The 144,179-nt window shown below is 41.3% G+C and overlaps 4 protein-coding genes across 4 annotated transcripts; 1 reads left to right on the top strand and 3 right to left on the bottom strand.

Annotated features, from left to right (window-relative positions):
- Positions 1-33,102: 33,102 nt before the first annotated feature.
- On the bottom strand, positions 33,103-39,967 carry LOC134302207 (interferon-induced very large GTPase 1-like; the record flags this gene model as incomplete). Its single annotated transcript, XM_062987244.1, has 2 exons — positions 33,103-38,629; positions 39,851-39,967. Coding segments are annotated over 2 exons (4,890 nt in total), but the record flags the coding sequence as incomplete, so codon positions are not given.
- Positions 39,968-51,811: 11,844 nt separating this feature from the next.
- LOC134335472 (GTPase IMAP family member 8-like) lies at positions 51,812-57,448 on the bottom strand. The gene is made up of 3 exons (XM_063018013.1): positions 57,420-57,448; positions 55,407-55,460; positions 51,812-52,401 (listed from the first exon to the last, which is right to left on the bottom strand). Exons 1-3 carry the CDS (start codon positions 57,439-57,441, stop codon positions 51,851-51,853), a joined length of 627 nt encoding a protein of 208 aa, XP_062874083.1. The 5' UTR covers positions 57,442-57,448; the 3' UTR covers positions 51,812-51,850.
- Positions 57,449-76,872: 19,424 nt separating this feature from the next.
- Positions 76,873-98,498, top strand: LOC134302196 (caspase recruitment domain-containing protein 11-like). Its single transcript, XM_062987233.1, has 22 exons — positions 76,873-76,993; positions 79,095-79,325; positions 80,621-80,758; positions 80,851-81,037; positions 81,934-82,072; positions 84,067-84,390; positions 86,260-86,385; positions 86,976-87,158; positions 87,651-87,734; positions 90,019-90,055; positions 90,299-90,336; positions 90,431-90,519; positions 90,656-90,706; positions 91,897-92,053; positions 92,144-92,267; positions 92,523-92,760; positions 94,107-94,149; positions 94,481-94,583; positions 95,323-95,481; positions 95,963-96,078; positions 97,540-97,655; positions 98,294-98,498. The coding sequence occupies exons 1-22, from the start codon at positions 76,873-76,875 to the stop codon at positions 98,496-98,498; spliced, it is 3,009 nt and encodes a 1,002-aa protein (XP_062843303.1).
- A 4,244-nt stretch (positions 98,499-102,742) lies between these two features.
- Positions 102,743-105,441, bottom strand: LOC134335448 (golgin subfamily A member 6-like protein 26). The gene is made up of 2 exons (XM_063017975.1): positions 105,392-105,441; positions 102,743-104,848 (listed from the first exon to the last, which is right to left on the bottom strand). The coding sequence occupies exons 1-2, from the start codon at positions 105,411-105,413 to the stop codon at positions 102,912-102,914; spliced, it is 1,959 nt and encodes a 652-aa protein (XP_062874045.1). The 5' UTR covers positions 105,414-105,441; the 3' UTR covers positions 102,743-102,911.
- Between the last annotated feature and the right edge of the window lie 38,738 nt (positions 105,442-144,179).

Below are 144,179 nucleotides of genomic sequence, written 5' to 3'. Positions count from 1 at the left end.
CCGGTGGTTTAGACATTAATGGCTGTATATTGAGTTATTTTGAGGGAAGAATACATTTACACTGTTATATAAGCTGCACACAGACTACTTTTCATTGTGTCAAAGTGTCATTTTGTCAGTGTTGTCCCATGAAAAGATATACTTAAATATCTGTAGAAATGTGAGGGGTGTACTCACTTTTGTGATACACTGTAAAAGCATTTGTTGAATGCTGTAAATATAAACATAATTACAAATAATTTGAAATGTGTTTAATACACAGTAAAGAAGCAGGTGACCACAATGATACTATTTATCCTCTTAAACTGTAAGGGTTGGTCCTGGGGCTAGTAAGACTCTGGCCACTAGGGGTCAACATGTGAGTCTGCAATCAGGCCTACAGCACCACACCTGTGCACAGGTCTATAAAGAGGACCAAACAGAAGTCAGAACTTGCTGGTCTTTGTCTCAAGCTGAAAAAATACAGCTAGTCAGTATTTTGGGTAGAGGGCTGAGAGCTTTTACTCTCGCCCTTCTTCTCTCTCATTTCAAGTTGGCATTTGGCTATGACTTCCGGTTTTGGGTACGCTGTGCGCTTGTGTTGCTGCCGCTCCATTTTCGGTTTCATTTTCGGTTTCTTATAGCTGGATTTTCTTTTCCTTTTTCTTTTTTACTCTTTTTCGGACTTTCTCAGTTTTTGCTGTTTTTCATGTAGCAACACTGTAGCTTGGTATTTAACGGCGATACCGCTGCTGCCGCTACTGTTTGTTTACGTGGGCATGCTGCTATTGCATGCGGCTGAAGTAGCGGCTGAAGTAGCAGTTCTACCAGTTTTACCAGCTATAGCTCTTTTATTTTTTATCTCTGCTGTAACTCGCTTTGAGTGCAGCAACTGACATCATCTGATGACCACTGCTACCTGCTGAGTAGCCAGCTGCTGCGTTTTCTCTCAGTTAACTTCGCCGGGGACTGTGCTTGGCTGTCTGGCTGCGAGCCTTCTCCTAGGACGTCCTGCATAAGCCTCAACTGCGGTAAATGGGTTATCTCTCCTTCACTCGTTTGTGTGCTGTCAGCTTTCCCTCAGTTATATCGCTAGCTGAGCGACTGTTTGATTGTATGTGGGTACTTGCCATTAGGTCGGCTAACGTAGTTTTTCCAGGTTTTGCCATCAGCTACTTTTACCTGTGCAGTGTGACTGTGAGGTTGTGCTGTGGCTGCAAACACTCTTTTGTTTAATTTCTGTTTTGGACTGTTATTTTGGCTACTGACCACTCATATACGATTCTGGACTATTATTTTGGCTACTGACCTTTCATATATGGTGCATTATGCCATCTGCTGGCTTTATGCTCTTCGCCATCTCCGTTTTTGCATTATTTGGTCACTCCATTGCAATTCTTGGAATCCCAGACTGCACTACAGGACAAGACCCCTCTCACTTATTTTCTACTGTCAAGAGGCTACTGCATCCCCCATCTGACTCTTCTCCCGCTTCACTGGAGCTTTGTAATTGTTTTTTGACATTTTTTGAGGATAAGGTCTCTACTATTTATAAGACTTTATCAAATTCTACAAATCAAACTCTGTTTACTGTTCCTTCACTCTCTTCTCCTAGTTCTCTGTCATCTTTCACTGCTGTCGACTCTTCTGCTATTTTAAAGATCTTGGCCGCTTCAAAGCCCACTACCTCATTTCTTGACCCCGCTCCCACTTATCTTCTAAAATCCTGTGACTCGCTTTTAGCTGGTCCTATCTGTCATCTTATCAATCTCTCACTCTCTTCTGGTTCTGTCCCTTCTGATCTTAAAACTGCCGCTGTCACTCCCATCCTAAAGAAACCGGGTTTGGACAGATCTGTGTTAAACAACTTCAGACCAATCTCGAATCCTCCATTCCTTTCTAAGGTTCTCGAAAAAGTCGTAGCTTCTCAGCTTCTTGACTTTATGAGCACAAATAATTTATTTGAAACTTTCCAGTCTGGCTTTCGTTCCCAACACAGCACTGAGACTGCTCTACTCTATGTGCTGAACGATCTAATACGTCCTCGGACGCTGACTTTGTCTCGTTTCTTCTTCTTCTAGATCTCTCTGCTGCCTTCGATAAGGTTAACCACAACATCCTTCTGACTCGTCTGTCTGATATTGGGATTTCTGGCATTGTACTCTCCTGGTTCAAATCCTATCTATCTGACAGGCATTTCTTCATTCGCTTGGGTAATCATGTTTCTGACACTGCTTTGGTGAAACAAGGGGTACCGCAAGGCTCTGTACTGGGGCCTCTTCTTTTCATTATTTACATCTTTCCACTTGGTTTCATCATACGCAGACACGGTCTTAACTTTCACTGCTACACAGATGATACCCAACTCTACCTTGCCTTCAAACCATCCATCTCTTTTCCTCCCGCCTCGCTCACCTTGTGTATCCAGGAACTTCAATCCTGGCTGCATTCAAACTTCTTGCTGCTTAATCCCCTTAAGACTGAGCTTCTTTACGTGGGCACTAAAACTTCACTTTTCTCTTTCACAAACTCTCCCCTCCTCATTGGGAATGTTTCCATCACACCTTCCAGCTGTGTACACAATCTTGGTGTTCTGTTTGACCCTCTGCTTTCATTCGGTCCTCATGTGAAATCACTATCCAAATCAGCTTTTCTTCAGCTTCGCAATATTACTCGTCTTCGTCCCTATCTTTCATTTGAAGTGGCGGAAACACTGATACACGCTTTTGTCACCAGCCGTTTGGACTACTGCAATTCCTTATTGCACGGACTTCCCGCCAAAACCCTCCGTCCCCTGCAAACTATACAAAATGCAGCTGCTCAGGTCCTGATATTCACCCGAAAGTTTGACCACATCACCCCTGTTTTGGAAGAACTACATTGGCTGCCAATTTCCATGCACATTAAATATAAAATTCTGGTCTTGACTTTTAAAGCACTTCATGGTCTTGCTCCCGCCTATCTTACTAAACTCCTCACACGTCACACACCATCACGCAAACTAAGGTCGTCAGACACAAATCAACTCTCTGTTCCTAGACTTAGGATGTCCACTATGGGCGGCAGATCCTTCAGCGTTGCCGCCCCAACACGCTGGAACTCTCTGCCCTCGACTCTTCATTCTATTTCTTCTCTTTCTGCTTTCAAGGTGTCTCTAAAAACCCAGCTCTTCTCACGACATTTTCATTCTACTTCTTGAACTTATATCTCTAACCTATCCTTACACACTCTTGGCTTGTTTTTGTTTTGTTTTGTCTGGTTTTGTTTTGCGTGTTGTCGTTTGTTTTCACTTTTTTTATTACTGTACAGCGACCTTGAGCTTGATGAAAGGCGCTATATAAGTTGAACTTATTATTATTATTATTATTATTATTATAAGTTTCTCTCTCTTGCAAAAGAAATAAATGAATAGTTTCTTCTTTTAGTTGATCCAATGTAGCTCTGCTCTTCTATTGGGAAAGGTTTTTGTTATAATATCCCCTTTCCTCATGAAACTGGAGGTGGCCAGTGTTTCCCCTGGCAGTCCCTGTTCTCAGTTTTCCCACTCAAACATTTCCCCAAAGTGGGTGGGTTTTTGTATTTTTCTTTTTTTAAACCTCTCTTGAGTCTGTTGCTTTTTAATCCACCTAAGTTATAGCACCTTCTTTAGAGCCTACTTGGATGAGTGGTAGAGTGCTCAGTTTGTATTACAGTTCTACTCTGAAACTCTTTGTTTCTAAGTTTAATAATCTGTTTCATGATCAGGCCATTAAGCATTTAAGTCCTATTCCTAACGAGTCTGGTGGTTCACCCTGTAAAGGCACTGTAACTTGTAACTTTTATGGTGTTCATTTGTATTCCTGGGTAAGGTAAGCTTCTGGTTAAAGTGTATATTTTTTGCTGTAACTTGTTCTAGACTCTATCTTTGTAACTTTGATCATTAACATTGCTAGAATTTAACTAGAATTTAACTATTGTTAAAAGAAACTAAGCTACGCCATCAACCTCATCTACCCCCAACTGTTGCAACAGTCTCAAACAGTGGTGGTAGGTGGGGTCTGGAACTGTCAATCAGCCGTCCAAAAAGCTGACTTCATCTCAGCTTTTGCACTTTCTCACAGCCTTGACTTCCTGGCACTGACTGAGACATGGATCACCACCAAGAACTCAGCAACACCAGCAGCCTTATCCTCTGCCTACACCTTCTCTCATACACCGAGAGGATCTGGTAGGGGTGGTGGTACAGGTTTGCTCTTGACCAGGAAATGGCAATGTTTCTCACCTTAACATTTCATCCTTTGAATTCCATGCTATTACTGTTACTTTTCCAATTACTCTTCATATCATTGTCATTTACAGACCACCAGGATCATTGGGAGACTTCATAGAAGAGCTGGATGTTCTTCTGAGTTTCTTCCCTTCCCACGTAAGCTTCATGCTATCTTTTCCTCTCTTCTGAACCCTCCTCCTCCTCCCCCATCTGCCTCTCTCACTGCTACTGACTTTGCAACATTCTTTCAGGACAAGATTGACAAAATCAATCAATCCTTCTCTCCGACTGACCCACTTTCAACTGACCCTCAACCCACCAACACACTCACCAGCTTCACCCCACTCACCATGGATGAGGTTACACAGCTCCTCTCATCCAGCAATCCCACTACATGCACACTTGACCCTATACCATCCTTCATCCTCAAAGACATCACACAGGACCTAATCCCCTTCATCACACCCATCATCAACAACTCCCTGTCATCAGGTGTTGTCCCTACTGCTTTTAAGAAGGCTCAGGTCATTCCCCTTCTTAAGAAACCTACACTAGACACTACAGACATTAACAACTACAGACCTGTCTCACTCCTCTCTTTTCTATCCAAAATTCTTGAACGTGCTGTCTATAACCAACTATCTGCCTTTCTTACTCAGAATGACCTCCACGATCCGTACCAGTCGGGCTTCAAGGCAGCGCATTCTACGGAAACAGCACTTGTAGCTGCTACTGAGAAGCTTCATGCAGTCAAAGTAGCCAAACTGTCATCTGTCCTCATTCTTCTTGACCTCTCTGCAGCCTTCGACACAGTGAATCACAGCATTCTCCTGTCCACTCTCTCCAACCTTGGAGTAACAGGTTCAGCATGGCAATGGATAGCCTTCTACCTGGAAGGGCGCTCCTACCAAGTGTCATGGAGGGGATCCACATCTCCCCCATGCACTCTCTCAACCGGCGTTCCTCAGGGCTCTGTTCTTGGCCCACTTCTTTTCTCTATCTACACCCGCTCTCTGGGTAAGGTCATAGCCTCCCATGGCTTCTCCTACCACTCCTATGCAGATGACACTCAGCTCATTCTGTCATTTTCTCCTTCAGACACACAAGTCTCAGCTCGCATCTCAGCTTGTCTGCGAGATATCTCACAATGGATGTCAGCTCATCATCTAAAACTTAATCCCAGCAAGACAGAGATGTTGCTCATTCCTGGAGATCAGTCTCCAACCCAGGACCTAGTCATTTCTCTGGATGACTCCCAGATCAGACCATCTGATAAGGTAAGAAGTCTTGGTGTTATCCTTGATAACCAGCTGACCTTCTCTCCTCATATAGCCAACATGACAAGATCGTGCCGGTTCCTCCTCTACAACATCAGAAAGATTCGGCTATTTCTCTCCAGGGAAGTGACTCAGATTCTGGTGCAATCACTTGTAATCTCACGGTTGGACTACTGCAACTCCCTTCTGGCTGGAGCTCCCATGTCCACTATTAAACCCCTGCAGTGTTACGAGTATGCAGAGAGAGAGAGGACCCAAGATGCAGAGAATTACAAATAAAGTCTTTATTTGACAAAAGGTAAACAGAAACGAACAGAGAACTAAAGGCAATGAACCAAAAACAATCCGGGAATCCCGAACGAAGCCGAAGGCGTCTTGGCTAACTGAAAAATAAACAGAGAAAACAAAAACACAAAAAACCGAAAACGCGAGTCGCGAACCCTGGTCGCACACCCGCGGGCGCCGCACCGACGCAACTCGCTACAGCGAAGCTTAGAGGAGGAGAGGACTCGGGCACCTATAAGGGGGCGCTGAGCGCAAACGGGCTCGGGGGGAAAAAAACACCGAGACTTAGCGGAAAGCGCGAGAACGAGAGGCGGGCTAACGGAAAGCCCGGACGGCCCTGTCACCAGCGAAGCGCTGGGAAGAGGCCGGTAACAGGAGTAATAAAAAAAATAGCCAAGCCCGGTATCGAACCCGGGTCGCTCCGGGGAGAGCGCGGCTCGCTAGACGGGAGCCAATAGCGCTACTGAAAACCCGGGGAGCCGATAGTGCTCAAAACGCTGCTGGGCGAGTGCTGCAGCGCTAGCACTTAGCCGGCAGCTAACCGGCTGAAAAAGAGAAAGCGCTGGTTAAATGAACAGCAGCGCGAGGGCTGCGCGAAAGTCGCACCAGATTTAAAATGCTAGGTCTAGTTACCTCGGCCTTACGACCTATCCATCCTGCCACCGTACGGCGCCAGGAGAACCACCTAGGCTAAGAAAAGGAAAAGGCTGGTGCGAGGCAGCCATAAACCAGGTAAGAGAACAAACGGTGCGACGCCGGTAAGTGGACAACGCCCACTTATATAGTGAGCGTGCAGGTGCCGGTCGTTCGCACTAATCAGCGGGCTTCTCTATTAGAAGCCACGCTGCTCTTTGTTCTGTAAGATCTGCGACGCTGAGGACAGGTGGTAAGTCCATCAGACGCCGCAGACCACCTAACAGGACCGCCCCTCTAGGGACAGCACCCGAGGTCCCAAGACCCGCAGACCGGTTCCTACGGAACTCGCGGATCAGTTCGGGGTCCAGGATCTGTCGAGCCGGTACCCACGAACGTTCCTTTGGGGCCGTAACCTTCCCAATCCACCAGGTATTGGGTGCTACCCTGCACTCTCCTGCTATCCAGGAGGCGGCGAACCGTAAATGCAGGGGCACCCTGGATGATACGAGGGGCGGGAGGTTGTGGGGGGGGGTAAAGCTCCCCCGCTCGCGAACGGGCGCAGTTGGGAGACATGAAAGGTTGGGTGTGCCTTCATCCTGGGAGGCAACTCCAACCTATATGTCACCGTGTTGATCCGTCTGACTACCTTAAACGGGCCAATGTACCTCGGTGCCAACTTGTGTGTGGTACCTTTGACGGAGAGATCCCTCGTCGATAAGAGGACACGTTGGCCTGGCCAGGACGTCAGAGCCGGCTGTCGCCTGCGGTCGGCATTGCGCTTCATGGAGCACTGAGAGGCCAAAAGGGCCTGTCTTGCCTTCCGCCAGGCGGCAGGGCAGCGACGGACGTGTTGCTGAACAGACGGCACCGCGACCTCTTGTTCCTGATCAGGAAATAGTGGAGGGGGATAGCCGTACTGTGCCTCAAATGGTGACATACCCAATGCGGCATGGTGCAGGGTATTGTGGGCGAATTTAGCCCACAATAATTTATCCGCCCAAGTGGCTGGATTCCCTGCTGTTAGGCACCGAAGCATCTTGCCTAGGTCTTGGATAACCCACTCCGATTGCCCGTTGGACTCGAGGTGATACCCAGAGGATAAGCTGGCTGTCGCGCCCAGGAGTTGGCAAAAGGCTCGCCAACACTGGCTGATGAACTGCGGACCCCGATCCGAGACAATGTCGGACGGGACCCCATGTGCTCTCACCACATGTTGCAGAACAGCCTGTGCTGTGGCCATGGCCGACGGGAGCTTGGGCAATGGAACGAAGAGGCAAGATTTGGTGAACCGGTCTACGATTACCAGTACCACCGTAAATCCCCTTGACTTGGGCAACCCTGTGACAAAGTCCAGTGCCAGGTGGGACCACGGTCTCGAAGGGACTGGCAATGGATGGAGGAGCCCGCGAGGGCGCTCTCTTGTGCTCTTGTTAGTAGCACAGACTGCGCAGGTTCGGACTAGGTCCTTGACCTGCCCCTCCATCCCCGGCCACCAGAATTTTCGGCGCAATAGAATCAGGGTCTTAGAGACTCCTGGATGTGCCGCAAATGAGGACGCGTGAGCCCACTCAAACACCTGACGACGAACTGTCGATGGTACGAACAATCGGTCAGGCGGACCCCCACCTGGGTCGGGCTCAGCTGCTTGGGCGTCCCGAACAGTCTTAAATATGCCCCAAGTTACAGGGGCTACTATTTGGCTCGGGGGAATAATGGGAGCAGGCTCCGCTTCGGGTCTGGTCAGGTCCCACTGCCTGGACAAGGCATCCGGCTTAGTGTTCTTCGACCCTGGTCTGTAGGACAGGGTGAAGTGGAACCGACTGAAAAAAAGAGACCAGCGGGCCTGACGAGAGTTCATCCGTTTCGCTTGCTGGATAAACGACAGATTTTTGTGGTCTGTCCAAACAAGGAAGGGATGTTTAACCCCCTCGAGCCAGTGTCGCCATTCGTCAAGTGCCAACTTGATGGCTAAAAGCTCCTTATCTCCTACCGGGTAATTACGCTCGGCAGGAGTCAAACGGTGGGAGAAGAAGGCACAGGGGTGGAGCTTCTTCTCTGGGCCCACTCTCTGGGACAATACTGCCCCTACTCCGACGTCCGAGGCGTCCACTTCAACTACGAAGGGTTCCTCGGGGTCAGGTAACTGCAAGACGGGAGCAGTCGTTAAGAGAGATTTAAGCCTGTTAAAGGCTTGTTGGGCCTGCACCGTCCACTTGAACGGACCCTTGCCTGTCAGGGCCGTCAAAGGAGCGGCGACAGTGCTAAAGTTCCGAATGAACCGCCTAAAAAAGTTTGCAAAGCCCAGAAATATTTGCACTTGGCGTACGGAACTGGGAGTTGGCCAATCCTCCACTGCTTTAGTTTTAGCCGGGTCCATCTGCAGGGCGCCCTGAGAAATTATAAACCCCAAAAAGGAGATTGATGGGGCGTGAAACACGGATTTCTCCAGCTTGACGAACAAATGGTGATCGAGCAGAAGCTGGAGAACCCGACGGACGTGCCTGACATGTTCTTTGATGGATCGGCTAAAGATCAGGATATCGTCTAGGTAGACATAGACGTATCGGTCAAGGGCCTCCCGTAAGGCCTCATTGATAAAGCGTTGGAAGACCGCCGGGGCATTCATTAGCCCAAATGGCATCACCCGATATTCATAGTGTCCCGTGGGCGTAATGAACGCAGTCTTCCACTCATCCCCTCGCCGGATACGGATCAAGTTATACGCGCTGCGTAGATCCAGCTTCGTAAAAATGGAAGGCCGCTGAAGAGCTTCAAAAGCTGTGGCCATCAGCGGCAGTGGATAACGATCCTTAACAGTTATAGCGTTAAGACCTCGATAATCGATACAGGGGCGCAGGGTCCCATCTTTCTTTCCCACAAAGAAGAATCCCGCCCCAGCTGGGGAGGTCGAGGGTCGGATGAACCCCTGATCGAGCGCCCCCCTGACATACTCCTCCATGGCGATCCTCTCCGGTCCCGACAGGGAGAAGAGGCGCCCCCTAGGAGGAGAAGTGCCAGGAAGTAGATTGATGGCGCAATCAAAAGGTCTGTGTGGGGGTAAGTCCCGCGCCCGGGACTTACTAAATACCTCCTGTAGGTCATGGTACACAGGGGGCACCCAGGTCAAATCAGGGGCCGCCTCTAAGGACGCTGTTGGGGCCGATGACAAGCTTGCTGGCAACAGGCAAGCATCTTGGCACCGCGTACCCCACGCAAAGATTGACCCGGTTTGCCAGTCGATCTGGGGGTTGTGCTTCTTAAGCCATGAGTGCCCAAGTACCACTAAGAGCTGGGGAACCTGGGTCACTAAAAAGGTGACCCGTTCCTCATGACTCCCCAAATGCATCGTGAGAGGACACGTTTGATGCGTTATTGGACTCCCGGCCACCGCCCGGTCGTCCACGGCGTGAACCGCAATGGGGACCCGCAATGGCCGAAGCTCAATCCCCCACCTGTGTACCAGGTTGTGGTCAATAAAGTTTTCCACCGCGCCTGAATCGACACAGACTTTGAGATCGGTGGACCCGGACTCCCAACGTAGTGATGCGCTGAGAAATAGGCCTTGCCCAGGGATGGCGGAGTGGCACGCCCTCGACTCCCTGCCACGAGAGCGGCCTACTCGTTTAACCGAGGGCGAGCTCTCGTGGAGGGGTCGGATGGATGTTGGGCGCCCCCCCGGGTTGACCCAAGTTGCATGGGCTCCGAGCCCTGATCTCCCGAAACGGCCCGGGGTGGACCTTGAGGCCGGAAAAAGGGTTGGTGGGACCCTCGCTCTCGGACGCGTTGTCGGAGTCGGTTGTCAATTGAGGTTGCTAGGAGATAGAAGGCTTTGAGAGAGGTGGGAAAATCTCGAGTAGCCAGCTCGTCTTTAATTCTTTCTCCTAGCCCGTGGTGGAAAATGGCGACTAATGCTCCCTCGTCCCATCCGCACTCAGCCGCCAGAGTGCGGAACTCGATAACATATTCGGCGACTGAGCGTCCCCCCTGGGACAGTTCGAGCAGTCGCGGACCCGCCTCTCTTCCCCCGGTGGGGTGAAAGAAGGTATCCTTCAGGGCGTCCCTGAAGGCAGCCTCAGAAGCGCACTCGGGGGCGTTCTGCTCCCAGAGAGCTGTCGCCCATTCTAAAGCCTTACCGGTTAGCAAAGATATTATGAATGCCACCTTAGAGCGCTCGGAGGGGAAGCGGGACGGCTGAAGCTCGAACGTGAGGGAGCACTGTAGGAGGAAGCCTCGACATTTCTTCGCCTCCCCTGAAAAACGCTTGGGGGGCGGAATGGAGGTTTCCACTCCTACAGGGGGAGCTGGAGGAGGTAAAGAAATGGGGGGGGGGCTGAGGGGCGCCGGGCTGGCCGCCAGGTTCGACAGCAGTTGGGTGAGGTCGGCAACCCGCTGCATTAGTTCAGTGAGGGCCATCTCGTGCCGCCCCAAAGCGACCCCCTGATGTCGGAGGACATCGGCCATGGGTGGCGCCTCTGCTGGGTCCATGGTGGTCGCACCGTACTGTTACGAGTATGCAGAGAGAGAGAGGACCCAAGATGCAGAGAATTACAAATAAAGTCTTTATTTGACAAAAGGTAAACAGAAACGAACAGAGAACTAAAGGCAATGAACCAAAAACAATCCGGGAATCCCGAACGAAGCCGAAGGCGTCTTGGCTAACTGAAAAATAAACAGAGAAAACAAAAACACAAAAACCCTGGTCGCACACCCGCGGGTGCCGCACCGACGCAGCTCGCTACAGCGAAGCTTAGAGGAGGAGAGGACACGGGCGCCTATAAGGGGGCGCTGAGCGCAAAAGGGCTCGGGGGGAAAAAAACACAGAGACTTAGCGGAAAGCGCGAGAACGAGAGGCGGGCTAACGGAAAGCCCGGACGGCCCTGTCACCAGCGAAGCGCTGGGAAGAGGCCGGTAACAGGAGTAATAAAAAAATAGCAAAGCCCGGTATCGAACCCGGGTCGTTTCGGGGAGAGCGCGGCTCGCTAGACGGGAGCCAATAGTGCTACTGAAAACCCGGGCAGCCGATAGTGCTCAAAACGCTGCTGGGCGAGTGCTGCAGCGCTAGCACTTAGCCGGCAGCTAACCGGCTGAAAAAGAGAAAGCGCTGGTTAAATGAACAGCAGCGCGAGGGCTGCGCGAAAGTCGCACCATATTTAAAATGCTAGGTCTAGTTACCTCGGCCTTACGACCTACCCATCCTGCCACCGTACGGCGCCAGGAGAACTACCTAGGCTAAGAAAAGGAAAAGGCTGGTGCGAGGCAGCCATAAACCAGGTAAGAGAACAAACGGTGCGACGCCGGTAAGTGGACAACGCCCACTTATATAGTGAGCGTGCAGGTGCCGGTCGTTCGCACTAATCAGCGGGCTTCTCTATTAGAAGCCACGCTGCTCTTTGTTCTGTAAGATCTGCGACGCTGAGGACAGGTGGTAAGTCCATCAGACGCCGCAGACCCCCTAACATGCAGCTCATTAAAAATGCAGCTGCCCATCTGGTTTTTAACCAACCTAAACACTGCCACGTCACCCCACTGCTGCGTTCTCTTCACTGGCTTCCTGTAGCTGCACGCATTCAATTTAAAACACTGATGCTCACCTACAAAGCCAAAAATGGACCAGCCCCAAGCTACCTTCGAGGTCTAATCAAACCTCGCTCTGTACCATGCAACCTCCGAGCCACTAGTCTCGCTCGACTTGAGCCTCCATCCAGGACTAAAGGAAGACAAGCATCAAGGCTTTTCTCTGTTCTAGCGCCCAAGTGGTGGAATGAACTTCCTCTGTCTGTCCGAACATCTGAGTCTCTTGCTGTCTTTAAAAAACGATTAAAAACACACCTTTTTATTAAGCACTTAAGCTGACTTGTACTTATTTACTAACATGTTGTTTCATTCTTTTCCATTTCAAATAAAAAAGAAAAAGGCACTTTGGTTCTAACAGGTTTTTAGCAGATTTGTGTTCTTCGACTGTTGTTTACCTAAACTTGAGAAATGAAATGTTCACTATGGAAGCACTTCTGTAAGTCGCTCTGGATAAAGAGCGTCTGCTAAATGCTGAAAATGTAAATGTAAAATGTAAATCTCAAAGATCGGGATCAGGGCCGATCAAGGCATTTTTTAATTAATCGGAATCGGCTTTACTAAAGCTGATCCTAATCCCGATCTTTTTTTTTTACGTCAGCATGTCCTCTGTGTGGAAATAGTTTGAATTGAAAAGTGAAACAAGTCCAACAGTGAAGTGTAATGTCTGCACTGTGAGCGTTTCACGAGGCGTTGGGAGCAGAGCTGCGTTCATTACTGTAGAATTGTACTGTTTATACCAGGGGTGGGCAAACTTTTCGGTTCAAGGGCCACACTGGGTTTTAAAAATTGACTGATGGGCAGAGTGGATTCACATTTAAACCTTTATTTTCGTGATTAAAGGATTAATTTTTTAATATAAATGAAACGCCAGACTCACCCCATTATGTGCACATTTACACATGCGTGAATGTGATTTTTTTTATGCATTTTTTATTATTTATTTTTGTTTCTACTTGATGTGTCGCCGTCTAAACAAAACCAATTCAGCCTTAAAGCAGCACTTTCAACATAAGTTAATGGTTTATGTGTAACATTTTGAACCAGTCAAATGGTTTGATCATGCTGGGGTGATAGTCGGGTTGCCAACCGTCCCGTAAAATACGGAATCGTTCCTTATTTGGAAACTAAACACTGCGTTCTGTATTGAACTGATACAGGACGCGCTTTGTTCCATATTTTTTATCAATGGGAGAGAAATGCAGCAGATTAGACTGAGGCGGGGTGATGTGTATGAAACAGAAGGAAACTGTTGATACTGTGGGGATTAGAAAGCGTTTGGTTATTATTCTAAGTAGTGTTTATTTAGTCTCAGTAACTCAGTGTGTGTGCAGGTTATATCAGCATAACAACCTGTTTATTACACCGCTGTTTGAGTAGCGCAGTGGGCAGAGCGCATCGCTCATGTCTTTCCGCCCCAGGTTCGATTGAGGCTTAGGACCAAACTGAAGTAATGCAGGCAGGGCCGGTGCTATATGGATTATGTATTGTTGCACTGTTGTTACATGATTACATGAGGTTCTTAATGGATGTTGTTTTGCCTAAAACATGGTTCTGGTTTATTATTATAAAGAATAAGAGTAATAAAAACAGCCGAATCAATGTTCCTATAACATGTCAGACACGTCTTTTTTATAGGTGCAATCCAAACCGACTGGCGTGCGCCATCTAGTGGAATCAATTAAAATGCAAGTTTAGTGCAGGAAAAATATTAAATTAATGCGGTTTTAGGGCAGTTATGTAAATACTCAGCGGGCTGGATTAAACAGGCTAACGCGGGCCGTAGTTTGCCCACCACTGCTTTATACGGTGTGTGAGTCAAGGATCACTCCGGTTTACAAAACACTGTAGTGATGCACTTGCTTAATAAAGAAATAAATACACGGTATATTTACAAATTGTTGGGAGCAGAACACTTTATTAACTTCTTCTGTTACGGTACTGAATAGCAGACAGCTGAGTCAATCACACTATTTCATGTACTATGGAAGCCCCAAAGGGTCAAACACACTCACTTTGTGTAGAAACGTCCATCAAACCATTGTCACAATACAGTGGTGCCAAAAAGTATTTAGTCAGCCACTGATTGTGCAAGTTCTCCTACTTAGAAAGATGAGAGAGGTCTGTAATTTTCGTCATAGGTACACTTCAACTATGAGAGACAAAATGAGAAAAAAAAATCCTGGAAATCACATTGTAGGATTTTTAAAGAATTTATTTGTAAATTATGGTGGGAAATAAGTATTTGGTCAATAACAAACAAGCAAGATTTCTGGCTCTCACAGACTTGTAACTTCTTCTTTAAGAAGCTCTTCTGTCCTCCACTCGTTACCTGTATTAATGGCACCTGTTTGACATCGTTATCTGTATAAAAGACACCTGTCCACAGCCTCAAACAGTCAACCATGGCAAAGACCAAAGAGCTGTTGAAGGACACCAGGAAGAAAATTGTAGACCTGCACCAGGCTGGGAAGAGTGAATCTACAATAGGCAAGCAGGTTGGTGTGAATAAATCAACTGTGGGAGCAATTGTAAGAAAATGGATGACATACAAGACCATTGATAATCTCCCTCGATCCCGGGGGGTCAAAATGATCATGAGAACGGTGAGCAAAAATCCCAGAACTACACGGAGGGACCTGATGAATGACCTGCAGAGAGCTGGGACCAAAGTAACAAAGGCTACCATCAGTAAAACACTACGCCGAGAGGGACTTAAATCCTGCAGTGCCAGGCGTGTCCCCCTGCTTAAGCCAGTACATGTCCAGGCCCGTCTGAAGTTTGCCAGAGAGCATATGGATGATCCAGAAGAGGACTGGGAGAATATCATGTGGTCAGATGAAACCAAAATGGAACTTTTTAGTAAAAACTCAACTTGTTGTGTTTGGAGGAAGAAGAATGCTGAGTTGCACACCATACCTACTGTGAAGCATGGGGGTGGAAACATCATGCTTTGGGGCTGTTTTTCTGCAAAGGGGACAGGACGACTGATCTGTGTTAAGGGAAGAATGAACGGGGCCATGTATCATGAGATTTTAAGCCAAAACCTCCTTCCATCGGTGAGAGCATTGAAGATGGAACGTGGCTGGGTCTTCCAGCATGACAATGATCCCAAACACACCGCTCGGGCAACGAAGAAGTGGCTCCATAAAAAGCATTTCAAGGTCCTGGAGTGGCCTAGCCAGTCTCCAGACCTCAACCCCATAGAAAATTTGTGGAGGGAGTTGAAAGTCCGTGTTGCCCAGCGACAGCCCCAAAACATCACTGCTCTAGAGGAGATCTGCATGGAGGAATGGGCCAAAATACCAGCTACAGTGTGTGCAAACCTGGTGAAGACTTACAGGAAACGTTTGACCTCTGTCATTGCCAACAAAGGTTATGTTACAAAGTATTGAGTTGAACTTTTGTTATTGACCAAATACTTATTTTCCACCATCATTTACAAATAAATTCTTTAAAAATCCTACAATGTGATTTCCTGGATTTCTTTTCTCATTTTGTCTCTCATAGTTGAAGTGTACCTATGATGAAAATTACAGACCTCTCTCATCTTTCTAAGTAGGAGAACTTGCACAATCAGTGGCTGACTAAATACTTTTTGGCCCCACTGTACAAGCACTTTAAAAACTGGTTTTCCTTTATAACAAAAGAGTCTTTCCATTTTATTTTGGTATTCAGGTTTTACTGTAATGCTTTTAAGTAACTTTTTTCATTATATTCAAGTTAAGCTGCTACACAGATTTCTGTTCATTTTTAGTGCATCACTGCATTAAACAGATTTTTTTTCTTTGAATGTAAAGCTTAAAATAAAACTGTAATTATCTCATTAATTTTGATTGATTTTGTAAAAATACAAAAACATTAAGCCAATAGCTTGGATGCAGCATTTTTCCCTTCAGCACTGCAGAGCTGTTTAGTTGTTAAACATGTACATTAAATTAATTTGAATAACTGTGATGTACTTGAAGTGTGCACTGTGTGAACAGTATTATCCAATTCCTATCTAGACAATATCTAGAAAATACAAGTATCGGTTTCAGACTCGGTATCGGATTGGGATCAAAATTAACAATCGGGATCGGTATCGGGAACAAAAAAATTTGATTGGGACATCCCTATTCATGACAAAATATTTTTTGACCAGGAGGCCATTTTGTATTTCATTATGCCTACCACAAGGTGTGAGTGTCAAATATTCAGTCGGCTCAGAGCAGTCAATTATGTTCTTGAGTAATTCTGCTGGTGAGGTGTTTAAATACAGAATAGTTAAATTACTAACTTTATGATTGATTTTAAACTGAAATTCACAGTCTGCTTACCATCATCAGTGTAGATGACAAAACAAACTTATTTGACTTTTAAACTTATTCCAGACTTTTGCAAGTTCTGGAAATACGTCCTCATCCACCTCTATGCCCTGCTCATCAGTGATTTTTAGTGTGGTATTTTCTGGTATAATAAACTTTTGCTGCACTGAAACATAAGTAACACTTCATTAACAAACTTACTATTACACTACTACGAGCCGTTACCTTGTCGACATTTCTTCACGCGTCCCGTGTCGCGTCCATGTGTTAACCGTGTCCCATTTTACGTGAAGGAAACAACCCAAGTTCAGTAAATACGCTGACAGAACTAGAAAAAAACGGTTAACGGACTTTAAATACACACCGAGATATTAGTACTAATGAATACAATTTTAATGGCATGTACATTGCGTACGATTAAAACGAGGGAAAAAACATTAACTTCAGCAAACAGTGAACCAGCAAGTTTGTATTAACAAAATATACAAATGTATTAAACAGACAGTAAGTCCATAATGGCCTAACATATATATTTTTAAAAATAAAAATGTACTTTTACCTACCTCCTGACGAAGCCCAAGCAAAGATTCTTAGCATGAAAATGCTGTGAAGCTTAATCCAACACCAGGTGTGGTGTTGCATCCCTCCCCTCAGCACTTAACACCAAAATAATACTCCGCCCAAACATATGCATTAACACATGACGTAGTCAAATGTCAACTCCAGATTTCTCAACTCCAGACTGTTTGATGCTCATGTATTAATATGATTTCCAACTTCAGCCACAGAAACGTTTCTGTTGGTCAGTACCATCTTTTGTGGTCATCTGGCATCAGGATCATGTGGACTTACGACCTGCAAGATCCAGAGTAGGGGTGCGGTGCAATGCTTGTCGGGCACAGAACGGGGGCATTGACCTACAACTATGATAATTTAATAACCATGAAAATTTTATCATCATAACAATTTAACAGTACTATCTTATCGCTTGTAACTTACTAAGATAGGATGTAACACTGGTTCTCTGCTGTCATGTGACTTCTGGGAATAACTTCTGTCTTATATAAACCTGTTTGGCTTCTTTTCATTTCAAAGCAGCACAGAGAGGCTTCAGTGTTCAGGTAAGATTTTATCTATAATAAATAAATCTATAATACACTATATACAGAGTGTATCTGTTACCCAGAGGCAAATTAAATTAAATCAGTTACAAATCAGGATTCAATAAAAAATGATTATAAAACCTTTGTGGTCTACGTAGTTGTTCATGTGTTCAAGTTTTTTTTTCTTTTGGAATTATGTTTTAGATAAGGCTTCCCCACACTTGAGAAACCATTTATATTTAAAAGCAACAAAATATTTTAATTTAGCTTAAGCAGAGTTTGTGATTAGTAAGGAACATTATACACTGTATATAAATAACAGCTTATTTATATGCATTTATATTTTATTGTTCAAAATAATGTCATCAGGGACTGTTGCCCTCAGGCACTTTCACTTTATCAAATCTGCCTTGTGCGAACGTGAAGGAGGCATTGTGTGAGCTGTATAAAGCTATCAGCAAACTGCAGAACATTCATCCAGACGGACTGCTTATTATTATAATATGGCTTTTTTTATACTCCTCTGTATTTCCCGATTAAAAAGCAGCAGTACGTTCATTCAGAACTGCATGAACCTCACAGTTCAGCCGCGGTTTCTGATTCGGATACACACGTATGGTTTTAGTGGAAACAACATCCGTTATGCATTTTCTAATAAATCTAGTAACTGATTTAGTGTACTCATCAATGTTGTTATTGGATGCTTCTCTGAACATGTAACAGTGGTCCAGCATGCATGGTTTCCATGTTTGGCAGGTGATATGTTGGAAAAACTTTGGAGTAAGTTTCCCAAAGTTTGCTTTTTAAAGTCCCCAACAACAAAAAGTGGCCTATGGACGTGTGGTTTCCTGCTTGTTAATAACCTTGTACAGTTTCCCAAGTGCCAAGTTCATATCAGCCTGTGGTGGGATGTACACAGCCGTAACAATGACTCCTGAAATCTCTCTCGATAGCCTCAGCGGTCTGCACGAGATGATCAGATATTTCAGGTCCTTTGAGCAGAAAGACTCAATGAAGTGAACATACACTATATTGCCAAAATTATTTGCTCGCCTGCCTTCACACACACATAAACTTGAGTGACATCACATTCTTAATCCATAGGGTTTACAGTTTTTCTCAGTCGCTTTGGTGCATTTCTCACATCACTATTAACATTTGCACAACAGTAAGTGCATTTCTCAAAACAATTAGTGCAAACTGCAAAACCTAGTGTATAGCCTGCAAAAGCATGTCACTTGCTCAAAATGGAAAGTTCATTCCTCAAAAGCAAGTATTCATGTCAATGAAAGTGTCATCAAAATAAGTTCTGACACCATTGTTTATGAACAAGATAGTCAAATGGCTTTGTCATGTTTTCATTGTGACAGTTCACTCTGTAAGTGTTTTCCAATGCAAAAAAAGTCAGATCATGGTGACACTACCTGAAAATGCTCAAAACAGCACTATACACTATTAGCACACCAAATTGAAATCTACAGTTAGGTTACATATTACTGTATTTAGTGAGGTAAATGAGTACAAGACACTCAATACATACAGTATGTTTCACATTTTTACTGCATATGCTCTTTGCAATTCTAATTTGTTCACAGCATTGTGCTAAAGCAAAGTACAAACCTATTTACAACAAACATAAGAAACACCCTTTGGGTAGAGCTGTGCACAACTGTAAACAATATTGCAGTACATATTGGAACTGAATTGGAACATACAACATACACAGTACTGTAAATCATTTCTGCACATCTAGACGTTCCTGTCTGTCTGGCCACATATTTTCATTGGCATCACACAGAATATCATCCCTGGCAATGCAGCAAGGAAAGTATCTCCTTAAGTGGTGAATCCACGCTCTGCAGGACTCTGCTGTGATGTCATCACATGCTGCATCCATGGCCACTAGCAGGGCCATTTGGGTATGTGGATGCCGGTCGTATGCCTTCCACCTCCAGGCAGAGAAAAACTCCTCTATTGGATTATGGAATGGGGAGTAGGGAGGGAGATATTTTACCCAAACCACTGTCTGACCAAATCTGAGTGGTGAAAACGCACATTATCCCATAATACAACATACTTGTTCAGATGGTCTCCATTTAGACCCCTCTCATTCTCAGGGATTATGTCCCTGTAAAGAATGTCTAAAAAAGTCAGCAAATGTTGTGGTAAGATTTGCTTGACTGATTTTGACAACTAGTTCATCATTTTTGTATGTAATGATTTAAGCAATGGAATGAGGACCATTAGTTTCATAAGGAACGACTATTCAGCATTCATAAGTATAGTTCATTTTGACTGGCATGACATAAGCAAATGATAATGTTATAAAACAGCAGAGAATTGTGTGGAAGCCAATGATGCATGTCCAAAAGCATTTGCAATTTGTTGGAAGGAATGAGAAACTGCTACTATGATGTGCACAAATGACTAAATCTTGTGGAGGTTGAACTAACAGTTATGAGAATTTTAATTCTGATCAGAAATGCACCAAAGCAAGTGAGAAAAACTGTAATATGATGTTGCCACCCTTTGCAGCTACAATAGCTTTGCTACAATAACTCTTCTGGGAAGGCTTTCCACAAGGTTTAGGAGTGTGTTTATGGGAATTTTGACCATTCTTCCAGAAGCGCATTTGTGAGGTCAGACACTGCCAGACAGAGAAACGTGATTTGTCACTCCAGAAAACATGTCTCCACTGCTCTAGAGTCCAGTGACGGCGTGTTTCCACTGACAGTCCACTGTGAAGTTGTCACGAGTGACTAAACTGGTTTGATGCCGAGGTGCGCCGACCTCGAGTGGCACGGGATTCCATTGGTTTGAATGGCAAGATGCTAAATGCTAAACCCGATGGAATCTCTGTCTGAGTAGCATGTTCAAATAATCTGACTTATAAGTCATTGACTTATTAGAATCCTCTCTCCTGAGGCAGCTCTCTATGTAGGCAGTAAGACAGAAAGGCAGCTCACTAGGTTTTTAAACACACCCATAGTGTATCTCTGATCACAACAAGTATTGTTGATAATAAAAACCAACACCACCTCCTTTACTCTTCCCAGAGAGGTCCATTGTTCTGTTGGCACAGTGCACAGAGAATCCTTCTGGCTTAATGGCTTGGTCCTGCGTGTCTGATAATAAGCATGTTTTTGTGAGGCAGATTATAGAGCAGTCCCTTGTCTCTTGCTGGAAGGATATCCATGCCCTAAATTTGTTGTCCAAGGATGCAATTAATCCTGGTGACTAACAAAAAGACCTGGTGATCTCCAGTGGGGAAATTACATGGGTTTTAACCGTTTATACTTCTATTTCTGTTCTCAATCCAGTGGGCTCAGTGAGACATTATTTCACTGCTTATAGAATAGCTCTTTTTTTATCACACTGGGTTTCTTATTTATGAAATGTGGTACCTGCTTTATTTTACAGCTGGTCAGGCTACCTGATCATTTAGAATAGATAACAGATCAGAACACAAAGACTTACAGTTGTTTGTGCTCTTGAAGTGTAGTTTGGCGCCTTTAAAATTGTGTCAAAAAGACATTGTCTACAATGTGAAGGAGTCATTTGAGCTGAATATGTCCATGAGTTTTGGCTTTTGTCCTGGGTATGTGTCACAGAATAAAAGTTTTTGGTAAAAAATAAAATCAACCTCTCTCATTGATGCCACTTTAATTTGGTGAAGTTAGAAGAATCAGGCTCAAGAAGAGTACAGCAGGAAACACAATACTGGGACGAAGAGCTTTTCTCCCGGTGAGGAGTCTTACATGTGTGCTCAAGGTATTCAGATGGAATGCGACACTGTATGTAAAATCCCGGTTGTTGCAGTTTCTTTTTTCATTGCTCCAGGTTTCAGTGAACAGGTCAGACAGAAGTTTCAGAATGCTCTAAGAAGTTGGTGCAGAAATGTGGATACAGATACAGTATGGCTTCATCATTCAGATAAAAGGTACTAAAGTTCAAGAGGTGCTGAAGAAAGTTCTCCCTGAATTCACCAAATTTGGTAAACCATTAATTTCCATTTATAGACTTCTGATACATTTACATTATTTCATTTAACAGAAAAAAAAAACATTCTAGTATTTGAAACTGGATTACTTCACAGATCACTAATAACCATCTTATTCTTCTTGAACAGAGAAAAAAAGACAAAGAATCACTTCCAGCTCCACCAGTTCAGACAGAAGAAACGTCCTACTAAAGGAAACTGGTGCTGGCGAGAGTGCAACAGGAAACACCATCATGGGAGGGAAAAAATCCAAGCCTAGCATGAAATCTACCACCAGAAGCTGTTAATGAACAAAATAGAACTGTAGCTTCAAATAGAAAAGTGGGTACAATTCTTGTTGCAGCTGTGCAGAGCAATTGTAGCTGTGAGTGGAGCAGTAGGTGAAACTGTGAGTGGAGCAGTAGGTGAAGCTGTGAGTGGAACTGTAGGTGAAGCTGTGAGTGGAACTGTAGGAGAAGCTGTGAGTGGAGCAGTAGGTGAAGCTGTGAGTGGAGCAGTAGGTGAAGCTGTGAGTGGAACTGTAGGTGAAGCTGTGAGTGGAACTGTAGGAGAAGCTGTGAGTGGAGCAGTAGGTGAAGCTGTGAGTGGAGCAGTAGGTGAAACTGAGTGGAGCTGTGAGTGGAGCTGGGGCTGTAAGTGGAGCTGTGGCTATGAGTAGAGCTTTGGCTATGAGTGGAGCTCTGGCTTTGATTGGAGCTGTGGGTGGACCTGTGGATGTGGGTGGAGCTGTGAGTGGAGCTGGGGCTGTAAGTGGAGCTGTGGCTATGAGTGAAGCTCTGGCTTTGATTGGACCTGTGGATGTGGGTGGAGCTGTGGTTTTAATTGGAACTATTTTAATTGTGGCTAACGCTTTGATTGAAGATGTGATTGAAGCTGTGAGTGGAGCTTTGATTGGAGCTGTAAGTGGAGCTGTGAGTGAAGTAGTAATGCAAGCTCTGATTGGAGCTGTGAGTGGAGCTGTGAGTGAAGTAGTAATGCAAGCTCTGATTGGAGCTGTGAGTGGATATTTGCTTGGAGCTGTAAGTGGGGTTTTGAGTGGAGCTGTAAATAGTGCTGCAAGGACATTGCTGATTGTACTTGTAAGAAAAGTCCTGAGTGTAGCTGTAATTCGTGCTGTAGGGACATTTCTGATTGTACTTGTAAGAAAAGTCCTGAGTGGGAAAGCTGTGAGTGGAGCTGTATGGAAACCTCAGATTAGAACTGTAATTGGAGCTGCGAGTGGAGCTGTGAGTGGAGTTGTGAGTGGAGCTGTGAGTGGAGTAGTAATGAAAGCTTTAATTGGAGCTGTAAGTGGAGCTTTGATTGGAGCTGTGGTAGGAGCTGTGAGTGTAGCTTTAAGTGGAGCTGTGACTCGATGGAAATTCCTAATTAGTGCTGTAAGAAGATTTCTGTGAGTGGATCTGTGGGAAAATCTTTGAACGAAGATGTGAGTGGATCTGAGTGTTGGGACACCCCTTCTATTTATTGTATTCATGTGTTTCAGCCACAGCAACTGCTAGAAGGTGTAATAAATCAATGATATAAAGAAAATTATATGTTTCCAACATCAGCAGCAACAGTTTAGGGAAGGCCAATTTCCTTTTCAAGCATGATTGTGCCCCATGTACAAAGCAAGCTCTATCAAGACATGAAGAAAATCTTGGTTTAAAGAAACACCAGTGCCCTGCACAAAACCCTAACCTCACATCAACTGAGGCTTTCTTTACCAACATCAATGCCCAGACATGCAAACACTCTTTTGGCTGCGAGGACACAAATTCTGACAAACATGCTTTAAAGTCTTGTGAGAAGTCTTTTTAGAAAAGCAGCTGTTGTTCTATCTAAAAGATTACATATAGGTCACTATGTTTTATTACCATTGGCTTTTTTGTGATTTGTGACTAAATAATTAATGATTAAATGTTTAAATGTGGTTTTCCCAAAAAATCAAGGTCTCCTAATTTCTTATTACTTATTATGATTGAGTGCAGCTGCTGACTCCTCTGTGCCCTTATACACACAGATAATTAGACTAAGCCACAAATAGTTTGGAACATTATGTGCAGATTCTAGATATAAGACCATTTCCTTAATTCATAAATGTTACTTGGGGCTATTTCCTAGATATTTCAGGTCCCATGTGATTTCTTCTAAAATTGTACAGAAAATCTTATCGTGAGATAAAACACTGACTGGACAGTGAAGAATATTGGAAGCTTCTGAAACACTGATGTCACTTTGTCCACATTCAACTCTGAGATCAAATTAAATGTCAGCTGTGCTATGGATCAGCCCTACGACGGCGTATTAGGGCCACTTTAAAGAAAAAAAATTATTCATTTTGAGATTTAAGTTGATATTATTCTGAGATTAAAGTTGAAATATTATGGCCATAGCAGCCGCCTCATGTTAAAATGAGTGATGTTCATGATTTGGTGAAGTTATACTTTCGCATCGTTTTTGCAAATAAAGAAATCCTCGATCTCCTGCACATCAGCACCAGTTTGTTATTAGTTTAAGGACAATGAAACAATTTTGTAATAAAGTGGGTTTATTTAGAAGAACGTGCGCCACCAGTGCATTCGGCATCTGCGTCATCGCCAGTACTTTAACCGAGCCTTATGGACTCCTACGATAAAATAAAGCTGTATGACATCGCTATAAATGATTACATTGACATGTACAGTCGTATAGACATGCCATGGGGATGGAAGTGGACAAAAACAAACAACCATCCAAGAACAATCGTGGATTGTTAGATAAAAACAATAACACGCATTATAAGCTGCCCTCTGCGTATGCATGCTGATCCAGGTACTGAAACCTGTGCTTCTCTGAATTGACAAGCCTGCGACGGCTGCACACTCCACCATAATATTTCAACTTTAATCTCAGAATAATGTCGACTTTAATCTCAGAATAATGTCGACTTTAATTTCAAAACAAATATTTTTTTTCTTTAAAGTGGCTCTAATATGCCGTCGTATCAGCCAGACCACCGACACAGTGACTTCAAAAAAACAAGCCACCATACAAGAAAGAAGTGTAATGGTCCCACCAATGCAGTCGGCCACCAGCAGGGGGCCTGGGAGGTGCAGGGGAACAGCTGGTGGATCTGGGGTTGAGAACTCCAATCCCCAGAATCCCCAGTGGCAATCAGTGCCAACCTGGCTCAGCTGTGCAGCACTGCATATAAACCCGGCCTCAGCCTTTCCTCAGTGTGACTAAGGGTGAGTATACGTAAAAAAGAAAATGAAAAGAAGTTAAAAGAAATAAACTATAAAAAGAAAAAAAAGATAGAAACTAAAGCGAAAGAAAAGTGCAGAACAGTAAGGAAAGAAACTGTAAAGAAATAGAGGAGAGGGGAACAGAAAGAAAAAGAAATAAAAGTAAAGTGAGATTGCTGAGCTAAACCAGTAGGAAGTTCAGCTCTCGTTGTTGTTCAGGATTGTCGAATAGGCACCTAATTTTTGAAAGAAAATACGATTATTTCTCCACAGGAGCATGGGCGAGGATTTGATTTGTGTTTAGTTTATATTGTTACCATTAAATCCACCTCCTTGTTTCTACTTTCACTGTCCATTTGATCAGCTCCACTTACCATATAGAAGCACTTTGTAGTTCTACAATTACTGATTGTAGTCCAGTTTTTCTACATACTTTTTAAACCTTTTTTTTTACCCTGTTCTTCAATGGTCAGGACCTCAATGCCCTGTAATGTCTGTCTGAGGGCAGCAACTGTCCAGGATGGGACAGGACCCTGAGAATGTTCTGTGCCTTCCTGGGGCAGCGAGAACTACACAAGTCCTCCAGGGAAGGGAGAGGGCTGCTAATGATCCTCTGAGCTGTGGTGATGACCCTCTGGAGCACTTTCCTCTCTGCAGATGTGCAGCTGGAGAACTACACACACATACAGTAGGTCAGAATGCTCTCCATAGAGCAGCAGTAGAAGAAAACCAAGAGTTTCTGTGTGAGATGGTTATTCCTGAGCACTTCACAGCTGCTGTGGAATCACACATATTTCAGAATTACATTCACATTCTTGCCATTTAACAGATTTTTATCCAGCTTTTATCCAGAGCAACATACGCTACTTTAACAGTATATTTTCTAAGCAACTGGTTAAGAAAAGGTTAAGGGCCTTGCTTAAGGGCCCAACAGTGGCAGCCTCACAGCAGTGGGGCTTCAACCAGCAACCTTTTTTTTAATAGTTAAGTACCTTAACTGCTAGGCTACAACCGCCCTTTACACAGTACATATGTTAAATGTTAAAATGTGGCTTTCTGGTTATCATCTCACATGAACTGTTGCATCATCTTATATACCTTAAGACAGATCAGTGTGATTCAGTGTGTTTCTGTATCTATTACAACTTTTGCTGAATTATATTTTCTGATGGGTGACACGGTGGCTAAGTGGGTAGCACTGTTGTCTCACAGCATGAAGATCCTGGGTTCGATCCCTAGGTGAGGTGGTCCAGGTCCTGTATGTGTGGAGTTTGCATGTTCTCCCCGTGTATGCGTGGGTTTACTCTGGGAGCTCCAGTTCCACTAACAGTCCAAAGACGTGCAAGTGAGGTGAATTGGAGACACTAAAGTGTCCATGACTGTGTTCGATATAACCTTGTGAACTGATGAATCTTGTGTAATGAGTAACTACCGTTCCTGTCATGAATGTAACCAAAGTGTAAAACATGATGTTAAAAAGATGTTTAGATGCAAACATGCAGCTTCTGTGTCTCTGTGACCTATTAATCAGTGTCTAATTAAGTTTACATTGCAGTGTTAGTTTATTTTTTAAACTGAGCACCTTTTTATGGGAAAAAAAAACGCTGCCTGGAACAACTAAACTCTACAATTAGCATCTGACAAGAGACAAATGAAATGTGAATGTAAATTAAGTGTTTTTTTATTTTTATTTTAATGTTTCTTTACACTATTTCAGATACATCATGTTAAAACTCTCAACCACTGATTTTGATCGATCAGTCCTCTGTACTCCTCCTCGTTGTCCCTGGTGATACATCCAACAATGGAGGAGTCATCGGAGAACTTCTGGAGGTGGCAGGAACCAGAGTTAAATCCGAGGTGTATACCGTGAAGAGGAATGGTGCTAGTACAGTTCCTTGGGGTGCACCAGTGTTGCAGATCACAGACTCAGAAACACAGCCATCCACTCTGATATATTGTGGTCGTCCTGTGAGGTAGTCTGTGATCCATGATGTGGTATCGGGGTGCAGGTGCATCTCCAGCAGCTTCTCACTCAATAGGCAGGGCTGGATGGTATTGAAGGCACTGGAGAAGTCAAAGAACATAATTCTCACAGTGCTTCCCTGCTTGTCCTGGTGAGAGAGGGCCTTGTGTGTCATATAGATGATCGCATCATCCACCCCGATGTGTGGCCGGTATGCAAACTGCAGTGGGTCCAGGAAATCCGTCAGCTGAGACCTCAGGTGCCATAGAACCAGTCTCTCAAAAGTCTTCATGACATGTGATGTCAGAGCCCCAGATCCCCAGAATCCCCAGCGGCAATCAGTGCCAACCTGGCTCAGCTGTGCAGCACTGCATATAAACCCGGCCTCAGCCTTCCCTCAGTGTGACTAAGGGTGAGTATACGTAAAAAAGAAAATGAAAAGAAGTTAAAAGAAATAAACTAAAAAAAGAAAAAAAAAGATAGAACCTAAAGCGAAAGAAAATAAAAGTGCAGAACAGCAAGGAAAGAAACTGTAAAGAAATAGAGGAGAGGGGAACAGAAAGAAAAATAAATAAAAGTAAAGTGAGATTGCTGAGCTAAACCAGTAGGAAGTTCAGCTCTCGTTTTTGTTCAGGATTGTCGAACAGGCACCTAATTTTTGAAAGAAAATACGATTATTTCTCCACAGGAGCATGGGCGAGGATTTGATTTGTGTTTAGTTTATATTGTTAACATTAAATCCACCTCCTTGTTTCTACATTCACTGTCCATTTGATCAGCTCCACTTACCATATAGAAGCACTTTGTAGTTCTACAATTACTGATTGTAGTCCAGTTTTTCTACATACTTTTTAAACCTTCTTTTTTACCTGTTCTTCAATGGTCAGGACCCCCACAGGACCACCACAGAGAAGGCATTATTTAGGTGGTGGATGATTTTCAGACATGGTGGTGGTGTGTTAGTGTGTGCTGTGCTGGAGTTTTTAAACACTGTGTCCACTCAATGTCCACTCTATTAGTCACTCCTACCTAGTTGGTCTACCTTGTAGATGTAAAGTCAAAGACGATTGCTCGTCTATTGTTTGACCTTTATCACTGGTCACAAGACGCTGCCCACTGTGTCTGAACTGTTTTTGAGTCTGTTTGTTCTGGCCCTCAATGCCCTGTAATGTCTGTCTGAGGGCAGCAACTGTCCAGGATGGGACAGGACCCTGATAATGTTCTGTGCCTTCCTGGGGCAGCGAGAACTACACAAGTCCTCCAGGGAAGGGAAAGGGCCGCTAATGATCCTCTGAGCTGTGGTGCACTTTCCTTTCTGCAGATGTGCAGCTGGAGAACTACACACACATACAGTAGGTCAGAATGCTCTCCATGGAGCAGCAGTAGAAGAAAACCAAGAGTTTCTGTGTGAGATGGTTATTCCTGAGCACTTCACAGCTGCTGTGGAATCACACATATTTCAGAATTACATTCACATTCTTGCCATTTAACAGATTTTTATCCAGCTTTTATCCAGAGCAACATATGGTACTTTAACAGTATATTTTCTAAGCAACTGGTTAAGAAAAGTTTTTCTGATTTGGGGTTGTATTTACCTGTATTTACCTTGGGGTTGTATTTACCTGTTGTATAAATATTGTACACTGTGTTTCACCATGTGTGTTCTTCCTCTGTTTTTGTGACACAATAGTGATCAACTAAATGATCTGGAAAGCCATAAATCTGAAAAGCTAGCTTTTTTATCTTCAAAGGGTTTTGTTTTGTTTTCCAAAACTGGCTGTAATGAGCTACAATAATAATAAAACTGTTTCTTTAAAATAAATCAAAATACCCTGGGCCCTCTGTGTTGTCTTTGATACTGGACTCGTAATCAGAAAGCTGCTGATTCAAGCCTCACCACTGCCAAGTTAAGCCCCTGAGCAAAACACTCAACTGCTCAGATTGTAGTTTGACGAGAGCCAAATTGTGATGGCTAGACGACCGTGTCAGAGCATCTCCAAAGCTGCAGCTCCGCAGTGGTCAGTATCTATCAAAAGTGCTCCAAGGAAGGAACAGTGGTAAACCGGCGAAAGGGTCATGGGCAATCAAGGCTCATTGATGCACGTGGGGAGCGAAGGCTGATGAGTTACTGTAGCTCAGATTGCTGAAGAGGTTAATGCTGGTTCTCATAGAAATGTGTCAAAATACACAGAGCATCACAGTTGCAAGGATGTTTTAGAAGCAAAAGGGGGACCAACACAATATTAGGAAGGTGGTTATAATGTTATGCCTGATCGGTGTAAGTGTGTTTAAATGTACAGTGCTCGCTAAGTTCATTAATTTATTCAATCTGTGCTGCAATATAAACACACTGCAGGAGGAAATGTGTGTAGTGCTACTGCTGAAATAACTCAGGTGTGCGTGTGTGTGTGTGTGCAGGGAGGGTAGATAGTAAAGTTCCACACAGTTTTTTACTCTCTTTACTCAGTTCATGTGGAAGGAAAGTGGAGTTCAGCAGCTGAACCATGAGCGGTAGGAACTACATTTACTAAACTCATTATTTACATTTTATTTAATTTAGCTCATTTACTGCTGTTTGTGACTTTAAAACATATGACATGGGGATCATGTGACTCTTCTGTAAGGGCCATAAATATTAACCACAGACATGTTTTATTTGATTATAAGATTATTCCTTAAAAATGACATTAACAAGTATTTTTAAGCAACGGAAAATAAAATTATTTTCAGCGCTGCCTTGCCAGGTTGAGGCTGAGTGGCTGTATGAGCAACGATTGGTGTGCAATACAGCAGAATTTGGTATTGACCCGATACCAAGTAAATACAGGGCCAGTATCACCGATATTGATTCGATACCGATACTTTTCATTACCTTTAGGTGTATTAATGTAATACATAATTTTTGTGTTAGTAGCTGCTCTCAGTAGGGTTGTAAATAAATTCAGATGTTTAAAGCTCTCCGATTTCTTGTTTCTGCTGCTTTACATTCTCACAACATTACCATCATGGCGTATCACCACAAAGTGGCTAATGCATAGTTGTGTTTGCTGGGTGAATACATTTGTAAATTTGACCGAATACACGTATCCTTGTTAATTTAAAATAAAAATCGATGCTATTCTGTTTACATTTATAAGCACAAAGTCAAAATAAAAGAGCTCTCATTCACCAAAACACGGAGCCTCACTATGCATGCTCCGATTCACTTGTGTATGGTGCGCAAATTGCTTAAGGTGCATCCGTACTTTACGTACATATAGTTTACACTATTATTTCCATAAAATTGCCCCTTATTTCTGTATCTGCAAAGCAAAGTATTTAAAAACTTGCACCTTTAAATGGTCCCTCCGTCTGGTTCAGTAAGCTACACAGTCATTGACACCCTCCACAAGGAGGGTACGCCACAAAAGGTCATTGCTAAAGAAGCTGGCTGTTCACAGAGTGTTGTATCCAAGCATACTAGTGGACAGTTGAGTGGAAGGAAAAAGTGTGGTAGAAAAAGGTGCACAAGCAAGAGGGATAACCACAGCCTTGAAAGGATTGTCAAAAAAAAACATTCAAGAATTTGGGGAAGATTTGCAAGGAGTGGACTGCGGCTGGAGTCAGTGCTTCAAGAGCCACCACACACAGACAAATCCAAGGCTACAATTGTCGCATTCCTTGTGTCAAGCCACTCATGACTCAGAGACAAGGTCAGTAGCCTCTTACCTGGCCTAGGAGAAAAAGGACTGGACTGTTTCTCAGTGGCCCAAAGTCCTGTTTTCAGATGAAAATTTATTGTGCATTTTATTTGGAAATTATGGTCCCAGGCACCTATGTAGGCAGCTTTTTTGGCATGGCTAATATTATACATTAGTACTGTCAAAGATTAGTTATAATAATAATAAATAAGATAAATTAAAATAAAGAATTATGTGATATAAATATGAATAAAATAAACAAAAATAGTAATACCAATAATAATTGTGATATATTAGATAAAAGAAAGTCACAGTTGGTCACATATTTATTTTCTGCATTAATTTTACCGTCATTCTTTAATATAGTCACCAAGCTTTTACTGCCACCTTCTGTCCGTTAATTAACTTACAGTTAGTAATTACCAACTACAAGACCTATATACTACAATAATAATAACAATAATCATAATATATATGTTAGGTAGTTTCTCAAAAGTCACTCAAAGTCCTGTCCCTTAAACTAGACTAGAACTTAACCAAGAGAAGAATCATTTGATGAATCTTGTGCACGAGGAAAGCACCCAGACCAGACACCAAGTCAAAGTATGAATGCCTTTACCTTTATTCTGATTCCAGCCTGTACCTTGTTCCCATTGTTTTTTTGTTGTTATAACAGTCACGCCCCCAGTGCCCGCATTCTCCATCATCATGTTAGATAGAGAATTTGTCAGATAAAGTAGTAGTCAAACAGGACCAATCAATTTGCACCGCGGAATCTCTGGTTTGTGGGCAGCCCTATTGAGGCGCAGTTGGTGTAGCCTGACACACCATCATTGGAAGTGGTGCCCACTGGGCGGGGCCAGGAGTCCACTGTGGGTTGGCAGGAGGTGGAGACTGCTGCTTCTGAGAGTCAGAGTCATTCCTGTTCTTACCATTAGGCTTGCCTTTATCTTTATTCTGATTTGAGCCTGTACCTTGTTCCCACTTTTTTTTCATAACAGTGACCCAGTGACCACGTTTTCCACAAAAATTACAATGACCCTTTTACCATTCCTTTTGACAGTACCCTCCGGACACTATAGAACTATGTTAAAAAAGCAACACGATAACAGTGCAAATAGTAAAGTCAAATAATAATAATCCGATACTCTGTATCTGTATCGGTCCAATATTGGCCCAAATCACTAAATCGGATATCGGCAGGAAAAAAAAACATGTAATCCGATCTGATACACTGATCTACTTAAGCCACAACTAAAAACACTGTTTAAACACAATAAAAACTGCTTAAAAATTATAAATCGCTCACCTGAGATAAAGAAAACCTATCTTGTCCCAGCTTGGATCTTACATCCTCAACCATTAATCCATTAGTGTTATGAAATAAAAACAATCTGCACCGTTTCCCGTTTAGCCACAAACATCCTCTTCAAAATCCAACAGGTTTTTAATAAGCGTGCTTTGGTTTTTAATCATCTAAAAGTGTGACTTGAATAAAAATTCACAACTAAATGTGACACATGAACGACAGCTCAAACGTAAGTGAAACCAGAAATGCTGCTAAATGTTTTGTGTGTAAAAGTGAAAAAAAAAACAGCAGTTTTGCATAACTGTGATGATGTAGGTTTTGTATTTAGTTCTTTAAAATATTTGTTTCACAGTCTGAGCATTTTTACTTAGATAGCTAGTTTAACCATGGTGCATTGAGACATGTATTATTACTGCTTAGTTGTTTGAGAGGAGAAATTAAGGTATCGGATTGGTATCGGTATTGGCAGGTACTCAATTTGCAGTATCGGTATTAGACATAAAAAAGGGGTATCGAGCCAGCCCTAGTGATAATATTAAGGTTTGCTAACCTCAAGTCAGATACCCAGGAACAAAAAGGCTGAGAATAATTGTTGTATTATTATAATTACAACCAGTGTACAAAAAAAGGTCTGATACAAACCAACTGTGCTCTTTTTGTTCTCTAAGTATCATCTACTGGACTTTTTCTAAGGACAGTATATCAACTGCATTACCCAGGGGGCATTACATGATGCTTTGCCTTTTCAGTTCTCTTCAGAAGTCCAGTACATGTAAATACGGTATGTACCAGCACTTTTCTGCACTGACTAGAATGAACAGAAGTAGCAGTCTGACTCAGAACAGGATCCACTGAAACTTTAACCTCTGACCAGACTTACGAGGGCAGATGTAATCTTAATTTAAAATGAATCATTAAGCGGAAGAGGATATTATTTGTTTCTTGAGTTATTCAGTTTACCCGTCACTCTGCACATGTGCAGTGAATCTTGTCCACATCTATGCATCTATGACCACATACTTAAATTTTAACCGTTACCATAGACTGGAGTATTGTCAACGAGTAACAGATTTATGTACATACCTGTATATTCTGAATAAATATAGAATACACTCAGAACACATCTTGATAAGGCACACTTGAAAAACTATATTGTTGTAATTCTTATTACATTCACACTGTTGCTGGATTGACTTTGTCATGTTATTATTCTGTTAATATTCACCCACAGTCGCCCAAGAATGTTTTTGATTAACACAAAAAAGAATTTTTAGAGAGTGCTCGTCTAAACAATTGTTGGCTTGACTAATAGTGAGAGACTATTAGTAATCGAGTGTCTGAAACAAGTAGTGGCTTTGCTGTCTTTGGTCTCTTTTGTTTTCTTGTGCATTGGTACAACACTTTTGTGTGGGGAGGTGAGAGCAGTGTGTTTTGAGAATGGTTTTACTTTTTATTCGGTCTCCAACAGTGGAGGTGTTTTAGTATGGATGATTCACACTTTCACTTTCAGGAGTCAGACAGCAGGCACGCTTGGTTCGTGATTATAATAGCTTTATTATAATGCACAATAGTTACACATATAATAAATAATAATTTCCAACCTTAAACTACCTGCAGAGTGTATATACACCCTGGATTAAGCTATCATCATCACCCACCTCTCATCAGCTGGAGAGCCCCTTCAGCTCTGGTAGGAGATCAACTTAACCCAAAAATGCTGGGCGATACATGCTGTCCCACGGCTGAACTCCTGCAAGTGCCAGGGAGTCTTCCCCTTTATATAGTAATTCAGGTGCTGTTAACTAGGACCAGACTCTCCCCCTTCCTGGGTGTTGTGCCAAGTTCTTTCTGGACGTTGCTACCCAGTTTTGAAAACAATACATTTAACTGTTTCTATTTTCCAGTAAGAGGAATACTTCTGCAAGTGAGTCCGGGTCGCAACCACAGCCAAAACACATTACTAGACCATATCATATCTTTCACCCATTAATTGTACGTCATTAGAAATACATACTCCAGGTTTTGAACCTATCTTTGTGCTGGAGAGGGCGATAGAAGTATAAAAAGACATATGTAAAATCACTTAGTTTTTCTTACGGTGGTATGCTTTTTATGCTGTATGTAAGAATCCACAATTATGCTTTCATTAAACTTCAATCAAGCTAAAAAATAATCTCTTCTGTCCGAGTTTGACAGGAAAAGTTCCACCACAATTATTCGTTTAGTTGTCCCTCATTGTTTAATGTCAAAGATGTCCAAAAAGCTAATCACACAATTGTATTTTTTTTTCAAATGTATTCATCCAAACTCTCAACAGCTTGTGTTTTTGTGTATTCTCTCCATTTTGTGGGAATTTCACTAAATCCTTGGAATCTTTTACCATAGTGCTGCTCCAGGTCTGTTTGGAATCTGCACACAAACCACTTCCAGTATGGGAGCTCTGAATGATCAGGAGTGATGCTCCACTTAGCATATTCTTCTCCTGCTTTTTTGTATGATTTGTATTTTATTAGTCTGCCTATGTCATGACTGGAATAAAAACTTTTATCACTTTGTACTGCTGTAGTGCAAAAATCAGTACTGAGATTTTTTGCATTTTTGTAGTAACATCCTATGATTCCATCTACTCTGTGGAAGGGGACACTGTGATCTCCATCATGATTCTCCATTGTGTTGGTGCAGATGGCTTTACAGAATGGACACTGAACCCAGCAGCATTTACAGAGATGTTCAATCAGAATCTCATCTGGTTTCTTCCTGAACTTCATGTTGATGTCTGTTACACTGTTGAAGCTTTCATGTTGTTCTGACATCATCTTTGTGAGACCTTCACACACAATCTGCCGAAGAAAATCTAAATCTGTAATTTCCTCTGGATCAGTGCAGGTTATTTCTTTTAAGCTCAGCTCATCTGTTAGTAAAGTGTTCAAACTTCTCAGCCACATGTTTGCATCACCACTGTTCTTCTTCACTTCTTCAGTTGTGATGTTCACAGCGTTCATCACTTTCTGCTCTTTGTGTTTCAGGTTTCCTTTGAGAAGATTCAGAACCTTGCTGTTATTATCAGTGATGTATTTATCAACATTTTCTGTAATAAACTGTTCAAAGTGTTTCTTGGGATGGTGGATGTACTCCATGTACTTCTCAAAGTTCTCCTGCTCTGCCAGAGATTTCAGAATGTATTTCTCAAGCTGTGACCTGTTACCATTAAATTCTGGCATGTCTGATCTCATCTGTGTTGACAGATCAATAGCAGTTTTATTGTAGGCTGCTTCCAGGATGGCTGGTACAAGATTGTTGTAGACAAGTTCACCAAATACTGTTGTGGTTGTTGCTCCTCTGCTGTAGTTTTGGAAGACGCAGTAATATTGTGATTTCTGCTCTTCCAGATACAATTTTACATCATTTTCCTCTCTGAACTGTTGGTGGATTTTGGTGATTTTGGGATTTGCATGATGACACACATGAAGACAGAGATCCAGAGTGAATTCCTTCTTTAGCTTTATTTCCTTGTTCTCACTGTGGTATTTCTCAACTCTGTGTTTGACATGTTCAGTTATTTCTTGAATGTAGCATTCTTTGTACCGTAATCCTGTAATTTTGCTGCAGATCTTATTAATAAATTTTTCAGATTCTTGAGTGACATTTATGGTCAAATTTCTCACTGATTCTTGAACTTCAAATATTATTTGTTTCATTTCCTTTGGTCTCAATGCTGACTTCACTGATTCAGCAATTTTCTCTTTTATTGGTTGTATTGATGTGTCTGTGTCTTCATGCTTGTTTATAATGTAGTGTGAATAATCTCCCAGTCTGTGTATCTTTATGTAATCTTCCTGAGATATACGCTCATACACAGCAGCTTGTTCATTACCTTCAGATAGAATCTGTATCACATCCTCCCAAAAATCAAAAGGTTTCTCTACAGGTGTGCCTTGTGTCAGATCAGAGACCCATTTGTTCCACACTTTATCAAATTCCTGTCTGAGGACTCGTTCATCAGTTTCTGTGCTTTTTAGTTGTAGAGCAAGTGCTTTACTCATATTGAAGAGCTTTTCATCATACTCTGTCTTTTTGTGATCAAAAGCTTCTCGTGTTTTTTGCTGTTGAAGTAAATCATTCTGGTTTGTTTTTGCATTTTTAACAAGATCTTCAAGAAGTTGTTTAATTCTCTGTTCACATCTCACTTTCCACTGAATTAAAATGTCTTTGTCCTTGTCCTTTTCAAAGTAACACTTCATTGATTTCTCCACTTCCTCTTTGGTCTTCTTCATGTGATCATAAAGGTCTTTGTCCTCAATCTTTTGCAGTTTTCTGTTTTTAATTGTGTTGTGCAGTTTTTCTTCATGTTCTAACATGGCACTTCTGACAGACCAGGTCCATTTTCCAAACTCAGTTTCTAGTTTCCTGTAGACTGCAATCTCCAGTGTGTTTCTGAAGCTAAAAACAAAGTTCTCGTTCAGTAGAGCCGTCCACAGATCACTGATGCGTGATTTAAACTCTGAGAGTTTCATACTATGAGACGTGGTAGCATTTGTGAAAATGTCTCTCTTTAGCTTCTGAACATTTTCACTGTATGAGGGGTTTGGTGGAGCCATTGGTGGGCTGCCCTCCCAGAGCTGTGCAAAATACTGAACATCATCTTGTCCATTGAAAGCAATAACATCACTGAAGCACTCAGCTTCACTGTCTTCCTCTTTAGCAGCTAATTTTGTCATTTCATCCAGTTTTTCCTGTAGACATCTCCTGCCCTGCATGTTCTTCTCTCCAGCTGTGATGTCACCAACATTCTGATGGACAAATATACATCTGGGATCCAGTTTGATCTTCTTCATTCTCAGGAAGGCCTGAACAACAATCTGAAGAACCTCCTGCATCTCAGCAGGGTTCTCACCAAATATGTTGATCAAAGTCAGATTTCCAAGACCTACAACAAATGTTGCAAGTTCATTATCATGATGGTAAGTGGAGTTTCCTGCAAGCTCAAGTGCTCTAAGACCTTCAGTATCTACAATAAGAACGTAGTCAAACTTCAGCTGCTCCTTCATCTCCTCTGATACTCTGACCAGCTGCATGAAGGCTCCTCGGGTGCACCTTCCAGCACTGACATCAAACTGGAGTCCAAACATGGCATTCAGCATGGTGGATTTTCCTGTGCTCTGAATCCCTAGAACTGACAGCACAAAGACTCTCTGGTCTCCCAGTTTCTTTATGAGTTCATCTAGAACTGCTGAAACCCAATTTAGAGGAACATGAGCAGCATCACCATCCATCAGCTCCATTGGAAGACCAGATTTTATGAGTTCTGCAGCAAGTTTGGGGAGATTAGAGATGTTTTCTTCTTTAGAGGTTTTCTTACTTGTTTGTATAGACATATTTGATTCATATATCTGACCCATCTCTCTGAAGATGTGTTCAAGACCAAAAGTTGCTGGATTCAGTTTTCTAGATATTTCTTTCAGTTCTGTTTGCTCAGGCTTCATATTACCTGATTTATCACATTTCTTTTTGAGGTCTAAAACCCTTGTCCATGTTTCATTGTACTTGTGATGAAGATGTGAAAGACCATCTGAGGTTTGTTTGTCCAGTAGAATCTCGAGCCATTTAATAAATAATGATTTTTCATTTCCTGATAGAGAATTCAGTGAGTAAATAAATTCTTTCATTAAGTCTGATTGTCCAATTTCTTGTTGCTGTTCACGGATTTGTTTCATTTGTGTTTGTTTTTCACTCTTTTGCATTTCTAAATTGTTTCCTTGAAGTCGATGTAAGTCTTTGTTTATCTGACACCACTCATACCAGAGCTTCCCTTGACAGGGCAGGTGTGTTTCCTTTAATGTGGATATTTCCTTCCCCTCCAGCTGTTTTATTATCTCTAGTGCTGCTTCTTTTCCTTTCCTGCATTCAGGATCATCTTCATCTGTGCTGATCTCATTGTTTTTGTTCAAATCCTTAAGTTTAAAAACTGAAGATGACTTGGACAGACACTCTGTGATGGTTTCTCTAAGGTTCTTGGATAAACGTGACTGATTTCTGTCTTTTAGACCAATTCTGTAAATTCTATTCTTAATCTTACTGACACCTGATTGATCCTCAGAAAGGAGACAGATGAGTGGTTTGGGGCCATTTAGAAGCTTTTGTAGCATCTCCTTATTTCTTTCATTTTTAGGATCAGATAAAAGAACAACATTTACAGACGACATTTCAGTCAGAATATCCAGTTGTTCTTTACTGGTTTCTGCATCACCATGTAGATTACAGAAAGCAACACAGTCAGTAAAATGATCAGTTTCCTTTCCAGATGGACAGTACCAAGCAATCTCCACAACTCCATCCATCAGTAGACGGTTTCTGGTGCTCCCTGAACAATGTTGGTGGAATGTCTGATGTTTCTCATTGATCAAGCTGTTCATCAGCTGAGACTTGGAAAAGGACACGTCTCCTAACCTGAAGAACGCCACCATTGGAGTTTCTGCTTCATAAACATGCTGGGTTTTACTGATCTTGGTACCAGAAGTGTCAGTGGTTTTCCAACTTTGAACAATTTGGTGAAATGTCCACAGAGGAAACTCGATCTTTCCAGTAAATGGATTTGGCACCAGTAGAGGCAGAGCGTACCGACACTGAGAGAGTTTAGTCACTATTAGTTGCTTCAGGAAACTGTCTGAGCAGTGGAACACCGCCATCTGAAGATCCATGGGATGGATAGAATTTGTATCACCATCAAAAGATGCAGCTTTTTGGCGAACAAGCTCATCAAATACATCAAATTCTTCATCTGTATCTGAGGAAGGAGGGTCTAAAGCAGTGGCCTCTTCTTTGGTGGTGATGTATCTTGCTCTGTAATCCATCATTAACAACCTTTGTAGGAAGGTTTGAACGAGATCTTTTTCTTCACAAGGTTCATGGTAATTTAATGAAAGAGAAGTTAGCTGAAGAACATCTGAAGTTTTCATTTTTAGTTTCTGCTTTTCTAGAAGATGAAGTCTTACAAAAAGTTGCTCATTGTTTTCTCCAAATGTTGATCCAGTTTCAGTTAATCCAGGCTCAGTCTTTTTGTCCTATAAAAACATTAAGCTTTTTTAAAAATTATGATCAAATTGTAACTGTTATGTTACACAATACACATTTGGAATAGGACATAAATAAAGTTAAAGTCAACGTGGCCTTAAATAGGAACATTTAATACTATTTCAGGACAAAAAGGAAGAAAATACTGCTGTCAAACTAGGAGGTGAAAATTTATTAGAAGGTTCTTCTTTTCCTTTAACCTGTGTGAGTGATCCTGTGTCAACTGAGGTTATTTGTGTTATGTATTTTTTTTCTGCTATTAAAATGTGATGTGATTGAAATGCATTTTTGTGAAATAAACCAAAAACCAGGAAAACAGTAAAAAGAAAAAGTAAATAATGCAGTATTTTAACGTTTAAAAAGGTTGACCTGGACCTGACACCAGGACGGCAGGATCACCCACTAGCCACAATAGCTCTGAACTTTCCAAGGATGATCCATCAAAACAGCCAAACATGCTTTGGTGGCTGATGAACACACAGGAACGATCTACGGGGGTTTTGTCTGTGCAGATTTCAGACATTATTCATTACCTTAATAAGTGTTTGGGTATGAAACTGGGCCTGGGTTCAATTTTACCAGGCGTGATTAACATTGACACTGAAAGACCAGTACAGCAGGTCTAGACAGCAGCACTGGATGGACTTTGTGCTTGTATAAACAAAGGCTTCCTTAGGAGGATGAATTTAAGAAAACTTACAGCATGCAAAGAACACTGTTTACACCTCTTGCTACATGTGCACGGGGGCACTGTTTTATACCTTTTAGGCTTTTAGGTGTTTTGGTTCAACTCTGAAATTGAGTTTTAAATAATTTTTTATGTTTCTGTGTGACAACCCTTCTAATGTTGTATTAATTTACTTGCAAGATCCTTGTTATACACTTTCACTATTATAATAGCATTTAAAGATTTCTTACTAGTACTAATAATGTAATGTTGTAAATAATGCATTTTACTATTTAATTGAATAGATTTATTTTAAGCATTTGTGCAAACACGCTGCTATCAAGACTTTTAAGTCGAAGTGGTGGAAGTAGTGGTTGTGGCTTTTCCTGTGACATTTACAAGAAGGGTAAAAATGCTCAAAATAATTATGGAAAGATTTTTGTTTCATATAAGCCTGTTATAAATAATAATAAAATAAAAACAAATTCAAAGAAGAGAAAATATTATATTCAAATGATTTAATGCAATAATCAATACCGCTTACTTTTTTTGTCTCTGCTTTTTCTTGATGAATTTCAGCCCCTTGTTGTAGATGAGAGCTACAGTCTGTAAATAAAAATAGGTAGCATGTGATAAAGATAATAAACCAGCCCAAACCATAAAGTTTTTAACCAGCCCAACGCTACAGAGCTAAAAATGGACCAGCACCGAGCTACCTTCGTGGTCTAATCAAACCCCGCTCTGTACCACGCAACCTCCGAGCCACTAGCCTCGCTTGACTTGAGCCTCCATCAAGGACTAAAGGAAGACAAGCATCAAGGCTTTTCTCTGTTCTAGCGCCCAAGTGGTGGCATGAACTTCCTGTCTGTCCGAACATCTGAGTCTCTTGCTGTCTTTAAAAAACGATTAAAAACCCACCTTTTTACTAAACCTTAAGCTGACTTGTACTTATTTACTAACATTTTTTTTCCATTTCCAAAAAAAAAACAAAACACTTTGGTTCTAACAGGTTTCAGCAGATTTGTGTTCTTTGACTGTTGTTTACTAAAACTTGAGAAATGAAATGTTTACTATGGAAGCACTTCTGTAAGTCGCTCTGGATAAGAGTGTCTGCTAAATGCAGAAAATGTAAATGTAAATGAAAGGCCTCAAAATCTGTTCAATCTCAGACAATTTTTACAACCCCAAAAGAGAACCTCAAGCTCCTGTCCTTACACTTACAATCATCCTGCATCTAAGTTTGGATATTCAAAGACCAGAGACAAACTCACACACTCACACACTCACACAAATTTGAGTGACCTAAATCAGGATTTGGCTATGATCTATTAAATTGGAAAAAGAACTAAGCCAAGTCAATTCAATCAAATAAAATAACTATTATTGTAATGTCTATGAGTACATTCTTATAATTATACTTTCATGCATACTTTCTATTTTGATTACTTTGACTCAGAATATAGTGTTAAGAATTGTGTTCTACCAATATCCTGTATACAAGGCTAAAGAACATTTGTACTGTGTGCTTAAATCTCATATGTAATGATTTCTGTGTATTAGACCTGTTTAATCTACATATTGGTATTTACATTTTGTTCTTTGTTCGACCAACAAACTTTACTCCAACAGAAAGTGACTGATATGTTATGAATTCGGTTTTCCTTAAAAATACCAGTGGTGCCCTGTAACTGATTATTAGCTATTAATTATATAATGAAGTAATTAATTGCTAACCCTTCTTTTCCACAACATAAAATTAAAGCTTTAATGTTTACATCTCTTAAAGCTACAGTTACATGCTACAATGATCATGTAAAATACTACGATGTAATTCCTATTACATATTCCTACTGATGTTATATCGATGGACAGACTTATATTGATATATACAGTCCCCTCCAAAAGTATTGGAACAATGAGGCCAATCCCTTTATTTTTGCTGTAGACTGAAAACATTTGGGTTTGACATTAAAAGATGAATGTGAGACAAAAGATCAACATTTCAGCTTTTATTTCCAGGTATTTACATCTGGATCTGATACACAGTTCAAAAGATAGCACCTTTTGTCTGAACCCACTCATTTTTCTTGTGAGCAAAAGTATTGGAACAGATCAACTTAAAACAGATTAAAGTGAATAAGACTTAATATTTAGTTGCAAATCCTTTGCTTGCAATAACTGCATCAAGCCTCTGACCCACTGACATCACTAAACTTTTGCATTCTTCTTTTGTGATGTTTTTCCAGGCTTTTACTGCAGCCTCTTTCAGTTGGTGTTTGTTTTGGGGAGTTACTCCCTTTAGTCTCCTCTTTAGCAGGTAAAATGCAGCTCTATAGGGTTTAAGTCTGGAGATTGACTAGGCCAGTCCAAAACCTTCCACTTCTTGCCCCTGATGGACTCCTTTGTAGTTTTGGCAGTGTGTTTTGGGTCATTATCTTGCTGCATGATGAAGGATCTCCCAATCAGTTTGGTTGCATCTTTCTTTAAATTAACAGACAAAATGTTTCTGTAGACTTCTGAGTTCATTGTACTGCTGCCATCATGCGTGACATCATCAATGAAGATTAATGAGCCCGTCCCAGAAGAAGCCATGCAAGCCCAAGCCCTGACATTACCTCCACTGTGTTTTACAGATGAGCTTGTATGTTTGGGATCATGAGCAGATCACTTATTTCTCCAAACTTTAGCCTTTCCATCACATTGGTAAAGGTTCATCTTTGTCCCAGAATGTCTGAGGCTTGTCTCTGTACTTCTTGGCCAATTCCAGCCTGGCCTCCTATTCTTCTTGCTCATTAGTGGTTTGCATCTTCTGGTGAAGCCTCTGTACTTTTGTTCATGAAGTCTTCTGCGAACAGTAGATTGTGATACCTTCACTCCCGCCCTCTGGAGGTTGTTGCTGATGTCACTAACAGTTGTTTTAGGGTCTTCCTTAACAGCACGCACAATGTTTCTGTCATCAACTACTGTTGTTTTCCTGGGTCTACCTGTTTGACATCTGTTACTTAGTACACCAGTGACAACTTTCTTCTTCAGGACATTCCAAACGATTGTACTGGCTATAGCCAATATTTGTGCAATGGCTCTGATTGATTTTCATCTTCTCTCAACCCATAGACAGCTCTCTGGTTTTTATGTTAGTTACTCCTCTAATTATAAATGCACAGTCTGCACAGGCAAAACCCAAATCTGAAACTGAGCGTAGACATTCAGCACTATTTATTGTTTAAAAAAATCAATGTAACAGGACACACCTGGGCAACAAAACACACCTGACAGTCACACGTTCCAATACTTTTGCTCACAAGAAAAATCGGTGGGTTCAGATAAAAGGTGCTATCTTCTGAACTGTGTATCAGATTCAGATGTAAATACCTGTAAATAAAAGCTGAAATGTTGATCTTTTGTCTCATATTCATCTTTTAATGTCAAACCCAAATGTTTTCAGTCTACAGCAAAAATAAAGGGATTGGCCTCATTGTTCCAATACTTTTGGAGGGGACTGTATATATACAGTGAGGAAAAGAAGTATTTGATACACTGCCGATTTTGCAAGTTTTCCCACCTACAAAGAATGGAGAGGCATGTAAGTATTTGATACAATGGAAAAACAGAACTTAATATTTGGTACAGAAACCTTTACAGAGGTCAGACGTTTCCTGTAGTTCTTGACCAAGTTTGCACACACTGCAGCAGGGATTTTGGCCCACTCCTCCATACAGATCTTCTCCAGATCTTTCAGGTTTCGGGGCTGTCGCTGGGCAACATGGAGTTTCAGCTTCCTCCAAAGATTTACTATTGGGTTCAGGTCTGGAGACTGGCTAGGCCACTCCAGGACCTTGAAATGCTTCTTACGGAGCCACTCCTTAGTTGCCCTGGCTGTGTGTTTCGGGTCATTGTCATGCTGGAAGATCCAGCCACGACCCATCTTCAATGCTCTTACTGAGGGAAGGAGGTTGTTGGCCAAAATCTCGCTACATGACCCCATCCATCCTTCCTTCAATACGGTGCAGTCGTCCTGTCCCCTTTGCAGAAAAGTCCAACCCCATGCTTCACGGTTGAGACGGGTTGTACTCATCCTTCTTCTTCCTCCAAACACGGCGAGTGGAGTTGATACCAAAAAGCTCTATTTTGGTCTCATCTGACCACATGACCTTCTCCCATGCCGCCTCTGGATCATCCAGATGGTCATTGGCGAACTTCAAACGGGCCTGGACATGTGCTGGCGTGAGCAGGGACACCTTGCGTGCCCTGCAGGATTTTAATCCATGGCGGCATAGTGTGTTACTAACGGTAATCTTTGAGACTGTGGTCCCAGCTCTCTTCAGGTCATTGACCAGGTCCTCCTGTGTGGTTCTGGGCTGATTCCTGACCTTTCTCAGGATCATCCTTACCCCACAAGGTGAGATCTTGCATGGAGCAGCAGACTAAGGAAGATTGACAGTCATCTTGTGGTTCTTCCATTTTCTAATAATTGTGCCAACAGTTGTTGCCTTCTCACCAAGCTGCTTGCTATTGTCCTGTAGCCCATCCCAGCCTTGTGCAGGTCTACAATTTTGTCCCTGGTGTCCTTAGACAGCTCTTTGGTCTTGGCCATGGTGAAATGTTGGAGTGTGATTGAGTGTGGGGACAGGTGTCTTTTATACAGGTTACGAGTTCAAACAGGTGCAATAAATACAGGTAATGAGTGCAGAATAAGAGGAGCTTCTTAAAGAAAAGGTCTGTGAGAGGCATAATTCTTGCTGGTTGGTAGGTGATCAAATACTTATTTCATGCAATAAAATGCAAATTAATGATTTAAAAATCATACAATGTGATTATCTGCATTTTTTTTTTTAGATTCTGTCTCTTACAGTTGAAGTGTCCCTACGATAAAAAATTACAGGCCTGATCAGCAGTGTATCAAATACTTATTTTCCTCACTGCATATATATATATATATATATATATATATATATATATATATAAAACATCAGTTAGTGAAACTATTTGTAAATGTTGACAACATGAAACAGGGGTACAGACACCCAGAGGAGGCTGACCTTCCAAATTCCTTCAAAGGCATGTTGAACTTAGCCAGAGAATCGGAAAAGAACTTCTAAAACCTTTAAAAGATCACCTAAGATAAGGTCAGTATTTATAAATCCACCATTAGATATACAGATTCGGCAAAAAATTTTATCAGTGGAAGACTGGCAAGGTGAAATAGCTAGACATTATACTCATAAAACCACCAACCAACACCTATATTTACAGCATTTACCAAGAAATTGAAAGTTAAGGGCCTTGCTCATGGGCCCAACAGTGGTGGGGCTTGAAGCCAACTCAGCTGATACTACAACCCAAATAAAAAAAAAAAGTGTTCCTTACATTTACTTGTGTTAGATGTCAGACAGGATGAACCTGAGATATTTCATCATCTATCTGCTCAACTTAATTTCATTTATTAATAAACATCCATTCCTGCATTTCTGGTCTGCAACACATTCCAAAAAAAGTTGGGACAGGGGCAATTTAGATCTAGTAATGAGGTGAAAAAAATAAATAAAAATGTGATTCCAAACAGGTGATGGTTTTGGTACAAAAGCAGCTTCCAGGAAAGGCTTTTGATGAGTAAAGATGATCAGAGGATCGTGTGAATTGTGTGAGAAAATGATTAAAATGTTTAAAAACAATGAACCTTAAAGAAAGATTGGAAGGGATTTGCATGTTCTCCCTCAACAGTGCAGAATATCATTGAACAACTCAAGGAATCAGGAGGAATGTCAGTGTGTAAAGACCAAGGGTGCAAGCTTAAGCTGAACGCCCGTGATCTTCCATCCCTCAGACGGTGCCGTATCAAGAAACATCACTCAACAATAGCTGATATAACCACATGGGTGAGGGATTAGTTTATCAAACCTTTATCAAGCTCTACAATACAGAGTTACTGAACAAACACCACTGAAAACTTTACTGTGCAAAAATTGTTAACCATGTCCAGAAGCGGCGTCAACAGTTGTTATTTCTCTTTCATGCAGAAACAGGTCATTTTTTACCAGCTGAATGTGCTTATAAAAGTCCACAAGGTAAAATAAACTACATGTGTGAGCAAGCAAGAGAACACGATAAAAACAAACACACATTATGATGGTGGCATTGGAGTGGATGATGCTGTTATCTATCTGCTGGACAGAATGTACTCCCATCTGGACACCACAGGCAGCACTGTTAGGATTGTGTTTTTTCATTTCTCCAGTGCGTTCAACACCTTACAGCCTGTCTTAGTTGGGGAAAAACTTCGACAGATGAAGGTGGATGGGTCTATCATCTCATGGGTAATGGACTACCTGACTGGTCGACCCCAGTTTGTGTGATTGCAGGGCTGTGTTTCAGACATGGCCATGTGCAGTACAGGGGCTCCCCAGGGGACTGTATTAGCACCGTTCTTGTTTAACATCTACACCTCAGATTTCAGATACAACTCTGGCACGTGCCATCTGCAGAAATTCTCAGATGACATAGCCTTTGTGGGGTGTATCAGGAATGGGCAGGAGGCTGAATACAGGAAGCTGGTTTCAGACTTTGTTGACTGGTGTACACTGATCAAACTGCAGCTCAACATCAGTAAGACAAAGGAGATGGTGGTGGACTTCAGGAAACTCAGACCTCCCCTGGCACCAGTCACAAAAATGCAATTACCAAAATAAACAAACTGATTAAGAAGGCTGGCTCTGTTGTTGGAGTCAAATTGGACACTCTGGAAGAGGTAGCAAAAAAACAGACACTCAATAAGCTGCTTTCTATTATGGACAAAACATCACACCCCCTGCACACTACAGTGGAGAAACAGAGAAGCACGGTCAGTGGTAGACTGATACAGCTGCGCTGTACTAAAGAGCGCCGTGTGAGATCTTTCCTCCCCACTGCAGTAAGACTCTACAATGATTCTCATCATTCCAGAAACACTACGGCTCTCATGCCACCCGAACAGTGTTGATTATTTTTTTGCAGTGCAATATCTTTTTATCTCGTTTAGTGCAATATACTTTTGTGAAATAATATTTATATATATTTTGATCTTAGTGCAATAATACATATGCTGCTGTTTTTGATAATGTCATGTCTTTTTGCTTATGCCCTGTTATGTTTAATTGTGTTGTTTTTTGTCGGTCTTCCTTTGTGTAATTTGTACTGTAATTTGTAAATTGTAACTTGTAATTGTGTAATTTGTAAAGTACTGTGACACTGCAATTTCCTTCAGGATCAATAAAGTGTTATCTTATGGTGACAAAGAGAGCATACTGATTGGTCTCTCTTTGTGCTTAATAGACCTATGAGGTTTCTCTGTGGGCACGGCTTTACACGGTCACGTGGTTCTTGTGACCCTCCAATAGTTCCAAACAAACCCCGCGCTGTCATGTTCTCATATGGGACAGCAGTGAATGAAATATTAAAAGGTAAAAAATAAACATTTGTACAATTTCTGGCTATTTCAACTGCCTTTACATTTACTGCATCTGCATTAATGTCAGTTTGGTATAGATGTTTATCATGACTTGTTAACAGACCGTTCTTGTTAACACACAGTACATTATATTAGCATACATTACATAATGTGATATCATTAAGTAGTAGAGACAAGATACAGCACAGAGATTAAAGAGTTTTTGTTTTGTTTTTTGCACGAACTATAATCTCACTTCACTTTCTTGAGGATTCATAATAATAATCATTTAGGTTAAACACTGAGCCATGTGTCTGGATTCATAAGGTTTACCTGCACTGAATGAACAGATTCATAAACACACTACCGTACCTTTAACATTATAGTGAAGGTACATGAAATAGCTTCATTCATCTCTTATTTCATGAGTGATTAATCATTTATTCCTACATGTAATACATTAATAAATTCATTATGAATATGCACTAGTTCATTTTGTCTAATGTAAGTGGTGGACAAGGTACAGAAACCATTTAGTTGAGTTAAAGTAGAGATATCCAAGGTAAAATATTACTCTAGTAAAAGTTGTAGTAAAAGTAAAAATACTCTTTACCTCCACTAAAAGTACTATTTACCTTCAAATGTATTTAAGTATGAAAATAAAAGTAGCATGATTTATTATGGCTCTAATGTTTTATGATCATTTCTGTAACAAGACTCTTGATTAATCAACTCATTTTAGGTGAAAAGACTCGTGTCAATAATTTATCTTAGCTGACTATCTTAATTAATATGTATAACTGAATTTAGCTTAAACACGTAACGTAGTGCTGAGCAAATGCTAAACAATAACAGAATTAAGTATATTAATGACATCAAATTCATTATTTTTTTAAAACAAAGCAACATACAGCTAAAAATGCTTGATAAGTACTGTAGTGCAAATGAATGGGGCTCTATGGGATGTTTGGAACTATTCAGAGCTCCACAACCCGGAAGCTGCACAGAAAAAAATGTCCCGCCCCCGTTACAACGGTTCCCTATGGGAGTGTCTCTGTCTACTCTGTTCTCTCTACCGCTCTGCCTCTCCTCTCCTTCAAATTTCATTCCCGACTACACTAAAGTTTATTCCTGCTTAGAGCTGAATGATACAAACAGTGCAGAAATCACTACTGTTATTATTAGTGACTTGGGCAGTTGTACCCTAGTGGTTAAGCTCCTGCACTAGTAATTAAAATGTCACTGGTTCAAGCCCCACCACTGCTAGGTTGTCACTGTTGGGTCCTTAACCATCAATTGCTCAGACTGTTTGTTAAATGCTAAAATTTTAAATGTAAATGACTTGTCTGTTGTCCATGGTGGGTTAAATGACTGTAAAAGACAGGATGAGGTGAGGGTTCTTAGGGTCCCTCGTTCATAGTTTATCCACTCCACTAAAGTTATATTATGCTATATAACATGCTGTCTCCCGAACGTGACTGTCTCGAAATTAAATGAGGAACTTCCCAACATCCTCTCCCAGCATGGAGTGATCGACTGAATTATTCTGCACGTGGGCAGAAATGACATTCGCAGAGAGGTGTCAGAAATCTTAAAGAACAACTTCACTGAGCTGTTTAATACACTTGAGAAGCTGACTGCTCAGAAGTTCATCAGTGGGCCTCTCCCAGCCCGAGGATCTAATACGTTTTCACGGCTACTCAACCTCAACACGTGGCTGAGCAGAACCTGCAGTTTGAAAGGTATGGATTATATTGACAATTTTAATCTATTCTGGGGGCGCAGAGAATTTTTTTACCCAGATGGCACCCACCTAAGCAAGACTGGAGTGAAGGCACTAAAGGACAACCTCCATTTTGCTCTTCGCCACCCATCTGCTTCTTGGACTGACATGACACAAAACGTGCATCCTCAACCTCCCTCACCTGCCTTCAACCATGAAGGACCATCAAACATACAATCCCCATCGCTGGAGAACACATCTCAGGCTGAGTTCCTGACTCTTGACGAAAGCTATTACGACCTTAATCATCAGGCAGTGACACAGCAGTCAACAGCAGAGACATCACAGTCATCCTCCAATTTCTCTCTCCCAACAACATCACCTCCACATATGGATTTCACAGAGAAAATGGAGAAACTGGTGTGTGTTGGGACTAAATTCTCACACTCCATCTTAGCCAGTCCACAGGTTTCACCCAAAAAGCCTAGGGCACCCCTTCCCCCCCGTGCTCTGAGGCCACTTCAGCACCGTCAGCAGCAGCCTTGTACTTCATCTACTCTGGCTGTACAGAGTTCAGAATGTTCAGCGAGTGCTACTGATAGCGGCTTCAGAATACAAAACAATGATAACTCGTTGTGATGTGTTCAGGGTCCTTGCTATAGCAGATATGATACTGACAACAGTTTGGAGAGTAAGCTTGGACCCAGTATGCCTGAAATGTTTTCTATTCCTGTGTTGATTAGAAATAGAAAGAATAGAACGCATTTAGTATATCAAGTCAACCAGTCTAACCTCTACCTGTACCACGACAACCTCGGGCTGCCCCAGGGGCTCCTGTGGTTCCTTTAAAGCTAGCTCTGCTTAATATTAGATCTCTAGCCAACAAATCATTTTTAGTGAATGACATAATTCTATCCTACAGTTTAGATTTTCTGTTTCTAACTGAAACATGGTTCGCAGAAGGCAGCAGTGCTACTGTTTTTAATGAAACAGCACCAGTAAACTTCAGTTCTATGAATGTGTGTCGAAGTGGTAGGAAAGGTGGAGGAGTAGCTGCCTTATTTAAAGATGTATTCCAGTGCAAAGAGACTGTACTTGGCAATTTTATGTCTTTTGAATACCTCTGTTTTATTTTGAAGGGTACTCCCAAAATTTTATTTTTAACCATTTATAAACCTCCAAGATACTCTGCACATTTTATAGATGAATTTGCTGAACTAGTCAGTTATCTCCACTGAGTACAGCTTTTTCATCATAACTAGGGATTTTAACATTCACTTAACAAGGACAATAACACCAAAGAACTTTAGACTTTTTGACATGTTTGGTCTATTGCAACATGTGAAAGGGCCTACACATACTCGAGGGCACACTCTGGATCTAGTTATTTCTAAAGGTCTTAACATTTCTTCTGTTATGGTCAAGGACTTGGCCCTCTCTGATCATTTTTGTGTCTTCTTTGAAATACTGATCACTCCAGATGCTCAAACTAGCTCTGTTTCTGTTAAGAAAAGGTGCATAAATGAAAGTACTAGTTCTCAGTTTATGGAGGCCATAGCTATATCACCAACTTTAATTGCAGAGTCAGTTGATGAACTCCTGGATAACTTTAACGTGAAAATATTGACTGTCATGGATGTGGTTGCCCCGGTAAAAGTCCTGAAAACGTTGAGCAAACAGAAAGCACCATGGCATAACACAATGATGGTAACAGCTCTGAAAAGAGAATGCAGGAGAGCTGAACGTAAGTGGAGGAAAACTAAACTTCAAATCCACTATGATCTCTATAAGCAAAGCCTTTGTAGTTTTAACTCGGAGTTATGCAGGGCTAGACAGCTGCACTTCTCTAAGATCATTAACAGGAACATCAACAACACCCACACTCTATTCAACGTGGTCGACAAGCTTACAAATCCTCCAAAACAGATCACGCCAGAACTTCTGTCCACAGAGAAATGTAATGAATTTGCTCATGTCTTCTGTGAAAAAAAATCTAAACTATTAGACTAACACGTGGAATCCCCCAGGGATCAGTTCTCGGACCTCTTCTGTTCAATCTTTATATGCTGTCATTAGGCCAAATGCTACAGGCTAACAACATTGATTACCATAGTTATGCAGATGACACACAGATATATCTGGCTCTCTCACCAGATGATTACAGCCCAATAGATTCACTGTGTCAGTGTCTGGAGGACATCAATAACTGGATGAGCCAGAATTTTTTACAGTTAAATAAGGACAAAACAGAGATTGTTGTGTTCGGCAGCAAAGCGAAGAGGTCTAGTGTCAGTGAACACCTCAGTTCCCGGGCTCTAAAAACCAAAGACCAAGTCCGAAATCTTGGCGTTCTAATAGACTCAGATCTCACATTCACCAGCCATATTAAAACCATCACCAAAACAGCCTTCTACCATTTTAGAAATATAGCCAAAATCAAGGGTCTAGTGTGCCAACAAGACCTAGAGAAGCTCATCCATGCTTTTATCTCCAGTAGGGTGGACTATTGTAATGGTCTCTTAACTGGACTTCCCAAAAAGACCATTAAACAGTTACAGCTCATTCAGAACGCTGCTGCTAGAGTTTTAACCAAGATGAAGAGAACTGAGCACATCACTCCAGTTCAAAAAACTCTACACTGGCTTCCGGTTAGTTACAGAATCGAATTTAAAGTGCTGCTACTGGTCTATAAATCACTGAATGGGTTCGGCCCAGAATACATCTCAGAAATGTTTAGAGAATATAAACCCAGTAGATCTCTAAGATCCATGGACTCAGGTCAGCTAGTGAAGTTCAGACTCCAAACTAAATACGGTGAAGCAGCATTTAGCTGTTGGGCTGCATATAACTGGAACAGACTGCCAGGAGATATTAGATGTTCCTCAAATGTAGAAATCTTTAAATCCAGGTTAAAAACTTTTCTTTTTTCTTGTGCCTATGATTGAGCTCGAAATTTTTTCTATTACCCTCATTTTACCATATTTCTTTTAGTCTTGTTTTAATTTCATATTCTCGAAATTGTAGGGTATATTTTAGAATATTGTCTTTTAATTTTTCATGTTCTTAATTTTTATCTCTCTTGTTTGAATTTCATGTTTTTAATTGTAACTAAATGTTTGCAAGAAATCTTTCTGGACTGTTTCAGGAATGTTTTAATGCTTTTTCCTTATGTAAAGCACTTTGAATTGCCACTGTGTATAAAGGTGCTATACAAATAAACTTGCCTTGCCTATATGTTAGGTACAGAATTCAATTTCTCAGTAAGGGGGGGTTAGGTAAAACTTGGGGTCTCAATGTTAATTAGAAAATAGCTCAGTAAAGGTTAACATAAGCTCAGATTTTTTTATTAAATGGTGATGATTTATAAACTGGTGAATCCATCCTTAATTATGTTAAAGTCAGTACTTACCAGATTTTTGAGTCTCACACATGAGACGAGTTCCTTCATTCACTTTTACCATTCTGTCAACGGCCTTAAACAGCTGACTAACTGAATCCTTGTCAGATGTGTGTAACTGTGTAAATTCACGATACCTCCCATTACAGTCCTCTAGTAATCTGTAAAAAGCATCAGACTTTCCAGCATCAGCCTTGTCTGTACTGATCACAATGGAATAGTTCAGCGCTTCTTCACTGAAGGAGTTCAGCATGTTTTTTACTCTGGTTCTGTCCTCTTCTGTAAAACTGGATGGCTGTACCACCAGTAAAACCGTGTGAGGTCCGGGAGCTGAAAGTGACGACCACTTATTACAGACTTCTGGATCATAGTAAGATGAGTTGATGATGGTAATGTGTCTTTCATCCACCTGTCCTTCAACCGTCTCCCTTTGCTGGTCTACTGAATGTGGAGATGCTTTAGTTTCAAAAGCAGTTCTGCCCAGGATTAAGTTTCCCACACTGTTAGTCTCTGAGAGATTTTCTCCCAGCAGAATAATTGTCAGATCAGACACTGTGAAAAAAAGTTTGAAAAACCCTGAAAATCAGCAACTTGCATTTGCAAAATTATCCAAAAAGGCATAGCTGACCATACATGTCGTGTGATATACATTAAAAATGTATGGTCATATATGCCATAGCAGATTATTATCTGTATAAAGTGATCATACATAGCCTGTAGAGGCTGCAATTTGTTGCAAGAAAAATGTGATGTATATACAGTATTATCTCTTATGTACGATGGCATATTGCTGCAAAGTTGGAAAGAAATAAAACCTTCAGAATATCGTAAAAACAACATACTTTCTAAAGTTTCTAAATTGTCATTTTAATGATAAAAATATGTTGTTAAAAAAGTAATATAGACTATATTGCCAAAAGTATTCACTCGCCTGCCTTTGCACGCATATAAACTTAAGTTCATCCTGAAAAACGTACCATATAGAAGCACTTTGTAGTTCTACAATTACTGACTGTAGTCAATCTGTTTCTCTACAAAGCAGCACTGTCTCCACTCACTGTCCACTCTATTAGACTCTTTTACCTAATTGGTCCACCTTGTAGATATAAAGTCAGAGACGATCGCTCATCTATTGCTGCTGTTTGAGTCGCTCATCTTCTAGACCTTCATTAGTGGTCACAGGATGCTGGCCATGGGGCGCTGTTGGGTGGATATACAGTGCCTTGCAAAAGTATTCAGCCCCCTTGAACTTTTCAACCTTTCAGGCTTTAAACATAAAAAGATATGAAATTGTAATTTTTTGTGAAGAATCAACAACAAGCGGGACACAATCGTGAAGTGGAACGAAATTTATTGGATATTTTAAACTTTTTTTAGAAATAAAAAACTGAAAAGTGGGGCGTGCAATATTATTCAGCCCCCTTGCGTTAATACTTTGTAGCGCCACCTTTTGCTGCGATTACAGCTGCAAGTCGCTTGGGGTATGTCTCTATTAGTTTTGCACATCGAGATACTGAAATTTTTGCCCATTCTTCCTTGCAAAACAGGTCGAGCTCAGTGAGGTTGGATGGAGAGCGTTTGTGAACAGCAGTTTTCAGCTCTTTCCACAGATTCTCGATGGGATTCAGGTCTGGACTTTGACTTGGCCATTTTAACACCTGGATACGTTTATTTGTGAACCATTCCATTGTAGATTTTGCTTTATGTTTTGGATCATTGTCTTGTTGGAAGATAAATCACCGTCCCAGTCTCAGGTCTTTTGCAGACTGCAACAGGTTTTCTTCCAGAATGGTCCTGTATTTGGCTCCATCCATCTTCCCATCAATTTTAACCATCTTCCCTGTCCCTGCTGAAGAAAAGCAGGCCCAAACCATGATGCTGCCACCACCATGTTTGACAGTGGGGATGGTGTGTTCAGGGTGATGAGCTGTGTTGCTTTTATGCCAAACATAACGTTTTGCGTTGTGGCCAAAAAGTTCGATTTTGGTTTCATCTGACCAGAGCACCTTCTTCCACATGCTTGGTGTGTCTCCCAGGTGACTTTTTATAGATATCTTTGAGAAATGGCTTTCTTCTTGCCACTCTTCCATAAAGGCCAGATTTGTGCAGTGTACGACTGATTGTTGTCCTATGGACAGATTCTCCCACCTCAGCTGTAGATCTCTGCAGTTCATTCAGAGTGATCATGGGCCTCTTGGCTGCATCTCTGATCAGTCTTCTCCTTGTTTGAGCTGAAAGTTTAGAGGGACGGCCGGGTCTTGGTAGATTTGCAGTGGTCTGATACTCCCTTCATTTCAATATGATCGCTTGCACAGTGCTCCTTGAGATGTTTAAAGCTTGGGAAATCTTTTTGTATCCAAATTCGGCTTTAAACTTCTCCACAACAGTATCTCGGACCTGCCTGGTGTGTTTCTTGGTCTTCATGATGCTCTCTGCGCTTTAAACAGAACTCTGAGACTGTCACAGAGCAGGTGCATTTATACGGAGACTTGATTACACACAGGTGGATTCTATTTATCACCATCAGTCATTTAGGTCAACATTGGATCATTCAGAGATCCTCACTGAACTTCTGGAGTGAGTTTGCTGCACTGAAAGTAAAGGGGCTGAATAATATTGCACGCCCCACTTTTCAGGTTTTTATTTCTAAAAAAAGTTTAAAATATCCAATAAATTTCGTTCCACTTCACAATTGTGTCGCACTTGTTATTGATTCTTCACAAAAAATTACATTTTCATATCTTTATGTTTAAAGCCTGAAATGTGGCAAAAGGTTGAAAAGTTCAAGGGGGCTGAATACTTTTGCAAGGCACTGTATTTGGTTGCTGGACTATTCTCAGTCCAGCAGTGACAGTGAGGTTTTTTAAAACTCCAGGAGCGCTGCTGTGTCTGATCCACTCATACCAACACAACACACTAACACACCACCACCATGTCAGTGTCACTACAGTGCTGAGAATGATCCACCACCTAAATAATACCTGCTCTGTGGGAGTCCTGATAATTGAAGAATAAGGTAAAAGCAGGTTAAAAAGTATGTAGAGAAACAGATGGACTACAGTCAGTAATTGTAGAACTACAAAGTGCTTCTATATGGTAAGTTTTTCAGGATGAACTCAAGTTCATATGTGTGTGAATGCAGGCGAGCGAATGCTTTTGGCAATATTGTGTATTATACAGCAAGTGAAGTAGATCATCACAAACAAACAAAAAAAACCAAATATAGAACGAGAAAGCTGTGAACTTCATACTGAACATGCTTTGATACTGACAATAGCTTCCACCAAAATGTAGTTTTTCAACAAATTAGTTGTTGCTATGCATTCTTCTGGCACAGAGCTATACAAATACATTTGACTTGACTGTGTCCAGTAAATGTTTTCTATTGATGGTTTGTATTAGAGCATTCCAAGAAGGATTAAAAGTGTTTTACAGATTGGGATGAATTATAATAACAGCTGCTAATAAAATGCTGAACCTTTTCTGAACTTTCTTTTATAATTTAATTAAGGTTCACTTGTATCATTATGTACCAACATAAAAACACTCAGACTTACTTTTGGGAGGTTGAAACATACTTCCCCTTCTGGTTCTGCCATATTTTGGGATATCTGTATAAAAACCATCAACATGTTACAACAGCCAACTAATAATCACGTTCATATCATAATTTATATACTGAGATAACCAGTTTTTCTTGTCGTTTTACTAGCTAATTATCATTGTACTGTATACTGAGATACACAAAGAATATTAATTTGTACATTATATTTGATGTCAGAGTTGTCACGAATAGGTGGCTGAGGCGAGACAAGGGGGGGGGGGGGGGGGGACACACACACACGCAAAGATGTAACAAAACCAAGGATTTATTAATAACAAAAGGCAAGACAGAACAAACAAGTTGAAACTAAACTAAACACAGCTAACTAAGGCTAATGCTAACCCAAACGGGCTAATGAAAAAGACAAAGGCTAACTCAACAAAACACAGCTAAACAAGAACTAATTCACTAAAGCTAGGAACATGAGCTAGAAACATGACTTAACATGACTTAACATGACTTTGTAACAATAGCTATGAACATGAACTATACCAACCTATACCAACCCAACCTATACCAACCCAACCTATACCAACCCAACCTATACCAACCCAAGCCAAGCCAAGCCAAGCCAAACAGAGTTCTCAACAGAAGACCGACCAACATGATAACAAAACAGTTCCCACTGATTGTGCTCCAGTGCACCTCTTAAATAGAGGGCAGCTGGAGCTCATTAGTCCTTGGGAACCAATCAGGGTGTGGCAGGAGACTGAGTGTGCTCACGGTGAGAGGGGCGTGGCACACCAGAGCACACAGAAACTTGGTGTGACAAGAGTGAGCTATACCATTACATGTCCAATCTAAATGAGGTATCTGTCCTGTTATAATCTTTTATTCACTGTTTGATCATTAATTGATTTTATTTTGCAGTGATGAATCTTCACCTCTAGTTTGATGTCAGCGATTAAACATCTACCATTACATTCAAATAAACTATTACATGGCCAAGCAGGAAACCCAGAAGCGTTCTTTGGGACCGTAGCCCTCCCAGTCAACAAGATATTGAAGGCATTCAAATAAACTATTACATGGCCGAGCAGGAAATTCAGAAGCGTTCTTTGGGACCGTAGCCCTCCCAGTCAACAAGATATTGAAGGCCCCGGCCTCGGCATCTGGAATCAAGAAGGCGGCGGACTGTGTAAGCAGATCATTAATGGGCTGGGCGTGTAAAGGGGGCTCGAAAGAGGGCACAGGACGGAGTGATGGAAGGTTACTCAGGGTGGGTGGTGAGTCCCTCTGCCAGGGACTGAGGCTGGGCGGATGGTACAAGAACCAGAGGGGCAAGTGGCAACATGCACAAACACCACTGAAAACTTTACTGTGCAAAAATTGTTAACCATGTCCAGAAGCGGCGTCAACAGTTGTTATTTCTCTTTCATGCAGAAACAGGTCGTTTTTTACACTCTACCTCTCCTCTCCTTCAAATTTAATTCCAGACTACACTAAAGTTTATTCCTGCTTAGGGCTGAATAATAATAACAGTAGTGATTTCTGCACTGTTTGCATCAGTGACTTGAGCAGTTGTAGCCTAGTGGTTAAGCTCCTGCACTAGTAATTAAAATGTCACTGGTTCAAGCCCCACCACTGCTAGGTTGTCCCTGTCTGGCCCTTGAGGGAGGCCCATAACAATCAATTGCTCAGACTGTTTGTTAAATGCTGAAATTGTAAATGTAATTGACTTGTCTGTTGTCCATGGTGGGTTAAATGACTGTAACAGATAGGATGAGGTGAGGGTTCTTAGGGTCCCTCGTGCATAGTTTATCCACTCCACTAAAGTTATATTATGCTATATGTTAGGTACAGAATTCAATTTCTCAGTAAGGGGGGGTTAGGTAAAACTTGGGGTCTCAATGTTAATTAGAAAATAGCTCAGTAAAGGTTAACGTAAGCTCAGATTTTTTTATTAAATGGTGATGATTTATAAACTGGTGAATCCATCCTTAATTATGTTAAAGTCAGTACTTACCAGATTTTTGAGTCTCACACATGAGACGAGTTCCTTCATTCACTTTTACCATTCTGTCAACGGCCTTAAACAGCTGACTAACTGAATCCTTGTCAGATGTGTGTAACTGTGTAAATTCACGATACCTCCCATTACAGTCCTCTAGTAATCTGTAAAAAGCATCAGACTTTCCAGCATCAGCCTTGTCTGTACTGATCACAATGGAATAGTTCAGCGCTTCTTCACTGAAGGAGTTCAGCATGTTTTTTACTCTGGTTCTGTCCTCTTCTGTAAAACTGGATGGCTGTACCACCAGTAAAACCGTGTGAGGTCCGGGAGCTGAAAGTGACGACCACTTATTACAGACTTCTGGATCATAGTAAGATGAGTTGATGATGGTAATGTGTCTTTCATCCACCTGTCCTTCAACCGTCTCCCTTTGCTGGTCTACTGAATGTGGAGATGCTTTAGTTTCAAAAGCAGTTCTGCCCAGGATTAAGTTTCCCACACTGTTAGTCTCTGAGAGATTTTCTCCCAGCAGAATAATTGTCAGATCAGACACTGTGAAAAAAAGTTTGAAAAACCCTGAAAATCAGCAACTTGCATTTGCAAAATTATCCAAAAAGGCATAGCTGACCATACATGTCGTGTGATATACATTAAAAATGTATGGTCATATATGCCATAGCAGATTATTATCTGTATAAAGTGATCATACATAGCCTGTAGAGGCTGCAATTTGTTGCAAGAAAAATGTGATGTATATACAGTATTATCTCTTATGTACGATGGCATATTGCTGCAAAGTTGGAAAGAAATAAAACCTTCAGAATATCGTAAAAACAACATACTTTCTAAAGTTTCTAAATTGTCATTTTAATGATAAAAATATGTTGTTAAAAAAATAATATACACTACAGTGGGGCCAAAAAGTATTTAGTCAACCACTGTGCAAGTTCTCCTACTTAGAAAGATGAGAGAGGTCTGTAATTTTCATCATAGGTACACTTCAACTCAACACAAAATGAGAAAAAAAAATCCAGGAAATCACATTGTAGGATTAAAAAATTTGTTTTTTGTAAATTATGGTGGAAAATACGTATTTGGTCAATAACAAAAGTTCAACTCAATACTTTGTAACATAACCTTTGTTGACAATGACAGAGGTCAAACGTTTCCTGTAAGTCTTCACCAGGTTTGCACACACTGTAGCTGGTATTTTGGCCCATTCCTCCATGCAGATCTCCTCTAGAGCAGTGATGTTTTGGGGCTGTCGCTAAGCAACACGGACTCCACAAATTTTCTATGGGGTTGAGGTCTGGAGACTGGCTAGGCCACTCCAGGACCTTGAAATGCTTTTTACGGAGCCACTTCTTCGGTATGTGCGGTGTGTTTGGGATCATTGTCATGCTGGAAGACCCAGCCACGTTCCATCTTCAATGCTCTCACTGATGGAAGGAGGTTTTGTCTTAATTCTCACGATACATGGCCCCGTTCATTCTTCCCTTAACACGGATCAGTCGTCCTGTCCCCTTTGCAGAAAAACAGCCCCAAAGCATGATGTTTCCACCCCCATGCTTCACAGTAGGTATGGTGTTCTTGGGTTCTTCTTCTTCCTCCAAACACGACGAGTTGAGTTTTTACCAAAAAGTTCCATTTTGGTTTCATCTGACCACATGATATTCTCCCAATCCTCTTCTGGATCATCCATATGCTCTCTGGCAAACTTCAGACGGGCCTGGACATGTACTGGCTTAAGCAGGGGGACACGCCTGGCACTGCAGGATTTGAGTCCCTCTCGGCGTAGTGTGTTACTGATGGTAGCCTTTGTTACTTTGCTCCCAGCTCTCTGCAGGTCATTCATCAGGTCCCTCCGTGTAGTTCTGGGATTTTTGCTCACCGTTCTCATGATCATTTTGACCCCACGGGATGAGATCTTGCGTGGGGCCCCAGATCGAGGGAGATTATCAATGGTCTTGTATGTCTTCCATTTTCTTACAATTGCTCCCACAGTTAATTTATTCACACCAACCTGCTTGCCTATTGTAGATTCACTCTTCCCAGCCTGGTGCAGGTCTACAATTTTCTTCCTGGTGTCCTTCGACAGCTCTTTGGTCTTGGCCATGGTTGAGTTTGGAGTCTGACTATTTGAGGCTGTGGACAGGTGTCTTTTATACAGATAACGAGGTCAAACAGGTGCCATTAATACAGGTAACGAGTGGAGGACAGAAAAGCTTCTTAAAGAAGAAGTTACAGGTCTGTGAGAGCCAGAAATCTTGCTTGTTTGTTATTGACCAAATACTTATTTTCCACCATTATTTACAAATAAATTCTTTAAAAATCCTACAATGTGATTTCCTGGATTTTTTTTTTCTCATTTTGTCTCTCATAGTTGAAGTGTACCTATGATAAAAATTACAGACCTCTCTCATCTTTCTTTTTTTTTTAACCCCCCTCCCTTTTTTTTCTTCCCCTTTAGCACAGCCAATTGTTCAATTTGCATCGTGCTTCCTCTCTGTCTATGCCGAACTCTGCCCTGACCGAGGAGATCGAAGCTAACCCATATCCCCTTCGAAACATGGGCAGCAGCCGGATGCATGTTTGCCACCCACACATTGACAAGTTTTGCGCCACCTAGCGTTGCATGCGGAGAGACACACCCTAAGAGCACTCCTTCCTCATCTCTGTGCAGGCGCCTCTAATCAGCCGACACAGGTCGTAACCGCATTCTGACAGAGAGAGACCAACATCCGGTTCTTTGTCCCGCCCCCCAACTGAGCAACTGGCCAATCGTTGCTCATACAGCCGCCCAGCTTCTAACCGGTGAAGCAGAGCTGGATTTGATACGGTGCATCTGAATCCAGCTCTGGTTGCAGCGTGTCTTTTTACCGCTGCGCCACCTGAGCGGCCTCTCTCATCTTTCTAAGTAGGAGAACTTGAACAATCAGTGGCTGACTAAATACTTTTTGGCCCCACTGTATGTTGCCAAAAGTATTCCCTCGCCTGCCTTCGCACGCATATAAACTTAAGTTCATCCTGAAAAACTTACCATATAGAAGCACTTTGTAGTTCTACAATTACTGACTGTAGTCAATCTGTTTCTCTACAAAGCAGTGCTGCTGGAGTTTTTAAACACTGTGTCCACTCACTGTCCACTCTATTAGACACTCCTACCTAGTTGGTCCACCTTGTAGATGTAAAGTCAGAGACGATCACTCATCTATTGCTGCTGTTTGAGTCGGTCATCTTCTAGACCTTCATCAGTGGTCACAGGACGCTGCCCATGGGGCACTGTCGGCTGGATATATTTGGTTGGTGGACTATTCTCAGTCCAGCAGTGACAGTGAGGTGTTTAAAAACTCCAGCAGCGCTGCTGTGTCTGATCCACTCGTACCAGCACAACACACACTAACACACCACCACCATGTCAGTGTCACTGCAGTGCTGAGAATGATCCACCACCTAAATAATACCGGCTCTGTGGGGGTCCTGATCATTGAAGAACAGGGTGAAGCAGGTTAAAAAAGCATGTAGAGAAACAGATGGACTACAGTCTGTAATTGTAGAACTACAAAGTGCTTCTATATGGTAAGTTTTTCAGGATAAACTTAAGTTCATTGTGTAGTGTATTATACAGCAAGTGAAGTAGATCATCACATATGTGATATTATTTGCAATAACACATGACCTGGAGTGTTCTATTGCTTTTGTACAACATAGCTTTTGTAAAAAAAAAAAAAAAGTAGAACAAGAAAATTGTGAACTTCATACCGAATATGCTTTAATTCTGACAATAGCTTCCACCAAAAAAAGTAGTTTCTCAACAAATTAGTTGTTTCTATGCATTCTTCTGAGTGAATGTTTTCTACCAGTGAATGTTTTCTATTGAGGGCTTGTATTAGAGCATTCCAAGAAGTTTTAAAGGTGTTTTAGAGATTGTGAATATATGTAACTGACATAGCGATAATCATAATCATAATAACAGCTGCAAGGTTCACTTGTATCATTATGTACCGATATGAAAACACTCAGACTTACTTGAGAGAGGTGGAGATATACTTCTCCTTCTGGTTCTGCCATATTTTGGGGGATCTGTATAAAAACCATCAACATGTTACAACGGCCAACTAATAATCACATTCATTTCATAATTCATATGCTGAGATGACCAGTTTTATCTTGTCGTACTACTAGCTTATCATTTTACACAAACAATATTATTTTATACATTCTATTTGATCTCAGAGTGAGCTATACCATTACATGTCCAGTCTAAATAAGGTATCTGTCCTTATAATCTTTTATTCACTGTTTGATCATTATTTGATTCTATTTTGCAGTGATGAATCTTCACCTCTAGTTTGATGTCAGTGATTAAACATCTATCATTATATTCACATAAACTATTACATGGCCGAGCAGGAAACCCAGGAGCATTCCTCGGGACCGTAGCCCTCCCAGTCAACAAGATATTGAAGGCCCCGGCCTCGGCATCTGGAATCAAGAAGGCGGCGGACTGTGTAAGCAGCATGACCCTTGATGAGCCGGGCAGGTGGAGGGGGCTCAGAGGGAGGGCACAGGACGGAGTGATGGAAGGTTGCTCAGGGTGGGTGGTGAGTCCCTCCGGGCAGATGGCGCAAGAGCCGGAGGGGCGAGTCCAGAGTCGGGGTGAACATAACCAAGAACGTGGGGATTGACGCTAGGATCTGGGGAGATGGGCTGGGGGGGGGTTGTAAGGGAGACCTAGTGCCTAGAGACAACTCCCAACTGTTGAATCAGTTGGCGGTTGCTTTCAGTTAGGGATTCACCAACTGATCATGCTGGTCCAGCTGGGTGGCTTGGTGGCAAAGAAGGGCCTCCTGGGACCTCGGATCTTCTGAGGGTGGGTTTGTGGGTTCCATGTGACCACATCATACTGTTAGGATTGACACTAAGCCAACAAAGGTGGAACCACGAGGCGGACACTACACCACAGACACAAGGTAAGGTTTAACAGATTTACAAAAAAAAATGACAATACTCAGGAGCAAGGGGAATGCAAGAGGAGCACAGGAGGAGCGATGTAGGAACCAGAAGTGGGAAGGAGGCAGGAGGAACCAGGGAGGATCAATGAGGGGACCAGAGGGTTGGGATGGAGGCCGGTGGAACAAGCAGATACACTGAAAACAGGAGTGAGGCCAGGAACCAGGGTCCAGGAGAGAAGAATTCTTGGGTCAGGAACGAAGAAAGCAAGGGATCTAGGGAAAGGTACAAAAATTCTAATTAGCTTTCCAAAAGGTTACAAAAATGTTTAAAACCAACCAGGAGAGCTGAGCAGTAACTGATCTGGTGGTGAGTGGAGAAAAACTTATGAGAGGCTTATGAAGGCTGAGTGGTAATGAGCAGATTCGCTTGGGATGAGATCTATTGGCTAAGGAGGTGAAGTTTCTCTCCCATAAGAAATAAAGGGAAAATGATTAATCCGTTCCCATGATAAAAATCCTATTGTTAGAATCCTATTGTTATTGACATATTTTTGTATAAAATATTTTATAAAACGGATAGTTTATACGCGATATACGCGCACCTGTGACCACCTCACATCATTCCACATTAATACGTAACTGAAAAGAACAAGTACAAACTTGGTTGAACATTATTTTAAGTGATGTACTATACATGGAAATGTCCAGATTAATATAAACAGTAATCCTAATCATTAAGCGGGTGTTTCGTCCAAGAAATAGTGTAATAGTCTGCGAATGTTACGTTCGCCCTCATGTTGCCTAACAACACGGCACACCGTTAACGAAACTACAGTACCTGTAGTACAGTACCCGAAAATTCACAGAGAGTTATAGCGTGGGATGTTTACTGAATGGTAGCAACTGGTTTTGTCTAGAGACAGGTACACAAGGGTTGCGCGCGGTGTCGTGACTGATTTTGCCCCATACAAGTTCTAGCACTAGCAGTCGTATTCCAAACAAAGGTCGTTAACCGAGCAAAATTTTTCGCATCCAAACAGGACGTATACCAAGTTGGACTTATTCCAAAGTGGACGTATATTGAGGTTCCACTGTAATAATGACTTGAGCAGAACCACTACACTTCATGTAATTTATACATGAAACTCAAAAAGCACTGGGACAAACCACTTGTTTGAATCTCTGCCAGCTACTCAGTCCACTAGTGAGTTACAATCCAGTGGAGCCCAAAATGTTCAGTGTGTTTTCAATATGTTACATTCAGCAAATACATAGAAATTGTACATTTAAAAAGCGTTCAATTTTATGCATTTTCTTTTTTAAACATTAACCTCATAAACACAACTATTAGTGGCCACAATATTGAATTCTCTATGAAACTTATACAGCAGCTGTTCAACCTTACAACCTTATTTTTGCAAGGTTCATTTCTGCTTCTTTAGCACGACATTGTAAAAACCTAAATATTGGTTATTAAATAAAGTATGTGATCTGAAATGTTCTCTTTTTATGTTAGTTAAAAATGAACTAAAAGTTATTTTTCCCATAATTTTTCAAAAAAATCATGTTACTGCATAATTTAATCCTTTTGTTATTAATAACATAATGCATAATAAATAAATTCTACAGTCACATTTATGATTTGTTAATTTTGACCCAAAATTAATTAAACATAATAACAACTGTTATTTCTTTATACCTAACAAAATGCACATTTCTTCTTTTCAGTGAAAACAAAGTTTCTGGAACGTTTCAGACAGGTGAACACAAAATGTTGTTATTTATTAGGATTTTAACGTGATGTTTTACACTTTTGGTTACTTTCATGACAGAACCTGTTCATTACACAAGTTTTAATATTAAACCTGCAAACGCCACACAGAAAGGACCAGGACCGCTCCACCTGGGTTTGGAATGCAGGACATTCTTGCAGTAAGGTGACAGTGCTACCAATCGAGCCACAGAGTCGTCCAAACTGTAATACCGCTGTAAAGTTAGTTTTATATTGAACATTCACCTGACATTCGAGTTTCTTTCAGCTCGTTCTCGGCTAATGAACATCCACATATGAATGAAACTGCACAACCTGATACCTCAGTAAACAAGGAACAAACTACAATAAAAAATTTTTAAAAAGGTTTTTCTGTTCAATATTATTGAACGTTATTTGGTAAATGTGAGGTTCATCTGTGCTGAAATGCTAAGGAAGTGCTGAGGGAGAGTCTATAAAGTGCTGAGGTGAAGTTATTACCCAGTGACATTTACCATTCAATACACCTGTATTAAATACTACTGTACCGTTACAGTACACATCAATACACCTGTATTAAATACTACTGTACCATTACAGTAAACATCAATACACCTGTATTAAATACTACTGTACCATTACAGTACACATCAATACACCTGTATTAAATACTACTGTACCATTACAGTAAACATCCAGAAACACACAATTTCATATTACTAGGGTTGTAGTAGTTAACTAGTCACATGTACTACCACAATACAAAAAAAGTCCCACAGCATGGGTACAGTAAATAGTTAACCACTACAACCTTCGTCTCATCAAAAGTAAGTTTTGAAAATATTTGATTACTTACTGTACTCATGCTGTGGGACGTTTAATTTGTATTGTGGTTGTAGTAACTAGTACATGTGACTATTTAACTGCTACAACCGGGGCGGCACGGTGGCAAAGTGGGTAGTACTGTTGCCTTGCAGCAAGAAGGTCCTGGGTTCGAACCCCAGGTGGGGTGGTCCGGGTCCTTCTGTGTGGAGTTTGCATGTTCTCTCCGTGTCTGCGTGGGTTTCCTCCGGGTGCTCCCGTTTCCTCCCACAATCCAAAGACGTGCAAGTGAAGTAAATTAAAGACACTAAATTGTCCATGACTGTGTTCTATATAACCTTGAGAACTGATGAATCTTGTGTAATGAGTAACTACCGTTTCCTGTCATGAATGTAACCAAAGTGTAAAACATGATATTTCAATCCTACTAAACAAACTACTACAACCTTTCTCTTATCAAAATTTGCGTTTCTAAATTTTTGTTAATTGTTTTTTTTTTTTAATTTGTTACTGTACCTAAATTGTAGAACTTGTACATGTGACTAGTTAAGAACTACAACCTTTGTTTATCAGAGTTTTTAAATATTTGATTTGTTACTGCACCCATGCTGTAGGACTTTTATTTTTTATTGTGGTTGTAGTAACTAGTACAGGTGACTAGTTAACTACTACCACCCTTGTGATTTGAAATTTTGCATTTCTCAATTTTTTTTTTTTTTTTTTTTTTTTTTTTTAATATTGGATTACTTACTGTACCCATGCTGTGGGACTTTTACTTTTTATTGTGCTTGTAGTAACTAGTACATGCATTTCAGCAGTGTTGGGAGTAACGAGGTACAAAGTAACACTTTACAGTAATGTGATTACTTTTTTCTGTAACAAAGTAATGTAACATTACAGTTAAATATTTTGTTATGACATTACAGTTACTAACTTAACAAAAACTATGTTACTTATATAAAATATTATTTTTAAAACCCAAAGTAGTAGCTGTTTTGGCCATAATTTGTGCATGCACGCCTTGCCCCTCTGAATGCACAGCTGAGCAATGGGTTCTTCATGAACGATTTGATTCTATTGAAAGACTCTTTGAAATGAACTAAAGGAACTGAGTCGCTCCTCTAGTATAAGGACAAATAATTAAGGAATAAACTTGTTAAATTATGTGAAATCTGATTGGTTCATGGCGTGTATGTTTTAAAGCAGGAACAAACACATGCGCATCTCTGCACAAGATAGGGTTTTTCTTCACAGAATAAAACATTAAGAAAAAACGAATAAATCATAAGTAAAACTTAAAATTTACTGCTTTGGCATAATTGTACAAATGTCATGTGTGACATATTATAAATGATATTCCATCAGATGTGTTTTTTAATATTAATATTCAACTCTTTCAGTCCCCATTTTCCCAATCTTCAGTTGTCATTCAGTACCACGTTAATAAAGACCCTTATTTTAAAATGTGATCAAGTTACTGCAGTCATGTGACCAATTATAACAAAAAAAGAGAACACCTGGGGACCCTTCAGCACACACACAAGGTCAGTGCATTTTAACATTATTTGATAAAAATGTCTTTTTACTGACACAGTACATTACAGAACAAAACTGAGTGTCATTCAGTACAACACAGAAAACGTAATATTACGGTTAATCTTGTAAACAAACAAGGTTATTAACATTTAAATGTGAATATGTGTAGAAATGTCTTTGAGCTAAGGTCAATGCTAGCTTTGGCTAACCACTGGGATAACTGTAAAATGTGCTAAAGTAAAATTTATGTCATTCAGTACAACAACAGTCATTCAGTCCAACAGAATTTTGCTAAATTGACAATGACATTGTTTTAAAATAATTTTAAAATATTTAAAAGTCAGTATGACTTTAAAATGATTTTTAAATATTAAAACCACTTTTTTTCCATTCTAGGCTTCCTTAATAAGAGCAGTAATTACAATGGATATTAATAATTATGTTTTTGATGAAGTATGATGAAGCGGTCCCTGAGAAGTTGCCTCCTATAAAATGCACATTGATTCATCAGATCTCAACAAAAGTACCTGGAAAAAATTTTCACAGAGACGTGTCATGTTTCTGCTCCCACACCAACACCACTTGATTGTGCGATTCACCAACAGAGGTTAATTTTAACAAAGAAGTGGAAGTCAGACCACAAGCTGAAGCAGTCTCCTCCTCTGCCCTGGCAACTGCTGAAAATTTAAATGGCAAATTTGTTATTGTCGAGTACGATGAACTGCCATTCATTGGGCAGGTACTGCTGTCTGTAGGAGATGAGGTGCAAGTTAGCTGCATGCTACAAAATGGAAACAGAAATTCCTTTGTGTGGCCAAATCCACCTGATGAAATGTACTACTTTAAGTCTGATGTCAAAGTCATAATCACAGATCCTGAGCCATGTACAACAAGAACCTCAAGGTTAACAGCAAAATACTGGAAAACATTTGTTCAGTTCATGAAATCAAATGGTTTTCACTGCTGAATGAATTTAGATTTACTGCAGCAACTTTTTCACATTATGACAAATTCCACACTTCCACACTGTTCTGGTGCCTTACACGTTGTTATGGTGGCTTCATTAGCTATGTTTTAATATTAAAATGTATGAATATATTGGAATGCTTTAACAGCAACCATTTTTTCATGCTATGACAGGACTTCAAATGATCTCATGTTGCATCACTTTTACGCATTTCTTGTTTTATTTCAGAATAAAGATTACGTTTGTTTTATTGCCTTACTTTTTTCATGATATAGTAACATTATAACATACTTGCCACTGGTGTGGCATATTTTCATTCTACTACTGCTACTTTAATCAATAAAGAACTAAAAAACAAATTAAGTCATGATTATTCTGATGTAACAGGATAATTTGGAGTATGTCATTCAGTGCAACAAAAACATTTGCTTAAAATAACTGTAACAAGTAATTATTATATTTTTTTTTTATGTGAATGCAAGAGAATCCAGGCCTGCTTCATAGAAAACAGAGTTTGATTGGGTTTCAAATAGAATAGAATGTGTAGCAAAAACATCTTGTATACAAATGAACAAAAGGCACAGAAAATTCTAAACAGAGTAAGTACAGTTTCTTCTGAGGTTTTAAATCTTTTGTAGGAGATCTACTAAACTTATACATTTGAAATGGCTAAGATTTTTTTATAACTTAGTCGTTGCACTGAATTACATTTTTGTGTGCTTGTTGTTTGTCAACAACACTAAAAATATCAAATAATGAAAATGCTGAGGAAAAAATACATATTTACATAGGTGACACATTTGTGCACAATATTAAATAAACAATTCAACCATTTTATTTTTTTGGTACTTGGAACACCCTATTCGTCTTTCACTCAATTGTAGTTGGTTCCTTGTTTACTGAGGTATCAGTTCGTGCAGTTTCATTTATATTTGAATGTTTATTAGCCAAGAACGAGCCGAAAGAAACTCGAATGTCAGGCGAATGTCCAATATAAAACTAACTTTAATCAGAAAATGTTGACGGGTTAGCATCAGCCTTTAGACAACTTAAACACGACATTGTGTGGTGGGCAGGGATGGACTGGCCATCGGGAGGGTCGGGAGTTTTCCTGGTGGGCCGCTCTGTATGTGGGCCGTGAAAGAGTCACTCGTGAAAGAGAGTGAAAAGTACATTCTGATTTAAATACTCCTGAATAATAATCCTAAAGTGTGCATTGGCCCACCACAGTATTCTCACTGCATGTCCATTCGCCAATCACAGAAATGTCCCTCCCCCAGGATGAACCGTAATAAAAAAATACAGCTTATAAAACAGATAGTTCCGGTCCTAAAACCTGATTAGCTGAGCCGCGTTTGAATCCATTGTAAAATCCCTGATATAGGCACACCTATGACCACCTCACATCATTCCATATCAATACACCACTGTCAGTGCAGAAACTTTCTGATGCAGGGTTGGAGGTGAGGGGAATGATGGCTGTAACTGGCCACAGAAGTGAATCGTCACTGCAGTCGTACCTGCACCCTAACTTCAGAGAGCTGCAAGCAGATGCAGAAAAGTGCAGGAAACTGGACAACCTGTTTGGCAGTGAGGAACTACAGCACAGCCAGAAAGCAGAAAAGGTTCAGTTAGAGTCCAGCGCCTCTGCTTCGTTAGTAACGCCGTTTAAGAAGAGACTGTACTTAGGGTACTTCCTAACAGTACAAAACATTTCTTTTAACAGTCACTGATTGATTAATAAGTAGTTATCTAAGCTACTGTTGGACAGGGCTGCAACGATTAGTCGACATAATCGATAACCTCGACTATAAAATTTTGTCGACGTGGAATTTCATTGTCGATGAGTCGTTATTATTGCAACGCACTAAAGGGACTGCAGGGGGCGTAGCATCACTTCCATGCCGCAGTGGGGAGTTTATGAAGACAGAGAGGCAAAGATAGAGAGACGGAAACTTTCTAAAGTATTTCAGGAGCATTTCAGCCAGCACTACGGTAAAACGCGAGCACCCTGCAGCGGTGATGACCAGCGGTATTATACCGGACAGGTACGTTTTTACACCGCTTTGTGCTTTAACCAATGTAGTTAATGTTTGTTAATGCTAGAGTACTTGTCGGAAAACTTCCTAAGAGTTTGAACATATTAAGTGCAATTTATATGATTAACGTTATATAACTTAACATTATAGCCTAACGTTACCCTGTCTTGTCTTCCTTATTTTTTGCTCTCGTTAATGAGAGCATTCATTCTACAAAATAAGCCTCATCCACTTAATGATAGCTAGTTAGCTCAGCAGATAATTCAGTTAAGATATTTAACCTGTTATGGTTTAGTTGGCATAGCCAGTACACTATTTGTAATAAACTATGATACATAGTCTTCAGTTTATGATACTTAATACAGCTTTCTCTTTTGCTCTTTCTATTAATAGCACTAAGCAGTGGAGTGTGGATGAGAGAAGAAGAGGTTCATGCACCCTCAAACGGCTGAGGTCCTCACAGACAGCATTCACATGTTTCTCAATGACATGTTATATATGTTTTTGACTTCCAGAGTGATAACTTCTGAAACATAACAGCTTCTAATGCTGTCCAAAGCTTTCTTGTTTAATTGAATTTTTTTTTATTGTGATTGTGTATTAATGTTTAAAATATATTTAATTAAACTAAGCTTAAGTTTCATATTAATGTTTCATGGGTCATTATTTTAATTTGATATTGGAACTTAAATAACATAACAGAGTTGTAATGGAGGGTATGACATAAATAATCGTTGACTAGTCGACTAATCGAAAAAATAATAGTCAGATTAGTCGACTACTAAAATAATCGTTAGTTGCAGCCCTACTGTTGGATACCGGGGGCTTTAAACCAGCCATTTTAAGGACTATTTTTGTGAATGTTTTATTATGTCATGTCCAACATAGTGCACTACATAGGGCGGTGGATATAATTTAAGATGGTACCATAGTCTCTGCTTCTCAGTAAAAGTAAACACTTTCTTGTCCTCTATAATACAGAAAGGAAAATGCAGTTGTCCAGGAAATGTTTTAGAGTGATTATGTGCAGAACATTTGTTTGCAACTCTGCCAGCTACTCAGTCCATTAGTGAGTTACAAGCCAGTGGAGCATAGCATGTTTAGTATGTTTTCAATATGTTACACTGAGTAAATGAATAGAAACTGTACATTTAAAAAGCTTTTACAACTTTTCTTCATTAAACTTTAACCTAGCAAACACAATATAGCCACAATATTTAATTTTAAACAGCATTGTTCTTAAATGCCTAGCTTGATAAATTCCTTTTGTTATTAAAAATACAATGCATAACGAATAAATTATGGTGTTGCATTTATGATTTGTTGATTTTGACCCAAATTAATTTATTATTAATAATAATAATAATACTAATACAGTATTATGTTGTTTTATACCTGACAAAATGCACATTTCACGTTCTTAGTGAAAACAAAATCTCTGGAACGTTTCAGACAGGTGAACACAAAATTGAACAAAAATCATTTATTTTATAAATTTTTTCAGGATTTTAAAGTCGTGTTTTACACTAACAGGGAAAGACTGAACAAGCTGATCAAGAGATTGAGCTCTGTCTTGAACCTGTAGAGGAGGTGGGAGAAAGCTTGATAGCCATTTTTCCCATTTTTGCTGTAACAAGTTAATTTCCCCAAGGGGGTCAATAAAGTCTTATATCTTATCTTATCTTTTTTATCTTATCTTATTATCTTATCTTATCTTATCTTAACATTCATGACAGAACCTGTTTGTTGCACAAGATTCATCAATATTCATCAAGATTCACAAGTTTTAATATCAAACACAGTCATGGACAATTTTGCATCTTCAATTCACCTCACTTGCATGTTTTTGGAGCTTTTTTAAAGTGCAGATGGCGTGACCGCGATTTTTTGGACAGTGGGAGGAAACACACACAGACAGGGGGAGAACATGCAAACCCCACACAGAAAGGATCCGGACCTTGAATAAATGTCACTCGGATCTTCAGTACTAATATAAACTCAGATCTTCTGATTTCATTATAACGAATAAGAGTTTTTTGTTGTTATTCTTACCTTCACCTGACGCCATTTCACCTTCATCATCCAGATTCATTCTAAAGTGAAAGTAGGAAGTTCACTGACTGATAAACAGGTGGGATTCGCTATAACTCCACCCACCAGGTCACGTGATTATTCCTATTTTATTTTCATCATGTTCAGGGTCGCGGTGGATACGATTCACCCTGAATCACAGTGCAAACTCGGCAAACACAAAACCTCCATGTAACATTGTATTTAAATAACATGTTTCTGTTAAGATCATTTTCATTACCTGCGGTATTACGACAGAAATGTACATTTACTCATGTCTTAATGTTGTTTATTGATTACTTGTGATGTTATGTCCTTTAATGTACTTAGAATAAATATGAATTTTACTACCAACCAGTCAAGTGAAAAAACACCAGCTGAGAACATCACTTCTGGAACATCTCTCCAGTACAGTACAGAGTTAAAATCACTACTGATGGACGTGGAAACAAACTCCAATGTATAAAAATGCAGTTTAAATTTTCATATTCATTTAATTTTCAAAATCCTTTACAACAGAACAAGCAGTTATAACCTAATAAAATAATCGTGTTCTGAGTGTACGATTAATTCATATTTTATTATAAATTTATCCATGACACTTCCCAGATCTCCAATTGTCTTCCATCTCTTTGCCATTTTTCTCTAGCTTATGTTTATAATTATTATGATTACAGCTCAGGCCACTGGAGCTGTAAAAGAATGACAGCACCTCGGTAACCAGTGAGGGACCAAGGTCGATGATGGAAGTGAATAAATCTATGTGGCTTTTTTTTTTACTTGGCTTTGACATGTGCTGCTGAGTGTGGTCACACCCAACACATTTTGTAAGGCCCACAACACCCACAAAATGATAAAAGTTTAGTTAACAAGACAAGTCTTAAAAGTAAATGTTGTAGGAATACCATTTGATCCTGTTCTTTTGGAGGTGTTTTTGTGCACTGTTGTACTTACTGTTATTTACTTTTCCATAAAGTTCTTTTGTAGATTTGTTCTACTTTGTTCTCATTTGTACAGAGCCCCACTGGTGTTATCCTGTACAAGTAAACACATAGTGCATGGCCAAATATTAACACATATGAACACATATGAACAAGATTCTAATGTGTGGCCATGATGTGTGAATATGATACAGTCTTTAAACCTGATATATAACCAAGGGTTCCTTACATGGACAGTCAAATATATTAAATATCTGAGAGCCACACATGTTTTATTTATACAGGTTGTCGCCAGGCTTTGTGCACTTGAATGAAACCACTTCACACTTATCTGACATGTTATTTCATGATTTTTACTCAAGTGAACACTATGTGTGGCCACAAGAGGACGCTGCAGCCTAATATTTTAAGTCAGTCTGATTGTCTCCCACTGCTGTATGTTACCTGCTCTAATCAGTGTTGGGTTTCTAGTCCTGCTTCATTACATTTTTCACAGATATTAATTATTATTATCACTTATGTGATTCTTATACACTAAGCTTGAATCACTGACTGCAAAACTGTAAGTTATTAAATGTTTTTATTAATTTAATTTGTTACTGAACATGATTAGCAAAATTAATTACTAAACCTAGAACTATGGAAAACACAAGACTACAAAGGAACACTAGGAAACCACAATGTGGAAACAAGGAGCACAAACTCAATCACAGGAACGTTGGAAGGTCAGAACACAAGGAATCATAAGAACAATAAAGGACATGATAAGTAGTAGTGAGGAGCACCGGTTAGAACATATGGAACAGGTATGGCACAAGATCAGGATCATGTATAATGCCAGACCATGAGACACAACAGACCAGACTATGTACAGGGAACACACATTCAGTATTGTTTTTCAAATGAAAGATGAGCTGTGGTAACTCTGATAATTAGAACGTTGATGGTTTAAGTCCCACCACCGCAAAGTTGCCACCTTTTGGGCCCCTTCCAATTGCTTAAATTGTCTTTGGTCAACCTTAGTTACTTTGCAAAAAGGTGTCTGCAACATGCCATACATGGAAATGGAAGAACACTCAAACATTCTGGAGATTGTAGCAGGTTGAGTCTGATTGGAAGTCAGATGTTGCATTATAAAATGTTTATTAGAGGTGCACTGTGTGACCCCATGTGTAAGTTCAAAGGATCACCATTGAGCTGGAAAGCCACCAGTCTAAAAGCTCACTTTTTTATCTTTAAAGGGTTTTGTTTTGTTTCTAAAACTGGCTGTAGTGAGCTACAATAATAATAAAACTGTTTTTAGAAAATAAAGCAAACATGCCCTGGAACCTGAGTTTTCCCTGCTGCCTGTCCAGTGCCTGTGGGCAGTGGTAGCTCAGATGTTAAGTTACTGCACTTGTCATCAGTAAGCTGCTGCTTCAAGCCTCACCACTGCCAAGTTGGGCCCCTGAGCAAAACCCTCAGTTGCTCAAATTGTATTAGGACACAACTGTAAGTCTTTGGATAAATGTAAATGTCCAAACTTGTAACAGGAATGTTCTGTTTTTTTAGGAAAACAGTGTCTGACTAATTAACTGAGCAATTTTAAAATGCATCTTATGTTATGGTCATGTTAGTGTCAATGAAGTGTTAAGAATGCTTTGCTGCCCAAGTTAGTGATAGATGGTTTTTAGTTGGGAATTGTATACAATGAAATCGAAATGTTGGTCAATGAATGTATGTACAAGATACACAAACCAGGCATAACATTCTGAGCACTAACAGGTGAAGTGAATAACACTGATTATCTCTTCATCACGGCACCTGTTAGTGGGGGGGATATATTAGGCTGCAAGTGAACATTTTATCCTCAAAGTTGATGTTAGAAGCAGAAAAATGCAGCTCTTGTGAGGTGTGTCCTGGTCTGCAGTGGTCAATATCTATCAAAAGTGGTCCGAGGAAGGAACAGTGGTAAACTGGTGACAGCGTCATGGGTGACCAATGCTATTTGATCCAACAGACGAGCCACTGTAGCTCAAACTGCTGAAGATGTTCACGCTGGTTCTGATAGAAAGGTCAGAATACACAGAGCATCGCAGTTACAGGGCTGTTTTAGCAGCCAAAGGGGGACCAATACAATATTAGGAAGGTGGTCATAATGTTATGCCTGATTGGTGTAAGTGTGTTTAAATGTACAGCCCTCGCTAAGTTCATTCCTTTATTCAATCTGTGCTGCCCTATAAACACACTGCAGGAGGAAATGTGTGTAGTGCTACTGCTGGAAAAAACTCAAGGTGAAGGTGTGTGTGTGTGTGGGGGGGGGGGGGGGGGGTGTTTTATTTTGGTGTATCTGTACGATCACACTCGTGTGTATGTTGGTAGTTATGAGTATAGAAGCCTAACAACATATTTTCAACATTATATTTTCTTGTTTTAAGCTGATCAGAGTGTCTAGGAACTTTCAAGCAGTAATCCACGACCTCCTGTTTTACTGTTTTACTGTGGTATATACAGTATGTTAGGTGACAGAGGTCAAGTTCTTGTAGTAGTTCTACATAAGAAATATGAGAACACATAATTCAAAAAGGGAAAAGTGTGAGGACCTGGGGCGGAATGGCTCGGTGGGTAGCGCTGTCGCCTCACGGCAAAAAGGTCCTGTGTTTAATTCCCAGGTGGAGGCGACATGTTTACCTGTGTCTGTGTGGGTTTCCTCCGGGTGCTCCGTTTTCCATTCACAATCCCAAGACATTCAGTCAGGTTAATTGGGGAAACACTCACTTTCTTAACTGCTTTCTTAATCAATTAGGGTCATGGAGGTGGGTGGTGGTGCTGGAGCATATTCCAGCTTTTCAATGGGTGTAAGGCACACAGTAACACCCTGGATGGGGCGCCAGTTCATCGTAGGACAGACACACATACACCCATTCACCTATAGGGCAATTTAGTGTGTCCAATAAACCTGACTGCATGTTTTTGGACTGTGGACTGTGTGAAACCCATGCTGTGAGGCGACAGTGCTACCCACAGAGCCACCGTGCCACTCTATTGGGGATAATGTGATACAAAATTGCCCCTAGGTATGAGTGTATGTGCACTGTAATGGACTGGCGACCTGTTTGGAGTGTTTCCTAACTTTTCGCCCAGTGAATTGTACTCACCGCGACCCTGATGGGATAAAGCGTTAAAACACAATGAATAAATGTGTAGACCTTTATAATTCAGGTAATGATTAAGAATGTTACAGCTACTAGCATGCAAATGCCCAAATCTACAGCAGTAATTTAAAAAAAGTTACAGAGAACCCAGGAAACCCAAGCACTGTGTAAAGGATGGTAGGCAAAACGTTCAGAAGGATGACTATTGGAGAGTTTGAGATAAAAGTAGCATCTCGAGGGCACCAAGTCTCCAAAACTACCATCAGACACCTCATCCATGTAACCTCTTATAAGCCTTGCCACAAAACCTTTTCCTGTCACCTAAACACAAATGTAAGCAACCCCACACAGACACTTTTAAAACAAGTGAAGCTCTGTTTAGCCTGAATTGTGTTTCCTCTCATCTTTACTACGTGGAATCACTAAAAATTTAACCTCTGTGTCACCTAATATATATACCATGGTAAAACAGGAAGTCATGGATTACTGCTTGAATGTTCCTAGACACTCTGATCAACTTAAGAAACATAAAATATAAATGAAAATGGCTTAAAAACATTTAAAATGTCTGTAAGTCAAGCTTTTATCAAGCTGTGACAGTGACAGATAGTGGCGGCAGGTGAGAATCGAACCCAGCTTTTTAGGGCTCATTTGGCTATGCAGCACCAAATTCATAAACGTGAAATTCATACAAATGTAGAAGATATTTCATCCTGCTTCACATCTACAGCATTTAGCAGATGCCTTTATTCAAAGTTCAAGTACAAATATGACCGAATGCACTGCAAGCAATCGAGAGCTGTTGCTGATGTAACTTGGAGATTGTGGGGATTAAACCAACAACCTTCTAATCACTAGTCCAATGCAGAAACTCCTGAGCTACATCTGCCCTTGATTTGCTTCTTGATTGCACCGATTTATGCAAAATCAAGACAGAAATCTTCAATCTAAATCAGGTGAGAAGTGTAAGACGTTCTGGACGTCCACCACATGTTGGTACCCGTGGAGCTTCTAGTAACGTGACTGTGGATCAGGGATGTGGGTAAACGGTGCAACCATGCAGTGAGAGGAACATGTACCATCATGAAGTCGTCTTGATGTTTCCATAGTAGTTTCACATTCCATACTGTCAGAGGTTCCGTGTCCGGTGGCATGAACACTCAGCCTTTTCTTCACCTTTGTGTCTGTCAGTGAGATGTTTATCAGACTGTAGACGAGGGAGGTTCAGACTCTTGTTTGCATTCCTGAGTAATGAGACAGAGCGGGAGAGTTAAAGACTCCCGTAACCAGTCAAAACCCACCATCTTCAAACCAGTTACAGCTGCTCACAAGAAGGATATTGGGAAAATCCCAGACTCAACGATATACAGGGGTTTGACAAAATAACTGAAACACCTGGTTTTAGACCACAATAATTTATTAGTATGGTGTAGGGCCTCCTTTTGCGGCCAATACAGCGTCAATTCGTCTTGGAAATGACATATACAAGTCCTGCACAGTGGTCAGAGGGATTTTAAGCCATTCTTCTTGCAGGATAGTGGCCAGGTCACTACGTGATGCTGGTGGAGGAAAACGTTTCCTGACTCGCTTCTCCAAAACACCCCAAAGTGGCTCAATAATATTTAGATCTGGTGACTGTGCAGGCCATGGGAGATGTTCAACTTCACTTTCATGTTCATCAAACCAATCTTTCACCAGTCTTGCTGTGTGTATTGGTGCATTGTCATCCTGATACACGGCACCGCCATTGGATGCACATGGTCCTCCAGAATGGTTCGGTAGTCCTTGGCAGTGACGCGCCCATCTAGCACAAGTATTGGGCCAAGGGAATGCCATGATATGGCAGCCCAAACCATCACTGATCCACCCCCATGCTTCACTCTGGGCATGCAACAGTCTGGGTGGTACGCTTCTTTGGGGCTTCTCCACACCGTAACTCTCCCGGATGTGGGGAAAACAGTAAAGGTGGACTCATCAGAGAACAATACATGTTTCACATTGTCCACAGCCCAAGATTTGCGCTCCTTGCACCATTGAAACCGACGTTTGGCATTGGCACGAGTGACCAAAGGTTTGGCTATAGCAGCCCGGCCGTGTATATCGACCCTGTGGAGCTCCCGACGGACAGTTCTGGTGGAAACAGGAGAGTTGAGGTGCACATTTAATTCTGCCGTGATTTGGGCAGCCGTGGTTTTATGTTTTTTGGATACAATCCGGGTTAGCACCCGAACATCCCTTTCAGACAGCTTCCTCTTGCGTCCACAGTTAATCCTGTTGGATGTGGTTTGTCCTTCTTGGTGGTATGCTGACATTACCCTGGATACCGTGGCTCTTGATACATCACAAAGACTTGCTGTCTTGGTCACAGATGCGCCAGCAAGACGTGCACCAACAATTTGTCCTCTTTTGAACTCTGGTATGTCACCCATAATGTTGTGTGCATTGCAATATTTTGAGCAAAACTGTGCTCTTACCCTGCTAATTGAACCTTCACACTCTGCTCTTACTGGTGCAATGTGCAATTAATGAAGATTGGCCACCAGACTGGTCCAATTTAGCCATGAAACCTCCCACACTAAAATGACAGGTGTTTCAGTTATTTTGTCCAACCCCTGTAGATAACAGCAATCACTTATGGTCACACCTACACGGTACTCAACATGAGCCAAGTATCAGCCTAGAGGTACCACCCACTGTAACGTCATGGTCAGAATCAGGTCACACAAATTCAGGTCACATGTTCACACTCATTTACACATTTACTCATTACTCATTCTCTTACACCTAGAGGCAATTTAGAGCCGCCAGTTCACCTTCTGCATGTTTTTGGATGGTAAAGTAAAACCCAGTGTGGTACCCAGCAGTGCTGCTCTGCTAGAGATGTAAAGCCAAGTGCAGAACGCTTGACTAAGGAGGAAAGGAAAAACAGGGAGCCCTGAGAACCAGCTTGGACCGGCTATGCACAAGAGACACCCTGACCCCACCAACTGGCGCACCCTGTGCATAGCGTGGATTTGTGGGTGGTGTCTGCTCCGGAAAAGGGACCTCATGCTGCATCTGGGGCAATCCACTCCCAATAAGTGTTTCCATCATGAGTTCCCAGCAAGAGAAGTATGCTGGCATCGCTCCCCAGCAGAAAACTCAACCGAACTGAGCAGCCTGGCAAGTCCGAGAGGGCGAAATCATAATACATAGAAAAACTTCCACCTGGAGCTCACAAGGTACAGGTGATTGTCCTTTTAGAGAAATTGACACAAACAATCGTCTACACATCCATGCCCCCTCTGCCCACCAAAATGGCAATTCAGAAGGACACAACTCTTAACGTGACTGCTGATCTGATTCATCAGCTGAGTCATGTTACAAAAAAACATATATTTGGCAACCCACCCAGGGTCCTACTACTCCACCACCCAAACTGATCACTGAATTAAACAAGCATTGCTCTTTGTATCTTTCTCTGTTTTTTGTAGGTGAAAGTGAGTGGGTGCTGGAGGGTGAAGTTACCCCCGTGGTGTCCTCATGGACTGAGGAGAGGTGTGAGGAATTATGGGATCGAGTGGAGGGTGTGAGGCACAAACTGACCCGAATTCTAAACCCAGCTAAACTGACACCGTATCTGCGGCAGTGTAAAGTCATCGACGAGCAGGATGAGGACGAAGTGCTCAACTCCACTCAGCTCCCTCTACGCATTAGTAAAGCTGGTGAGAGGCCAGTGTTTTAATTCCCCCCACTGCCCCTGACATTACAGCCCATATAGCTTCTTACCTTACTGTCCCTACTGCCCCCGATTTAATAGCCCTTTTGCCTGTCACCTTACTTTACCTACTATCTCTACCAGCCCCATTGCCTCTCACCTTACTGTCTCTACTCCCCCTGACAGCCCCTGTTGCTCCTCACAGTAATCCCTGCTGCCCCTAAGAGCCTCTATTGCTTCTTGCCTTAGTGGACCCACTGCCCCAACAGTCTTTATTACTCATCACCTCACTGTCCCTCCTGCCCCATCAGCCTCTATTACTCATCATCTCACTGTCCCTACTGCCCCTACATATCCTATTGCCTCTCTCTTTACTGTCCCTACTGCCCCTGACCTAATAGCCCCTATTGCCTATCACCTTGCCCTCCCTACTGCCCCTAAGAGCCACTGTCACTCATTACTTTACTGTCCCTACTGCCTCTAACATTTCCTATTGCCTCTTACCTTACGGCCCCTAACAGCCCCCATTGCCCCTCATTTTACATTTACATTTTCAACATTTAGCAGAGGCTTTTTATCCAAAGCGACTTACAGTTGTGACAGAATACAATCTAAGCAATTAAGGGTTAAGGGCCTTGCTCAAGGGCCCAGCAGTGGCAACCTGGCAGTGGTGAGGCTTGAACTGGCAACCTTCTGATTACTGGTCCAGTACCTTAACCGCTAGGCTACAACTGCCCTCACCATATTGTCAATACTGCCCCTGACCTAACAGCCCCTATTGTCCCTCACCTTACTGTCCCTACTCCCCCTGACCTTACTGATTCCACTTCCACTTACCTTTTTGCTCCTACTTTACTTTACTGACCCAACTGATCTTTACCTTGCTGCCCCTCTTGCCCCTTCTCCTCCTACTGCGTTGACTACCTTTATTAATTTTCATCTCTACTGTCCATTGCCCTGCTCCTTTACATTTACTTGTTAGAGTGCAAAATTTCTATACATTACCCACTTGTGCACTTCCCCCTCACTGTTGCCCCACTGACTCTCACTTTACTGCCCTGATTTCTGACTTCTGCCACTGTCCCTGCTCCTCTTCCTCTACTGCCACCCACCTCAGTGCTCTTTCTCCATGCTGAACTCACCTACTGTTCCTGTTTTCAGACCCTCTTGTTTAACCCTCTTGGCATCGCCAAACATTTCACCTGTACTTCAGCACTAGCTTATTGGCTCTACAGATCTGCACAGTACATCATTATTATTTTGATTGATTCTGATTGGTTGGTGTTTGGTGTCTCTTGGCAGGTCGTTTACTGGATATCCTAAGAGGGCGTGGCCCACGTGGACTGCAGGCCTTCATGGAATCTCTGGAGTTCTACCATCCTGAACAGTACACACAACTAACGGGCCAAAGGGCCACACAGCGCTGCTCCATGATGCTTGGTGTGTGTGTGTGTGTGTGATGTTATAGACAATAAATCTGACTTTACATACATGTACATTTGTTTTGTCTGTGTGTGTGTATGTGTGTGTAGATGAGGAAGGTCCTGAAGGTCTAACCCAGTTCCTGCTGCTGGAGGTGAGAAAGATGCGAGAGCAGCTGCGTAACAGTCGCATGTGTGAGCGGCGTCTCTCTCAGCGGTGTCGGGTTGCCGAGGACGAACGGAGTCGAGCAGAAAGAAAAAATAAGGATTTTAGACAAGAACTGAGTCAACTGGAGAGGTAAACACACACACACACACACACACACACACACACCTACACATACACATCTATACACATACCTACACATACACATACACACCTATACACATACCTACACACAACAACACATACTGTACATATCATATCTACATACATACACACACCTACACATACATATCATATCTACCCATACACACATACATACCTACACACACACACACATCTATACACATACACACCACATAAGCTTACACAAACCTACACAACACCTACACATACATATCATATCTACCCACACACACATACATACCTACACATACACACATATACATCTATACACATAGCTACACACACCTACACATACATATCATACCTACCCAACACACACATACATACCTACTCACACACACACCTACACATAGATGCATACACAGCAACACACATACATATCTATCCATACACACACTGGACTTAGATTAAGGTACTGGACTAGTAAGCAGAAGGTTGCCGGTTCAAGCCCCGCCACCACCAAGTTGCCACTGTTGGGTCCCTGAGCAAGGCCCTTAACCCTCAATTGCTCATCGTGTTCCGCTCATTGTGTAAGTCGCTTTGGATAAAAGCGTCTGCTAAATGCTGAAAATGTAAATGTAAATGTACACACACACCTACACATACACACTTAGACATTTACTCACACACATGGACCTACACACCTACACTTACAAATACACACACATACCTACACACATACATAAAGCTGGAGCAATTTATAGTTGAGAGTAAAATTGTCACTATAGGGCATCACACACAATTTCACTCACTCAGTCAGTCACATCTGGGGGCAATTAATATTAAATTTTACCATGTAGTGTGTTTTAATTGTGTGTGTGTGTGTGTGTGTGTGTGTGTGACAGGCTTAAACTGGACTGGAAAGCAGGATCGAGGGAATTAGGCAGGTTGAAGGAACGATTGCTGGAGCAGGCAGTGAAGTATTCACGAGCTTTAGAGGAACAACGTAAATCCTCCAACCACGAGAGAGACTTACTCACACAGGTAACACACACACACACGTTATTATACAACCAAATACAACATGGCTTAGACGGTAGTAAACATGTAGGCAGTGTGAGAAATGAAAACTGAGACTGAAGAACTGAGGACATGAAGAGAAGAAAATGTGATGTAATAGTTCTGAACCATTTTATTCTGACATCACTGATCCATTCATCTTATTTTACTACAAAACTGCAGCAGTGAGCAATATTGTACATCAGATAACACCTGAATTATTTTATTGAACCTGTCTGGTTATTATTTAACAGAACCGGAGCTGGTAAATGAATGCCAGGCGGTTCAGTGATTATTGTGGTGTTGCGTCAACACAGATTTGAAGATAACAGCATTAGCACTCGCTATGAGTGTCAGAATTAGTCCAACACTGGATGAAGTCCAAACAGGGTCAGGTCGACACTTTTGTTTCAAACTTCTTGTAAAAACACCAATGATTTCACTCAGTCGTGTTGGGTTCAGGTCCACCTGGAACCACAGTTTACTCCTCACAGACGGTGATCAGAAGCTAGGATCAAACCCAAACCCATAGAAACCATGCTGCTACGTGCCACCCACTCATCATTGGAGCTGCTCATGCGTTATTGTATTTAGTTGAATGGTGCAATGCTTTGTGGGAACTGTCCTTCTGGTTAGGTGATCATTATGTATCGTAAAATTCACACCGTCACCCTGCACACACCTGGACACACACCTGGTTCAGCTCAACGATGGGTTGAGCTGAACCAGGCATTCCTGGTTCTAATGTAATGTTTACCATGGTTAGATCACTATGCCCATTCTAAAAGCTCTACTGTAATCAGCTTAGGTCAGATGGACATCAAGTAAAGATCTGATGTGAGAGCAAGTCTTCAATGCAGCATCACCATCAAATCACCAATAACCGACCTTAGATCAGTTTTAATCCAGCTTTATCAATTACACAGCAAAATCATCTGGTTTGGTGTAGTTTAGCTGGACTTCTAGCCTGAAAATGCTATCAGTTGGCCTCCCAACCTGATCAGCATCTCAAACCATTAAAATCCAGTAATATCAGCTACAACAAGCATTCAAGAACCATCTAAATTTATCTAAACCGTCTGTGTAGCAAAAACAGATGAACTAGCATCCAGATCTCATCTAAAACCATCAGACTCCAGTCTGATCACCTGAGGCTGGTTACCAGCTGGAATCTGCTTGCTGGTACAGGCAGGTTTGTTTTTGTAATTTTATAATATGCACCAGGAATAGCATCAGGCTACATTCAGACAGGAATCTCTAACATAGTATGAAACAGTTACCAATAAAGTTAGGACACTTGTGCTGCACAGAAGCAACAAACATGGTGTATGCTAAACCTGTTTTCCATAACTGTTTGCATCAAGTATACGATATGTCTTAAATATGTGGACACTTAGCCATGGGCTTGTTGGACATCCCATTTCTAATCTGTGGGCATTAATATGAACCCAGTTTCCCTATTTAAAAAACCTTCATCTCCTCTGACAAGGCTTTCTCAATGAAGTAGTAGGAGTAGGAATGATGATTAGTGCATTTGTGAGGTCAGGCTCTGAGGTTGAATGTCTGACATCCCAATTTATCCTAAATGTGTTATTAAAATTAAAACCAGGCCACTAGAGCTTAAACTAGAGCTAGAGATAGAAAGGGCTTTCTCCACACCTTTGCCACAAAGTTAAAAGCATATCATTTGTTTTATAAAATGTATTTTGATTGTTAGCAATGGGTTTAGTAACCTTCCGTATGGCTTGGCAGGGGAGCCTGGATTACATGCCATGCTATTAATAGACGGCAGAGAAGAAATGAGGTGCAGAGACTGCCGATGAAAGGAACCAGCACTGTCAGTCATCTGCACCTCCTTGCCCCTCTGCCAGCTATTCATTTGTGCTGTCCCACTAAGCTTTATGCCAGGTGGGTCCCATAACAGATTTGACTGAAACAAATAAATAGTCTAACAATTTTAATTATCTTCCTTATTTAAGGTGGATCAGCTGAAGAACAGACTGGCAGAAGTGGAGAAAAGCGCTAGCGGTGACTCCAACCACTCAAAGTCTCCCAGAAGTACGAGTGGAACATGCACCCGTGGTGAGGGATTAAATGGACTAGGCGCAGACAGCACCTCTGCTGGTCGTGTGGCAGCACTGCAGCGCTCAGACACCCTGAATGGGCGCATTAGTGAAACTCAGGCTCTGCTGGATATTCTGAAGCAGGATCAGAGGGAAGCAGCAGAGCAGAGGCATGAACTCTGTACTAGCATCCTCAGCCTGCAGGGGGAGCTGGAAAGTGCTGAGGCCAGTAAAAAAAAGGTCAGTCAACATCCACACTTACAATTCAACTGTCTGCACGCCATTAAGAGACAGATTTTTACATTTAGCAACAGAGTTCCAGCACTTACTATGTGCTGTAACAGCGATCCACCAACCCCTTCTTATTCGCCTGTACCTCGGTGGATTGATGCGTCTGGAGCAGGGGTGGGCAAACCTTTCGGCTCAAGGGCTACACTGGGTTTTAAAAATTGACAGACGGGCCGGGTGGGTGCGGGGGTTCGGAACTAATATAAGTTCCCGTTTAAACCTTTATTTTCGTGATTAAAGGATGACTTTTTGAATATAAATGAAACACCAGACTCATCCTTTTATGTGCACATTTACACATGCGTGAATGTGATTTTTTTAATGCATTTTTTATTTTTATCTTTGTTTCCACTTGGTGTATCGCCGTCTAAACAAAACCAATTCAGCCTTTAAAGCAGCACTTTCAACATAAGTTAATGGTTTATGTGTAACATTTTAAACCAGTCAAGTGGTTTGATCATGCTGGGGTGATAGTAGGGTTGCCAACCGTCCCGTAAAATACGGAATCCTTCCTTATTTGGAAACTAAAGGCTGCGTTCCGTATTGAACTGATACGGGACGCACTTTATTCCGTATTTTTTATCAATGGTAGAGAAATGCAGCAGATGAGACAGAGACGGGGCGATCTGTATGAAACAGAAGGAAACTGCTGCTACCGTGGGAATTAGAAAGCGTTTGGTTTTTATTCTTAGTGTTCACGTTTAGTCTCAGTAACGCCATGTGTGCGCAGGGATATCAGCATAACAGCCTGTTCATTACACCGCTGTTTGAGTAGCGCAGTGGGCAGAGCGCGTGGCTCATGTTTTTCCGCCCTAGGTTCGAATTATGTAAAAATGTTGTTGCACTATGGTTACATGATTACATGATGTTCTTTATGTATGTTGGTTTGCCTAAAACATGGTTCGGGTTTATTATTATAAAGAATAAAAATAATAAATGGTAAACAGCAGAATCCATATTCCTATGACGGTGTGAGACACGTTATATATTTCATAACATAACCGCCTGGCGTGCGCCATCTAGTGGAATCAATTAAAACGCAAGTTTAGTGCAGGAAAAAGATTTAAATTAATGCGGTTTTAGGACAGTTTTGTAAATACTCAGCGGGCCGGATTAAACAGCCTAACGGGCCGCATTTGGCCCGCGGGCCGTAGTTTGCCCACCACTGGTCTGGAGAGTCACACGCTGATCTCCACGTTCCTCTACTTCTGTACAAGAGCCTCGGGCTACTAACCAGGGTCCTTACACAGTGTACAAGACCTTAGTCCTGTATAATTTAGTCCCACCCAGCAGACTAGTGGCTGATTTTGTCTGCTGTAGGCACTGCCAATTGTGCCTGCTAAAGGGGGCCAAGCAAACTCTGAAAGTTCAGAATCCCAAACAAACATTTTATTTATGGATCTGAGCCCCTGACTGTTATTCTTCCTTCACCAAACTTTACACTTTGCTATTTAAATTATATTAAACTTCCATCAATGTCAAAACAAGTATTTAAATTCTATATTTATTATTATATCAATCGTGGCACCTGTTCTACTGGGAAACACTGAACACAAGGCAGAAATACCCCGGAAAGGGTTTCAATCCATCACAGGATTTCTGATGGCCATCCACCCACCCTTAGACTAATAGCACCCATGAGATTTGAACCCAGATCTCAGCACTGGTGTGCTAATGAAATATCCCGCTGAGTCACCTGGGCGCCTAACTTTTCTAAATAGGTTCTGTACAAGATAATGTGTTGATGTATGTATTCATGTTGTGTTGATGTGTTATTTACTCTTTCTGTGTGTGTGTGTGTGCGTGTGTGTGTGTGTGTAGTTGGAGTCTCAGTGTGAGCAGTTACAGGTAAAGCTGAGGACGCTGCAGTTGGACTGGGAGGCCGAGCATAAGAGAAGTTTATCTTACTTCAACCAGATTATGGAACTGGAAAGAGAGAGAGATCAGGTACACAAGTCACCACATACAGCGGATTCAGAAAGTATTCACACCCTGTGAGTTATTGTTTACTTTATCGTGCTGTGGATTTGTGTTTAGATGTTTATAATGACCATTTTACCATCAATCTATACTGAATCATCTATAATAAAGAGGTAAAATATATAAAGCTGCTCAGAAATTTACCGCTCGTGTAAGTTGGGGCTCAGCCAGTAAAGTTTCATTTGACAGAAATTCCAGCTGTGTTTTGCAGACCTGAATTTAGGCAGTTTGTCCCATTCTTCATGGCAGATCCTATGAAGCCAGCCATCTATACATAAATATACATACATACACTGAGCCTGTACTGATCAAGTGCATTTTTCAACCTGATGGACTCATGCTGTAGTAATTGTTGGTAAAGGCACAATGATTTGTCCAGTATCACCACCTTCAGGACAGAGATGTGCAACCACTACAGAAAAGCAATTGTGTCTGTACAACAGTGTTCTGCTGGAACTTTAGGAAAGGGTACACAAAGAAATGTACACAATTGTAGCATAACATTATATTGTGTGTGTGTGTGTGTGTGTGTGTGTGTGTGTGTGTGTGTGTGCTAGACTCTGCGCAGTAGAGACAGTCTGCAGCTGGAGTTTACCGACTGCCTCCTGGATAAGAACCGTCTGCGCAAACGTATCACCGAGCTGCAGGGTGACGTGGAGCGGTTACAGATAGAACTGGATAAAGAGAAGGAGAAGAACCAACAGCAGGAGTTCACTCATTCACAGTCATGCAGTCACGGAGTGAGTACACACACATACACATGCAGTGGACATACACACCCCTGTACAAATGAAACCAAGAGTAATGATATTAGAATTGCAGAATATAAAATGATGAGGATTTGTAAAAGATCCAAATGAACCAATCACATTTAAATAAATAATATAGTAGCTAGTACACACCTGCCAACCATCAAAGTGAAGTCTAGCTGGTCCTGTAGGATGTTTCTCCACATTGGTTTCATTTATTAATTCATTGTCTGTTTTACCGTTGATTTGTCCTAGTCAGGGTCAGTGTTTTATATGGTCAGTTTACCTCCTGTATATAAACACAGACAAGGATCAAACCCAAGAATTTAGGATTCATGTTGTTTTGCGGCACCCACTCTACCAGATGCACCACTGTGCCACCGGCTATGCTGTATTTTTATTTCTCTGTGTGTGTGTGTGTGTGTGTGTGTGTGTGTGTGTGTGTGTGTGTGTGTGTGTGTGTGTGTGTGTGTGTGTGTGTAGTCATTTCTGTCCTTGATCAGTGAGGAACGTTGCTTTGGACCCTGCTGTTCACTCAGTCTGACCCCCCAGGATCGGACAAACCAGGTACTGCATTTGTTTAAGCACACACACACACACACACACACACACACACACACACACACACACACAATGCTTTAGCTAAAGGTACTAAATTCTGGTACTAAAGTCGGAGCATGTACACAGACTGAAGATGTTTAAGGTCTCTTCCTTGTGTACTGATTGTCTCCATTTATATACAGTGTATCACAAAAGTGAGTACACCCCTCACATTTCTGCAAATATTTTATTATATCTTTTCATGGGACAACACTATAGAAATGAAACTTGGATATAACTTAGAGTAGTCAGTGTACAACTTGTATAGCAGTGTAGATTTACTGTCTTCTGAAAATAACTCAACACACAGCCATTAATGTCTAAATGGCTGGCAACATAAGTGAGTACACCCCACAGTGAACATGTCCAAATTGTGCCCAAAGTGTCAATATTTTGTGTGACCACCATTATTTTCCAGCACTGCCTTAACCCTCCTGGGCATGGAATTCACCAGAGCTGCACAGGTTGCTACTGGAATCCTCTTCCACTCCTCCATGATGTCATCACGGAGCTGGTGGATGTTAGACACCTTGAACTCCTCCACCTTCCACTTGAGGATGCGCCACAGGTGCTCAATTGGGTTTAGTCCATCACCTTTACCTTCAGCTTCCTCAGCAAGGCAGTTGTCATCTTGGAGGTTGTGTTTGGGGTCGTTATCCTGTTGGAAAACTGCCATGAGGCCCAGTTTTCGAAGGGAGGGGATCATGCTCTGTTTCAGAATGTCACAGTACATGTTGGAATTCATGTTTCCCTCAATGAACTGCAGCTCCCCAGTGCCAGCAACACTCATGCAGCCCAAGACCATGATGCTACCACCACCATGCTTGACTGTAGGCAAGATACAGTTGTCTTGGTACTTCTCACCAGGGCGCCGCCACACATGCTGGACACCATCTGAGCCAAACAAGTTTATCTTGGTCTCGTCAGACCACAGGGCATTCCAGTAATCCATGTTCTTGGACTGCTTGTCTTCAGCAAACTGTTTGCGGGCTTTCTTGTGCGTCAGCTTCCTTCTGGGATGACGACCATGCAGACCGAGTTGATGCAGTGTGCGGCGTATGGTCTGAGCACTGACAGGCTGACCTCCCACGTCTTCAACCTCTGCAGCAATGCTGGCAGCACTCATGTGTCTATTTTTTAAAGCCAACCTCTGGATATGACGCCGAACACGTGAACTCATCTTCTTTGGTCGACCCTGGCGAAGCCTGTTCCGAGTGGAACCTGTCCTGGAAAACCGCTGTATGACCTTGGCCACCATGCTGTAGCTCAGTTTCAGGGTGTTAGCAATCTTCTTATAGCCCAGGCCATCTTTGTGGAGAGCAACAATTCTATTTCTCACATCCTCAGAGAGTTCTTTGCCATGAGGTGCCATGTTGAATATCCAGTGGCCAGTATGAGAGAATTGTACCCAAAACACCAAATTTAACAGCCCTGCTCCCCATTTACACCTGGGACCTTGACACATGACACCAGGGAGGGACAACGACACATTTGGGCACAATTTGGACATGTTCACTGTGGGGTGTACTCACTTATGTTGCCAGCTATTTAGACATTAATGGCTGTGTGTTGAGTTATTTTCAGAAGACAGTAAATCTACACTGCTATACAAGCTGTACACTGACTACTCTAAGTTATATCCAAGTTTCATGTCTATAGTGTTGTCCCATGAAAAGATATAATGAAATATTTGCAGAAATGTGAGGGGTGTACTCACTTTTGTGATACACTGTATTAAGTGGATTCAGAAAGTATTCAGACCCCCTGACGTCTGTATTGATTTGTGGATTTGATTTTGAATTGAAATTAAAAACTGAAATCTCATATTCACAAAAGAAATCAAACCCTTTATTAATTCCTTTGTAGAAGCCTCATTGGCAGCAATTACTGCTGCAAGTCTTCTCAGATAGGTTTCAATAAGCTTTACACATCTGGATTTAGGCAGCTTCTCCCATTACTCATGGCAAATCCTAAACACGGGCATCTGTCAACTGCAACCTTGAGGTCCTTCCACAAATGTTTGATGTGGTTTAAGTCTGGACTTTGGCTGGGCCACTCAAGGATTCGTTTAAAGACTTGCCCTGAAGTCACTCCAGTTGTTTTGGCTGTATGCTTTAGGTCAGTGTTGTGTTGAACAACCTTGCACTGATCTCTGCATTGCCACTATCTGATCATGGAAATCCAGACTAAATATGTTCTGAATTCACTGTAACGTTCATTTATTTATGCATTTTGTGTTTCTCATTCACAGTCCCTCTGTAACAGTCAGAACAGTGAACATACAGAAGGTAAGATACAGTCTCACAATCTTCTTGTTCAACCATAACTGAACTGCACATAACAAGGTCCATAAAGACATGGGTTTGTGGGTTTGGTGTGAAAGACCTTTAGTGAATTACACAAAGCCTTGAATTTAGCTTCATACATCGGTGACTAAGTCATGGCATAGACAGTGGGGGCTCTTAGGTAGACTTGTTGCTTTGTGGTAGACAGTGGTGACATTAGTGTGTGTGTGTGTGTGTGTGTTACAGATCTCCACTACACCTCGGAGGAAGACTTGCTCAGTCCGGTGTGTATCACAACATAACCCACACATTTTACTGCTGTATCTACTGATGTCTCATTTCTTACAAGTGTGTGTGTGTGTGTGTGTGTGTGTTTAGGTGTGCGGCAATGCTAAGGAGATAAACAGACTTTCAACTTTCCCGTTTCCTCCCTGCATTAACTTCATCAACCGCAGAGTCAACACTGAGTAGGATACACACACACACACACACACTACATACACATCGACTAATAAACACTCATTAAATACTACACACACACTTTTACATTCCTTACAAAGACACACTAGATTAACATTAAGCATGTGTGTGTGTGTCTTTCAGGTTTGATCTGGACTCATGGGGTAGTGATGAAACCAGCAACATCACAGGTGTGTCATTCTAATGATGTTTCCATATTCCGTGATGATAACAGCCATACACCCATGAGGTGGAGCTCTTTCTTCTTCTTGAAGTAGCTCCAATATCCCACCACCTCACTAGCTTCTAATGTACACTATATACCCAAAAGTATTCGTACACCTGACCATGAGCTTGTTAGGCATCCCATCCCAAACAAATAGTAAATAGAGTGAGCCGTGCTGGAACAGGAAACTATTGGAAGCATGATTTCCTTTATGTAATTGATTGATTACACCTGTTAGCAGCTGCCATAGCTGAAACAAGTGAATTCAATATTTAAAAGGGGCGTCCCAATATTTTTGACCACCTGTATTATTACAGGTCTTGTCATTGAAACTCTACCTGTAATTTTTGGGTGGTTTATTCAGATATGCATAACCTTCATGTACCTTGAGGTTGCCATTTTTTCCTGTGTAGTGTTTTTTCAGGGGTGTAACAACAGCACAAATCCCCACAGGTAACCTACATGCCCCACCATCATGTTACTACTCTTTCTTTTCGTTGTGAAATGCCCACCATTAATGACACATAAACTGGTGGAAACACGGGTCGGTTCTCTACAAAACACCAAGGTTCAAAGAAACCTGAACAGAACTGGTTCAAGAACCAGAGTACTTTTGGTGGAACTTCACCTCACAAATGTTCCTTTGACTAAATAGGCACAAATTCCCTCAGACACACAAACAATGTTGAGGAGGAAAACCTTTCCAGAAGAGCGTAGGCTGTTATAGCCGCATGGTTCTGGAATGATATGTCCAGCAAGCTCTTGGTCAGGCGTCCACATACTTTTGGCTGTATAGTGTAGGTGCTGCTTAAGTATGACGAATGTGTAGCTAGAGAAAATGAGAAGGGGGCAAATACTTACATTAATTACTCTGTAGTCTGAATACAGATGTGTGTGATTCACAATTGTGATGTAATGATACAGTGTGTGTGTGTGTGTGTGTGTGTGTGTGTGTGTGTAGATACTGAATCATCACTGTGGGATTCATCTACGTCTCTACACTCCCATCTCTTCTTTCCTGATTCACCTGCTACAAACACCAAACGCACACCTGAGTAAACACACACACACACACACACACACTTATATGTCAAAGGACTTCCTGTGACACCCGAAAGTTCCCCATGAACTGCTTGTTGTACTGTGTTTTTTTTGCCAGATCAAATCTCTCGCCTCCCACCCCACCCAAAAACACCAGCCTGGCTGATGACATCACCATCATCGGGGGTAACCGTACAGGTATATTTGTACAGACGGTGAGGGCGGGGTCAGTGGCGGAGAGGTGTGGTCTCACAGAGGGGACTGAGCTAATCCAGGTAAGAGATGCTGTGCAGTTAGGACGAGTGTGTAGTCCATAATAAGTGTAAGGTTTTAATATGTGTGTGTGTGTGTGTGTGTGTGTGTAGCTGGAGCAGGAGATGTTTTCGGGAGGGGGTGTGGATATGACTCAGTGTACAGCAGAAGTGGCGCACTTCACCATGCAGTGGTGGAACGAACCAGCTGCACTTAAACACCGACCTAACCACAAAGGTGACACACACACACACACACACACACACACACACACACACACACAAAGTTGTCCTTTAGAAGCTTCAGCAGTGATTAAATTAGCATGACTGGCAAACGATAACAGTCCTCTCAATGACCTTTAGCAACATGCTAACTAAATTCCACATGCCCACACTGCCCCTGCTGTTCTAGAGAGCTGTGTCAGCCCTGAATTAAAGCCATGTGCAGGTCCTGGACTGTAGAACTCTGACCACTGTTCCATTTTCCTTTCAGGTTATTCTGCTCTGATCAGTGAGCTCTCCTCAGACTCCTTCACCGGCGCCGACTCCTTTTATGTACGCGTGAACCTCGACCTCTGTTTCCGTGACCAGCCAGGTCTGAGTGTCGGCTGTAATGACGTCCTGCACGTAACCGACACCAGATACAACGGCAAGTACCAGTGGCGCTGCAGCCGCGTGGACGTACAGTCTGGTAAAGCACTGCAGAACGTAGCTGTACCCAACTACAACAGGTACAGAGTCTTGTTCTCATGGTTCTCGTAGTGGTCCGAACCAAACTAGCTCATTCAGTGGTGGTTGTGGAATATTCTTGGGGTTTTGATGATAGTTACTCTTCTTCTTTCCTTCAAAAACTACGTGTGCTCATTAAACTTTATTATTTTTAACACATTTTAATAAATTCACTTGGTTCTTCAAGAGGTAGAAATAATCAGAGGACTGACAGACATTATAACAAATGTGTTTTGGTTTTCTTGAGTGTTTTTGTGCTGTAACAATATTTATCTTGCTAATTTCTCATCTTTATGATGCTGATACACTGGAGGCTCTCAGATGGTGCAACAATAAATTACACTAAACCACTACTACCAAGATCTGTGTTTTAAATCTTATTGGTGTTAATGGTTGGTCTGGTGTCTACACAAACATGATTGGCTATGTCTTTGGGGAAGGGGGTGTTTATAGTGCACTCTCAGTGCTGGTCCAAGCCCAGATAAAATAAGGAGGGTGGAATCAGGAAGGGCATCCGGTGTTAAAACTACACCACATCAGGTATGCAGTGGTATGAAAGTAGTGGTCTAAGGAAAGTGGTGGTCTAGAACAGTGGTGTTCTGGAGAAAGTGCTGACTTGAAGAAAGTAGTGGCCTGCAAAAAGTGGTTGTCTGAAGAAAGTGGTGGTCGGAGAAAATGGTAGTCTGAAGAAGGTGGTGGTCTGGAGAAAGTGTTAATTTGGAGAAAGTGGTGTTCTGGAGAAAAATGAAATCTGGAGAAAAAGGTGATCTGGAAAAGATGCTAGTCTGGAAAAAGTGGTGGTCCAGAGAAAGTGGTTATCCAAAAAAAGTGGTGATCAGGAGAAAGTGGTGGTCTAGAGAAGGGAGTGGTCTAGAGAAAGTGGTGATCAAGAGAAAGTGGTGGTCTAGAGAAAGTGGTGATCTGGAGAAAGTAGTTATTAAAAAAAAAGTGGTGATCAGGAGAAAGTAGTGATCTGGAGAAGGTAGTGGTCTGGAAAAAGTGGTGGTCTGGAGAAAGTAGTGATTTGGAGAAAGTGGTGATCCAGAGTCTAGAGAAAGTGGTGTTCTAGAGAGAGTGGTGATCTGGGAAATCTTTTTGATCTGAAGAAACTGGTGGTCTGGAGAAAGTGGTGACTTGGAGAAGGTGGTCATCTGGAGAAGGAGGTGGTCACAGTTTATATGCATGGCAAGATCCCTCATACCAAGGAGAAACATCTTCAAGATCCACATCAGCTATAGAGAGAGACTAAACAAGATCATAGAAAAGACCATTGCACACATTTTTGAAAAACATCATGTAGGTCAGAACAACAGTAATATTTTGGTTGTGTGGTTTTGTTGTGTTTCAGGACGCAGCAGTTACTGTTGGTAAATTTACGCAGTAAGAAGAAAGTAAGTTCTCACCCTTCTGCTCAATGAATTTACACACTGATGTCCAACCAATTTGTTTGTCGAGCTAATATACACCTTTTCAGACACCATTCGGGGTCCCAGCAGCAAAAAAGTAAATAACCTGGGAGAAAATGCAGAAATAAAACAGCAAAAAAACACAGACAATTGAACACCACTGGGTGCTGTAACCCTGCTGTAAATCACTCACCATAAATCATTTATTTAATACAGACAGCTTGTAGTAATTAATTAAAACAAATGAAACTTGTCATAATGACTCTAACACTGTTAATGTCTTTGTGTGTGTGTGTGTGTGTGTGTGTGTGTGTAGTTTGGTAGGAAGTTTTGTGAGCGGGTTCGACTGGTGAAACCCATCACTGCTAAATGTTGTGGGGTTGGCTCCTCCCACCCGGTCCTCTACACACTCAGTAACCGTAAGCCCCTCCCACTTTTCTATTCTCTAGATTTCTAACTAACCACTGGAGTTACTCACAATAGAGCTGTAGACTGAGCGTCCACTTTTCCATCGGCTCTGACCTCTCAGGTATCTCTGGTCATGAGGGTCTCTACTGCTGAGATGATGAACCTGTAGTCCAGAGTTCTATAGTAAGTTTAAATGAGAGGAGGAAAGCTCAGTGTAAAAATGATTACTTTCCCTTTGAGCCACAGGTTTGTTATTTCAGCAGTAGAGACACTTATGACCAGTAATAACTGAGAGAACTAGACGTGTGATGAGGCACCAACATGACAAAATTGAAGGCAGTGATTTAAACAGACGCGACCAAGAATAATCTGAATAACACCATAGCATTATCGGGGCGTGTCTGCTACAGGCGACACAAGACAAGAGGACGTTGGAGAACACTGACCCATCTGTACCGCCAACCATCCAGCTACCTGATTAAATTATATAAAACAAAACAAAAACATCACTGATTCCAGAATGAATTGTGAATCACATAAGGGAGTTTTGTTTTACCAGTTTATTCCTCTATAGTCAACATTGTTGTGTAAGCCCAATTAGGTAACACAGATACACTTCTGGATAGATAGTAGAGGGTGATACGGATGTTGGATAGCTGTTTCATACAGAAATTATGTTTAATGATCAGAATAATCCAGTGTAGTGATTACCTGTGATGATTAATCTCACCTGATTGTGTGTGTGTGTAGGTAATGAGGAACATCTAATACCGTACAGTCTGGTACAGCCGGTGCATGTGGAGAGTAAAAGGCCGGTTATCTTCTCTCCTTCTGTTCTGTCTCGGGGTCTCATAGAGCGATTACTGCAACCTGCAGATTCAGGACTGTACTTTAATACCTGTCAACCAGGTAAACACACACACACACACACACACACACTAACACATAAACACACCGATGCATCCAGTTTTGGTGAATCCAACAGTGTTTGAGCCTCGGCTTCTCAAAACAATGTCATAATCTACTAAGACTGTAGTTCTTAAACTATGGTACAGTACGCAGCCTCCCTCTGGTGGTACGTAAGAGGATCTACTACAATGAAAATACAAGAAGAGAGCATGATGAGAACAATATTTACAGTTAGGGTTAGTAGATTTCTCAGTGGTCTGTGCTGTGCATTATACCATATTAGTTTTAAATTATAGCTGAACAAGTAGGTCTATACAGTAATACATTTAATGAAGGAAATAATGGTACATGTACAGATGTGATGTGTTCAGATGTCCAGTTACTTTTGGTGAAACTAACCATTATAATCTGATCCAAATGTTTAAGTAAAATGGTAAAAATTGAGTTTTAATTGTGTGTGTTTGTGTGTGTGTGTGTTTAGAACCGATAGCAGTGAGTGAGTGTGATGATAAAAGTGTGTTCATGTTGGATCACACACACACTTCAGATCACACACACGGCATCAGACTGCAAAGTATACAGGAAGTTATTGACCAGGTAAACACACACACACACACACACACACACACACACACACACACACACACACAATACAATTAGCTTTTAATCAGTGATTATTTTATGATGCACATTGATCATACAGATTATCTTACATGTTACTGACACATTCCACTGTCCAGTTTAGGTGAGCCTGTGGCCACTGTAGCCTTAGATTCATGTTCTCACCTGCTGTTGTAGTTCTGAGATGCTCTTCTGTTCACCGTGATGGTTCAGACTGATTACACTGGACAACAATTTTTTGCCAAAGTTCTGTTTCCTTGAATTTTTTTGGTGATTGTGACAGACCCATTCGAGCTGAACACAAATGTAGTTTCTGATTGTCTGTATCACATATAAATTTTGAGAAACATTAGATTAAGTCTTACTGATTATAACACATTTAAATCTTACACGTGTCATTAGTTCAACCGAGCTAAAAGTGTTTTGCTGCTGATTTTTGTTTCTACTCAACATCTGGTGCATCTCGTATTAGTGTCCAGCAATAGTCAGACAGCATTGATGGATTCCAGTGGCCTTGGTAACATTTTTCCATTGTGGCAATGTCTTAGTAAAAGCATCCGCCATGCTCATCACTTACTGCACCAAGATTAGGGAAGAAATCCAAGTGTCAGTGCAGGGAATGAATTTTCAGTGATGCTGCACTTCATCACTTTGTAAGCTTGAAGAAGGTTGTCAACCAGTTTGATGAACTTTGGCAGTCAAAAATTTTCAGCAACATCCTGAAATGATTTCCAAGTGATTTTCTCAGGTCTCACCACCAGCTCTTTGAACTGATCATTCATAATGTGTCGCATTTGTGGACCAACAGAAATGCCTTCACTAATCTTGGTATCAGTTTTTCTTGGGAACTCTTCCTGCTTTTTGTTCATTGCTTTCATAAAATTTTTCATCAGCCCGAGTTTTATGTGAAGTGAATATCTTCTTTTTTTGGGTCCACAAGTGGTTTATGTGCCAAATTGGGTCAAATTCTGATGATTTGGCCAGTTCTTTTTAGTGTAATATGATTCTTCTTATGGCTGTCCCAATTGCAAATGAAGCAGCAATATTTGGTATATCTGAGCTGCAATCCAAGAAGCGGTGCCACTCTAAATCTCCAGCTGTTTCAGTTGTAGTTGCTGTACTTGATGTGTTTCAACAACAGTTCCATGTTCTGGTATGTTTCCTTCATGTGTAAAGCATACCAACAGGTACTGAAGGATAGACATTGTCACTGTATAACAAGACAGCCTTGAAGCATGAACCAATAAAATGGTACGTGATAGGAAAATTCTGAGGTGATTTTTGTTATCAGCAGCTCAAAACACCTAAGACACACCCAAAAGTTTTCAAGAAACAAAATCTCTGTTGACCAGTGTTATCTTCTGATGTAGGAGCAGCTTACAGGTGTTTCTAATAAGTGTGTTTACAGGTTGTTGATGTGTGTGTGTGTGTGTGTAGGACAAACACTGTTTGCTGCAGTTGAGTGTGAGCAGTGTTGAAGCTCTGTTAAAGCAGGGCGTGTATCCCATCATCATCCACATTATACCCAAAGATAAGAAGGGCAGGAAGTTCCGGTACGACTCACACACAATCATACACACACAATCATGCACACACACTCTTACACAGACACACACAAACAAACACACATACATACACACACACATACTGTATGAAGACACACACATACAAACATGTATGCAAACACCTGCACACACACGTACATATACAAGTATGTAGCAGAATCAAAATCCCAAATCTGGGATTAATTCCACTTTACACTGTCTAAAGGTTTGCATAAAGTTATTTATCTAACCTAACAGTACAATTCAGTACAAATATATTCACTATTACTCCAGTAGATAGAGCTCAAGTAACATAAAAGAAACCCCAATTACAATCATTTAAAACATACCTGAGAGAAGTAACATGGAGAACAGTAAGACTTTACAGCTCTTAGAAACACCTCAGGAAATCAACTATTTACCCATCTACAATTCATTATACTGTGACATCCCATATATGAGTAAAATAAATGTTTAGTAAAGTTCACATCACAGATATCTCACACATAATATTTGCTTTGCCAGAATAATGAAAATGTGTTTATATTTATATGAACAAATCCCACAACAGATGTCTGATTCTCTCTTTCCTCTCTGTTCTGTGTTTCCTCTGTATCTCCCTCGTTCTGTTTCCTCTCGGTGGACAGGAAGCTGTTGGGGTGTTTTGGAGACAGGAACGTGATGGAGTTGATGCAGGTGGAGTCGGTACAGTTGGAGATGTTACCACTGATGGTTACCACACTGCAGCCTAATGACTGGAGCTGCACTAACGAGTTTATCAACACTGTACGCAACACCATACACACCCAACAGGGGGCGCTGGTCTGGCTCGAAATGGACCGGATTCAGTAACTCTTACTATCACAGAGTTTTTTGACTACACTAGGGAACGCAACACCTAGAGGTGTAGACCAAGTTACATTGAACCTGTTATTCTGTACAATTATACACAAGTGGCCTATTGCAGCTCATCTGACAGTTAGGTGAGGAACCACTGGACCACGGTAACATGTTTTTTTTCTATTGGTCATTTTTCTCTGCCAACCTGTCACCTCCATATTCTCCAACGTCTGCAGGCTATAGGACCAACTAGCACAGTTGAAATGTGATACAAGCTGCATGATAAATCTGGTTTCTGGGATCAGTTTTTTTACTCTGCCTCCTCCATCTGTGCAAGAAGAACCTGTTTTTACTGAATTAGCCAAGGTATGACAATTATACACTATATGGACAACCTCACGTCACACGCCCCATTTTAAAAACAAATGGAGTGACCTCTATGTGATCTTTTTAGCTAGAACAGCTACCACCCTTCTGAGAAGGCTTCTCACAAGAGGCACAGTTATCCAGGGCCTTCCTTAAATTGTTGAAAATGTATTATTTTCTTTATATAATTTATTTATTACAACTGCGATTGATGTCTCCAATACTACTTTGGAGTGATTTGTACTGGGTGCTGGATACTTTTGTACTTGTTTTGAGCCATTTTAAAAGATGTTTTGATTTAAAAAAAAAAACACTTAAAAATGAATAATAAAAAGACGATAATGAATGTCTGTGTTAACAACTACCTGCTTTCTGATGCTAAGGATCATGTGTTTTCTTCCTGTGGTTGGTAAACTCCCTACACTGGACAATGAGGAGATGATTGTAGTCATGAAAGAAGTTATTAAAAATACAATAAAATAAACAATAAAATATGGAATTATTTGTAAGTGCTGCATATTTATCTGGTTCATGCTGCAAAATGCTGATGTATTGCTGGTTAAAACTGGGCAGTGCTGGGTTTATGATGGATCATGTATACAGAAACTAGTTTATGTAATAGTTTATTTCTCACATTGGGTGGTGATACAATTATTTGTATATTTGTATATTATATATATTATATATATTTGTATATTATATATATATATATATATACAGTGTATCACAAAAGTGAGTACACCCCTCACATTTCTGCAGATATTTAAGTATATCTTTTCATGGGACAACACTGACAAAATGACACTTTGACACAATGAAAAGTAGTCTGTGTGCAGCTTATATAACAGTGTAAATTTATTCTTCCCTCAAAATAACTCAATATACAGCCATTAATGTCTAAACCACCGGCAACAAAAGTGAGTACACCCCTAAGAGACTACACCCCTAAATGTCCAAATTGAGCACTGCTTGTCATTTTCCCTCCAAAATGTCATGTGATTTGTTAGTGTTACTAGGTCTCAGGTGTGCATAGGGAGCAGGTGTGTTCAATTTAGTAGTACAGCTCTCACACTCTCTCATACTGGTCATTGAAAGTTCCAACATGGCACCTCATGGCAAAGAACTCTCTGAGGATCTTAAAAGACGAATTGTTGCGCTACATGAAGATGGCCAAGGCTACAAGAAGATTGCCAACACCCTGAAACTGAGCTGCAGCACAGTGGCCAAGATCATCCAGCGTTTTCAAAGAGCAGGGTCCACTCAGAACAGACCTCGCGTTGGTCGTCCAAAGAAGCTGAGTGCACGTGCTCAGCGTCACATCCAACTGCTGTCTTTGAAAGATAGGCGCAGGAGTGCTGTCAGCATTGCTGCAGAGATTGAAAAGGCGGGGGGTCAGCCTGTCAGTGCTCAGACCATACGCCGCACACTACATCAAATTGGTCTGCATGGCTGTCACCCCAGAAGGAAGCCTCTTCTGAAGTCTCTACACAAGAAAGCCCGCAAACAGTTTGCTGAAGACATGTCAACAAAGGACATGGATTACTGGAACCATGTCCTATGGTCTGATGAGACCAAGATTAATTTGTTTGGTTCAGATGGTCTCAAGCATGTGTGGCGGCAATCAGGTGAGGAGTACAAAGATAAGTGTGTCATGCCTACAGTCAAGCATGGTGGTGGGAATGCCATGGTCTGGGGCTGCATGAGTGCAGCAGGTGTTGGGGAGTTACATTTCATTGAGGGACACATGAACTCCAATATGTACTGTGAAATACTGAAGCAGAGCATGATCCCCTCCCTCCGGAAACTGGGTCGCAGGGCAGTGTTCCAGCATGATAATGACCCCAAACACACCTCTAAGACGGCCACTGCTTTATTGAAGAGGCTGACGGTAAAGGTGATGGACTGGCCAAGCATGTCTCCAGACCTAAACCCAATAGAACATCTTTGGGGCATCCTCAAGCGGAAGGTGGAGGAGCGCAAAGTCTCGAATATCCGCCAGCTCTGTGATGTCATCATGGAGGAGTGGAAAAGCACTCCAGTGGCAACCTGTGAAGCTCTGGTAAACTCCATGCCCAGGAGAGTTAAAGCAGTTCTGGGAAATAATGGTGGCCACACAAAATATTGACACTTCAGGAACTTTCACTAAGGGGTGTACTCACTTTTGTTGCCGGTGGTTTAGACATTAATGGCTGTATATTGAGTTATTTTGAGGGAAGAATAAATTTACACTGTTATATAAGCTGCACACAGACTACTTTTCATTGTGTCAAAGTGTCATTTTGTCAGTGTTGTCCCATGAAAAGATATACTTAAATATCTGCAGAAATGTGAGGGGTGTACTCACTTTTGTGATACACTGTATATATATATATATATATATATATAGTATATTTGGATTTCCATTGGCTTCAGAAATTAGCTATTTTCTTTATGTGATAACCCTCACTGTCCAGCTCTTGTTTTGTATTCCTAAGGCTGAACTACAATCCCAAATCAGAAAAAGGATAGTAGGGGATTAAAAAAAACCACATTTACCTTTGTCAAGCTCTACAATACAGTTACTTCACAAATGGCACTTAACACTTTACTGTACAAAAAGAAGCCTTAAGTTAACCATGTCCAGAAGCGACTTCTCTGGGCTCTGAGGTATCTCGGATGGACCATCACACAGCAGGAATGTGTACTGTACTCAGACAAATTAGTATTCCAGGTATTTTTGTAGTAGAAATTCAAAATGTCATCTATTCCAGGGACGTCCAGCATTTTTTTACAAGACAATGCAAAACCACCTGCTGCACACATTACAAAGGCATGGCTGCAGAAGAAAAGGGTATGGGTACTCGACTGGCCTGCCTGCAGTCCTGACCTGTTCCTAATAGAGAATGTTTGGAGAATTTTGAAATGAAAAAGTGACAACAAGCAGTACTGTAGCACAGTGAACATGACAGAGGCCTGGGTGGAATACAGCACGACAGCAGCCTCCGGTGCAGCTTCCCCACGCTGCTCTTCCGGTGCGTCTCGACCCTTTCGTCTTGCACGCACACCGGTCACTCGTGGCTCCGGGTCGCCTCCACACCGATCCTGAAGCTCCGTCCACGGCTCAAGTCACCAACTTAACACTGCTTCACTGCCCTGCTCCTCGGTCACTGTATGGCCAGATCTGATCAGTCTGGTCACGCTCCGAGCAGCGGAGCCGCTGCCACGGCCAACCCGCTCCTCTCTCTTCCTGGCTTCTTTTCCTCTTTCCCGTCTCTTCCCCCACTTTTCTTCCGGTGCGTCTCGCTGTGTCTTTATTCAAAACAAAAAGGTTAGCCCCACCTCCCGACCATTCCCATTGGCCGCTCAGTTCATGGAGCACAATCGCGATCGGCCGCCGTCGCTGTCCATCAAACCTCGTTACGAAAGCAAAGCAGTCATTAATTAGGGAGAGAGTCTCAATACGACAAACACCAATTTCACCCCTGTGACATATATATTTAATATTATTATTAAATTCTTAACCTCTTCAGAGGCTTAAATGGAGCAGAACAATACTGCAACTAAAGATCCAAAAAATACAAATTAAACAATACATTTACTGAATAAATTAAAAAATAAAACCAAATAAAATCTGCAGCCTAAAGTGAAAAAGGTGAAAGAAAAGAAACATTTGCAGAATTGCTTTTAAAAGAATGTTCGAGGTGCAGCATGTTCCCGCCAAAGCTAACATTAAGATTCTTATACTGAACATTTAAGTTTAGCATTTGGCTTTAACCTGAACAGAAGGTGTTAATGAGCCTCTTCTGTTTCGCTCAAATCCTAAAAAATGTCAGTCTTTAAATTCCCACACCACTTTTCCTTTCTCAAACAGCTTTATCCTGGTCAGGGTCATGGTGGGTTTGGTTCACCCACAAACATCTGGTGCAAGGCACAAACACCCTGAACATGGTACCAATCCCCCAGAGAATTATCTCTAAACCCAAAAGATAGCCAATTATGTCTGTGTAGATGCCCGGCTGGCCAGTAGCACTGCTGAGATTTAAACACTGTGCCACCTGAGTGTGTAGTTTAATTTATGCATTAATTAATTTTAGTAAATAAATCTGACCCACAAACGAAATTGATTAATGAATCTACACTTCTGCCCGGCAATGTTCTTTTTGACTCTACTTTTGCACGGCCCGCCTCAAAACCCTGTTCAAAACCCCGTTGCAAACCCCATTGCAAACCCCATTCCAAACCATAATCATTTGCTTCTTTAACTTTCTCATCCAGTTTAGCATTAAATTCTTCCTCTGCTTTTTTTCTTGTTTCTCGTTCAGTTTGTTTCTTCAGATTCTTCAGCTCTTTGGTGTGTTGCTTTTTAACAAAGGCCAAATTCATCTGCTCTATCTCACTGCGAATCCTCTCTTCATTTTCTTTCTCTTTTCTAAAATCTTTCTGCTGCTCTCGAAGTTTATTTTCCATTTCCTGTTTGTGCTTTTCATCTTTTTCTTTTCTCTCTTGTTCATCTTTCAGTCTTTCTGCTTCCAGCTGTTCCTTCATCTTTTGTATCTTTTCATTTGCCTCTTTCTCTAGTCTTTTCTTTTCTTCTTCTTCTTTCTCTTTTCTCTCATTTTCTTTTAATTCTCTTTCCTCTTCTTCTTTCAGCTTTTCCCATTCATACTGCAATTGCTTTACACACTGCTCTAAATCCCACTGTTCCTCCATTCTTTGAATGCACTTTTTCCAGTCCTTCTGCTGTTCATCTCGTCTTTTCTTCTCCTCCTTCAACCTTCTTTCTGACTCTTGTAGTTGAGATAACTGTTCCACTAGTTCCTTCTTTTTACTTTCCTCTGCATGTTTTATTTTCTCTTCTAAATCTTTTCTTTTCTTCTCTTTCTCTGCTGCTCTCTGTTCATTCTCCTGTTGTAACTTCTTTAAAGCTTCTTCTTCATTTCTTTTCAGCACTTCTTTTTCCCTCTCAAACTTTTCTTTCTCTTCTTTCTTCTTCTCAATCCATTCTTGTTCTCTCCTCTTTCTTTCTTCTTCCTCCTTCTCATCTCTCAGTTTCTGATCTTCTTCTCTTTGCTTCTCCCACTGTTTTCTGTTCTCCTCTCTTTCTTGATTTATTTGTTCTATCCACTTATTCATCTTTAAATCGTCTTCTTCTTTTCTTTTCCTGAAATCTTCTCGCATTATCTGTTCTCTTTCTGCCAACTCTGTTTTTATCTGTTCCTCTCTTACTTTAAACTCTTCATCTTTTCTTCTACTTTCTGCTTCTTGTTGTTGTTTTTGTTCCTGCATCATTTTCTTTATGTTCTCCATTTCAGCTTCATATTTAGCTTTTAGTTCTTCTTTCTCTCGCTCTATCTGCTCCTCTTTCTCCTTCAGGATTCTCTCCTGGTTTTCCTTTATTGCTTTCTCCACCTGCTGGAACATCTCATTTGTGTAGCAGCTTCTATTATTCACTCTCACCATGGAGTCAATTTTGTCAACGAGAGCACAAACCTGAGTGTTGCTGCTTCTGTTATTGTTGTTAAAGACATGATACCTGTTACCAAACTCAAACAAAAGTTTTTTAATGTCTGAACTAGCTTTCTCTATATGCTGTTCAATTGTATGTTTTTTTAGCCCATCACCACCAGTGAAGAGCACCATAGTGTACATTCTAGATTTCTCTCCAAATGTATCTTTGATTAAATTCACTGTATCCTGTTCCTCTTGAGTAAAGCGTCCTATTTTCAGTACCAACAGGAACACATGAGGACCTGGTGCAGCCATGGAGATACACTTGGCAATCTCTTTAGTGATCTCTACATTAGAAACCTTCCTATCAAACAGTCCTGGAGTATCAATCACAGTAATCAGCCTCCCATTAAACTCACACGTCTCTTTCTGACAAAAAGTGGTAACTGATTCAAATGAACTGTCTTCAATAAATATTTCATTTCCTAAGATGGTGTTTCCTGTTGCACTTTTCCCAACTCCAGTCATCCCCAGCAGCACAATTCTGAGAACATCAGGACTAGATGGATCTGTACAAAAAGAGAAAAGTCCATAAACTTTTAAAATATGAACTATGAAAACATTTGAATTTAGATATAGTATTAGTTTACTTTCAAAAAGTGAAAGTTTATCTCAGTTTGGCCAAAAAACAGTGGGAACGTGCTGTGGTCAGATGAGTCAAATGCTTATGTAAATACTTTTGCTTCTTCTTTTTTATCTTTCGGATAACTTAACACTTAGGTTTATCAGCAAAAACATTGTTGTTGTACTGCACAATGTTTTTGTACTGTTATCAGTTAAATATAAATTCAAGTGATTTAACAAATGACATATATTTGTTGCATTTTTAGAAAAGTTCGAAGCAATTCACTCAAATATTGATCTGTCATATTTTGAAATATAAAGTAAAGCAGTGATCTCTTAAACTTGAGTTTTAACTGTATTTAAAACACAATATATTTATGGCTTAGTACTGGTCCTTGTGTTTTTACTTCCAAGTTATCTCTGTCTGTTTGCAGTTTCTCCTAAAACATGGATTACTGATGATTATTATAAAAGAATAAGTATTTTACCTTGTTTTTGATTCCTGTTCATCTTCAGTTCAGTTATCTGTTGTTGTAGAGCTTCATTTTCTCTTTTTTACTTCAACTGTGTTTCAAACTGAGCTTCAAGGTACATGGTCATTGTATAGTGACTATTTTTATTTTGTGTAAGAAGCTTATTTACATGTATAAATAACTCTGATGCGTCTGTTTTGGCACTGATCAATTTATATCGTCCTTCACAGGAATTTATTACAGCCTCGTCCATCTTCTTCCTCTGGGATTGTTGATTAATTAGAAATATGGTGTAGTTGTTGATTCTGGAGCTGAAGTGTCTCTGAATCGTTTCTATTTCTGCTTTATCTTCATCAGTTAATCTGCCCTCAGGAACAATAATGAAAAAAGCATGGACTCCAGGATCACAGCGTAAAACACTGTGGAGAGTCTCACACATCACTTTTTCTGAGAGCTGAGTGTTGTAGAGAGCTGGTATCTCCACCAGGGTGAGCTGGTATCCACACACTTCCCCCGTCCTCATCATACACACTGATCTGGAATCTGATCTCTGCTCTCTCTGAGGCAGTATGAGCTCTGATACAGCAGCTTTCAGTGATTCATCACATCCGCATAGCACCAAGTTCAACACTGGTAATGAGGGCACTCCTTCTGGTACTGAAATAATAGAAGACATAAAAAAAAAACGTTGACTCTGGTTACTCTTAGGATTGACAGGTTTACACTAATATACAACTAAAGATTTAAGAAATGAAGAATACTGAATTCACCTTAAAATCAGAAAACAGTTGGGACAATGTGGAAAAAGCAAATATTTCCACAGTGTTCTTTACATTTACTTTGACTTTTATTTGATTGCAGACAGAGATATTTTGTTTTGTCTGCTCAACTTCATTTCAGGTATTAATAAACATTCATTCCTGCATTTTAGGTCTGCGACACATTCCAAAAAAAGTTGGGACAGGGGCAATTTAGTGCTAGTAATAAGATGACAAAACTAAATAATGATGTGATGTTAACAGATGATTGTAATCATGGTTTGGTATAATTAGCAGCATCCAGGTCTTTGATGAGTAAAGATGATCAGAGGATCCAGTTTGTCCACAAATGTGTGAGAAAATGATTGAAATGTTATTTTGTGATTTGCACATTTTTCTCTCTACAGTGAAAAAGAAAAAAATAATAGACACTGTGTGCTCTGAACCAAAGACAAAAAGGACCATCCAGACTGTTATCAGCAACAAGTCCAAAAGCCAGGGTCTGTCATGGTCTGGGGCGTGTCAGTGCCCTTGGTAAAGCTCATTAACACTTCTGTGATGCAGCATTAATGCAGAAAAGTACATTAAGATCTTAGAGCAACATGTGCTGCCTTCAAGACGTCGTCTTTTCCAGGTGCTGCACACATTACAAAGGTGTGACTGTGGAAGAAGAGGGTCTGGGTACTGGACTGGCCTGCCTGCAGTCCTGACCTGTCCCCAATGAAGTTGTAAAAATAAAATAAATAAAAAATTTTGATAACAACGACCCCCTGTACTGCTGCACATCTTAAGATGCATTTGCAGGAAGAATGAGACAAAATAAAAGCTGAAACACTAAATTACTTGGTCTCCTCGGTGCCAAAACATCTTTTAAGTGTTGAAAGGGAACGACAACATTACAAAGTGGTAAATGCTTTACTGTCCCAACTTTTTTTGGAATGTGTTGCAGGAAAATGAAAATGCAGGAATGGATGTTTATTAATAAATAAAATGAAGTTGAGCAGATAAAAGATTAAATATATCAGGTTCATCCTGTCTGACATCAAACAAAAATCAAAGTAAATGTAAGAAACTGTGTTTGTTTGTTTATTAGGATTTTAACGTCATGTTTTACACTTTGGTTACATTCATGACATTAACTGTAGTTACTCAATACACAAGATTCATCAGTTCACGTCAGTCATGGACAATTGTGTATCTTCAATTCACCTCACTTGCACGTCTTTGGACTGTGTGAGGTAAACGGGGGCTCCCACACAGGGAGAAGCTGCAAACTCCACACAGAAAGACCTGGACCGGCCCAACTGGGGACCGAACCCAGGACAGTGCTACCCACTTAGCCACCGTGCTGCCCAAGTAAATGTAAGAAACTCTGTGTTTATTATTATTTGCATTTTTCATGCTATCCCAACTTTTTTTGTTTATATTTATATAAATCAGAATCAGATTTATTGGCCAAGTATGTGGATACACACAACAAATTTGGTTCCGGCTGATGGTATCTCTCTAGTATTAACACAGTATACAAGCAATGTATGCAATAAACATTAAACACAAAAATATACAAACTATAAGACTATATACAGGCAATATAAAGTTTGCACAGCATGTGTACTTTACTACAAAGTGTAGTCAATTGGCAGCAGATGAATATTGCCACGCTTACGTTTGTATTGTCAGTCATTTATTTATTTAGAAGGGAGATGGTTTGTGGGAAGAAACTGCTCTCGAATCTGGTGGTTTTAGTGTGGATTGACCTGTAGTGCCTGCCGGAGGGGTGGAGTTGAATGAAGTTATGGCCAGGGTGTGAGGAGTCAGTAATAATTTTCACTGCCAGTCTCTTGGTCCTTGAAGAGTACAAGTCCAGGAGAGGGGGCAGAGGAGCACCAACGATTTTCTCAGCTGACTTTATTTGTCACTGCAGTCTGTTTCTGTGTTGTATTGTGGCTGCTCCAAACCAGACTGTGATGGAAGTGCACAGAACTGATTCTATTGCAGCATTCTATTTCGCATGTTCTGCAGGAAGAGCATTCTCTGTTGGGCTTTCTTGAGAATGGAATTGATGTTATACTCCCACTTCAGGTCCTGGGAAATGATAGTTCCCAAACACTTGAAGGACTCCACAGTTGAAACAGGACTGCTGGAAATTGTGAGTAAGAGCAGTGCTGGTGAGTGTCTCCTGAAGTCCACTGTCATCTCTACAGCTCCAGGATGTTCTGACTGCACCAATGCACCAGCTGGTCATCTCCGTCACGAATCAGACCAATTATTGTGGTATCATCTGCAAACTTCAAGAGTTTAACAGATGGGTCACTGGAGATGCAGTCATTCATCAGCCAAAGCAAATCACACTAACACAATCAGTAAGATAGAAGATTGTGTAAATGACATAAACTGGATGTCGTGTAACTTTCTTTTACTTAATTCAGATAAAACAGAGCTTTTACTTGTTGAATCTAAAGCTGCAAGAGACAAATTGTCTAACCTGGTGCTAAACCTAAACACTTTCTCTGTTACTCCCAGCCCAGATGTGAAAAACTTAGGTGTCACAATAGATTCAGATCTCTCCTTTGATACACACATCAATAATATTACTAGAGTTACTTTCTATCATTTGTGTAATTTAATCTCTAAAATAAGAAATATACTATCTGTTAATGACGCTGAAAAACTGATCCATGCGTTTATAACATCTCGGTTAGATTATTGTAATGCTCTTCTAACTGGATGCTCTGGTAGATCCATAAACAAACTCCAGTTAGTTCAAAATGCAGCAGCTCAAATGCTAACCAGAACTAGAAAATTTGAACATATTACTCCTGTTCTATCATCTATACACTGGCTGCCAGTTAAATTCCGCATTGATTACAAAATACTTTTACTAACTTATAAAGCGCTACATGGTCTGGCTCCACAGTATCTGAGTGAGCTTACATACCCACTACAACCCAGCGCGTCCACTTCGCTCACAAGATGCAGGGTTACTCATAGTTCCTAGAATTAAAAAGACCATGGCTGGTGGAAGAGCATTTTCTTTCAAAGCTCCACAACTTTGGAATAATCTTCTTGCCTCTGTTCGGGATTTGGACACAGTCTCAATGTTTAAGTCTAGACTGAAAACATATTTATTTTCTCAGGCTTTTGATTAGTATATACAAAGGCGCAGAGCTTGGGGGTTCTTGGTCATAGAAACTTGTGGTGATCAGGGATGTTGGGTTGCTGTTGTTCTGCCTCTCCTGTCCGATCACTCAGGTTTGATGACGGTGGGAAGGTGGGCGCTGATGTCCTGTGAAAGCCTTTTAGTTATGCTGTAATAATTAGGGCTGGCGGAGTCTAATACTCTATGTGAAACTGATATTTTACTCAACTCACATTTTACATTTTTAACTACATTTTCTGTTGTTTTACCCCGAAATGGTTCTGAGGGAAACCTGCTGGCATCAACAAAAGGCCTGCCTTCCTTTTGTGTTGGGGCTTTGTGTTGATGTGTTGCTGATACAGAGTCCTTGATGGGAGCAGAATTCCAGCAAGCGTTGCCCGTTTTCATACATTTTGCCTATGCCAAACCGGCCCAGACAGGTGAAAAGAGGTTCATCTTGAGGAATGTTCTTAACGGTGGTGTTCAGATCGTCATACAACTTGTCTTTGATTTCTACGGGGGATGTTAGAGTTGGCGCATAGGCACTAATTAAGCTGACTGGTCCTGTTGAGGTATGGAGCTGGAGAGACAGGATGCGCTCAGTACCCTTGGTGGATAGGGTGATGGATCCTAGCAAGCTGTTTCTGACAGCAAACCCTACTCCATGTTCTCTGGACATTTCCAGCAGAAATTTCTTTCCCTCACAGATCCTGATCTTGGAAGTCTGGTCTCTTGAAGAGCAACCATGTCCATATGCAGTCTGTTCAGTTCCTTGTCAATGACTGCTGTCTTACAAGCATCATGCACTGCTTCCAAGTCATCAGAGTAGCCTGGTGTCATTGTTTTAATGTTCCATGTGCCCAGCTTTAATGCTGAGGATTTGTGCTGTTTCTTCTTTCTGTCGAATGGTGCAAAGTTGTCGATCCGCTTGTCGGATTGTGCCCTACACCCCACGCACCCTGTGAGGTAAGCGGACCATGGCGGGGCAGCACCAACCAGCTTGAGGCAGGCGGTAGCTGCCCAATAAGATGCGATGATCTTTCCCACCATCGAAAGTAGCCTGTGGCGTCCAGCTCTACACCAATCAAGCACTGGACTTAACCGGTAAACTGCTTCTTTTTGTGTTGTGTCTATTCTGTAAAGCATAGCTGGAGTATCCTCTCCAGTGCACAAAGCCTGGGTATTAAGATATGACAGACAAACTGTTACCCATGCAGTAGGTCCCCCCTTTGCCACGGCACTGAAATAGTCCATTGGAAAGGCAGTGCCAGTACACGTGGTTCCAGAGCCATCGCAGGTGTTGCAACAGCGTTGTTGTAACAACCTTGAACTGCCTTAGGGTCTCCAGCTCTGGATTTTTCTTCGAGGTTTACTCCTGAAGGCTTTCCTGAAGATAGGTATAGCTGCAAGGCAGCGGAGGTTAAGATCAGAGTTCAGAGTCTTCCTTTTTACGAGGTCAGGTAGCTGGCCCGATGCCCAACCCTCCTCCTTTTACATCCGGGCTTGGGACCGGCTTTGGTGGAGTTAACAATGCCAATACTGCTGGATATAATGGAATCTGCTGTGTCTGCATTTAAAATGTCCAGAGGTTACTATTAGACTTATTACTACCACAGCCTGAACTAAAACTTATCCTTTGGGCCACCCAAAGAGGATGGATATGTAACGATTTAGGGCTAGACTAGACAAGTGGTGGACACACACACAGAGATGTTTTACAATGAGTTTAATTACAACAAAAGACACGACAGGATTACACAAGACAAGTTGGAATAACACAAGACACACTAACATGATCTAAGCTAAATGCTAATGCTAAACACATGAAATCTTAACCCTAAGTTAAGCTAACGCTAACAACATGGGACAAAACAGAATCACGAAACAAACATGAACAAATTTAAACAAGAACTAGACTAAGATAAACATGAACAAAACTAAACAAGGTATGAACGAGACAAACAGACATTAACTACAAAATTAACAACAGTAACTAACAAGATCTAACAGAAGTAAACAAACAAACAAAACAAAAGTAAGACAAAGGCTAAAGCAAACTGACAGACAGAATCAGAGTCTAATTCAAAGGCCCCAGCATTACCCCTAAACAAGTTGCAGCTGTGGCTAATTAGCAATGTACTCCCGGAGGGCGTGGCATCTCTACACTGAACCTGCTACAGGAGCGCAAAGGGGCTGAATTTGTGACGGTAGTTCCTCTCCCAAAGGCATGACTGTTGGCATGCCCTTACAAACACACATCCAAAAAAGAGGGGGCTTGGAACACTATCTGAGGGTGCCGAAGTGAGACCTGGAGCACTCTCTGGGGGTGAATTCTAGGAGCAAAGAATCAGCTGCATGGAGCTTGGCGAGGCATCAGGAGTCAGCTGCTTGTAGAATAGAGCTTTGACTGATGACCACAGCATAGCGCAGGGAGAGTCGTCTGGAATAGACAGTGGTTTGAACTCTGCAGTCTGCAACATGCAATCTGGAGCTTTGACTGGTAACTGCAGCATAGCACGGGGAGAGCCGTCTGGAGTAGATGGTAGCTTGAACCCCCTTGAGTTGCCTGCAGTCTGTAACAAAGGATATGGAGCTCTGTCTGGTGGTGGCGACATAGCACAGGGAGAGTCGTCTGGAGTAGATGGTGACTTGAACCCTTTTAAGTCACCAGCTGTTTGCAATATGGAAACTGGAGCTCTGTCTGATGGTGGCGCCATAGCATGGGGAGAGCCGTCTGTAGTAGATGGTGACTTGAACCCTGTTCAGTCATCTGCAGTCAGCAACGGGTTTCTTAAGTGACCAACCAAACCTGGAGAAAACTTTGAACTGGTTGACTCCAACAGGGTGGCTGGAGACTACAAACCCATTATTTATGGAACCCTGATCGGCTGACTGACACTTGGACAAAGACAGACAGACATGGAACAGATTTAACAGACTGTTAAATATAGGCGCATCATTACTAGACAAACCAGAACTTCTTGAACCTGACAAAAACATGACAGACTTGGACAGACAGACAAGGACCAGACACTTCAGACTGACTAACAAAATTAGCTTGACTTGCCATAACTGGACAGACTTGACATGGTGAACTCATGGGACTAACTTGAACCAGCAAACATGATGAAACAGGCTAATCAAGCAGAGGCCTCGCACTAACTTGACTGAACTGGAACATGGAAGAGACATGAGCCGGCAGGAAAGCTGGAGGATCCCTGAAGCCTACGGAGTGATAACGAGGTACAGAACAAAAATAATCCTTGGTGGCTGCAGTGGGCACTGGGAAAACAAAAAAATCCCCAGCAGGCACTGGATGCTGGGCATATGCTGCAGTGGGCGCTTTGCTACTTGGAGCGTCTCCAACAGGAGGTTGGGCAAACTTTCCTATACTAAAACCATTGGGTTATTCTTGCTCTCATGAGGCACTCAAACACTTCGGCTCAGCTCTTCTATCAGACCAAAGCTGCCTAGCTCATTCACGAGCAGCACCCTTCAGCTAACTTACAGAAACTAACTAACATGAGCTAACAAACAAACTAAACAAACAAAAGTAAGATAAAAGTAAGACAAGGGCAAATGCAAACTGACAGATAGAATCAGAGTCCAATCAAATCAAATTCAAAATAACAAGAGCGAGGATAAATGTGACTTATTTCTTTAACCATGACAACATCTGCTGATATATTTAATAGAGATGGGCCCAATCTGTTTCCAGAACGGGTTCGATATGGACGTCATATACACAAGGACGGATTAAGGATAGTCTGGGCCCCTGGGCAAAGATTTGCCCAGGATTCACCCCCCCCCCCCCCAACCACCCCGCGCGCCCCCCCCCCCCCCCCCCCCTCCTCCAAAAACATAAATAAATTCATACATTAAACAACCTGTCAATAACTAACCCTAACACAATAAAAATTAGAAATTGAACATAATAATTTTGAAACAATACAAATTCAGAAACATTAAGTAAGGGCCTGAATCGCATATTTGCAACAAAACGTCTGTTATGAAATATGGTAGCTTGCCTGGCAATTTGTAGGTCCCTAGAAAGTCAAGGAGCCATGGTAAACGACTTCTATGGAAGTCAAGGGCCCCATAGCAGGGGCCCTCGTGATCAAGGGCCCTCTAATGGTATGCCCTGCTCTTCTCTAGGGCCCCCTGGTAGGGGCTCTCATAACCAGGGCCCTCTAAAAATATGCCCCCCTCTTTCCTAGGACCCCTAATAGCCAGAAGTCGAAGTCAGAGCAGTGCCACAACGCCTCATCCATTTTCATAAGGGGCCCAAAAGCATGGCTAGGGCCCAAAAGCATGGCTAGGGCCCAAAAGCATGGCTAGGGGCCCCAAAAGCATGGCTAGGGCCCCCAAGAGGCCCTGGGGTCAAAGTCCCTAATAGTCAGAGGATCCTTAAAATAGAGGGCCCTCGGAAATAAAAATATATTGTATCATAAATGTTGATAGGCATCGCAAAATGTTTTGGGCCAGGGCCCCCCCAGGGCCCCCTGACCTCAAGGGCCCCTGGGCGCTGGCCCCACTGGCCCGGTCAGTAATCCAGCCATGCATATACAGATCGGATATCTGGGTTCATTCATGGTTCATCTTACCATATCAGTCATGTCAGTCAGTAACGGGGACCAAATAACATCAGCTGCTTATTTTACAAAAATGTCCTTCGTATGGAAATATTTTAGTCTTTAAATGCAGAAAAGCAAAACAGCTACTTGCAATGTGTGCAAAGCTAGCGTGTGAAGGGGTGGAAGTAAGGTTTCGTCCTATAACATGACTAATTAAATCAAGCACCCGCAGAAGTTTCACGCAGTTGTGTATCAGAATCGAATCGGAACTAAAAAACTGTGGATCAGCCCATCACTAATCACCTTACCACCCCTCTTTTAACAAAACTCCTTATGTTACTCCTTATGTTAAATGGCTTCTTACTTTTTTCCTCGGAACAGCTCACACTTTTCCTCTCTTCATCTTTTCCATGTTTGTCATGAAGTTGCAAAGTTTCCTCTGCATCTTCAAAAATCTCACATGTGAGGTGACTTCCATTTATTTTTACCAATATGTCAATCTCCTCAAACAGCCGACAAACTGAAGTCTTGTCATGTTTATCTCTGTGTTTAAATCTGTGAAACCTTCCATCACATTCATCCAGAAACTTGTTAAAACTTGCAGATTTTTCCTCTTCAGCCTCACAGTCAGTACTGATCAATATAGAATAGTTGAGTGCTTGATCACAAACAGTTCAGTAAGCGTTTCAGTTGATTCATGTCCTCCTCTGTAAAACTCTGAGGTTGCACCACGAGTAAGAAAGCATGAGGACCAGGAGCAGTAAGTGAAACACACTCTTTTAGTCTCTCAGATGACTGAGTGAGTTCTGGATTGTACAGATGAGGAGCATTGATGATGGTGATGTATCTTTCCTCCACCCATCCTCTCGCTCTCTCACTGTACTGATCTACTGAATGTGGAGGAACTTCAGTCTCAAATGCAGCTCTACCCAGAATGAAGTTCCCCACACTGCTTGTCTCTGAGTGACTCTTTCCTAACAGAATTATCCTCAGCTCAGGTACTGAAAATGAAGGAAAACATAAATGATCTATACACATATAAATTATTGCTGTGACAGGTTTCATATAAGATATAAAACATCTAAAGAAAAGAAACATAGAATTATATATTATTTAAAGATTTATATTACAGGAACACAATGCTGGACCATGATACACATTTACCATTCAATTGGTTTTATCATTACAAAATTATTCTGTTTTAATTTGAACATTTATAGGACATACAGTGGATTAACAAAGTGTCAACACTTTATTGTACCATGACAGACAGAAATATGCAAATTCCTTCTGATCTTTCTTTGAGGTACATTGTTTTTAAACATTTCTATCATTTTCTCACACATTTGTGGACAAACTGGAGATTCTCTGATCATCTTTACTCATCAGAGACTCTCAGCCTTTCATGGATGCTGCATTTGTACCAAACCATGATTACAATCACCTAAAATGACTTAAACAAAGGGTCTGTGAATAAAAAAAAATTATTTTTGATTTAAATTTTTTTTTGACAAAATATAAGAAAACATTCTCTCTTCTTCATTCTGGGTGATTAAGTGTAGATTGATGGTAAAATGATAATTACATTCATTCAAAATTAAATCCACAACACAATAAAGTGCACAAAAAGTCAAGGGGTCTGAATATTTTCTGAATCTTTTTAATTTAGTTGAGAGTCAACACTAAGATTTCAGGCTTATCAAAACCACAGATTTGTTAAAGCAGATTTGATACAGCAACAAAAACATTTACTGGAATGTGGAATGGAGCTGGTGATTTTACTGTGAGAATATTTTTTTATTTAAAAACTACACCATAGTTGACTTATTATTAAAATAAGGTGCAGAATTTGTCATTCACTTAATTAGCAATAAAATTTTACAAGTATGGAACAAAAAGACTTACTTGTGGGAGGTGTGGGCATACTCATCCTCTTTATTAGTGGTAGATAATCTGTGCATGAATCACAAACCATGTTTTAATCAACACACTGCAGGACCAGCTGATAAACATGATCTTATACAGAACTTACATACCCCTTTTCCACCAAAAAAACCGTGGTTCTTGAACCGGTTCTGTGCGGGTTTCTCTGAACCTTGGTGTTCTGTAGAGAACCGACACGTGTTTACACCAGTTTTTGAGAACCAAGCAGCGTCATCATCGGTGGGCGTTACTTACTAAGAGTTAAGAGCAGTATTAACATGGCGGAGTGTGATTATGTGCGAGCATTTGTGCTGCTGTTACAGATGTTTGTTTTTATGTAAAAAGCATCAATCTAACTATCGGTGATAAGAAGACGTGACGTATTTGTTTTAGTTGTTGTTTTATTTCGTTTATTAACGTGAGAAGCGCTTTGCGCTTCGGTTTCACTGCGACTCTCGGCACAAATAGCCGATTAGCTCAGCGATCAGCTTAAGCGGTGAAACATCACTGAAGTTTCACAACACGAACAAACATCTGTGTGAAATAAACATCAAATCTACTCTAAAATACAACATGTATCTGTGTTTAACTGGATTTACTTCACGTGTGTTTATGCAGCTCGGGGAGTTGAGCTTTACGCTTTAAAGCTTCACGCTTTATTTTTCACGTTAAGCGGTTTTCGTTCTGTCCGGGTCACTTTTATCTCGTAATATCACACAATTCACCTTTTTAACGACGCTTTGAAAATATCAGCGGCAAACTGGCTCAAAATGTGATCAGGTGAAGTTCAAAAGATAAAAATTCAGCATTAAGGTCCATACGAGACCCAAGCTGACGGCATTGTTGCTAACGCGCTATGCTGTACAACATGACACGCCCACTGACAGACGTCACGGTTCGGGCTGAAAAACCAAGTATTCTGTGGTGCCAGATTGGCCCGCTAGTTCACTGTCTGGAACCTCTTTTTTCCGGTGGAAACACGCAGAACCGGTTCAAAACCAACTTCGGGAACCGGAACGGGCTCCGTGCCGCGTCGGTGGAAAAAGGGTAACAGAGATTACAGTTCCCATCATAATCACTGACACTATAATTATCTGCCTTTTGGATTAGATTAGTATCACACTGAAAAACACAATGAAGTTCATTTATTCAGAGGAAAATATCCTTCATTAAGCTTTTTCTGTCATTTATCCATGAATACAAGCAACTGGAGTTTATTAAACATTACTGGGACTTTGAGCTTTGGTAACAATTGAGCTTTTTGGCTACAAATCAAATCAAGGTTTATTTGTCACATATATAGTCATACACAGTACAAATGTGTTTGGCATAAACAGAAGTATGACTACATGGAAAAAACTTATACATGGGAATTTTATTAAAATCTTTAAATCTTTTTAAAGTACATGGTAAACTACATGAAATACCAGGATATTTTAAATCTGTGGCTAAATCTGTCAGCCACTGCCAATTTCCATCAGATCCAATGATTTGATGAACACAAAAAATGGTTTTCTGAACACAAAATTAAATTTGTGCCATGGCTACCTCAGTCATCCCCACTGAAAACCTGTGGGGTGAATTAAAGAGGAGAGTGCACAAGAGAGGATCTGGGACCCTGGACAATCTGGAGAAATATTGTAAAGAGGAATGGACTCAGATTTCCTGCTTTTTAAGGTGTGATAGAAGAAGACTTTGTACAGTCTACATTTGCCAACAAAACAGCACTAAGTATTAAATGCAGGGGTGCCAATAATTCTCACACATGCTTTTTTTTCAGAATAAATGAACTCCAGTTAAAGGTTGGATTTTTCAGTGAGAGAATTTCACCAAAGGCTGAAATACATAAAGTCAGTGTATATTACAAAATTACTTCTTCAAAATAAGTCTTATCTGGGAATTCTTTGTAAAACATCAAACCAAAATGTTAGTAGAACATTAATAAATAAAAGAAGAAAAAATCACTGTTTTTTTTAAATATTATTATTATATTTTATACCTGGGCTTTCTAATCATGTTCTTAATGGTACCAATCAAGCACAAGCTACATCTGATATAACGGAGAAGGTCTGAATTTCCAACATTATAGACTGTTCTACTTATAAGTTGTAACAGACTTTTTTCTGGTTATGTTTATTAAGCTGTTAAACTCATTTCCTTCCAGCAACTTAGTACCGTAAAACAGAGTTTATAAGCGCACTAAAAACTTTAGTGTAGACATTTTGCAAATGTCGTAATCATGTTCAAAGCCAAAAAAGAGCTTTATTGGGACATTTTTTCTTCTTTATTTAACCTGATTTTATTTATAATAAATATCACAATGGTCACATCACAAAATCTACAATAATCAAAGTTATGATCAGTTCGACTGAATATTGTCAGTACCTGATGGTTTTTGTTACCACGGTCACGCCATCTGCACTAAATGTTTTACTGCACGTCTAAACCATGTTTTACGATGATACAGCTGTGAAGCGTTGAAGAGGATAAATCATCTTTTTACAGCTTAATATACATTACTACAGAGTTCTGATGCACATAACGTGTATCAGAAACAAAAGTGTGTAAAATAGGCAGATCAAATAGTAATTAAATTCCACCATTATGACCATGAAGAACACTTACTGTAGTGCTCATGTGTTGATTTTGAGAGAATTTTACTGTAGGAATTTGGAGTAATGTGATGGCAAACTTGTGTCAAGTGTTTATTTGTTTGTTAAGAACACATTTTGAAGTCCAAAAATATAAGCAAGTTAAATTATCAAATGCCATCATTAGAATAATGAAGAACACTTACTGTAGTACTGATGTTGTGATTTTGGGACAATTTTACTGTGGGAATTTGAAATAATGAGATGGCAAACTTATGTACAGATCACTTCCAGAAAATAATATTAGCAAATCCGACCAGTGATAGCTCAGTGGTTAAGGTACTGGACTAGTAAACAGAAGGCTGCCGGTTCAAGCCCAGCCACCACCAAGTTGCCACTGTTGGGTCCCTGAGCAAGGCCCTTAACCCTCAATTGCTCATCGTGTTCCTCTCATTGTGCAAGTCGCTTTGGATAAAAGCGTCTGCTAAATGCTGAAAATGTAAATCAAATGATCAAATGCCACCCCTACATCCACGAGGAACACTTACTCTAGTACTCACCATGTGATTTTGAAACCATTTAACTGTAGAAATTTATTAGTAATATGATATGATATATAATATGATAACAAAATTGTGTTTAGAACACTTGTTTTAAGATCAATAAAAAAAGAAAGCCAATTGTTATTAAATTTCACCCCTAGATTCATAAAGTACACTTTGTTTAGTACTCATGTTGTGATTTTGGGACAATTTTACCTTCGTCATTTAAAATAACGGAATGACAAACTTATGTAAAATGTCAGTTCGGTGTTTGTGGTAAATTGTGGTCTTATTACAACCGAATTGACACTTTACACAAGTTTGACATTCAATTAGTCTAAATTTCAACAGTAAAATAGTCTTAAAATCACAGGATATATTCTAGAGTAAATGTTCTTTATAATTGTAGGGATGCCATTAGATAACAATTTGATTTGCTTATTTCATTGATCTTCAAAAAGTGGTCTGTGCACAACTGAATTGACACTTTACATAAGTTTGGCATCCCAGTATTCCAACTTCCTGCAGTAAAAATCACAGGAACGCTGGTTCAAGCCCCACTACTGCCAGGTTGCTGCTGTTGGGCCCTTGAGCAAGGCCCTTAACCCTCAGTTGCTCAGACTGTATACTGTAACTCTAATGTAAGTCGCTTTGGATAAAGGCGTCTGCTAAATGCTGAAAATGTAAATGCTGAAAATGGATAAGTACTAAAGTAAGTGTTCTTCATGACTTTATGGGTGGCACTTAATAACAAATTGATTTGCTAATTTTATTGGACTTCAAATGCGGTTTTAAAACATCCAAATTGACATTTTACATATATTCCCATTCCCATCCCATTATTTTAAATTTCTACAATAAAATTTACCCAAAATCATGAGTACTAGAGTAAGTGTTGTTCATGAATATATGGGTGGCACTTGATAACAATTTGATTTGCTAATTTTATTGATCTTCAAAATGTGGTCTTAACACAACCAAATATACACTTTATACAAGTTTGCTACACTATTACCCACATTACTACAGTTAAATTCTCTCAGAATCAACACGAGCACCGCAACCATGAATATAGGGGTGGCACTTGATAACAATTTGATTTGCTAATTTTATTGGACTTTAAAATGGTCTGTACATGACCAAATTGACATTTTACAAAAGTTTGCCATTCCATTATCTTAAATTCCAACAGTAATATTGTCCCAACATCACACTATAAATACTAGAGTGTTCTTCATGAATATATGGGTGGCACTTGATAATTTTAATGATCTTTAATAAGTGGTCTGTACACAACCGAATAAACATTTTACATAAGTTTGAGATTCGATCATAACAAATTCCTACAGTAAAAACATCTGAAATGTATTTCATTAATAACAGAATTAATGCTCTTCTTGAATGTGTGGATTTTGTGCATCAGAACACGGTAGATTAAGTTTATGAAACTGTAAACAAACAGCTTTATTGTCTTCAACTCTTCGGTTACCGTAAAATACGGTTTAGACGCACAATAAAACACAATTAAAAATGTTTATAGTTGAAGATTTTCATGTCAAAACAACATTACAAATGTTTAAAATAACGATAATGCATCACTGTACTGTACATCACATAACTGCAGTTTATTATAGAATTCTGAATCTTACCTACAGCCGCCATCGTCCCTGATCCGTATTAATGTCAAAAGTGAAACCACTCACACACACACACACACACACACACACTCACAGAGCTAAAATTAACCTTGTTGTAAGTCACATGTTGTATCGTGTGTGTGTGTGTGTGTGTGAGTGTGTGTGTGTGTGTGTGTGTGTGTGTGTGTGTGTGTGTGTGTGTGTGTGTGTGTGTTTATGTGTGTTTACTTGGTTATTTATTCTGTGTTTTGTTGTTTACCACACAATCACACATTCATTATGATTTTACACTATGGAGAACCAACAGAAACAAGAAGTTAATTTTGTTGATTACATAATTAACATAGTTCACAATAAGCATTCAACAGTCTTATTTAAAAATAATAATAAAAAATAAAGAATAATACAAAATGTTATTTGTATGAATGAACATAATTCACCATTCATGCACTAAAATGTTTTACACTGTTTTACATAAATAAAATATATTACATCAACACAGTTGTGGATTTCAGATCACTTTATTATTTATTTGTTTATTTATTTACTTCAATAACTCATGTAACATTTATTAAGCTGCATTCTGAACACATTTCAAGTATGTAAGAGGTTTTTTACTATTACATGATAATGAAGGCACTGCTTGCTCCTGGTCAGGGTAACACTAGGCACAAGGCAGCAAAACACCCTGAATAGGGCACCAATCCATTTTGTCCAACTGTCCTCATTACCCTCAGACATAGCCTACCATAATCTATCACTGACTGGCCGATAGCACTGTTAAGATTTGAACTTGGATCTCACTCTGCTTAAATCATTAGTTTAAATATAACCAGATAATAACGTGTTGTAACCATATTAACAAGTAGTGCAATACACTAGTAAATAGTAGATTATATATTATATACATTTACATTTCAAATATGTGTAATAATATCTTATTTCATTTTTTATTGTTTTTTTTATTTTTATGTGTATTTTCCTTTATAAAAATTAACAAAACCTGAGTATTGTAAATAAATTGTTCTGTTGCACATTATTGATCCGTGTACCTTTGGTAATTTGTTTTTCACTTTAAATCCCAAAGTTGAAAAACAAGAAATCGGGTCGTTTTTCGTTTTTCGTTTCAAAAACCAATATTGGAAAACGGGAAAACGGGGCGTTATTCCTTTTTCGTTTTAAGATCAAAAACCAAATAACAAATAAGCAGAAATTGAAAAACGGGTCGTATTTTAACTTTCCAAAATCAAAATTTTTTATTAGTTCAACCAGAAATAAAAGTGCGAGCGCGTGCTGACGTGAGTATACACGCTTCATATAAAGTGTAAATCAGGTACAAGTGTTGAGAAGACGGAGCACAAAGTCATAATAACGTTACGCCGCGTCCCTGTTCTGACTTTTGTGTCTGCCGTACTTTTTCCTGCCCTTGTAATTCACACAAGAACTATTTATCCTAAAAGAAAAAATATTTTTTTACATTATTGTTATTATTACCGTATGGCGGCACGGTGGCTTAGTGGGTAGCACTGTCGCCTCACAACAAGAAGGTCCTGGGTTCGATCCCCAGGTGGGGCGGTCCGGGTCCTTTCTGTGCGGAGTTTGCATGTTCTCCCCGTGTCCGCGTGGGTTTCCCCCGGGTACTCCTGTTTCCTCCCACAGTCCAAAAACATGCCACCAGGTTAATTGGAAACACTGAATTGTCCTATAGATACCTAGCCGCTACATGCACTAGTGCATTGTAGTGCCGGTCCCAAGCCCGGATAAATTAGGGAGGGTTGTGTCAGGAAGGGCATCCGGCGTAAAAACTGTGCCAAATCAATGAGCGATCATGAGGATGACTCGCTGTGGCGACCCCTGAAAAAGGGAAAAAGCCGAAAGAAGAAGAAGAAGATTGTTATTATTACCGTATAGGACCCAGTTCTGTAATATGGACATAACTAATCGTACATGTCACATTGTGGTGGTAAATTCGGTTCATTTTATGGACTCGGGTTAGTCTGAGTCACTCAGTGATGTGATTCGGTTCACTTGAGTCACTTGTACTGACATCTTGATTGAGATTGATTTACTGCATGAAAATGCATCCAGATATCACTTATATTCCGTGCACTCAGAGCCAGGGCCAATCAGAGGACTCATAGGATCCGGGTTAATTGAGATCTCGGACTCGTGATTCCTGATTCAGTACGAAGATTCGAATCCTTAACCGAGGCGATTCAATATTTCTTGTTCTCGGCCAATAAACATCCAAAAATTAATAAAATTGCACGAACTAACTCTGCAGTAAACACGGAGCAACAGCAATCAAATATATTTGTAATAGTTTCACCGTGACATGTACGATTAGTTCTGCCTGTATTACAGAATCGAGTTCTATACGGTAATATAACAGGGGACGCGGTGTAACGTTATTATGACTTTGTGCTCCGTCTTCTCAACACTTGTACCTGATTTACACTTTATATGAAGCATGTACACGCACGTCAGCACGTGCACGTGCACGCGCTCGCACTTTTATTTCTGGTTGAACTGATAAAAAATGTTGATTTTGGAAAATTAAAATACGAGCCGTTTTTCAATTTCTGCTTATTTGTTATTTGATTTTTGATCTTAAAACGAAAAACGAATAACGCCCCGTTTTCCCGTTTTTCAGTATTGGTTTTTGAAAGGAAAAACGAAAAACGACCCGTTTTCTTGTTTTTCAACTTTGGGATTTAAAGTGAAAAACGAATTACCAAAGGTACACGGACCATTATTATTGTACACTGGAGAGTTTATGTGAAGCACTGATGATATTGTGTACTGTGGTTTTACATTTCTGCACTGTTGTTGGTTGGTTGTACATGTTGAATAAAGTTTGTGAACATGCAGCCATGTTTTGGTTGAAAGTAAATTCTGTAAAAGCAGAGAGTTTATTGTTTACTGTAACAGAGAGATGAACCTGCATGATTACAAGAGATATTTTATTCTGTATTTGATTAAACAGATTAAAGCAGTAAAAAGAAAAATGAGTGGCAGTAGAGTGTTTTGTTATTATGTTAGTCTTGTTCACATTAGCACAGAAACACATTTATAATAGCACAACAACAGCAACTACATGATTTACAGATAATACAGCTCTCTCTCTCTCTCTACTACTGTGTTTTTAATAAAAGCCGGGAAACGCTGCACGAGCTCACTGTAGGTGTAACGGTTATAACGGTTATAATGGTCACAGCTACACCTCAGCAAACCACATATTTATAAATGAACTAAATCTCAAACTATTTAACTATTAACCCTTGACGCCGCTCGTCGCGAATTCGCAACACAGTGCTTTAATTCAAATTGCAGCCGAGAAAGCGTATTTATTCCTCCAATGCCGGTTTGTGCTTATTTAATAAGTTCCTAATACGTTCCTGGGAACCTTTTGCAAGCACTAGTTTCTCGTAGGACCGGTCGGAGTGGGAACTACAATCGATTTATGGAAGCTAACTTGTCGGATAGTGACTCGTGTATTTTGCGAAATTTGGAGAAATTGTCCAATTTCATGCAGGTTGTGCTAAGATAAAAATACGTCCGACCTTATTGATTGCTTCTACAGCTGACATATTGGAATAGATTTCATGTGATGTATATTTTTCTGTTATTTGAAGTTTTCTGTTTGTCGCGAATTCGCTACGTCCGACCATAATGGCTACAATCGGCCATAAAGTCTGCATATAAATAATGTTGTATTTAGACTGATTTCAGCTCTCACTTGCACTGTATAATCATTATAAAATAGCATGTATGTATGTATGTATATAAATATATGTGTGTGTGTATATATATTATATTATATATATAAATATATATTTATATATATAAGCGTACCACCCAGACTGTTGCATGCCCAGAGTGAAGCATGGGGGTGGATCAGTGATGGTTTGGGCTGCCATATCATGGCATTCCTTTGGCCCAATACTTGTGCTAGATGGGCGCGTCACTGCCAAGGACTACCGAACCATTCTGGAGGACCATGTGCATCCAATGGCGGTGCCGTGTATCAGGATGACAATGCACCAATACACACAGCAAGACTGTGTGTGTATATATATATATAGCATATATTGGTAGGGACAGTGGTAGCCTAGTAAGTAGAGCTTTGGGATATCAACCGGAAGATTGGCGGTTCAAATCCAGGCTCTGCTATGCAGTCACTGTTGGGTCCTTGAGCAAGACCCTTAACCCTGTCTGTTTCAGGGGCGCCGTAAGGTGGCTAACACTGCGCTCTGACCCCAGCTCCCACAAACAAGCTGGGATATGCGAAGAAAGAATTTGATTGTACTGTACACCTGTATAAGTATATATGACAAATAAAGTATATATACATATTATATTATATTGTATTATTAATGTGTGGAGTTTGCATGTTCTCCCCGTGTCCGTGTGGGTTTCCTCCGGGAGCTCCGGTTTACTCCCACAGTCCAAAGACATGCAAGTGAGGTGAATTGAAGATACTAAATTGTCCATGACTGTGTTTGATATGAACCTGTGAACTTATGAATCTTGTGTAATGAGTAACTACACTGTAAAAAATTATCTGAGCAATAAGTCAAGATAACTTCTTTCTTTCATTTACTTTAACTTATGAAAATCATTTTTGTAATTTCAACTAGATTTTACGAGTTTTCAGTGTTTTAACTTAAGTTTTTAAATTAGTTCAATGAAATGGAAATCTGAAGGAGTCAAATGAACTTAACTATGTGAGTTCTGCTCTGTAACAGTGTGTCACTGTATTAATGTGTCATAGGAGGAACCCTTTGTTTTGATCAATTATTTTAGCAATATTATGGTCTTTTTCGATAATATACTAATCTCACAGATATTCCAGACGTAGTAATAATTTAAACCAGAGAATTCTAAACGAAACACCTAACGGGCATCTGCAGACACCAGCTAATAAAAGCGAACTACACCAGGAGGCGGAGGGATACATTTTGAGGGCGAAATGTTGAACGTCACTCGCTACAACCAGGCGGAGGAAAAACGACCGTTACACGGACAGTCTCAGTGAGGTGAGTGGGTGCATTAATCATCGATTTTAAAAACTATATTTAGTATTTGGTTCATCAGGTGTCTTGTAAAAAATACATGCCATAAATTGCTCTCATGTTAGTATATTCTTTACAGGATGCCGCTTCCATCAGTTTTGCGTAGTTTTTGTGAAAGATGTTAGCTAGCTTGGAAATAAGTTGGCAAACCGAGACAGCTAGTTAAACCAAACCGTTAGCTTACAGTAAACTCTAGCTGCCTTCCCGCCCTTTTTATTCAAGCCAGTTGCCCAAATGCACACATATATACCAATGTGAGTTTAAAGCAAATAATAATGATAACTCAAAATCCAAATATTTTACATACTACCAAATATTTTACATACTATATTTTAAATTCTACATCCAGGTCTTAATATATGTCAGCGAGACTACTCTACATGGTTTATTACACAGTATAAGTTTATCTGAATTATAAAAATGAATAAACTTTCTCTTACACCTGCTGTTTAAAATGGCGGGCTGCAGTTTTCAGTTTAACGGTAAAGTTTATTGAGTAGTTTGAGTATATAAATTAAGACCTGGACATGTTCTGTTTATTTTTACAGAGATAATACTCTTAAAAATATTTATTTTTGGGTTCTTTAGTAAATAAATACATTGATTCTATATAGAGCCATAAACACTCAAACAACCATTTGCGTGATTAAATAGTTTTTTGCATGCTCAAATTGCGCTTCAGATTGATGAGAATGTGTTGTGTATGGTTCTATAGCACCAAAAAGGGTTCTTCTATAGTTATAAGCTTGAGATGGCAACAATAGCAGAACACTTTTTGGTGCTAACCATACACAACACATTCTGCATCAATCTGAAGAACCTTTTCATCATACAAAGAGCCATTTAAGCATGCACATGGTTCTTTAAGTGTTCATGGTTCTATTTACAACTAATGTCTTTACTAAAGAACCTGTCAAGAACCATCTTTTTCAAAGTGTGGGTGATGATTGATTCCTATTGTTTAACAATCTTAGCCTAGCAGCTCCAGTTTTAACTAAAGAACAACAATTTGGACTCCAAACATGTCTTGACTGATCTGGGTGAACTCTCTGAACTATTCCTATAATGGTTTGATGTGTGCAGTTTACTCTTTTCATTATGTTTGTAGTTCATATGACTTAATCAATGTATCCTATATGTGTTCTCATAATGAATTTTCTGTTTTACAGGTTTTGTTTGAATTAATTGAAGTTTCCAACAGTTCTCCAGTCCCATGTGGAATTTGCACAACATGTGAAAAAACAGAAAAGGAACCAATCTAGTCGCTAAACCTTGCTGTGAGCTTTGTACTTTTTCTACTCCAAGCAACTTTTTCTACTCCAAGCAACATCAAACAATATGTGGTTCATTTAAAAAGACACTTGAGAAATAGAGAAACTGTGAATTGCCCCTTTGTGGAGTGCTCTTTTAAATCTAATGTTTCACCCTTTAGATTCTCACGTGGATTGAATTGTGTTAAATATTTTGTTGCATTTAAGTAAACCTGTTATTGTTATCAGCAATAACATTAAAACCACCTCCTTGTTTCTACACTCACTGTCCATTTTATCAGCTCCACTAACTATATAGAAGCACTTTGTAGTTCTACAATTACTGACTGCACTTTGTAGTTCTACAATTACTGACTGTCCATCTGTTTCTCTGCATGTTTTGTTATCCCCCTTTCACCCTGTTCTTCAATGGTCAGGACCCCCACAGGACCACCACAGAGCAGGTATTATTTAGGTGGTGGATGATTCTCAGCACTGCAGTGACACTGACATGGTGGTGTTGTGTTAGTGTGTGTTGTGCTGGTATGAGTGGATCAGACACAGCAGCGCTGCTGGAGTTTTTAAACACCTCACTGTCACTGCTGGACTGAGAATAGCCCACCAACCTAAAACATCCAGCCAACAGCGCCCCGTGGGCAGCATCCTTTGACCACTGATGAAGGTCTAGAAGATGAGCGACTCAAACAGCAGCAATAGATGAGCGATCGTCTCTGACTTTACATCTACAAGGTGGACCAACTAGGTAGGAGTGTCTAATAGAGTGGACAGTGAGTGGACACAGTGTTTAAAAACTCCAGCAGCGCTGCTGTGTCTGATCCACTCATACCAGCACAACACACACTAACACACCACCACCATGCCAGTGTCACTGCAGTGCTGAGTATGATCCACCACCTAAATAATACCTGATCTGTGGGGGTCCTGACCATTGAAGAACAGGGTGAAAGGGGGATAACAAAACATGCAGAGAAACAGATGGACAGTCAGTAATTGTAGAACTACAAAGTGCTTCTATATGGTAAGTGGAGCTGATAAAATAGACAGTGAGTGTAGAAACAAGGAGGTGGTTTTAATGTTATGGCTGATCAGTGTATGCATGCGTTCTTATTAGTGAGTTGCTCTTGGAGACTGAAATGTGTTTCAATATTTAATTAAATTTCCTAATGTTTTGGTTTTTTCACTTTAAATAATTTATTTTTGTACTTTCTTTGTTAACATGTAATCACACTGAAATGTGTTGTTGAATTCAACTGTTCATCCAAAAAAAATAAAAGTGAGTTGTTACCTCAGAAATTGTGTTTGTTGTCATAACTATAATTTACAATTTAAAACTCTGAATAATTTTACATTATCTTAACTTAAAAACTAATGTCAAGACTGATTTTAACTTAAATATGTAGGTTGAAGCCAATGATTAGGACAAGTGAACAAAACTCATAATGTTTTGTCATCTTTTTTTTAAACTTGCATTTCTAAGTTGAAACAACAAGCATTACATAGTCATATCAACCTGAAAACAGGAATCCAAAGCAAAACTGGACTTAAAGTAATGAGTTGAAGTAAATAGTAATTGTAATTTCATTCTACTTGAAACTTTAAGGCAGCTTTTCAACTTAAGTTTTTGAGTTGAAGCTGATAAAATTTTTTACAGTGTACCGTTCCTGTCATGAATGTAACCAAAGTGTAAAACATGATGTTACAATCCTAATAAACAAATAAACATTATATTATTATATGTATAGTGTATTATTACATTATTATGACATTTATATGTGTATGTATATGTATGTATGTTAGTCTACATACCTGAATGTAAAGTCTACATATCTGAGACGGAAGACATTTATTTACTTCTTCTTTTTTACCATTTATGCCTGTTTACCATTTTTTACTATTTATGCCTGTTGTCGCTAATTTGCAACATATCTAAATTTATATCTATTTTATGTGCTATGGACAAATTTACAATTTCCACTTAATGTAGCATCAACTTTAAAGCAAAAATACAAATAATTATTTTTTTTTTTATGTAATTATAAATAAATTCAGGCATTAAGGGGTTAACAATTAATTATAATGTGACATCCTGTAAATAGGAACACACACACACTGTCACACTGCTGGCCTCGGTGTGCTCGTGTGTGCCACGCCCCTCTTCTCGGTGAGCACACTCACTCCTGCCATGCCTCACTCCTGATTGGTCCCCCTGAGCAATCAGCCCCAGCTGATCCTAATCAGGGACCTTTTATAAGGAGAGCTGAGGAACAGGCTGGCAGGGGTTATTTTGGTTTATGGTGGTTATTTTCCAGTGTTCCTAGCCTGTGTTTAGCCAATGTCCCTAGCTTATGTTTAGTTTGTGTTCCTAGCCTGCGTTTAGCCAGTGTTCCTAGCCTGCGTTTAGCCAGTGTTCCTAGCCTGTGTTTAGCCAATGTCCCTAGCTTATGTTTAGTTTGTGTTCCTAGCCTGCGTTTAGCCAGTGTTCCTAGCCTGTGTTTAGCCAATGTCCCTAGCTTATGTTTAGTTTGTGTTCCTAGCCTGTGTTTAGCCAGTGTTCCTAGCCTGTGTTTAGCCAATGTCCCTAGCTTATGTTTAGTTTGTGTTCCTAGCCTGGGTTTAGCCAGTGTTCCTAGCCTGTGTTTAGCCAATGTCCCTAGCTTATGTTTAGTTTGTGTTCCTAGCCTGTGTTTAGCCAGTGTTCCTAGCCTGTGTTTAGCCAATGTCCCTAGCTTATGTTTAGTTTGTGTTCCTAGTCTGGGTTTAGCCAGTGTTCCTAGCCTGTGTTTAGCCAATGTCCCTAGCTTATGTTTAGTTTGTGTTCCTAGCCTGTGTTTAGCCAGTGTTCCTAGCCTGCGTTTAGCCAGTGTTCCTAGCTTATGTTTAGTTTGTGTTCCTAGCCTGTGTTTAGCCAGTGTTCCTAGCCTGTGTTTAGCCAGTGTTCCTAGCCTGTGTTTAGCCAATGTTCCTAGCTTATGTTTAGCCTATGTTCCTAACCTATGTTTAGTCTGTATCCCTAGTTTATATTCCCAGTCCGTGTTCCCAGTCTGTGTTCCCAGTCCGTGTACCTAGTTCATGTTCCATTCTCTTGTCATTCCCTTGTTTAGTTCATTAATAAATATATTGCCCTACATCTCTGCGTGTGTGTCCGCCCCCTTTGTCTTGTCTTTGTTTAGTCATTAGCCCCACCGTGACATAATAACCCCTCTCTAGGACACAGCGAGATGTTTAGTCTTAGTAATTTTCCGGAGTTTGACTCCATGAGGTTTCCTCTAATCTTCTTACTTTACAAGCCAGCTCCCTATGATGGAAGCGACCTTTTGGTTGAGGGCTTTCTGCTTCAGAGCCAGCTCTACCTGCAAAACCTTCTCGACCCGCAGCCTTCTGAAACACAAAAGGTGATGTTCATGATGTCTAGGCTGAAGGGTGCTGCGCGAGAATGGGCGAGGCGGCTCTGGACTGAGAAGGGAGCAGTGCTGAACTCTGTGCAAGAGTTTGAGGGCCTCATGCGAGCTCAATTTTCTCGTCGTCACCCCAAGGGCTCCAGGGGTCTTTTTGTTTGTTCACCGGCCCCAGTGCCGTGTTCTCAAGTTCGGGTCAGTCCTAGGCCGAGTTCGTCTGTCCAAGTCTGTCCAATGTCTCCAGTGTTTTCGCAGCTGAGTCCAGTTTCTCCAGGGTCCAAACAGCTGACTTCTGACGCATATCCAGGGTCCAAGCAGCTGATTTCGGACGCCTCTCCAGTGTTTTCGCAGCTGAGTCCAGTTTCTCCAGGGTCCAAACAGCTGACTTCTGACGCATATCCAGGGTCCAAGCAGCTGATTTCGGACGCCTCTCCAGTGTTTTCGCAGCTGAGTCCAGTTTCTCCAGGGTCCAAACAGCTGACTTCTGACGCATATCCAGGGTCCAAGCAGCTGATTCCGGACTCCTCGCCAGTGTTTTCGCAGCTGAGTCCGGTCTTTCCAGGGTCCAAACAGCTGACTTTTGACGCATATCCAGGGTCCAAGCAGCTGATTTCGGACGCCTCTCCAGTGTTTTCGCAGCTAACTTCGGACGCCTCTCCAGGGTCCACGCAGCTGAATGACGTTTCTCCAGTGTTTTCTCAAGTGACTTCGGACGCCTCTCCAGGGTCCTCACCGTTGTTTCAAGGAGTTTCTCAAGGATTTTTGCAGCTGACTTCGGACGCCTCTCCAGGGTCCACGCAGCTGAATGACGTTTCTCTAGTGTTTTCGCAAGTGACTTCGGACACCTCTCCAGGGTCCTCACAGTTGAGTACTGTTTCTCCAGTGTTTTCGCAAGTGACTTCAGACGCCTCTCCAGGGTACTCGCAGCTAAGTGACGTTTCCCCAGTTTTTTCTCAAGTGACTTCGGACGCCTCTCCAGGGTCCTCACCGTTGTTTCAAGGAGTTTCTCAAGGATTTTTGCAGCTGACTTCGGACGCCTCTCCAGGGTCCACGCAGCTGAATGACGTTTCTCTAGTGTTTTCGCAAGTGACTTCAGACGCCTCTCCAGGGTCCTCACCGTTGTTTCAAGGAGTTTCTCAAGGATTTTTGCAGCTGACTTCGGACGCCTCTCCAGGGTACTCGCAGCTAAGTGACGTTTCCCCAGTGTTTTTGCAAGTGACTTCGGACACCTCTCCAGGGTCCTCACAGCTGAGTGATGTTTCTCTAGTGTTTTCGCAAGTGACTTCGGACGCCTCTCCAGGGTCCTCACCGCTTAATTTAGGAGTTTCTCAAGGATGTGTGCAGTTGATTAATGACGTTTCTCCAGTGTTTTCGCAGTTAACTTCGGATGCCTTTCCAGAGTCCTCACAGCTGTTTCAAGGAGTTTCTCAAGGATTTTCGCAGCTGACTTCGGACGCCTCTCCAGGGTCCTCGCAGCTGAATGACGTTTCTCCAGTGTTTTCGCAGCTGACTTCGGACGCCTCTCCAGGGTCCTCGCAGCTGTATGACGTTTCTCCAGTGTTTTCGCAGCTGATTTTGGACGCCTCTCCAGGGTCCTCGCAGCTGAATGACGTTTCTCCAGTGTTCTCCCAAGTGACTTCGGATGCCTCTCCAGGGTCCTCACAGCTGAGTGATGTTTCTCTAGTGTTTTCGCAGCTGGTTTCGGATGCCTCTCCAGGGTCCTCACAGCTGAATGACATTTCTCCAGTGTTTTCCCAAGTGACTTCGGACGCCTCTCCAGGGTCCTCGCAGCTGAATGACGTTTCTCCAGTGTTTTCGCAGCTGACTTCGGACGCCTCTCCAGGGTCCTCGCAGCTGTATGACGTTTCTCCAGTGTTTTCGCAAGTGACTTCGGACGCTTCTCAAGGGTCCTCGCAGCTGACTCCGGACGCCTCTTCGCCAGGGTCCTCGCAGCTGACTCCGGACGCCTCTTCGCCAGGGTCCTCGCAGCTGACTCCCGAAGCCTCTTCGCCAGGCTCACCGCAGCTGACTCCCGAAGCCTCTTCGCCAGGCTCACCGCAGCTGACTCCCGAAGCCTCTTCGCCAGGCTCACCGCAGCTGACTCCCGAAGCCTCTTCGCCAGGCTCACCGCAGCTGACTCCCGAAGCCTCTTCGCCAGGCTCACCGCAGCTGACTCCCGAAGCCCCTTCGCCAGGCTCACCGCAGCTGACTCCCGAAGCCCCTTCGCCAGGCTCACCGCAGCTGACTCCCGAAGCCTCTTCGCCAGGCTCACCGCAGCTGACTCCCGAAGCCCCTTCGCCAGGCTCACCGCAGCTGACTCCCGAAGCCCCTTCGCCAGGCTCACCGCAGCTGACTCCCGAAGCCTCTTCGCCAGGCTCACAGCAGCTGACTCCCGAAGCTTCTTCGCCAGGCTCACCGCAGCTGACTCCCGAAGCCTCTTCGCCAGGCTCACCGCAGCTGACTCCCGAAGCCTCTTCGCCAGGCTCACAGCAGCTGACTCCCGAAGCCTCTTCGCCAGGCTCACCGCAGCTGACTCCCGAAGCCTCTTCGCCAGGCTCACCGCAGCTGACTCCCGAAGCCTCTTCGCCAGGCTCACCGCAGCTGACTCCCGAAGCCTCTTCGCCAGGCTCACCGCAGCTGACTCCCGAAGCCTCTTCGCCAGGCTCACCGCAGCTGACTCCCGAAGCCTCTTCGCCAGGCTCACCGCAGTTGATTTCTGTTCCCGAATTGGCGTCCCTCGGCGACGCTCTTGTTCCCGAGTTGGTGCCCCCTGATGGCACTCCGGTTCCTGAGTTGGTATCCTCCGACGGCACTTCTGTTCCTGAGTTGGTGTCCTCCGATGGCGCTCTTGTTCCCGAGTCGGTGCCCCCTGATGGCACTCCTGTCTCCAAAGGCGCTCCTGTCAAGTCAGCACCCCCAGAGGGTGCTCCTGGTTCTTTATCAGCACCCACCGACGGCGCATCTGAACTTTTGTCATGTCTGCCTGAGGACATTTTTAATGACTTCAAATTTACCCCGCAGGGCCCAGGACCTCCTTGTTTTTATTTTTTTTAAGGCACTCCAGGTGTAGTGCCTTTGGGAGGGGCATCTGTCACACTGCTGGCCTCGGTGTGCTCGTGTGTGCCACGCCCCTCTTCTCGGTGAGCACACTCACTCCTGCCATGCCTCACTCCTGATTGGTCCCCCTGAGCAATCAGCCCCAGCTGATCCTAATCAGGGACCTTTTATAAGGAGAGCTGAGGAACAGGCTGGCAGGGGTTATTTTGGTTTATGGTGGTTATTTTCCAGTGTTCCTAGCCTGTGTTTAGCCAATGTCCCTAGCTTATGTTTAGTTTGTGTTCCTAGCCTGCGTTTAGCCAGTGTTCCTAGCCTGCGTTTAGCCAGTGTTCCTAGCCTGTGTTTAGCCAATGTCCCTAGCTTATGTTTAGTTTGTGTTCCTAGCCTGCGTTTAGCCAGTGTTCCTAGCCTGTGTTTAGCCAATGTCCCTAGCTTATGTTTAGTTTGTGTTCCTAGCCTGTGTTTAGCCAGTGTTCCTAGCCTGTGTTTAGCCAATGTCCCTAGCTTATGTTTAGTTTGTGTTCCTAGCCTGGGTTTAGCCAGTGTTCCTAGCCTGTGTTTAGCCAATGTCCCTAGCTTATGTTTAGTTTGTGATCCTAGCCTGTGTTTAGCCAGTGTTCCTAGCTTATGTTTAGTTTGTGTTCCTAGCCTGTGTTTAGCCAGTGTTCCTAGCCTGTGTTTAGCCAGTGTTCCTAGCCTGTGTTTAGCCAATGTTCCTAGCTTATGTTTAGCCTATGTTCTTAACCTATGTTTAGTCTGTATCCCTAGTTTATATTCCCAGTCCATGTTCCCAGTCTGTGTTCCCAGTCCGTGTACCTAGTTCATGTTCCATTCTCTTGTCATTCCCTTGTTTAGTTCATTAATAAATATATTGCCCTACATCTCTGCGTGTGTCCGCCCCCTTTGTCTTGTCTTTGTTTAGTCATTAGCCCCACCGTGACACACACACACACACTGTAATCTCTCCTATAAGTAAGAGTATTCTATAAATATTAGGTAACAAACAAAATATGAAGCAGTATTTACACAGTATTAAAAACTGCATAATACACAAAACATAATACTGTAGCTTAATTCATAACTGAAACATAGTCAGGCATTAATTAAATTTTACAACATCTAAAATTAGTGCATTAAAGCAATAAGCCACGAGAGACCGTGTGTTATCGCTATGATTTTATCACGGGGAAGGATGTTTGTGTCAGGAATCGCGCTAACATAGTACAGAGCACTTCCATAGAGAACTCCATTTCCCAGGAGACCCTGCAGGATCATGTGACCTCTGACGGGCAGCCATCAACCTATCCAAGAGCAGTTTCACCTGAGTTCTAATTTTACACACCTGTGCTATAGGTTATTTTAACAACCGCGTTTGTTTCGTGTGATGCGAAGTATCGTATCTGTTTAAGTACATACCGAGCGTGTTGAATATATTTTGTGATTTCTGGTTTTTGACTTTTGCTTGCTTTTGACCGTGTCTTTGGATCTCCCTTTAGCGGCTGTAGTGTGTTTTGGATATCGACCGTGTGCTTGTTTATTTGACTTTGATTTTGGACAGTGATTTAAATAAACCGTTTTTTCCTCTTCTGCGAGCGTCCTTCCTTGTTACAGAAGTGTTACAGAATACTTCGCCTCTTTGAGGATGGCAGAGTTCGAGGCTTTTCAGAAGGCGTTGCAACAACAGGGGCAGTTGTTGGGTCAACATCAACAGGTGTTACAGGACGTTAATAAAGCAGTTAGCGATCTGAATCGGCAGCAGTCGGAACAGTCGCAAATTGCTCAACTTCTCGCCGGTATCAAAGATCTAACGGCTTCTATGCAACCTGTCAGTGTATTCACGCCTCCTACACTACAAGCTAATCCCCCGGTAACCCCACTACACACATTTTCGGTGAGTATGCCGGAGAAGTATGACGGCACACCAGATAAGTGTAATGGCTTCTTGCTGCAATGCTCCTTGTATTTTTGTAACTCCATTCCTAGCTCAGATCAATCTAAGATCGCTTTCGTTGTCTCGCTTCTTTCGGGGAAAGCTTTAGAATGGGCCAATGCTAGTTGGTCAAGGTTTAATCCATTAACTTATGATCAGTTCATCCAGGACTTTAAGACTAGAAAAATTAGCGGAGAATTATTATCTTGCCTACGTCAGGGACCGCGTTCTGCCGCCACATACGCCCTAGAATTCCACACTTTAGCTGCTGGCAGCGGATGGAATGACCCCGCGTTACTGGTAGCCTTTAGAAATGGACTCAATAATGACGTTTTAACTGAACTGGCATGCCGAGATGAGGCTTTGTCTCTGGATAAGCTTATTGCCATGGCTATAAGACTAGACAATCTTTTAAACAAACGGAGACAACGAGAACAGGAGAGGGGGCGCAGGAACTTTTCGTCACAGTCACCGGTGAATTCTGGATTCAGAGTGATGCCCATTTTTGAGAGAGAACAGGAGCCAATGCAGTGCGACTCCTCAAGACTGACTCATGAGGAGAGACGTCGTAGAAGAATGGAGGGTTTGTGCATGTACTGTGGCTCAGCTGGTCATCTACTGCGTGACTGTCGGATTCGCCCGCGACAATTGCAGGCACCGACCCCAGGAAAGCGCGTGGAGGAGTCTCCACGCGCTAATGTGGTGAGTAGTTCCACAGTGGGATTGGTAAAGAAATCTTTCCTTATACCTGTGTATCTGTACTGCCAAGAATTGTCCCTTCTCGTTTCAGCGCTGATTGACTCTGGTGCGGAGGGGAATTTTATCAACGCTAAGGTGGCAGAGCAGCTTCGAATTCCCTTAGAACCTCTCAACGTCCCCCTCAAGGTTGCTGCGTTAGATGGAGAGCCAGTTGGACCCATCACCCATGTAACACCGCTGGTCAGACTGGACTCGAGCTGGCTACATTCTGAACTAAAATTTTTTGTCATTGACTCATCTGAGTTTTCTGTAGTGCTAGGTTTGCCTTGGCTTGAGAAGCATAACCCTCAAATATCATGGACCACTCAAAATATTACTTCCTGGTCTGACTATTGCCAGGAGCAATGTCTGTTGAGGCCTCAGCTATCCATTAGAGCTACCTCCATTGAGAGTCCTGAGACCACTTTATCTTTTCAAGTCCCTGATGAGTACTTTGATCTACTAGATGATTTTAGTAAAGGAAATGCCACCAAACTTCCACCACACCGACCCTATGTCTTATCGAAGGGGCACCACTTCCTAAATCCCGCATCTATCCTCTGACTCAACAGGAGGAGAGGGTTATGGAGGAGTACATTAAGGAAGCGCTTGCTCAGGGTTTTATCTGCCCATCCACTTCTCCTGTAGGTTCAGGGTTCTTTTTTGTAAATAAGAAGGATGGCGGTCTTAGGCCTTGTATAGATTACCGTGGACTTAACAGCATCACAAAAAAATTCACGTACCCCCTGCCGCTCGTCCCTGTGGCTCTTGAGCAACTACGAGGGGCCAGATTTTTCACTAAGCTGGACCTCCGTAGTGCTTACAATCTTATCAGAATTAGAGAAGGGGACGAGTGGAAAACTGCATTCGTGACCACAAGGGGGCACTATGAGTACTTGGTGATGCCCTTTGGGTTGTCTATAGCGCCCTCTGTCTTTCAATCCTTTATTAACGACATACTTCGAGACATGATTGGGCAATTTGTGATCGCCTACATTGACGATATTTTGATATATTCACCTAATTTTGAAACTCATGTAAAGCAGGTTCATCAGGTACTACATCGCCTCCTTGATAACCAACTCTATGTAAAAGGTGAGAAATGTGAGTTTCATGTACAGTCTATAGTATTTCTGGGGTATGTAATAAGTTCCACGGGCATTGTTATGGATGATTATAAGGTCGAGGCTGTGGTTAATTGGCCTACCCCTACTTCAGTAAAGGAACTTCAGAGATTCCTTGGTTTTGCTAATTTTTACCGCCGATTTATTCGAAATTTTAGTTCTATCACGTCGCCCCTTACCAGCTTGCTTAAAGGGGCTCTCAAGAGGTTGCCATGGACCCTCCAAGCCGAAGAGGCTTTCAAGGCGTTAAAGCTAGCGTTTACTTCAGCACCTATACTTAAGCATCCTGATCCTACTCAGCCATTCGTGCTTGAAGTAGATGCCTCGGAGAGTGGGGTAGGAGCTATTCTGTCCCAGCAGAGTGGCGATTCGCCCAAATTGTACCCCATTGCATTTTTTTCACATAAGTTAAGCCCAGCTGAGCGTAATTATGGCATGGGGATCGGGAGTCTTTCTTTCTTTGGCTCTCGTGGAGACAGGACGCACTTTTCCCTCCTCCCTTATCTACCTAGCCTGCTTGGCTTCTCCTGTATCGTCTCGTCTCATCACTCTGCTTTACAGAGATTTTTCTCAGCACTGCTCTTCAAAGAACAAATTATGGAATTGGTTAAATAGTCTCTGAATGCTATTGACACCATCTTCTCATCGAGAAGTTCGGGTTCGGGGGAACCCACATGCCCCGACGGGACGCAGATGGCAGGATACGCGATGGACTCGTGGGGGAAGTGGGGAGTCGTGTGCTTGGCGCCTCTCTCGTTGGAGGACATCGAGGATGTTTATCTATTCGGAACTTTGATCGTGGGTTTCGCGCTGATTGGATTAGGCGGTACCCTGCTGTATCGGGAAATTAAAAGAGTTGGGTCAGTTGTCAAAGGTCCCCATAAACTGCCCAATCTGATTGAGATGGTGGGTAGAGCCGTGGGAACTCAGACTGTGAATTTGAGTCGGAGTATTGATTCCATCTTGGAAAGAATAGCGGCTCTGCGAAATGAGATGAACCAGAGACGCATAAATTCTGACAGTCTGTGTTAAATTTTTCTCAGACAATACAAGAAGTCATTTTTGCTTTTGGCTCCCCTGTTATCAGCAACGGCCTTGTGATAAGAAAATACCTCCGGAAGATCTGCTGCTACATACACCCCCCCCCCCCCCCCCCCCTCACTGACTGTTTTTCATTCTGGCCAGTAAGAGCTGTAAAACAGCCATTTAATCGCGAACTTTGTACAGACTTTCTTCTTGCTGCAGAATGGGAACTGACAGAACTTTTTCCTTACCCAAACCAACGTCTCCACTCTTAGCTTCATCCCACCACTATGGTTGGACGGGTCTGTAGAACGCGCTGTTATAGCTGCGAAGCCAGATGGCTGCCTCCCATAGGGGTCACTTTTCATCATGCCCACATCCCTACCCGTGGCTTGTTATGTGATTATGTTATGTTATGTTTATATGTGCTTGTGTGCTGTAAGGGGCTTTTTTTCAGGTTACCATAATGTGCTCCTTGGGGAACACAATCTGGTTGCTGGTTTTTTTTTATCTCCTACTTTCCCAATGTGTTCATTATTTCTTGTTTCTTATCCTGTCTTCCTGTCCTGTCCCCCCTTGTCATATTGAATGTTCTGGACGGGTTGATGGCTAATTTCGCTGTAATTGTACTCGTGCAATTTATAGTGACAATAAAGTTAAGTTGAAGTTGAAGTTGAGTTACTAGCCATTAAATTAGCTCTTGAAGAATGGCGACACTGGTTAGAGGGAGCGCAACATCCATTTCTCGTACTTACTGACCACAAGAACCTTGAGTATTTGCGCTCAGCCAAACGTCTTAACCCTCGTCAGGCTCGTTGGTCATTGTTTTTCTCATGTTTTAAGTTCAGCATATCTTATCGCCCAGGCTCACGTAATACCAAAGCGGATGCTTTATCTAGAATTTATACTAGTGAGGCAGAGGAAAGAACTGAACCTAAAACCATTCTTTCACCGTCAGTTAAAATCGCTTCTGTTCATTGGGAATTAGACCAGGAGATTGAAGAAGCTCTTAAAACTCAAGCGGTTCCCCGTGAATGCCCTGGGGATAAAATATATGTCCCTGAGTCGTTGCGGGATTGTTTAGTTACATGGGCCCATTCAGCACCCACTTCTGGCCACCCAGGGGAGTTGCGCACTCAGCAACTCATAAATAATCGCTGTTGGTGGGAGATGGTAAAACAGGATGTTCACCAATTCGTGTCCTCCTGCTCGGTTTGCGCACAATGTAAAACACCCAAAACATTACCAGCGGGTAAACTTATGCCTCTACCAGTTCCGGAACGTCCCTGGTCCCATATCGCTATAGATTTTATTACAGATCTTCCTCCCTCTGAGGGTTTTACCACTATTCTTACTGTGGTTGATTGTTTTTCGCGTGGTGTAAAGTTTATTCCTTTTGCCTCTTTACCCACCACTTTTCAGACGGCGGAGGCCATTTTTTCCCATGTTTTTAGACATTTTGGTATCCCCGAGGACATTTTATCTGATCGGGGTCCTCAGTTCACTTCTAGGGTTTGGTCCTGTTTTTTCGAACATCTAGGTATTAATGTGAGTCTCACCTCTGGCTACCATCCACAGTCAAATGGGCAATGTGAGAGAGTTAATCAGGAGTTGGGAAAATTTCTACGTTTATACTGTCACGACAACTAATCTGACTGGTCACGCTTTTTAATTTGGGCGGAGATGGCACAGAATTCCTTGGTGTCATCAGCTACGGGTCTTACTCCGTTTCAGTGTTTTCTAGGTTTCCAGCCTCCTCTCGCCCCTTGGACTGCTTTTGTTTCTGACATACCAGCTGTAGATGACTGGATGAAAAGGAGTAAGGAGGTCTGGGAGAATACCCATTGTCAGATTGAAACTACTTTACGTAGGAACAAGGTACAAGCAGATCGACACAGGGGCGAGAACCCCTCATATCAGCTGGGTGACAGGGTTTGGCCCAGATATATTGGTCCATTTAGAATACTCAAAAAAATCAATGATGTCACTTATCAATTAGATCTACCCTCTCACTTTCATGTTTCTCGTTCTTTTCATGTCTCCCTTCTCAAACCTGTGGTCCCAGGTCCTATGGACGAGGTTTTGCCTGAGGACACCCCACCGACACCGCTGGAGATGGAGGGTAGCCCAGTTTACTCAGTTCGTCAGGTGCTGGACTCTAGGAGAAGGGGTGGTTCTTTACAGTACCTCATTGACTGGGAGGGATTCGGCCCACAGGAGAGATGCTGGGTTCCTGTTAAGGATGTTCTTGATCCAGGACCACTGGCAGACTTTCACAGTCGACACCCAGAGAGACCAGCGCCTCGCCCCCGGGGAAGACCTCGGAAGGTCTCACCCAGTTCATGCCGGTCCGGATCCAGCAACCGATCTCTATCTCAAAGAGGAGAACCCCGGACTGTCCAGCACCTGGAGGGCATCCAATCTCAACCGGTTCGTCTCCGCGGTCGTCTAGGTGGGGGTCGTCGCGGGCGTCCTCGTTCCTCAGCCGCTGCGGACACTTTGGGGGAGGGTACTGTCAGGAATCGCGCTAACATAGTACAGAGCACTTCCATAGAGAACTCCATTTCCCAGGAGGCCCTGCAGGATCATGTGACCTCTGACAGGCAGCCATCAACCTATCCAGGTTTGTTTCGTCTGATGCAAAGTATCGTATCTGTTTAAGTACATACCGAGCGTGTTGAATATATTTTGTGATTTCTGGTTTTTGACTTTTGCTTGCTTTTGACCGTGTCTTTGGATCTCCCTTTAGTGGCTGTAGTGTGTTTTGGATATCGACCGTGTGCTTGTTTATTTGACTTCGATTTTGGACAGTGATTTAAATAAACCGTTTTTGCCTCTTCTGCGAGCGTCCTTCCTTGTTACAGAAGTGTTACATTTTGAAGCGGAGTTTAGGTGAGTTCAATTTTCATTAATTCTCTCATAATTCTCCTTGAAAGCTAAATGATAGATTCATAACAGACTTCACACCTTGGCTACTTAGCTGGAGAATCAAACCTTTTTGCGGTGAGACGACAGTAATACACACTGCGACACCTAATAATGTTTCAGTAGAGGTTAAATAGAGCTGTTAGATGCAGCATGTTGTTGTTAATGTGGTAAGATTTGTAAAACATAATTCAACATAAAATAAACATCGTTAACAAAACTGTTACAAAAACCTGAACTGAAAACCACAACTGCATTAATGTCAGATATTTTATTCACGTGGGAATCAATACAATACATCTGATTTATTTATAGCAACTAATGCATTTACACAATAACTCATTTCTTTTTGTTTCTCATCTTCTTATAACTTCATCATTGCTTCATACTAAAACAAGGCTGTTGTATAAACTTGTTTTGTTGTAAAATTATGTAGTTGCTGTTGTGCTATTATAAATGTGATTCTGTGCTAATGTGAACAAGACTAACATAATAACAAAACACTCTACTGCCACTCAGGTTTCTTTTTACTGCTTTAATCTGTTTAATCAAAAAAGAATAAAATATCTCTTGTAATCATGCAGGTTCATCTCTCTGTTACAGTAAAATGTACACAATAAACTCTCTGCTTTTACAGAATTTACTTTCAACCAAAACACGGCTGCATGTTCACAAACTTTATTCAACATGTACAACCAACAACAGTGCAGAAATGTAAAACCACAGTACACAATATCATCAGTGCTTCACCTAAACTCTCCAGTGTACAATAATAATGTGCAACAGAACAATTTATTTACAATACTCAGGTTTTGTTCATTTTTATAAAGGAAAATACATATAAAAATAAAAAACTATAAAAAATGAAATAAGATATTATTACACATATTTAAAATGAAAATGCATATAATATACAATCTATTATTTACTAGTGTATTGCACTACTTGTTAACATGGTTACAACATATTATTATCTGGTTATATTTCAGAAAAACTAATTATTTAAGCAGAGTGAGATCCAAGTTCAAATCTTAACAGTGCTATCGGCCAGTCAGTGATAGATTATGATAGGCTATGTCTGAGGGTAATGGGGACAACTGGACAAAATGGATTGGTGCCCTATTCAGGGTGTATTGCTGCCTTGCACCTAGTGTTACCCTGACCAGGAGCAAGCAGTGCCTTCATTAATATGTAATAGTAAAAACCCTCAGAATTCAGCTTAATAAATGTTACCTGAGTTATTGAAGTAAATAAATAAACAAATAAATAATAAAGTGATCTGAAATCCACAACTGTGTTGTATTTATGTAAAACAGTGTAAAACATTTTAGTGCATGAATGGTGAATTATGTTCATTCATACAAATAACACATTTTTTATTTTTATTATTTTTTAATGTTGAATGCATATTGCAAACTATGTTAATTATGTAATCAACGTAATTAACTTCTTGTTTCTGTTGGTTCTCCATAGTGTAAAATCATAGTGAATGTGTGATTGTGTGGTAAACAACAAAACACAGAATAAATAAACACACATAAACACACACACACATACACACACACACACACACACAGATGATACAACATGTGACTTACAACAAGGTTAATTTTAGCTCTGTGAGTGTGTGTGTGTGTGTGTGTGTGTGTGTGTGAGTGTGTGTGTGTGTGTGGTTTCACTTTTGACATTAATACGGATCAGGGACGATGGCGGCTGTAGGTAAGATTCAGAATTCTAGAATAAACTGATTGCAGTTATGTGATGTACAGTACAGTGATGCATTATCGTTATTTTAAACATTTGTAATGTTGTTTTTTGACATGAAAATCTTCAACTATATCCAGATAGCAAATTCGATATGGCCCGAATCTGGGCCACGTCCGGCACTTACTTGCGGCCCACATACCACATGGAATGATGGCACAGATGAGGGCCAGATGCGGTTGCCGGAACTCGGCCGTTTTACAGCCATAAAAGGGCCACATCTCAGCCACCTTTAAACCAGCAGGGCCAGAAATGACCCACAACTCAACCACATGTAAAACAACTGGGCTGTTACCATGCCATATGTGGCCCAGATCCAAATTTTACTGATGCCCCTCTCCCAATCCCATTAATCAGCACACCCTGTGATTTAATAATCATCACTTAATCATGTTTTCCATCAATATAACAATACAACAAACATTTAAATGTCTCACTTTATTCTAATAATTTCAATATTAAACATTCATATAAAATGAAACTTTGCACAAATAAACATGAATGAAATGCAAGGGTCTTGTGCATGAACACAAAGCAATTTAGTGCTAATTAGACACAGTACAATATTATGTATAAAACTAACTTAAAGGGGAACTCCACCAATTTCCTGCATAATTAAATGGTTGAGATGCACAATGTAATGCATAATTAAGGCGTTAAGATGCAAGCAGTCATTCAGAGTGGTCTGGTGTGAAACTTGCCGAATCAGAATTGTTCACAGTGGTGGTGATAGGAACCAGACGTCCACCTCTAAAAGCTCCTCACAGAAAGTTCCTACATGAACTGGCTATGACTACACTGCCTGATGACAGACACTTTCATGGTAGTTTCTGAATCTAATACATTTTTCATTAATTTACCATTTTATTCATTCAATCAGTTCATGGAGGAAGGAAGAGTATTCTAAGGCGAACTGTCACAAAAGAAAGCTTATTTATTTTCGGTTCACCAAGCAGTCCATGACATCATCACTGTTGATGGGGCTACTTTAAGTCAGGTCTCTGAGTATAAATATTTGGGCATATGGCTAGATAGCACACTGACTTTTTCATATCACATTAGTAAATTACAATCTAAGGTTAGATCAAAAATAGGCTCTCTGTATAGAATGCGGGCCTCTCTTAGTCGATCTGCTAAACTGAAACTTGTACAAATGACCATCCTCCCCTTGTTAGATTTTGGTGATGTTATATACAGGTCAGCTCGAAAAAGTGATCTTCTGAAACTTGATGTACTTTATCACTTTATCACTATGCCATTCGGTTTGCGATAAATGCTCCATATAAAACACATCACTGTACCCTTTATTCTACTGTGAACTGGCCATCTTTACACAC

Source organism: Trichomycterus rosablanca, chromosome 2 (assembly GCF_030014385.1).
Source record: "Trichomycterus rosablanca isolate fTriRos1 chromosome 2, fTriRos1.hap1, whole genome shotgun sequence".
NCBI lineage: Eukaryota > Metazoa > Chordata > Actinopteri > Siluriformes > Trichomycteridae > Trichomycterus > Trichomycterus rosablanca.
This window is presented reverse-complemented; position numbering and strand designations above follow the sequence as displayed.

Coding starts and splice junctions, on each gene's coding strand:
- LOC134335472 (XM_063018013.1), bottom strand. CDS start 57,441: ATGTGTGAGACTCAAAAATCTG. Junction 55,461..57,419: donor GTGTGAGACTCAAAAATCTG/GTAAGTACTGAC, acceptor GTTTTTATACAG/ATATCCCAAAATATGGCAGA. Junction 52,402..55,406: donor TATGTTTCAACCTCCCAAAA/GTAAGTCTGAGT, acceptor TTTTTTTCACAG/TGTCTGATCTGACAATTATT.
- LOC134302196 (XM_062987233.1), top strand. CDS start 76,873: ATGAGACAGAGCGGGAGAGTTAAAGACTCCCGTAACCAGTCAAAACCC. Junction 82,073..84,066: donor AGAGAGACTTACTCACACAG/GTAACACACACA, acceptor TCCTTATTTAAG/GTGGATCAGCTGAAGAACAG. Junction 90,056..90,298: donor GAACAGTGAACATACAGAAG/GTAAGATACAGT, acceptor TGTGTGTTACAG/ATCTCCACTACACCTCGGAG.
- LOC134335448 (XM_063017975.1), bottom strand. CDS start 105,413: ATGAACAGGAATCAAAAACAAG. Junction 104,849..105,391: donor GAACAGGAATCAAAAACAAG/GTAAAATACTTA, acceptor CTTTTTGTACAG/ATCCATCTAGTCCTGATGTT.